This window comes from Gekko japonicus, unplaced genomic scaffold (assembly GCF_001447785.1).
Source record: "Gekko japonicus isolate JY-2015 unplaced genomic scaffold, Gekko_japonicus_V1.1 scaffold2280, whole genome shotgun sequence".
NCBI lineage: Eukaryota > Metazoa > Chordata > Lepidosauria > Squamata > Gekkonidae > Gekko > Gekko japonicus.
This window is the reverse complement of record NW_015172075.1, coordinates 135,944-280,122: the sequence shown is the minus strand read 5'-3', so window position 1 is coordinate 280,122 and position 144,179 is coordinate 135,944. Positions and strand designations below refer to the sequence as shown.

Genomic DNA, 144,179 nt, shown 5'->3' with positions numbered 1-144,179 from the left:
ACAGTGGAGCTGTATAAGAAGACAGAAGTACAGCGTATACAGTACAGTGGAGCTGTATAAGAAGTCAGAAGTACAGCGTATGCAGTACAGTGGAGCTGTATAAGAAGACAGAAGTACAGCGTATACAGTACAGTGGAGCTGTATAAGAAGTCAGAAGTACAGCGTATGCAGTACAGTGGAGCTGTATAAGAAGACAGAAGTACAGCGTATACAGTACAGTGGAGCTGTATAAGAAGTCAGAAGTACAGCGTATGCAGTACAGTGGAGCTGTATAAGAAGACAGAAGTACAGCGTATACAGTACAGTGGAGCTGTATAAGAAGTCAGAAGTACAGCGTATGCAGTACAGTGGAGCTGTATAAGAAGACAGAAGTACAGCGTATACAGTACAGTGGAGCTGTATAAGAAGTCAGAAGTACAGCGTATGCAGTACAGTGGAGCTGTATAAGAAGACAGAAGTACAGCGTATGCAGTACAGTGGAGCTGTATAAGAAGACAGAAGTACAGCGTATACAGTACAGTGGAGCTGTATAAGAAGTCAGAAGTACAGCGTATGCAGTACAGTGGAGTTGTATAAGAAGACGGAAGAATTTGTACAGCGTGACAGATTATCCTGTTTATTTGTTTGCACAACCTCCAGCTGGTGGCTAGAGATCTCCTGCGATCACAACTGATCTCCAGGTGACAGAGTTCAGTCCACGTGGAGAAAGTGGCCACTTTGGAAGGTGGACTCTATGGTATGATTTCCCACTGAAGACTCTCCCCTCCCCAAATCCTGCCCTCCTCAGGCTCCACACCAAAAATCTCCGGGTATTTTCCAATCCAGATCTGGCAACCCTAGACAGAGCTAAGCTGAGCTGGTTAAAAAGGGTTCAGAAATGGAGCCCTAATGAGACCCCAGACACATTCCCTTCACGAAAGACAGCAGAACGGCTTGGGGAAAGAAGGAAGGGAGAAGGCTGCTTGCCTCATGTCAGAGTGTGGGGGCTGATTCAATATATTAAAGTGCGTAATGTCATTTCCTATTCAGGAAGAGTTCTTTGTCATGACACATTGGGCAGCTACAGTTCCCATCTGGAGAAAGACAGCATACATCATTGGTATGGAGCACAGATTTTCTTGTGTAGAAAGAAGGATTAGCTGTGTTATAATTACACTTAAAAAAACACTTAGTTTCCCTGTCACATACTTAATACAGCTGGAGGCCTCCCCCCCTCCATAATGTAATCTAGAATGTCCTAAGCAAAACAGTGTGCTGTGCAGGACGCCAAGGTCTTCACGTGGGATATCAGAGAGCAGAATTCTTGTTTCTAAATTGGGAGAGGAAACTCACATTGCTTTGTGTTCTCTTTTCCCCCATACAGTTTACTTTGCTTTCTAGTACTTTGGTGGGAATTGTTGGCTTTCAAAACAGAGAGTGCTTGAAACTCCACCACAACTCTGCTCACCTAAGCCTCTCCCACCTTCCACACACAAGCTCTCTGTAATATTATTTTCTTCTTGTGAGGTCCAAAGATCAAAATGTTGACAAAATGTTAGTGAGGCAGCCAGAACGTTTGCAAAAATCCACTCAAAGGCTGGCTCTTGCTGTCTAAAAATGCTCCAGGAAAGCCACACAATAGGCTACCAGGCGGCCAGAGCTACCACTAGGCAGAATTCGGCAACTCGTTTCAGATGACAGATTTTAGTGTACCAGTTAAGGAAGCGAATTGCTAATTATTTGTTTTTATCACACCGGGGGGGGGGGGGAGGGGTGGGGGGGGGGAGGGGAAGGTACCAATTGCGTTTCCACCTCAGGCTCCAAAATGTCTTGGACATTAAGAACATCAGAAGGGCCCTGCTGGATCAGACCAGTGGTCTGTCTAGTTCAGCATTCCATCTCACACAGTGGCCAACCAGTTCCTCTGGAGGTCCAACAACAGGGCATAGATGCTGAGGCCTTCCCCTGATGTTGTCTTCTGGTACTGGGCTTCAGAGGACTGTGCCTCTAGATATGGGGGTTCCCTTTGGTCGTCATGGCAAGTAGCCATTGATGGACCAGTCCTCCATGAATCGGTCTAACCTCTTCTTAAGGCCATTTCTGCTGCTCAAGCATCCTGTTTTCAACCAAATCTAGGCTGTTTGTAAAACTTTAGTAAAAAAACAGTCTTATTACATAAAGCAAATCTAAACTGTTTAGATTCTGCATGTTGAAGTGAGTCACTATATTTGAAAGATAGACAACATTTTTAAAGAAGAGAGCGCTAAAGAAAAATGGCAGGGGAAACCAGCTATACCCTGCATCCATGAACCAGATACTATGTTAATCTAAACACTCAAGAAGCAATCCCTTATTAAATGAAAATCAAATCAAATTAAAAGCATGACTTTATTTGTATTTTTTAGAAAATGAATTTATATTTCACTATACAAAGGCCCTGACCTTTTAAATCCATTACAACATAACACAAACATTTAAAAGATGCCTTTGAAATTCAATTCTTTTAGTTCAATAGAAAGCACATCACACTTCTAGGAAAAACCGTACTGGTTAAATAACTCTTTAACCAAAGAAGGCAGATCAATTGTTGTCATATAATCTGGCTAAATTTACATTTTAAAAAGACAGCTTCTTGCTGTGTAGCAGGACACACAGTTCTGCCAAAACACTCAGTTGATTTTGCTAAATTAAGTATTTTTAAGGGACAGGATTGTAACACAAGACACAGTTTGACAAGGATAAGTGCCAAGTTCAACATCTAGATAATAAAATGAGGAACATGCATACTGGACGAGGGATACACTTCTGAGTAGCAGTGTGTGTGAACAAGATCTTGGGGTAAAGGTTGACTGAAAGTTACATATGAGCAGTCAGTGTGATGCGGTGACAAAAAAGGCTAATGCAATCTTAGGGTGTCTCAACAGAGGCATAACATCCAAATTACAAGATGTCATACTCCTGCTGTACACTGCATTGGCCAGTCTGCACCTGGAATATTGTGTGCAGTTCTGGAGGCCTTACTTCAAAAAGGATGTGAACAGAATGGAGCGCGTGCAGAGGAGAGTGATGAGGATGATCGGGGGCCTGGAGACCAAGCCCTGAGAAAAGGCTGAGGGACTTGGGAATGTTTAGTCGGGAGAAAAGGAGGTTAAGGGGAGACATGATTGCTCTCTTTATGTATTTGAAGGGCTGTCATTTAGAGGAGGGCAGGGAGCTGTTCCTGTTGGCAGCAGAAGATATGATTCACAATAATGGGTTTAAATTAAGGGTGGGAAGGTACCGGCTGGATAGTAGGAAAAACTTTTTTACAGTAAGAGTTGTGCAACAGTGGAATCAGCTGCCTAGGGAGGTGGTGAGCTCCCCCTCACTGGCAGTCTTTAAGCAGCATCTGGAAAAACACTTGCCAGGGATGCTCTAGGCTGATCCTGCTTTGAGCAGGGGGTTTGGACTAGATGGCCTGTCTGGCCCCTTTGTTGCCATGCACAGTTCTGTGATTCTATGATACTATGTGCCCCACTTTTCTGAGCAGAGAGGAGTTCTGGGAGTGATGTTGGTTTCTCTTTGGATGAGAGAGAACACTCAGAGACTTATGGCATAACTGTTGTATTAAACAGGGACACACTTTAAACACCTCTGTCTTCATAACAACAATGATTGTCTGAGCCCCCCTCCCATTCTCACTGAAAGATACATTCTGCCTGTTTTATTAATTCAATTTCAATGAACTGTCCTTTATTGATTTAAAAGCCAAAGCAGTGTTTGTCCATCTGCCTAAAGACATAGAAGAAAAACTCTGTTTAATGGAATTGTCACACAATGGCTACAATCAGACGAGCTGTTTGATTTGATGCCATTGCTTCTCCTCTCCAGATTAAAATACTAATTCAAACAGCGGCATACCCATCCCCCAGTCGTCAGCGCCCCACTCTCACCCTGACTTTCCCAACACTGGAGAAAGTCTGCTCTTTATGGATTGAACTGGTCTCAATGCACATTTCCTGATGTCTGAACTCTTTCTTGCGAAATCGAGCTGTTTGGGAAGTTAGATCACACATTTCCATCTGCACACCATTTTTTAAATTCTGTTAAATCAACCTTTGCCCCAGGTTTTGAATCACCATTTGTGCATTCCTGCACCAAAAAATTCTTTCAGGATTGGGAGCTCCCGGGGTGGGGGGAGTTGTTTTTGAGTGACAAATGCCACCCCCCCAAACCCCTCTCTCCTGTTTTTTGGAATTGGAAAGCTGTGGAAATAGTCCCTAATTAGGCTGCCATATCGGCAGGGAGCCTGGGGAAGCTGGCAAGGGAGACTTGGGCAAAGCTGGAAAAATTTGGGTAAAGCTGTTTGAGCACATCGCAGGATTGACACAAGCATAAATGCAGTGAAATCAGTGAGGCTACTCTCATGTAAGTCTGCATGATGCTTACACTTCCCCCCATGTATTCCAAGGAAAAGAGGCAAAGCGAAGGAGGCTGAGAGCGGCCACAGTACTTGGCGGAGGTCTTGCGGAGTTGTCAAAAAAGAGAGGTGCTTCAAATGAATGCTTCTGTGCATGCATGAAAGACAGGTTTTTTTAAAAGGATGCCATCCGACCACCCACTCCATGGCTACCACGCAGCAATAATCTGAATGGTCAACCACGGAGTGAGCGTGCGGTGAGGCAGGTTAAGGGTGGCACGTTTGGACAAAACTCTCTGGAACAAATAACACCGGATAAAATAGAGGCATGGCCAGACCACACCAAGCCTGTCGTCTGATCACAGCTTGTGTGTTCAAAATATGCTCCCGTGACTTGCAGTGTGTGCATGGCATGGTGCCATTGTGTATGTGCGAAGGCATTTATATTATGTCCATTAGAGTTAAGCTTCATCTCCCATCCCCACTCAGAGCAAAACTAGATCTTAAGCACAAATAAAAACCCATGGTCAGGTCTCCCAATGCATTCTTTCATGCTTAAAACCAGCCAAAGGAGGGAAGGGGTGCTGACGGATTGGGGCTGTAGGGGCAGAGGAGTTAAGCCTCCCTTGATCCTGTTTCTCCAGTAGAGATCTTCTGTTCTCCTGTTGGCGTTAGCCACCACAATAGGATAAAAGAACGGTACGATATGGGTACCTGGTGATTTTTACTTAACCGTGTCTGGTAGCAGTTTGGAAGGGGAAGGGCTCTATTGAGGAAATGGCCAGGAGGAAGGATTATCCCTCCCTCCTTTCAGTACTGCAGGCCTGATCCGTAATGAGTCACCCTGCGGCTGCTTTAGCAGCAAGATGCTAAAAAGATCAGTTGTAATCCCGGGAGATCTCCAACCACCAGTTAGAGATTGACAACCCTGTCTGCAGATTCTGGAAAATCTCCAGGTCTCAACTGCAAGTTGGCAATGAAATGAAGGCTGGTGAGGAAACAGAGAGGGGGGGAAAGACCTATCCTGATCCCTCACTGTCAAACATCATACCTTAGATATATAACAAACACTCTTGGCCCTTATTATATATTTCATCTCTATTTTTATTTTCAAGTTCACTTTGCTCAGGTAAGAGCTTAAAGCTTAAATTCAGAAGGTAAACACCACTCCAAGAAGCTAGGATGGATGCATTTCAATTTAAAATGTATGTTCCTGTTTATTTATAGGCCCAATGGATAGCAGACGCCAAGCAGTATTTGGAGAGTAATCTTTGGCATCCATGTTATCGAGTACAAGTGAAGACCTAATTCAAAAGCTGAATTTGTCCTTACTTTGATGACCATGCTTTCTTCCAAGTACATTTGGATTTAAGTAATTTCCCTCTAAAGTTTTAAAGCATAGAACAAGTCAACTGCAGCAGCTGTGAGCATGTATTTTTAAGGGGAAATGGAACAATTTAAAGTCTCTGCATCATTAAGCGAGTAAATAAACACAGACTTTTATTAGTACAACACAACCTGATACCTGCTGTAAGAGATCAAAAGGGAGCCTGGTCCAATAAACTAAGAGCATCATTATGGACTCCCAATATTGGTTTGGTTTATTTGGACGTGTTTGTCTCCTTCTGAGAGGGAAAAAATGAGAAAAATTGTAACAACAAAGCAATTAAAATGAAAGGCAAAAACTAGGGTCTGGAAGGACAGCAAAAATGGAGAGTCAGATTGAAAGCAAAGTCTGGGCCTGATGGGACACACCCCCCCCCCAATGGAAGTGGGGGGACAGATGCAGCTTTGAAGGCAGAACTGGTAGCAGGAAGCCCATCTAACTTGATGGAGCAACAGCAGAAAACATTACCGGATCACAACTAGAACAACAGAAAGACAACATGTTTAGGGACCACGAAAATTTATTAAATTTTGCCTAAACCAGGGGGAAATGAAATGTTGAAGTATTTAAAGTTATATCAAAAATATTTTAATAACTTCTTATTTTATAAGGTTTTCCAGATTTATACAACAATATTGTTTTACAATAACAACAGTGGAAAAGGACAACTTACATGTATGTTATCAACAGGAAGCTAGAATTCTGTACTTTCCAGGAATCACTCTTTTGAGTGTTTTTCTACAGGTCTGAAAAAAAGGAACAATTTCCCCAAAAAGTAAGACTGATACGTTTGGGTTCTCAGCAGCTCAAAAATAATTTGTAATATTGATATTATTATGATGGGAGGGGCCCACGAAGGCAAAAGTGCCCAGGGCCCACAAAAGTGTTGGAATTGCAAGTTGCTTACACTTCAGTCATTACAGAGTTAAATGTTGTTTGTTATGAAACAGGATGTTACGGGGAAAGTTTGTGGGAGTTGTTTACCCTAATGAAGTGACCTGTAACCTTTGTATTGGTCAACTAACAACTTGTTTGTAGAAATGCTTTGATCTAGCATTCATGTATTCACAAGGTTTATGGCTCTTTGTGTGAACCAGAGAGGAAGTTCTCTTCTAGAAGTCAAGACAGTTAGAAAGATGTAGCTGTTCACATATAGTACTGAAAGTAACTGCAAGTATGTAACCTTTTATTTTATTTCTTTTATCCAAAGTACCTTACCCATGTTTTATTTTGTTTTGTAGTAAAGATATTTTTATTTTACTAATGTGGCTCTTGTGTTTGCAATACAACCATCGACCAGTGCCCAGGGCCCACAAAAGTCATAATGCAACCCTGCCGGGGGCAGCACTTATCTAGGTTGTTGCCCTTTGGCTGAAAGAACACTTGACTCTTGCCATGTTATTGTAATATATGCTTTATTTACAAAAATAAACAGGTAGAACATGTATGGAGACAAAGAGACACTCCTATAGGGAAGCAGATCCGCTACCCCAGATCCATTCCACAGGCAGGAATGTTATGGCACAGGGGGAGAAGTTCACTGAGTTGTTAAACTCAATGCCTTACAACCCTATATTAGAAAGAGTAAAATCTAATTTACAGGAAATTTTTTGTTTTACCAACCCGACAGAGCCATCTTGGCATGTATTGTGCCTCCTTTCACCAGCACTATTTGGGGGAAGCAGTTTCATAACCTAATGACTACATTTGAGCCTTTGCCTTTCTTCTTTGTTCTCTAGGCTTTGTTTGCCAGGATGCTTCAGCAAACGCCTTTGTTTCTCCCCCAAAAGGTCTCATCTTGTCAGAGTTGCTGCTTAAAAATAGACCAAACGCTACTATGGCTTCAACTAGGAAAAACAAACAACTATGTTGCTTGGCTTGAAACATGGCCAGATACTGTACACTCCAGGGAATAATTCTGGATCTTTGGTATTATCCTTTTAAACTAACACATGTTGTGGCAAAGAACACATTTTTAACAGATCCTTTTATGATGGCTGGCCCAGTTTCCTTCTCATTGCCTCTCTCTTCTGCTGCAAGGATGCTGGATCCATTTCCTGGTTTTCCCTTGACTTGCTTGAGCAGTTGATCCTCCAGCTTTTGGACCAGTGCTGTTTTCCCACAGCAAGAGCACATGTTATGCACAAAGAACCAAAGTAGTCAAGAGGATGAGAGATGTGCGGTTGGATCTAGGGATATCAGGTGGGGGCAGGGGATCCCCCGATTTCACAGGCAGGAGCCTGCCACTGGCCAGCTGGCTGGTGGGGAAAGCCCTGCCCCCAAGCCCCGTCCCCAACAGTGACAACTGGCACCCACCCCTCTCCTTCCCCTCCTGCGAGATTTAAAGGGCCCTCCAGCAGATCATTGGGAGCACATGGCCTGCTGATCAGCTGGAGGGCCCTTTAAATCTTGCAGGAGGGGAAGGAGAGGGGCAGCCGCTGGTTGCATGCCTGAGGTCAAATCCACATGCGTGTTACTTACCGGTTTCCTGACATTTTCGCTTCTGTCCCCCAACAAACTGTCTACGTTTGCATCCAGTTTCATGCTGGCAGTGCGCCAGTATAAAAATCAGTGTCTGTATATGTTTCCCGCCCTCTGGTAGTGACTCCATTGTCATAGCCGCTCTGCACTGGTTTAAATGAATGCTGTTCTTTGCTGCTCTAACCCCTCCTTTCTGGTTTTGTTGCGCTGTCAACCTAATGCAGACATTTTTGAGCCGTTGTTTTGCTAATTGTTAAATAATTCCAACCGGTGGTGCACAAAAAACTAGGCGGTAACTCGTGGTTCGATTCCAACAGTACTCTTTTCTCTTTTTACTACCTAGCCCCCAAAATAATTTTTAAAATGTTTATCTTGTTTTGAAGCTTTTATTTCTTGAGCCCTTTTACATTTTAAGTTCACCGGGGGGGGGGGATTTACTTCGAGCTGTAGGAGGCACACTCAGCAGTAAAACACAAGACCTTGTGTTTAGCTCAGTCAGCAGCTTTTTCGAGTAGGAGCTTGCATTTTGCATGTGACTGGAGTGGAATGACAGCCCTCAGGGGTAGCAGGAGTGTTCTGGAACTGGAATGACAGGCCCCAGAGTGGAATGACAGCCCCCGGGGTAGCAGCAGTGTTCTGGAACTGGAATGACAGGCCCCAGAGTGGAATGACAGCCCCTCGGGGTAGCAGTTGTGTTCTGGGAGTGGAATGACAGGCCCAATGGTGGAATGACATCCCCTTGGAGTAAGAGGAGTGTCCTGGAACTGGAATGCCAGGCCTATCATTACAGTCCCAGGACACATCTCCTACCCCCTAGGCTGTCATTCCACTATGGAGCCGGTTATTCCAGTCCCAGAATACTGCTGCTACCCCCAGGGGCTACCATTTCACTGTGGGGCCTCTCATTCCAGTCCCAGAACACTCCAGTAACCCCCAGGGGCCATCTAGTGGTGAACAATAGATTGTGATTAGATAACTGAAAAAAAGACAAAGTGGACAGCTCCCCTAATGCTATCTTGAAAGCAGAGGTGCAGCAGTTCTAAACCACATGGGATAACAGCGGCACCAAGCTGATTCTAAAATGCATATGTAGATTCAGCCTGAACTTCAAGTGGCGAATTCGCTTCTTGGAGTTCACCCCCCTCCCCGCTTCTTACTGTTGTGAGAAAAATGTGTGTGGCTGCACGTGTCTTTGAAAACGTGTTTACCCGTGCCACCCACACTCGCCCCTCAGTTCGTGTGTCTCCTGAGTGTTGCCTCCTTACCAAAGGCAGAGGTATAAGCTTGGAAATCACTAAGGCGCTGGCAGAGACATTCAAAGGTCTCTTCTTAAAATAAAACTTATCTTTATTATAGAAAAACATTCAGAGATTTACCTGGCAAGATGACCAGCAAGACGCTATGCCAGCCTGCCAACACAGTAGAATCCTATTTCCTAAATATTGATAGAACACACAGAAAAATAAACATGCAAGCAAAGTTTCCCCCACCCCAAGGCATGCAGAGAACGAGAGGCCTCTCGGGTTGACTAAAAATTCTTAGGAGGCTAAGCCCCTCCTGATCTTTCAGAATCCAACGAAATTCTGTAGGACTTCACCAGTATTTATACCAAATGATCAAAGGAGTTCCTTTGATGATCATATCACAGTTGTAAATTAACACTTAGAAGTTGAAATTGTCTTGCAGGAAATTGCGTCCTTGGTCTTACACAACAAAAGTTCACATTCCACAGGATCAATACAGTGTCATTGTTTTCTCCTGGTGTTTCCCAATTATGGGAAATAAACTGTTCTTTTGGTGCTATCGCTGAGATGAAAGCGGTGTGTGTGTGAACTCTGTATCCCAGGAAGTTAGTTTGCATTTTGGATTGGGGTCTGTCACTTCCTAAGCTGGTTTTCCTGACCAGCTGCCCTTTTTATTGCTGGTTATTGTAAGTCTCACACCTGGGGAAACATTCACTGATTCAGATCCTGGGATAAAGAGATTTGTCTAGAACAAAGGGCTTGGAACAGGCCAGGCCTTCTTGCTGTTCTGCTAGCAAAGAAACAGAGACAGATATATGGATTTCATAAACTATTTGGTTCATTTTAAACCCAAACTTTCCATATTTCTAAAATTTCTTACCACACTTACAAAAAGCATTTAAAGGGTCCCTCTCCACCCTTAACCGCTTGGAGTTCAGTCATGCACCCCACCCTCACACTTCTTGCAAAAAGCATTTAAAGGGACCCTTTAAATGTTTTTGGCAAGAAGCAGGGAGGCACCTGGACGCCCAGCGGTGAATTCACTGCTTGGAGTGCAGGTGTGCAGGGTGCCAGTCCCCAATGTGATAACATCACTTCCTAGTGATGTCACTTCTGCATGACATCATCACATTGGAGACGTCTCCACCCCCTCCAGAAATACCCCCTAAAGTCCCCCACTGGGGACTAGGAAGGAGCTGGTATCCCTAATTGGATCCCCCAAGCATCTCAGGGGTTAAGGATGGGCATGAACCAGCTCATGAAGTAAAGTTTGTCACAAATTTTGGGCAGTTCATGGTTCACAAAACAATGTTTGTGGAAGTGCGGCTGGCACGAACATTTCACAAACTTTGGTGCTGCTTGTGGCAGTTCATGAATGGATACATTTCCAGACAAACTATCTCTGCTCAATTAAACTGTTTACAAAACTCCAAAGTGGGGGGGGGGTGAGAATTCTCCAGCCTTGGAAGCACCAATAGGAGCCCTCCAAAGCTTAACAGGCACTGCTGGCTGTTAACAATAACAGAGTTCCCATTCTGCTCTATAGGATCAGAGTGCTATATATACCCTCAGCTCAATTTTCACACGCATAAAATGTTTAAAATAAAATACATTAATACATAAACATTTCTGGCCAGGGCAGAATCTTGCCTGGGCTTAGGGTTGCCAGGTCCAGGTTGGGAAGTTCTTGGAGGTTTGAGGGTGTCGCCTGGGGAGGGTTAGGGTTTTGGCAGGGGAGGGACCTCAGTGGGGCCTGTAGCTACAGTGGGGCATCTTGGGGCTAGCCCCCCCTGACTTACTGGCAAGGCCCCCTGACTTCCCATCCAGCCCAGGTCCCCTGAGTGGCAGCAGGTGCGCGGAAGGAGCCGGGTATTCCTTTAATTCAATTAGCCGGTGCCCCCTAAGAAATTTAAATGCCCCCTGACTTTAAAAATCCTGGCTGTGGGCCTGATGCCATGTTGAGTCCACCCTCCAAAGCAGCCGTTTTCTCTGGGGGAACTGATCTCTGTCTCACTTGTAATCCCAGAAAATAGTCACAAGGATGGGCACAGTAATAAGACCAGCGGAGGAAAAAAAGGGGGGGGGACTGTGACAATTTAGTGCTTAATGATATATTCATAAATCATAATATACAATGACAAAAAAATGAACAATATATATAGTGAATGTAGACGTATTGAAAATGTCACTGCTGATTCACTTCATCACAAAGCTATGCTTAAAGCTAGGTTCTTCAATGGGCTCTAGTTGCTGAATGCCTTGTGATTCCGACAGGAGGAGGCTGGCAACCCTGCCTGGGCTGCTGCTTGACACATAATTGTGTGGTGTAGGAACCAGCTTTCAACCTGCTCTTCTTTGGTCTATAGACTTTCAAAGGTCTCCTGAAAATACTATGATGCTGTGCTTTTAGCATTTCAGGTCATGTTGACTTAACCCCTGCGTACGTCATCACAAAAGCTATCTTAAAATAGCCCAGAGCCTTATGGGTTCCCACAGTGAAACTTGAAAGTGAATGCTAAGGATACTAAGACTGGGGGTGCAGAAACATGCTGTACGGGACACTTGAAAACTCATTGCTAAGGACCAGCAATGAGTCAGTAAAACCAGAAAGAACTAGTCAAAGGGGGGGGGGGAGAAGAAGTGGCTTTACAGAAAACAGACATAACACAGCTTTGTTGGGACAGATAATGTTTCAGAGGAATCAGAAGAGGCAGCTACTGCTTCCAGCCCATTTGGGTACCACCTGGTTCCACAGGATTCCACTGAATTAGAGATCAGGAGCAGATGTCGGGCTTGCACACTCTCCTGCCATTTACATTATGGAATGGAATGGAATGGAAATATCCTGCCTTTCTGTGAATGCAGGGCCATGCGATACTGCTTCATGGATAGCATTTAAGAGTAACCTAAACGTGTAAAACATGGATGTCTGCATGCCCTTTGAAGCCACTGCTGGAAAGAGTGAGGTGCAGCTCTCCTATAGTCATTAGGTAGTTCTTGGCAACATAGGATAATCACAGTTTCCAGGTCCTTTTTGCAAAATTATCCATCCAACCGCAAACCTCTTGTTCTTTCCAGTGGGAAGACAAAGCTCATCTGAAAATGGATCCAGTTCAAAACAGCCTCAGTTGGGAGAGATGCTTCAAGTGTTGAAAAGATTGGACAGCAATGCTGGAGGTTGAAGCCTGTTTGGCCACCTCAGAACTGATGCCAGTCCCTGCCTGTGGAATAAGAGATCTCTTACTGGGTTCTGGGAATCTTTCTTTCTGATCTAAGATCCCAAATCCAACAGCTTGCAGTCATGGCTGTGATATGCTTATCTGAATGTTCACTTAGGAACATCTGTGGGTTCTAGAGTGCAGGAGACACTGTCCTCAGACTCCACCATGTGGAGATGATAGATAGTGAGCTAGGCTGAGGTATGATGAATTGTGTTCTCTCTCTCTGTTAAATCCTCTGCACCAATGGAAATTATGCAAATCAAACCAAGCCGTACTTATTCGCTTGTTTTATATAATTTATTCAGTTTCTGTTAGTAAGTTGGAAGGACAAAGAGCCGTGCAGGGCAGAGAAGGGTGCATGGTTTTAAGGATTTTGACAGGCCACCCATCTACAAGCCTGTCACTGCAGGCAGAAGGCCAAACCAAACTTGATAGTTGCGATCTGAGATTCATCTGAGTTGACTGCAGCCCTAGTCCGCTCTACAGACTTTGCTCATTGATGGAGAAGAATGGTTCAGGACTTGTGGCACTAGGTATACGTGTCACCTCTTTCCCCATGCCATTTCTCCAGTCAGAAATTCCTCCTATGGTTGCTTTAAAAAGATGGCTATTTAAAAAGAGACATCTTAAAGCAGCCTGGAGAGAAAAAGATGAAGTTTGGATCTTTTCCAGCTGGTTTTCAGCCTGGTTATGGGACTAAAATGGCCTTGGTCCCCTTGGTGGATGACATACACTGGGAGACGGGCAGGGGAGTGGATATGAGCTAATAAACTGAAACTTAATCCTGACAAGATGGAAGTGCTACTGACCCAAGATTTAAGGCATCACCCATTCGGGATGGGGTTGCACTCCACTTGGAGGATCAGGTGTATATTCTTGGACTTAGGCCTACTGCTGGATAAGCAGGCGGCAGCTGTGGCCAGGAATGACTTCTACCACCCTCGACTGGTTAGCCAGCTGTAACCTTCCTGGGCAGAAAAGATCTGGCCCCTGTGGTGCATGCCTTGCTCATAATTAGATTAGGTTACCACAGTGTGCTCTACATGGGGCTGCCCTTGGAAGGTGTTTGAAAGCTTCAGTTGGTGCAGAATTCTGCAGGCAGGATGCTGACTGGAGTGGGTTGTAGGGAGCATTATCTCTGCAGTGTTAGCCTATCTGTTCTGGCTCCCAACCTGTTTCTGCACACAATTGAAGGTGCTGGTAACATTTACCTCTAAAGCCCTGCATAGCTGAAGGACTGCCTACTCCCTTATGAACCTTCCCCCCTCCAACTGCTGTGGTCATCTTTGGAGGCCCTGCTTCAGGTGCCCCTGCTGTCTGAGATTAAACAGGTACCAACCCTGGAGAGGACCTTCGTGGTCAAGGTAACACATTTAAAGCTGAGAGTCTCATGTTGTATTCTGCAGTAAATGTCACTTTCTGTGAGCATCTTTTTTAAAGCACAGAATCCACACAAACAAAAGAAAGATAAACTTTGAGGACATTGTGCTTCCCACTTTGGAGTTTGGATTACCTTTGCTGACTTGGTTAAATGCCTGGGGGTTTTATAGGACATGACAGGTTAATGCAGCCACAAAAATGCTTTTTTCCAACTTAGTTTAGCCTGGAAGATGGCACCGTACACTCATCAGGCCACCTGGACCCATGCCACAGTAACATCAAGACTGGACTACTGTAATACACTATACATAGATCTCCCCTTGAAGCCAATCCAGAAACTCCAGTTGGTGCAGAATGTTGCAGCTCATTTGTTATCAGGAGCTAGGCGGAGCATGCCTATTACACCCATCCTGCAGTTATTCCATTGGCTGCCCATTGGTTACTGGGTCCAACTCAAGGCACTGGCCACCACATACAAAGCCCTTCACAGCCTTGGATCTGCACATCTGTAGGACTGCCTGTCCCCCTCATGATATACTCAGATGAGTATTCTGAGCAGGACCTTAGGCAGGTACCACCCTGAAGATGGACAAGATCAACAACTGCTTATATGAGTGCATTCTCTGTTGTGGCATCCATGTTATGGAATAGCCTGCCTAAGGCACAGAGGAAAGCCTGTCATTCTGCAAACTGTATAAAATAGAATTTGTTCAGGAGGCCATTTTGTAAAGGTGATAGGGCTGGATTATAACAGAATTGTTCAGGAGATGTTATAAGGAAGGGAACAAACGTGTGGACTTTATAGCAGTGCATGACATGTGTTATCTGTTGCTGTGTCCATTATCCTGTTGTCAGTATGTCATATTTCTATCTACCTAATACCATTTACTTCTTGTTTAACATGTCACGTCTAATACTTATGCATTGTTCAGATTTCTACTTTGTTTCAGATTTCGGTAATCCTAGTCCTATTATATTGTTTATTATATGGCATATCCTGTTGATGGCATTGATTTACACCGTGTAATCTGCCTTGAGTCTCAGTGAGAAAGGCAGACTATAAATAACATAGATAAATAAATACTTTGAAACGCCTTGTGACACTAGTACTGTTAATTTGGTTTACTAAATTTACCCTGTGCTGTTAATACCAGTGTGATATGTAGACAGTAGCAAGAAACAATTCTCACGCCATGAAAAGTCTCAGCTCCTGACACCTGGAGAAGCAGTCCAGTCTGGTGTCTGCCTTCCACTGGCTTTATAAATAAAGTTATCCACTGGCCACAAAACGAGACTGTCATGCATGTTTAAAAAAATTCCGAAATCTCCTGAGTTTGAGGGCAGTGTTATCCCAATCGCTAGAGAAAATTGTACTTTATTTAGTGTAGAAAAATTAGATCTCCTGTCACGGGTTAAGTCATTTTCATTTATGTTTTCTTCCAGGGCTTTGACAAACAAAAGAGTAGCTATCTAAGTACTGCCACTTGCTGGCTAAAATGAGCACCAACAAGCATGAGCCTGTGATGCCTCCAGGACAGTCAGTTCCTTTGTGGTGACAGATCATGTATAGGAGAGACATCTTGGAAAAGTCTGTACCTGCTGCATAAGATCGAGGCAGAGCTTCTATTTCCCAGAGAACCAGTTTGGCGTAGTGGTTAAGTGCACGGACTCTAATCTGGGAGAACCGGGTTTGATTCCCCACTTCTCCACTGACCTTGGGCAAGCTGGATGACCTTGGGCAAGCTGTAGTTCTGACAAGAGCTGTTCTTGAAAAAGAGCAGTTTCTGTCAGAGTTCTCTCAGCCCCACCTACCTCACAGGTGTCTGTTCTGGGGAGGGGAAGGGAAAGGTGTTTGTAAGCCGCTCTGAGACACCTTTGGGTAGTGAAGGGCGGGGTATAAATCCAATCTCTTCTCTTCTTCTTCTTGCTACAGGTCTGGGCATGGCCTCAAAGAGCTCTAGGCTTTTGGCTTGTTGCCTATGGCCATGAATGAGCTGGGCCAGTGTATCCAGGACTATCTTGGGCTGCAGTACATTTTTCTGTTTGTTTGTTTGTTTAATTCAGTTCTATATTTGTATTTTGTAAACCACTTTAGGTCCTCTCTGTAGAGAAAAGTAGGGCAAGAATACTCAGTCACAAAATTACCTAAATGGATGAGGAGGTGTAATTTGGTGGTGGAAGGCAGGAAGCCAGAGTTAAACCACACATTGATACTGAAAACAGGGTTTGTTTTTATTGCTTTGTGTTTCTACCGAGCTGACAGTGCAACTGGCCATCAGCACTTTGGCTCCAGGGACTCCACAGGTAAATGCCAAAATGCCCCTCCCTCTCCCCGCCTCCTTGATACTAAGGTCATACATCAGGGTCCCCCAGCATGGTGCCTGTGGGGGCCATGGGGCCCACCAATGCTTTGCCTGGTGCATGCTGAGTTTTTCAGAAAGTGACCTGGGCTATTGTAAGGCAGCACTCCTCACTGGCTGCCCTCGTTTGAATGAAGTCTTCTGCGGCTGCAATTGCAGCTGCAGCCACTAGAGGGCCAACAGGTCTGGGTAGGCAGCCAGTGTTCCCTCTAAGCTGAGTTAGTGTCAGCCAGCTCACAGTTTTTTAGCCTCCGGATCACACGTTCCTGTCTTCACTCAGGAAGAATGGCTCCAGAGCAAACTAATTTATGCAGTAGCCAGATCACTTGCTCACAACTTTAATGCCAGTTGCTCACAAAGTAGAATTTTTCCTCACAAGACTCCACAGCTTAGAGGGAGCATTGGTAGGCACCCAGGCTCCATAGTCAGTGCGTTCTTCCATTCCCCTTCAGCCTTTCCCTCTTTTTATTCTCAAGTATCAATGCCCCCCTGCAGGCTTTCCTTTATTTGTTTTTATTCTCTTTCTCTGTCTCCCGTGGCAGCCATTTTAGGTTTGGCTTTGCCTCCTGTGGCAGCCATTCTGGAGTGGTGCTTGCTCACTACCTCCTCTCAAAAGGGCTGGGGGGACCCTGGCCACACATTGATCTGATTGCCTTTCAGACCCAGAGGAAGGCGCTCTTGATCCTTCCTTGCTGATCTAACACCATAATCGACCCTCCCCTGCCCTGTAGCTTTCTCCAGTGTTTTCAGCATGTTTTTGCAGCCTGGATGATTGGAAAATTTCGAAAGCACCAGAGCAGATCAAGAAAAACCAGGGAGAACAGATTTTAGTTTCCCTTACTCATGCATATTCATTAAAAATAGACCCTCCCACACCCTGCTTGAGGATCCTGGGACTGAAAAGCACACTCATATGCCCTGAGCCCACTCACAAAGGAGACTATTCACTGACTACTACCTACCTGCTATCTAGGGAGGATACTCCTTTGGGTGAGGGATATAGTTTAGATCTTCATCCTAACTGGATAGATGGGGTGGTCAGGATGCATTTCCCATTGAAATCAATAGAAATGGCAATGTCAATATGTCTAATTCTCAACATAGCTAAATCTGTGGATACTTAAATCCAGAGACTGAAGCCATGAATAGACAAGGCAGATCTTTCTACAAACCTGAAAAAAACCCACTTTTGCAGGAAGATCTGAAATCTTTAGAAAATGAAAATATTATAAGCTGCACCTGTAGCTTTAAGAAACAAATGCCCTCTCACTGGCTGCTGCAAGGTAACCACAACAGTATTCCCAGCCTTCAAGCCCCGGTTTCAAAGGCAAGGAGCAAGGGCAGGACCCTTTCCATGGCTGTTTTTGCCTTTGAGAGAGGACTCATCAGGGCCAGGCCTGGAAGCAACCACCAGGCAACTTGCAACCACATGACTTGCATGACTGTCCCAGGCCCAGCTGCTTGCTATTGTTCAACAGCAGCCACCCCAAAATTGCCAGTGTGCTGTAATGGTTAGAATTTCAGATTAGGATCTTAGAGACCCAGGTTGGAATCCCTGCTCTACTGTGGAAGCACACTGGGTGATTTTGGGCCAGTCAGACACTCTATACCTAACAAGGCTGTTGTGAAGATAAAATGGAAGAGAGGAGAATGATGTAAGCTCTTTGAGTTCCCATTGTGGACAGAGTTAGGGTACAAATGAAGTAAATAAATAATAAAGATATCTGAAGGGGGGGCAGATAAAATGTTATGTTGATTGGTGGGTGAGAAGGAAGCAGAGAAAGTTGAGGATATGGGGGGAAAGAGGAAATATTATAGGAGGGGGATACAGGGGAAAGTGAGGGCCCTCCCACTACTCCTTGCAGATTCCATACTGTGCTAATGGCCCAGGGTGACCTATACCACACAACTGGGCCCAGCTTAGCCAGCGCTGCACAACTGGGCCCAGCCCAACCCAACAACAGGCACCACAGTTTTCTCAGGGGAAGGCTGCCAGGGGGAAGGAGGAAACGCTGAAGACAACAGGGCAGATAAAAGGTTGGCTGGTAGATGGGGAGGAGAGAACAAAGCAGGAAGGAGAGAAAAGCTATGGGGGTTGCTTGAAAGAGAAAAGGAAATAGTGGGGGTGGGTTAACCCAGATGCCCCAGCCAGTCCCTGTGAGTGTCCCTCTTGTATATATATGCCTTTCATTCTAATACTATAAAAATCTTTTTAAATGACATATGAATCCAATTTCATATTTTATTTATTTTTTATTCTTTTCTCCAGCTCCCCCACTCCCACCACTGGAACATCCAATGAAAGCCTTGTACTAGAGGGGACACAGCTTGTTCTCTTTTCAGTAATAATTTGTGTAATACATTTCCTCATAACCTTCCCTTGCTCTTTCCAGAGTGCTTAGTACTGTTAAACCACTTTTTCATCTTTCAGTGTTCTCCAAGAGCTTTTCAGTAGGATCTGACTCACACATATCACTCTAACATCCCTCGGGGAATCTCATCTGAACAGGAGAACGGCTTCCTTTGAAAAACTTTAAATTATGAGAAGAGACATGAAACACTTTGTCTGGGATGGCTGAACTGTAATCCATCATTTGGATGTTGCTGTTCTGGAGGCTCGGTTCACGGGTGTATGCTTGTTACTAGATGACTCCAACATTGTGATGACCCGAGTGTATAAAATGCCATCAAAGGCAAAAGTTCCATCCCACCTTAGAAAAACAACACTTTTTGAGAAGGTTCAGAGAGTCAGCTGCCAGTTATCAAATTTGTGAAGTAACTCTAAGTGTGTGTGTGCATTTATATGTATAAACATGCCTTACTTTCTTGTGGAGGGCCTGATTCATTCCTCTTCAGCTAAGTGGTATCTGAAGAAGTGAGTAGTGACTCATGAAAGCTCCTGCCCTGCCACAAATTTCTTAGTCTTTAAGGTGCTACTGGACTCTTGCTCTTTTCTACTGCTAAAGGTAAAGGTAAAGGTTCCCTTGCGCGAAAGCCAGTCGAGTCCGACTCTAGGGTTGCGGTGCTCATCTCCGTTTCAAAGCCGAAGAGCCAGCGCTGTCCGAAGATGTTTCTGTGGTCATGTGGCCGGCATGCCTAAACACCAAGGCGCATGGAATGCTGTTACCTTCCCACCGAAGTGGTACCTGTTTATCTACTTGCAATTTCTTGCTTTCGAACTGCTAGGTTGGCAGGAGCTGGAACTAGAGATGGGAGCTCACTCCGTCATGTGGCACACTCAGGTCTCGAACTGCTGAACTACCGACCTTCCACAGCCTGCAGTTCAGCGTCTTAACCACTTGAGCCACCGCAGCTCCTTTTCTACTGCTACAGACAAACTAACACGGCTACCCATCTTGATCTAAGTGCTCTTGGTAGTTAATAATTAATAAATAAGGCATTGTGTGTAGTATAGCCAAGAGATCCTAAGACTGTCTAGCTGTCAGAAGTTCTAGCTCTTTTAGCATTATGCCCCACTAGGTGGCAAGGTAGGCTTGTTTCAGAGGTGGTTTTTGCCACTGTCTGCCTCTGCGTAACATCCCTGGTGTTCCTTGGAGGCTGCCCATCCAAATACGAACCAGGGCCAGTCCTGCTCGGCTTCTGAGATCTGATGAGATCGGGCTGGCCTGGGCTACCAGGGCTGGTGCTCTTTGTAAAACAACGGAAGCCAGGCAGGCGTGGCTCAGTCAAAGCTGAAAGTTTTCTGCTGCTCACCTGCACAGTTTAGCCTCCAGCCCCACTGAGGAAATATAGAGGCAATCACTGCATATGGCAAGACAGGAACCACAGCTCTCTTCTGAGTACGCGGAAGTGGCAAATCAAACACCTGCCTGGTCTCTTATTTCACTGAATCAGATTATAGCATCAGGAGAATGATGAGGATTGCATTCCAACCATCTCTATCCAGGTGAATGGGGTCTGTCAGTTCCTGTCCCCAAACCAAGCCTGAAGCCATACTGAAAAGAATCCAGACAATCTCTCTTCCGAGAAAGTCTGAAGCAACACAGCTACCATTGGTCCAAGCACCTCGCTCGAGAAAGGCTTATTTGCCACAGGCCAAGAGTTGTTAAAATTGACCAGGCCCAAGGAGAGCTTCTTCAAGAGCTTTGTAACTGCCCACCTCAAGGGGGCCAGAACTATTTCCTCCCATTCACTACCAGGAACTAGGATCACCAACTTCCATGTGGGGCCTGGAGCTCTCCTGGAATTGCAACTGATCTACAGAGAAAACAGCAGCTTTCAAGGCTGCAGGCATCACATCTTCACTGAGCTCCTCCCCTTCCTAAAACTGCCCTCCACAGGCATCACCCCAAATCTCCAGGAATTTCCCAAGCCAGAGTTGGCAACCCTAACCAGGACTCCAGTGAGCAATCCCCTCCATCTAAAATCAACGAGACAAGAAAGGAAACAGCTAAACAGAGACATAGCCAAATGCATTTCTCCATGTTTTCTGGTTGTTCACCCACTCAGCTCATAGCCAGAAATTCCTCATCAAACCAAAATGCTGATTTCGCTCTTCGGGCAGGTAGAAGGCACCTGGAATCAGAATGGGTCCTCAGCCTGGGTCTGTTTTGGCTCGCAGAATTCAACCGGGGCTTACTTGACAGTTCACACACCAGTTATCCGAGACCACAGCTCTCTGGCTCTTAACTGTTATTAACTGAATGGTATCATGATGACTAGTGGTAATATACCTGCGAAGGGCAGGTGCTGGGAACAAACAAAAAGGGATGGCTGTTGCCTCCGTGCCATACTTTATGAGCCCCCAGAGGTATCTGGATCCTTGCTCTTGGAGCTGGAATGCTGGACTGGATTAACTTCGGACTAATCTGGGAAAGTCTGTTCTGATGTTCACCCTACTGAAGTTATTGTCCTAGCAGTTTTGGCTGAGCTGAATCAAAACTATTGCTTTACTCACAGAACCCTTTCCCCATTGCCAACAGGATGGATCCATCCATCTTCCAAGGAGCCTTCCTCTAACTTAAACAGCTCTTCTTCCAACAGAAGAATAATTTATATAAGAAGAGAAAGTTTCTTAGTGGAGTGGTAGGATCCACACACCGGGCAGCCATGGGCATACTGAAGTAATGATAAAGGCATGATGTCATTGATTTGTTTTAATTTATATTCACCTACCCTCTCACCCTGACTCGGATGGCCCAGGTTAGCCTGGTCTTGTCCGATCTCGGAAGCTAAGCAGGGTTGACCCTGGCTAGTATTTGGATGGGGGAGCTCCAAGGAATACCAGGGTCGTGACGCAGAGGCAGGCAATGGCAAACTACCTCCGAATGCCACTTGCCTTGAAAACCCTACAGGGTCAGCTACAACTTAACGGCACTTCCTACTGCCTCAGCCCAAAGGCTCCCATGGTGGAGTTTTTGGCCAGATCTACAGAATGCCGTTGCCTTATCGCTGAATAACCACAAACCTTCTAGGAGTTTTAGGTCAGTAAGAGATCTCAGTATGAGGTTGTGCCATGGTACTTCTGATATCAGAAATCAAGCAGCGGGCTAAAGTAAAAACACCAGGCTCAAAGAAAGGTCATTCTGGCCTCTGCCACCCAAGGGCTCACGCTCCCTCCCTGGTAAGAGGGAAACCTGACAACAATACACATCTTCCAGGTCCAGTAGGTATTAGATATGGGATGGCATGCTTTAAGAGTGTCCTTAACTTACAAGTAATTTTGGAAGCCATGATATGCAAGGAAGATGAAAGTCAGAATATGGAACCAGCAACTCACACTTTCCCATTCTCTGTCATGACGAAACAAGGGATATTGCTTCATTTCCTCTTGTAAGCAGATGTGTTAACTTGTGAGAGTGACAGCTTGCACATTTCTTGAAGACCAAAGAAAGGGAGTTGACTGGCTGCTAGTCAAAATTATTTGTTATTACTAAATGTAATAATATATTCACATTATGTATTATCATATTCCATAACTTGTATTATAATATAAAATATCCCTAAATTGTAACCTATGTGAAATGAAACAATTAAGACTAGTTCACACACTATAAAAAGTCCTTGTTATCCTATGTGTGCACCCCAGTTCTCTCAGACTTGTGTCTAGAGTTCTGTGCTTGGAATTTAATCCCCAGGAGTACACAGGCCCTATTCAGTTCAGGAGAGGGGGTTAAGATTTCCATCATGCATCATTCTCCCAAACTGGGATGGTCCCAGGGAGCAGCTATTTACATGGTGTGTGTGTGTAACATCCAGTGTTCCCTCTAAGCTGAGCTAGCTCAGTTTTTTAGCCTCCGGCTCAAATGTTTTTGTCTTAGCTCAGGAAGAATGTCCCCTGAGCAAACTAATTTATGCAACAGCCAAATCGCTTGCTCACAACTTTAATGCCAGTAGCACACAAAGTAAAATTTTTGCTCACAAGACTCCACAGAGGGAGCATCGGTAACATCTACGTTTCTCCCTGGGGCTGTTTTGGGTCAGGAAAAGGGCACAGAGGGAAGGCCCAGGTCCCCACTACCCACAGGCCTAGCTTCTGCCTGCACCTGGGAATCAAATTCTAAGCATGGAACTCCCAAAGCACCCCTTCATCAATGGGAGCCATGTGGAATTTGTAACCTGCGAAGCTGCCCTTAAAATTTTGGCCACCCTGCCTCCCCAAAATATAGTTCCAGTCTTTTAATGTGATTTCTATCTGCTGTGCTTTCATGTCCCTCTCTCCCCATATAGACCAATTTCATTTTATCAGGTTATCTGGTTTCCCAGGTAGCTCTAAGTGACAGGAATGCAAATGGACAATGACAGCACATCACACAAGCAACCCTTTTGTATGCCTTTATTTTGAGTTATTTGACTTACAGGCACTGTGCGTCGGTGGTGTTTTATAATTCCGCAAGTTCTTTGTGTCATTGCTAATCAGGGAGAAATTGGGAAGGGAGAAACTACCTCACAGCAACAGTTCCAGCCTCCAGGAAGGTCGAAAGACATCTGGAGAAATAGTTCACTTCTTTTAAAGCAACAAAGCAAGGAATCTTGTTTTACAAACAGGCTTAACATTTTTTTAAAAGCGTATAATAGAAGCCATTTAAAAGCTAAATACAGTTTTAAAATGATATACACGTCTGCCGCTTCAAGGACTTTTCCCCTTCCGCAAAGGTAGCAAAAATGTTTTTTAAACGAAACTTACAAAAAAAAAAAACTTCCATGCATTAAGACTTAGTGTTCTATGCAACTTAAAAAAAGAATGACAATAAATAGAACTTAAAAAAAACACACTTTTCCATGACACTAATGGAACCGAGACTAGTCCATAAGGCACTTCCACAGAGGCTATTATTAAACAGCATAGGAAGCCTGAAGGGGAAAAGCAGCTGAACGGAGCAGCTATTTACAACAGCACTGAAGAATAACAGACATGTGCTCAGCAAGATACGAACAGAGGAACTCCCAGGAGGGCTGAGTCTCTGTGCAGGGCTTGAGCAGGGACTGCATGCCCGCTAGGGGCCAATGACATCTCCCACCCACCCCCGGCAAAAAAGACTCTTGCTGCAAGGGCAGAAGCTATGGCCATCCCGTTGCAAGGACAGCATCACTGCTAGGAAGATTAGTAACAGCATGTTTTAGAGGTATATGGTAGGTATCATGAACTGACAAAAAGTTTAAAGCTGTCAGAACTGGAGCCAGTAAGAAGACCAGTTCAGGATGATTTGTAGGCTAAGCTCACCACAGCCCGCTCCCCTGCAGGGTTTCTGCAGTGCTCACTTTCCTAGAGAAATTCAAATACATCAGGAGCCTCTCCCTTCTCTACGGTTCTGTCGGCTGTTGACCTTTTAGCAAGCCGGTTCTGATGCAAGTAATCTGCTTAGTTCAAATGTTCCAGGAAGTTATAAAATAGCTTCCATCCTCAGCTAAAGAGGCAAATGTTTTTACAAGACTACAAGCGGCATAGATGTCATTCATGTGTGTGGCCAAACTTAGGGCCAAATCAGATGTGCCCATTTCAGTAAGCTTCCCGCAGCATTAAACACATAATTATCAGGCACACGTGGGCCTAGTTTGTATTGGGACTGCGGCACGAGGTGAGGGTGGGGGTTAACACCCCCCATGCCATTTTCCTGACCTGACATGGCCTTGGAGAGTTGCTAGAGGAACTTGCCTTGTTAGGGAAACTGGTGCGTGGAAACGGCAGTTCCCCGCGAAAGGCTTAAGGCCTCTCTCTCACCTTGTCGCACAGTCCTAATCCAAACTGGGGCCGTGCGTGCCTGATGTTTGAAACAATCTAGGAATGTTGGGGAAAGACACGCCTGGCTGGGCCATGAAAAAGCCAAACAGACAGATTACAGTTACATTCGTGGAACTGAAAGGAGAGCCTTAAATCAGTGCCGCATTACCAAAGGAGATCACAGCTCCTTTCCCTTCCATGTTTCTTTCAGATGTATGAAAGGTATGTATATTTCATCATTCTAGAATTCTGCTTGCAAAGATGAGTGCTCTTTTTTAGGACTAGTTAACACCACTCGGAGATGTAAAAAACTGGAATGTTTTTGCAAAAGGGCACCTGAGAAATGGCCGACAGTTCCTTCAAAAGCGTGCCATGCTAACAGAGGTATCTAAATGACGATGGATACAGCCCTCCCCGCTCCACATCAGCCCTCTCCACCGACACACTCCTAGACTGCTCCCAAGCAATGGAAGTTTAGAGCACAAGATCTTGCCCCCCCCCAGCCAAATCCACCTCAGCAATTACATGGATGCACCAAGTTAAATGTGAACCATGGAAGCAGCTTTACAATCCACACAGTCACGCAAATACTGTCTAATAGTTACAAGCTGACTAGAAACGTCTGAATATATACTGACCTGACATTATTTCTAAAGGTTCTTACAGCCAGCTTTCTAGGTTTAAGGAGGTTAGTAAATACAATAGTACATTGCTGGCATTCAGCAACACTATCTGCCTTTCTCGTGAATTTTTTCCTCTTAAGATCTGGACTCAAAAGTCTTATGTATTTAGGAGCTTTTCACAAAGAAAGAGCTCCTGTGATCCACACATAAAATGCAATTTGAAGATACTGCTTTAACATCAGTGGTCCAAATAATATCCCAGCTTTGGACACATGAGGGCAGCAAATAACTACAAATGCATCTATCCTTCAAAATGGACCTGGTAGCTTGATAAAATTATGATGTGATTAGGGCACCATCTTCATTCAGCTGAGGAGTACGGGAGCTGTATAAATCCTTACATTAAAAGGCTTTCTGTATTAAAATACATGTGGGACAGGAGCCAGATAGTCTACTGTGGGGAAGTTATGCAAGTCCTGCTGGAGTCCCTAAATGCAAAACCTGAAGGGGTAAGTATTTGCTATCTGTTTCCATCCCCCAAGTTAAAGTTTCATGTTCAGCATTCATTCTGGCATGGAACTAATGTATTTACACCTTGAATAGAAGCGTTTCTAACTTTAAGACTGGAAAGGAGAAGGTGGGGGGGAAAGTGTCTCGTAGTGCAGTTCAGAAAGTCAGTTTGACGGGCAGGGTCCTGGGTAGTGGTAGAGTTGAACTTTTGGCTTTAATGCAAGTCTTCACTCTGAGCCAGCTCTGTTAGGATCTCAATGAGGTTGTCCAGTCCCCAGAGGTAGCCGTCCTCCCTGTTCCCTTCTACCCAGGGCACACTGTGCTGGAGGACTTGTCCTTCTGGAAGTGGCGTGGTTTTCCCAAAATCTATCATCCACACTTTGGCTTGTTCCCTCTTGTCATGAATGAAGAGGAGGGAACTCCCAATAACCTGCAAAAGGCAATACAAAAATACTGGGGTGGTTATACTGCTGGGTTTAAAGTCATGTTGTCAAGAGTTTGTCTAAAAAGGTGGCTTGACAGTGGAAAGTTTATGGTTTAGTGCAAAATGTATAGCTCTCCAGGTCACTGAGACCAGAGGATTAGAAACACAGAGAAATGCTTGTCAGTTAAGAACAAGATGAAACCTGGCATCAACCCCCCCTTCCCCCCAAAAAAAGAAGGAAACAGTCCCCAATTTGGATTAGAAGCTGGACAAGCAGATGTTAAACCCTCAGTTAAAATGAATCCTGGCTACCACGTGCCCGCCCCCTCCCAATACCTCTAAAAAAGGGGTATGTTCTGGATCTCCAAGGATGAGAAGCTCCATCACTGTGGAGAGCGGTAAGGAAAATGTCTATGTTGCCAGAATTACAGAAGGGAACCTTGGTCAGTTTTTCATGCTCATCCAGACAACCATCAAATCCATCAACTACTTGTTCAGGTAAACGGACAGATGTCAGGGATCACAGAAAGGCGGAAGTTTTTACCTCATGGCACTTAAAGAATGGTGATGTTTCCAAAGTGGCACGTATCCCCTTCAACCGGTTAAGGTAACTATTCTGAAGTTGAAAGAAAAAAATATTTTAACACCTTTAAAAATCCTTCTGTGCCCCATAGAACAAACACCGGCCTTGCTAGTTGAGGCATGAGGCTGAGAGCTCCTAACAGAGCTCAGGTACAAAGAGTTGTGAACGTCATGGAAAAACAGATCAAGTTGTCAAGTACCCCCCTTTTCGGATTAGAAACTAGACAAGCAGAACTCCAGGATTCTCCCACGCCCAAATGCTAATGATTTACAAAGAGCTGCATCATAAGGGAAGTGATTAAGGCAGCAACAACTGATACAGGTGTGGAGAATGACAAGATGCCACTCTAGCGTGCCCTACACGGCATAGACCCTCCTTCCTCTCCCGTGGGGTGGTTTTGCCTGGACCCCACTGAGTCAGGAGCCAAATGGCACTGGAGAGGCAAGCAGGCGTGCAGCCTCACAAACCGTCCAGCTCCTTTCCAGCAGTCCCACTGGCAGCCTCTGGGCCACAGGTTGGCCACACGTGACTCTGAGAGTCAGGATTAAGAGAACCCTTCAGCTGTGTTTTGATTCATTCAGACTCTTCTGAAAGAACCGGACTTCAAGCCAATTTATTTACATAAGGAGGACCTGGCACTAAACAGCATAGCAACTTTGTTTATCAACTCAATAATAAGCTTCCCATGAGTTGCCAGCTACTGTAAACCACCTCAGAGAGTCTGCAATAGGAAAAGCGCTATTAGTTAGAGGCTATATATGGTAGGGTCTAAAAATTAAGCTCTTTTATCCAGCTGGCAGAGTAAATGCAAAATGATGCTTGTGCGTGTTTCACCGGGCAATGAGGCAGTTGGAACAACTAGAAACTGTTGGGAGGGAGCGGCTCAGCATGCCTGGACACTGGGGGGTGCTACATCACTGTATAGGTGTGTATAGGTGGTATCTCCTTGAATGAGATGCTTCTCTCTGTCTTAACCTGGGAGCTGTCCTCTAACCCCTCCTCTCTCACTCGCTGCACATGGCCTTCCATGGAGATGCATCTCTCTGCAGGTCTCTCCCGTAGGTACAGTGCCCTCACACCCCCACACACACATGATGCCGGACAAGCTGGCCATTTGTGATAGGGAAAAGTACTCTTTAGAGTAGGCTTCTCTCTCTTCTTTCGACTGCATCCTGAATGTGAACTGGATCTACTTGAATAAATGTTCACCTTTTTTGCAATATACTTCTTGGGAGATTTATTAACTGCACTTAGTATCACGCTTCTATGACAGGGGCAAATCTCTGCTATATTGACCAAATACCCCAATATAAACAACCCTGAAAATTGTGAATTCCCCCTCCTTGCATGTCATTCGTCTCCAGCCACTACAACAACCTTGCTGTTTAAGCCCCTTCTGCCAAAAGTCCACTTCATCTTTACTTTTAACTAACAATGTGATCATTAAAACAATCACAGATTACTGGATTCTTCAGAAAGATAGAGCTACTACTCTGGAATTCACAAAGAGTCGCCTCTGTTTCTCAATTTACTACTTTACCTTCTTGGAGAAAAAGGACACATTAGCCCAGGGTCATGGATATTAACTTAAAGGTAAAGGTAAAGGTTCCCTTGCTCGAAAGCCAGTCGAATCCGACTCTAGAGTTGCGGTGCTCATTTCCGTTTCAAAGCCAAAGAGCCAGCGCTGTCCAAAGACGTTTCCGTGGTCATGTGGCCGGCATGACTAAACACCAAGGCGCACGGAACGCTGTCACCTTCCCACCAAAGTGGTACCTATTTATCTACTTGCAATTTCTTGCTTTTGAACTGCTAGGTTGGCAGGAGCTGGAACTAGAGACGGGAGCTCACTCCATCATGCTTAACTTAACTTAACTCCATCATGATATTAACTTAACCTGGAACAAAAAAAAAAAAACCTGGCAAAACATACTGACTCACCAGAATATTACAGTTTCCTTTGGTAAATTCTCTGAAGGCTTCCATGACCTGTTCTTTTGTCCTGGTCTTCTTAAAATCCCTGTTCACAGAGCCATCTTCTTTCTTTCAAAACCAATAATAAACAGTAAAGCCTTCACCGAGATGAACACTTTTGTGTTAATACAGCTGTGCAGTTCATTAAACAGGATGTGAAGTAGCCAACCTTAGGGCAGAGATAGGAGATAACCCTAGTTTAAACAAAACACCCACAGGAAAGGACCGGATGGTTTTCTAAGTGCCTACAGAAGGTGGGAGAAACCAGTTTTTTCCTGTCTTAACAGTTTTTGAACACAATGCATTTTCTTAGCGCTCGCTCACAAGAATAGAAGAGAGCTAAAAACATGGCCTTATACAGAATCAGCTTATTGATCCATCTAGCTACTGTCTACTTTGATTTTCTTGACCCTCCAAGATCTCAGGCACAGATCTTCTCCAGCCCAAGATCCACGGCATTGCCAGCATATATTTATCCATGCAAGCACCCTTTTCATGCATGCTTCCCTGCTCAGCAGGATATATGTACGCAGGGTCTGATTCCACGCACCTGCTGTTCTTGCTGCAAATGTGTGATTTTAAGGGGGGAAACCTTCAGAATTTCCCAAGTACTGTCTATTTGTGCTAGACAACAATTTGCAAATCTCATTTTAAAAATAAATTCATAATGTGAGATCAAACAACTGCATTGTGAAAGTACACATGTATGGGACTTTAAAACAATTTCCTGTGTTTGTAGTCTCTGCAGCCACAAGGGAAAACATCAGAGAGGAAAGCCCCAAAGTGTGGATTCCCTTCTGACTGCTCACTAGGACTTCCAGAGACCAGGTTTTGACCTAAAGATACAGAGGATAGAGGGGGGACGTCTAAGATTCACTTGCAAAACCTGTCCTAATGGGATTTCCCAGTCATTCCCAGTGCTTTTTTCTCCATAAGGAAGCTTCAGCAGGCCCACCTTTATTCCTTCAATTCTGAACCCTAGAGTTGCTGTGGAACTTATGGTTTCCCTCCACTGCATGTATCGGGGCTTGGTTACTGCATGTTGAGCATTCTCCTCTTCAGTTGGAGCCTCAGGATCTACTTCGATCATTTTTTGATACATATCCTTCCGTAAACTTGGTTTCTTTCTGGCCTTCGTTAGTTCCTCCTCCAAGTAAGTTCTGCAAGAAAAACACAAGTTATCAATACCACCTTCCGTAACTGGTCTATTAACTCCCAAGTATATGCATCTGGCAATACTTGAAACAAATTCCATACACGCTACACATCTGTACAGCTAGTGCAACTGGGAATTATAACATTTTGTACTATGGTTTTGGGGCACCATTTTGTAACTATTCAGTGAACTCCCAAGCTAAAGGAAGCTTTGATTATATGTCAGTTTAATTTCAAAATGGTATCATTTGGCATAAATATAGCTTGGCTACAATACTGCACCTGACGCTCTACTCAGTCTTTTGTTGCAATCTACTATTTCTCCTTCCATCCTGCACATGCTGTTTTGTGTTTCCTTCAAAGATCCAACTGCTGAACTTTTTTTTTTAATTCACTGTTTTTATTTTAAACAACAACAAACCATTCAAAACACTGAACAACACTGGAACTAGATACAGTTATGATGAAGCATCTATAAAATGCTAAAAGGTTCACATGCGGTGAAATAGTTCATAATACTTTTCTGGAACAATGAATTTAGAAGACTCAACATTAAACATAAACTCAAGAAAGGGAAACCATTTCAGATGAAGATTAGAGTTCATATGGTAATGATTAGCATTGGCAAGTACATCAGAAATTTTATCCATAATATAGTAATCCCAAATTTTCAATCACCAAGATGATAATAGTAACTTGTAACTGCTGAACTTAATACAGTGTTAAAAACAGTGTTTTCCTAGAAGCCTGTTTTGACACAGCTTCCAGTGGAGTATTCCAAAAGGAATATTTGCTCCCTCTGAGGGAAAAGAGAAGCCAACAAAAAAAGTGTGGGTATACTTCACAGACCAGAAGTTGCCTTGGCAATTGATTCTCACTGATCTGTTCTCTTGGGAACAATTCACATGCTCAAAAATCAGCTCGATATTATGCATCTGAAGTCATCAATGGCCATGGATCCCTTCACGAAGAATGTAATAATGAACACATCCATGAATACAGCTACAGCAACCTCCATAACCACATTGGGTTGTTGTTTTTTTAAGTACAACCATATTGTAGAAATTGGAAGGTTTGTCCCCGCAGCCTGTCAACAAAAGGCAATTATGTCAATCTTTCCACCTTTCCCCTTCCCCCAGTAGTCAATTCAAATTCTGGGGAAGTTTATTCACAGCCATGCGAGTCAGGAAGTGGCAGAGGGGAGGGGAAATTGGGTGATATCGTTCCCTCCTGTCTCTTCTGTTCCCCCTTCCCACTGCAGCCTCTTGAACCACAAGGTTATTACTCCAATTGGGCCAGACACAATCCTGGGAATAAACTTTCCCAAGGACAGAAAAGGCTGCTGGGGAAAACCAGGAAGATCAGCAGTCCTTGCACAATCCTCGTGCCGGATCCCACCTAGCACCAGGACATATCTGTGGTTGGCTGATTCACGTAATGCACTCCATACCATCCCACAAAAACACAGATCGCTCTAGGCATGTGGTACAAAGCCAATATCGAACATAAGGACTGGTCCTTCATATATATATATAGATTGGCCTTGGTTCTGCAAACCTGAAAAAGAATCCACATACACACATGCTCCTGCCATTCGAGTATACATAGCTAAGTTCCAAAGACACAGAAGTATTCCATGTATGTATATTTAGACGAAGGTGCACACAGCCTCTTTTAAACCAGATGAAACTTCAGTTTTAGGAATTTAGCATTTAACATGAGATACAGAGTAACCTTTTTTGTTCATCTTGGTTAAGAATAGTCCTGACTCTGAGGACATTAATGGCATGAGCACCTTTACATGCTACTGAATGAGTGCTTTCCATGGACGTTTATGAAGAAAACATGGGCTGTGAATGCTAGCATAGGGCCTAAGAATTCACACTGTGATCTCATTTGTTTTTCTGCTCGAATTAGGGAATATGGCACCATAAAATATTGTGCTTATAAAATGAGTCCTTATATAATGTTGTGAGAAAGAATGAGATTTGTAATGTGCTCATGATGCATAATGACCATTAAAAAGGTAAAGGTTCCCTTGCTCGAAAGCCAGTCGAATCCGACTCTAGGGTTGCGGTGCTCATCTCCGTTTCAAATCTGAAGAGCCAGTGCTATCCGAAGACGTTTCCGTGGTCATGTGGCCGGCATGACTAAACACCAAGGCGCACGGAACGCTGTTACCTTCCCACCGAAGTGGTACCTATTTAACTACTTGCAATTTCTTGCTTTCGAACTGCTAGGTTGGCAGGAGCTGGAACTAGAGACGAGAGCTCACTCAGTCATGCTGAACTACCTTCCAAAGCCTGCAGTTCAGCGTCTTAACCACTTGAGCCACCGCAGCTCCTATAATGACCATTGGGTTGATTCTAATTTAGATAGTACAAAAGAAAAAAAGACAAAATGAATCTGTACATGCATGCTGGTTTCTCCAGATTATTATTACTAGTTCAGGATTATATGCAATTTGACAGGTTGCTTTTGAGACAGTGTTATAATGTATTATCACAGATTTATTAAAAATGTATTTAAAATGTATTAAATAATACAATACAGTACGTAAGTGAATGGGCAACCTCGATCATTGTTAAAATCAGTATCTGTACCTTTAAGGAAGTGAGAGTTTACAACCAGCTGCATGGAATTAGGGGGAACAGATTCTCTTAAGAAGGATTAGTTGTTAGTATTCTTAGAGCATGCTTTGCCAGCCATAAAACAAAAGGTTTTGCTCTTACTGGAGAAAGATGACTGGTATGCTCTTTATAAAAATTAGAAAAGTATTGTCCTTCATGGAGACTCAGTGCTTGTACCTTTTGAGAGTGTTAAGCCAGCCAGGGAACAGAAGGTTTGGTACCCACTTAAGAAAAGGGACTTGCAACAAAAAATTGAATTGCAACAATAGGTGAGTCTCGGTAATATATGTTCCCTTTAACAGTGAGGTTTAACAACTCTGAGAATGAAAAAAAAGTTCCAGTTTATTCATGATCATATTCACAATATCACTTCAATGACAACCTTTATTAGTATATTGTATTAGTGCATCTGTATTTTTAAGGTAGTTCCTTCATGAATGCTCAGTTGGTGTAGCCAATTTGGTATAGTGGTTAAGAGTGTGGACTCTAATCTGGGAGAACCGGGTTTGATTCCCCACTCCTCCACATACACCTGCTGGTGTGACCTTGGATCAATCATAAGTTCTTTCAGAGCTGTTATCTCAAGGGCAGTTCTCCAGAGAGCTCTCTCAGCCCCACCTACCTCATAGGGTGTCTGTTGTGGGGGTGGGTATAAATCCAATCTCTTTTTCTTCTTGCTTGTACCTTTGGAGAGTGTTTTGCCAGCAATAGAACAGAATGTTTTGTGCTTGCTTATCAAAAGGGATTGGCTTGCTTCTTATATAAAAGTTATATTGTGACAATAGGAAGATTACCACAGAACAACAAGAGGGAGATAATGAATGAAGAATGAAAACTTCTGAAGTTGTAACATGAAACGAGTTTACAACTAGTTACTCCTCTTGTTTTATAATAACACAAGGGTGAGCCCTTTTGAAAATGGTGATATAAGGTTATTTTACCACTTGTTATTGTTTTTTTTCCATGTTAGTGATAATTGTGAAATATGTACGTAGTTTTACCAAATAAAGTCCAGCAGTCTCTATATCACAGTGATTGCTATTTGTATTTAGTATGTAATTCACACTGTGATCCCATTTATTTGTTTTTCTTATAGTACGGAAAGGCATAAGATAGACTATAGTCCACTGGTAGACAATTGGCTGCATTCTGGAACACTGGCACCTCCTGGCTGATGGGATTCTTGTGAGGAAAGCTGCAGGAGGTAAACCTCGGTCTGGCCAAGGAAGGTAATTCTTCTTAATTGAGAATGCACTCTTTGCGTAAATTTAAAAAATGCTGGTGAACTGTGGACATTTTCATGTTGTTGTTTTTAAGAACACGGAGGACTAATATGGACTCCACCCTGCCTCACAGTGTTGTTACAAAGACTGCTGAGACAATGTGTGTGTGAAGCAATTTAAATGTCCACATCACTATATAAATGCTAATTAACTGCATTACCATCACCCGGCTCTGGTATTGGCATACCTGATATCCATACCTGGCCAATGCTTTTCTGTGGTGTAAGTTTCTCCACAAGTTATATATGCCTTTTAGTTAAGGAGGGTCACAGCATTTTATCTTGTGGAGTCTGACATATTTCAAGAGCTCCATGTGGCTCATAATTGCACAGCCAAGTTATATATGCCTTTTAGTTACCTTCATTCTGTTTGCTGTTTCATTTCCCACCCTGTTCCCCATTTTTAGATGATCCTGTTTCCTTCAGTGCTTCTACATCAAAATTGCATTATATGCAGCAGAGTTATTTTAAGTCAGTCGTGCTGTTTGTGACCCACAGTTCCAGTTTCATGGCATAAAATGTTTAACTTGTATTTGATACAAGATTATGATTTTTGAGTAGAAAATGCTGCAAACAGAAAAAGAGACGTCCATATATGTACTAATCAGGCTAAGATTAATTTAAAAGACAAGAAAAAAGTTATTGCAAAATCTGTTAAATCATATTTAGCTGCCATTCTTTTGTATGATCCTTTGAAGATTTCCCTCCACACCCCTTTGTATGTTTTCCCCTATTGATTTATATATGCACTTGCTAAAAGCTCTTCCTGGAAAGAGAAATGATCTTCCATCTGACTATTAAATGAACAGATACAGCTCAGAATCGTTCCCTTTTGATCTGTCAAATATTTTTGCTAACCTCCTGCAAGGACACAATGCCAGAAACTCAGAACTGCTGGGTTATAATATCCTAAAATATAATAGCTCATGATCTGACAACACAGCCTTTATACTTCTGTTGAGAAATCTGTTTTTCATCCCATTCATTTATGCATCTTTCATTGTGTTGAAAGAATTCCAGTTTCAGAAAAAGCGCACGTGCAAAGTTTCCCCATAAGGCTTTGAGAGTTAAATTTAATGTTAGATTTCAGAACGTGAGGGTCAATCGCTACTTTCTAAAGTGCAGACAGGCCCTTTTGTGTGTGGGGTAGGGAAACCAGGTATTTGAAAAATACAACATGACTACAGATTTATTTACTTACTTCATTTATACCCTGCCTTTCTCCCCAATGAGGACTCAAAGAGGATTACATCATTCTCCACTCCTCCATTTTATCCTCACAACAACCTTGTGAGGTAGGTAAGGCTGAGAGTGTGTGGGTGTCCCAAGGTCACCCAGCAAGCTTCCATGGCAGAACGGGGATTTGAACCTGGATCTTCCAGTTCTTCGCTTGACACTCTAACCACTACACCAAATAGGTTCTCATAGTACAACTGGGTTGAAATGGCTTGAATGGCATATCAATTGGGTTGGAATGGCATATCAAACCGCCCCGCCAAGGCGGAATATAAATTGAAATTAATAAATAATAAACAAATATCTATATATCTAATTCTCAACAGTCCCCTATGTGCAGATATCTAAATCCACACATAGGGGGCATACTTACCCCAAGCAAGTTTTTCTGCAAACTTGGGTGACCCCCTAGGTTTGCAGAAAAATCTAAAAATGTAAAAATAAAAAAACCATCGGGAGGTTTAAATTCCCACTAAAATAAAAAGTGTTGTCTGTGTATGTGCAGGCAATGCAATGTACCATTGTGGGCCTGGCTGCTGCTGCTCTTGTGGAGCCAATCCAGGCCAAGCTGCAGGGGCAGGGAATGCTGGGAGCCACTCTGGGCCCAGTCATGCTGGCAGGGAATGGTAGGAGAGTCTCCAGGCTTGGCTGCCGCAGCAGGGGACACCGGGAGCCGCTCTGGGCCCAGCTATGGCAGTGGGGAGCACCAGGAGAGGCTCCAGGCCTGGCTGCAGTGGTGTGGAACACCAGCAGAGACTCTGGGCAGAGCCACAACAGTGTGGAATGCTGGGAGAGACTCCAGGTCCGGCTGTAGCAGACACCAGGAACTGCTCCGGACCTGACCACCACCGGGAGCGGCTCCAAGCCTGCCAGGCTCAAAGGTAGGGAAAAAGAGGGAGGCAGAAAGAAGGGGGGATTGACTTGGGGGGAAGAGAGAAAGGGAAAGATGGGAGTATTGGCTTTGGCTTGGTGGAGGTTTGGAAAGAAAAAGAGGGGAGGGATTGGCTTGGAGAGAGAAAGAAAGGGGAAGGAGGGGAGAGGGAAGGAAGCAAAGTTGGGGGAATGTCCCCTCCCCGCAAGTTTCTTGCGGGTCCCCACTCGTTCTTTCATGATTTTAAAAATTTGGAAAGGCTTAGATTGAAGAATATTAAGGCTAACTATAAAACATAAAATATGGCTTATCACTCATACATAGCCATTGTATGCATGCATTTTTGGGTATAACTTGCATCCTAAATTGTTCCCTTCAAAATACATACAGTAAGCAAATGGAATCAAGCCCTGAAGAGGAAAGCCACATTCACATGGTTGATCTTCATAACTGATTGATATTTCATACTTTCAAACCCTTTCCAGATACAGAAGTGGTTTATATGAAGTGGCCCACTTAATAGTTAATGTCTGCATAATTCAATGGAACAAGGTTACCAACTCAGTCCACTTTAACAGCTCATTTGGGGCAAAGGCAGCAAAGACTTTGAAAGCCAGGGAGGGGGTTAGCTAGAGATTTCCCCATTTGGCCACAAGAGGTCTCTGCCTTCTAACAATCAACTAGCTGCTTGCAATGCCAGGAGAACAACTGGCTCAGGAGACATTAGAGAGTGCACAGGTCGAGCCTGCTTGCCAGTGATTTCTGTCCCTTATGAATAGGTCCCCCTCCCCATCTGTGTGCGTTCATATTTTTTGTACATTTTCTATTGTTTTAAATGTTCTATATGCATTTCAAATTTTTTTAATGTCTGAAAAGTGTTAATAATGTTTTGTTTTAATGTCTGATGCCTTTGGGACAGTCAGTTGGGTGGAAAGGTGGTGTAGAAATGTTTTAAATAAATAATAAATTTAAAATTTTCAATTCTGGCTTGATAAAGACCCTACCCCGTTAAGTTACAAGATGCACCCACAACCACAATCTCTGAAACATCTGTGGATCTAGCTGTGAAAGTAACTCAGCATTCAGCAAAGAGTTCATGCCTTAGACTGGGAAGACTGAATCCTTGCCTGCCTTTGATTGTCTAGATAGAGAAGGGTGTGTCTATTAAAGATGAGTAAGAGCAGTCCTGCTCGATCAGGACCATTAAAGTAAAGCATCCTGTTTCCAGTAATGGCCAGACAGTTGTTTCTGTGAGGCCCTTATTCCAGGCAACTATCTTTTTCTGTATCATTCTCTTAGGAACTGGTATTCAATGCCTCTAAGCATGGAAGTTCAGTTTAGGGCTTAGGGCTAATTATAACTATCCTCCATGAATTAGTCTAATCTCTTTAAAAGTCATCACTGCATCTTATGGCAGTGAATTCCACAATTTATGGGGGAAAGTACTTCCTTTTGTTAGTCCTAAATCAACTGTTAATCAAGTTCATTGGGTGACCTTGTATATGTTTAAAATGATATTGCATTTCGCCACTGGAGGTGAAGAACTATGAGATCTGAGGGCTGCTGTCTCTCTTGCTTTTCTTCATCCTGCCTGTGGGACTGGCTGTTGTATTGTTATATTTTGCTGTTTGAAAAACCCTGATGAGTGGGAAAAAAGACAAAGATCATTGCATTTCCATCTTCCAAGCATAGCTAAAAGATGCCACATGGAGATACAGTAAACACCAGGGCACCACTGGTGAGTAAAAAAGCGGGCAGACAGCCATGGTAGCACAGTGGACCTATCCTATAGTACTTAATCCTTTCATTTTTAAATCTCCTGTTTAATACATATGCTAATACTAGAGATAAGAAACAGGGGTTATACAGGTTGCTGCCAGGTCACCCAACCTGCAAATAAACTTCTGGACAAGGATGTACTGGGGGGGGGGGAGTACTGGGTAGCCTAGCTCAGAATGTTTTTCCATTTGTTCATGCAGTTAATTTGAACTCTGCTTCTCTTCAATGTGAGCAGAGTCCAAGTCAAACAGACTTTTCCCTCACAAAGAATAAGCTCATGGCACAGGACAGTGGATGTATTTGTCCTAGAAATGGGAGAGGATAACTTGACATTCAGAGTGTCACCTCAGGTAAAGTGCTTCACACAAACATGCATTTTAGTTGGGGTGTTCCCCCCCCCACAGGCTACACCAAGCCCTTCATTTTACTTTCCTGCTTTTGATTCAAATAGAAAACCACATTGATCAGAATATGTACTATTGCCAGATGGCCTTTCTCCACATTTCATCACAGTAGAGAGAGCTCAGGAGCAACTGGGAAGATGGAAAGGCACTCTTAGAATTAAAAGTTATAACATGTGAAAATTTTCTTAAAAGTCACAGGCATCCTACTATCTCAAGCAATCTGGGATTCCTGTGGATTTTCTAGACACTCTGCTTAAGGAGTAACTTGAATGAGAGCTGCAGAGTATTTGCTCTGGTTCCTATACACCCAGACTACCCCTGCATATATAATACACCTATATGCTAATGAAAAGGTTCACTGATCTTCTTCCCAGGGATATGTTTATTATTTTAATTATTCAAACATTTATACCCACCTTTCCTCTTGCTTCAAGGTGGCTTACAATAATTAATATTTAAAATATACTCAGCTGAAACCAGACAACCCCCCAAACCTTCCCCACCTTAAAAGATGCCTGCTGTTCAGGCCCCCTCAAAAGCCCTTACAAAAAGGCAGTCCCTGCAGCGCCTCCTAAAAATCTCCAGAGAGAGGTCCCCTATCACCTCTTCAGGGAGCCGATTCCATAGAGCTGGAGCAATGATGGAAAAGAGTCCTGGGCTCTGGTTGATGCCAGACAGGCCACCGTAAGTTGTGGCACAGCCAACAGATGGCTACCTAATGACCACAGTTGGTGCACAGGGACATATGGAAGGAGATGGTCCTTCAAATATGTGGGTCCAAGGTCATAAAGATAGATCAAGATTGGTAGCCATGTTAGTCTTGTCTGTAGCAGTAGAAAAGAGCAAGAGTTCAGGAGCACCTTAAAAACTAACAAAATTTGTGTCTGGGTATGAAATTGTGAGTCACTGCTCACTTCTTCAGATACAGCTAGAACCTGTCTGTCCTTATATCTTGGAGTGATTTCAGATGCTAAATGACAATAGCAGGTGTAATTTGATTAGGTGTGATATGCATAGGGGTATTAGGCATGAAGAAATCAGCATTGGTAATGAGACAGGAAACCTAGGTCTCGATTCAGTCCAGGAGGATGCATTATCTTGAGCTTCATTATCAGTTGCAATTCAGCAGTCTCTCTAATCTCCCTTTGAAATTCCTTTGTAGGAGAACTGCTAGTCTTAGGTCAGCAACTGAACATCCTGAATGTTTCCCCATAAATAGAACACATTAGTTTGCTAAAAGGTTTTTGCAGTGTATATTTATTTGTTACTAGACTCTCTCTCTAACACTGCAGCTCGGGTTGCGTCAGCAGGATCTATATGAGAGCAAAGTTAGCATCTTGGTTTGTTGCAGGCCTTGTACCAGAGTCCATGTTACTGTTAAGCAGTTTGTCATTGTGGGTGAGAAGTTGTTTTAGGTTAGCCGGTTGTCTGTAATCAAGAAAAGGTTGGGGGCCCCAGTGCTTGTGTGAGGGAAGTGTCACTATCCAGCATGATTATAGGTTGTTAATAATACGCTGAACTGGCTTGAGTTGTGAGCTGTATTGACCACCAATGGTGTCATTTGGGGGGGGCTTCTCTTGTAACAAGCTGTCCCTGGGTATCATCCTGGCTTTACCAATCATTTTTTCACCATAGGAGGATACTGCAGTTGCAAAAATGCCTGCTGTAGATCCTTCAAGTGAGTATCTCTGTCTGAAGAGGTGGAGCACATGTGAATGTACTGTAGGGCTTGGCTATTGACAATGGATTGTGTGATGTGGGTGGGGTGGTAGCTAGGTCATAAAGGGCTTTAAAGGTCATAACCAGCACTTTGAATTGGACTCGGAAACAGACTGGCAGCCAATTAAGCGGTTTCAAAATGGGCAACATATGTTCCCAGCAGCTAGTCCCTGACAGCAGTCAGGCTGCCACATTCAGGATCAGTTGTAGTTTCTGGGTTGCCTTTAAGGGCAGACCCATGTAGAACACATTGCACTAATTCAAACATGAGGTTAAGAACATAAGAGAAGTCGATGTAATATCAGGCCAATGGCCCATCCAGTCCAGCACTCTGTCACACAGTGGTCAAAAATACCAGGTGCCATCAGGAGGTCCAGCAGTGGGGCCAGGACACTAGAAGCTCTCTCACTGTTGAACACCCCCTCCCAGCACTTATAATACAATGCATCACTTGCCCCAGACTGAGAGTTCTTATCTATACCTTGTGGCTAATAGCCACTGATGGACCTCTGCTCCATATGTTTATCAAATTCCCTCTTGAAGCCATCCATGCTTATAGCTGCCACCTCCTCCTCTGGCAGTGAATTCCATGTGTTAATCACTATTTGGGTGAAGAAGTACTTCCTTTTATCTGTTCTAACCTGACCGCTCAGCAATTTCATGGAGTGCCCACAAGTTCTTGTATTGTGAGAAAGGGAGAAGAGTACTTCTTTCTCTACCTGCTCTTTCCCATGCATAATCATGTAAACCTCGATCATGTCACCCCTCAGCAGTTTCTTCAAGCTAAAAGAGCCCCAAGCGCTTTAACCTTTCTTCATTGGGAAAGTGTTCCCAACACTTTTATCATTCTAGTTGCCCTTTTCTGCACTTTTACCAATGCTATAGTACTAAAGTAACTCGTATACAGCTTGTGTTAGGAATGGCCTGTAATTGATGGCCACTGACTTATAGGACATTCAAACTGCCCCCCCCCCCAGTTGCAAAAGCCAATAGTTGATTTCTGCATGCACGGGCAAAAGCTAGCATTTTTGCACCTAAACTGTTACATTTCCCAGGCCTGGTGATTTACAGACAGAATATCCACCAAGGTCATTTCTAAAGATAGCCAGCTGCGCAAGACAGGGAAGAGCTGGTAAGGCAGAGGAGGGAACCCCCTCCACATTCCAACTCTATGACAGGGCTACCTGACATAGTATCCTTTCTGAGGTGGGGTGACCAGAATTGTACACAGTATTTCAAATGAGGCTGTGCATTTTGATACTGGCTGATTTGTTTTCAGTTCTCTTCCTAATAATCCCCACCATAGCATTGGTCTTTTTTATTGCAGTCGCACACTGTCTCGACATCTTCAGTGAGTTATCTACTACGACTCCAAGATCTCTCTCTTGTCAGTCTCTGCCAGTTTGGATCCCATCAATGTGTACTTATAGTTAGGATTTTGGCCCCAATGTGCATCACTTTGCACTTGGCCACACTGAACCCCATTTACCACATTGACGCCCACTTGCATCCTCGACAGATCTCTTTGGTGTGCCTCACAATCCTCCCTGGTTTTCACCACCCTGAACAATTCTGTGTCATCTGCAAATTTAGCCACTTCACTGCTTACTCCCAACGCCAAATCATTAATAAAAAAGTTAAAAAGCATCGGACCCAGTACTGATCCCTGCAGTACCCCACTGCTTACCACCCTCCACTGAGAAAATTGCCCATTTATACTCACTCTCTGTTTCCTATTAATTAGCCAGTTTTTGATTCACAAGAGAACTTGTCCTTTTATCCCATGACTATTGTGCTTACTTAGGAGCCTTTGATGAGGAACTTTATCAAAAACTTTCTGGAAGTCAAGGTAAACAACATCTATTGTGTCCCCCTTGTCCACATGTTTGTTAACTCCCTCAAAGAACACTAACAGGTTAGTGAGACAAGATCTTCCCTGACAGAACCCATGCTGAGTCTGCCTCAATAGTTTTTGTTCATCAATGTGCCTACGAATTCTTTCCTTAATAACAGTTTCCACCAACTCACCTGGTACTGACGTCAGACTGACTGGCATGCTCCTCATATTCCCTTTTTGCCTGCCTGATCACAGACTTGCATTTTATTTGCCACAGCCTGTGTTCCTTTTTATCAACCTCATTGAGACTAGCTTTCCACCACTTAAAGGAATCCTTCTTACCTTTTACAGCTTCCATTACTTTGTCTGTAAACCATGCAGGCCTTTTTCTATACCTATTTGTGGCTTTCCTAACCTACGGTATATATTTTTTCTGAGCTTCTAGGATTGTAGTTTTAAATAGTCTCCAAGCTTCCCCAATGGTTTTGACCCTTTCTACTTTTCCTTTCAGTTTCCTCCTCACATGTTCCCTCAGATCAGAGAAGGTACCCCTTTTAAAGTTAAAAGTGGTTGTGTAAGTCTTTTGGGGCAACTCCCTATTTATACAAATGCTGAACTCAATAACATTATGGTTATTGCTCCCAAGCAGTACAATCACTTTTACATCTCTCACCAGGTCTTGGGCATTACTCAGGACAAACTCCAGAATTGCCTTTCCCCTGGTAGGTTCTGTGACCATCTGCTCCATAGCACAATCATTCAGAGTGTCTAGAAACTCAGTGGGTGCAGTCAGACGGCATGCTGAGAGCAGGTTAAACTGCTCTGGTTCTAACCGGATTATATTTGATCTGGATAATCGTGATCACACTTACCTCCCTTATCCCGCCTCACCATGCAGTCATGTCGTTCCCCAGAGTTTACACTATTGCCGCACGAAAGCGTGCATCAGCAGGTTTTTAATTTTTTCTCAGTTTGCACATGCGCATAGGCGCCCCTCCATAGAATGGGGGGGAACTATCATGGTGCATGCGCAGAACCACCAGGGCGAATCAATCTAACCCCTCCAACAAAAGATTTCCCTTTAAAAGTTTGACTTGAAAATGGCCTCCGTGAGATCCCGAACTCATCTAAACTCTAAAACAAGTGACCGTTTAAATGTTGGTTTTCTAAATGCGGTGGTGGAGCTCCGCCTATGTGCACACCGGCAATGCATTAAAAAATGGTGGGCAAAAAGCGGAAGACTCAGGCAGCTTTCGAGCAGGGAGTGGTTTTAAACCAGAAGTGGCTTGACACTGGAGGAGCGATCACACAGGGGGGAAATGCGGCTTTAAACGGGAGAGCTGAGAAAACACCACTTTGGGACCTGGTAACAAAATACTCCAGGTTAAAGCGGTTTTGAGCCGGAAACCAACGGCTGGGGACAGAAGGCAGATGTTGACTGTGCGATCGTGCAGATAAAATCCTTTGCTGAACCGTCACGACACCAGATCAAACAGCGCGTCTGAATGCACCCAATCTCTGTTTCCCGACTTGAATACGGATTGACCCAATCAATGTTTGGGTAGTTAAAATCAAGTATTATGACACAAGTTATAGAAGCATGGATCAGTTTGCCCAGATCAGCTCACTCTAGGTAACAAGAAAACTGGTGAATAAGAAGCAGCTGATAGAAAATGCTCCTGGCCACCATGCCAAACTGCTTTTCAAAAAGAAAGGCAGGGTGCATGAGTAGCCCCAAGCTACTGAAAAAACCAACGTCATTCCATCTAGGACAAGTAGATTCAGTCCCTCTAGAACCAGCCTTCCCAACCAGCATTACCTGTCTTGTCTGGATTCAGCTTCAGTTTGATCTGCCTTAGCCACCTGATTGCAGCCACCTGATTGCAGCCTCAAAGCATCAGTTCAGAATCAAGATGGACACATCTGGAGGCTCAGGAAATGAAATATAGAGCTTGGTGTCATCTGCATATTGCTGACACCCAAAACTTCAGACAATCTCATTCAGTGGCCTCATCTATGTATATAAAAGAAAGTCCCCTCACCGTAAAATCAACCCCCAGGCAAAACCACTGGACCTAGAAACAGCAAATTCAGGGAGAGCCCTCCTACCATGACGTGGGTGCTCACTAAGAAGGGATTTTTAGAAATTTGACTCCTAAGGGGGTCAAAAGGGGTAAAATGTGCTCCTCCCATTAATTCCTATGCAGCTGCCAGGCAGCTGCCTCCTTGCACCCCCCACTCTCTGATTGGTCAGCTGCAGAGCTCAGTGTTCTGAGGTTAAAAAAAAACAACAGTTAGAGGAGACTGCAGAGAGCTCATGACAGTTGAGGAAATCAGGAGTGGCCAACAACCACCTGTGAGGTGCAGTAATGCTGCTGGCCCAGCCTCTCTGATGGCTTCCAACACACTCCCCCTACCTCCTACACCTAACAGGCAGTTGTCTGTCAGGTGCAGCAGCAGTTGCAGGGTGCTTAAAGCCATGAGGGAGCCCGCCCCAGCAGTAATGCCTTAGTGATCCTGCCAGCCCAGTCTCCACAGTGGCTTCTAATACTCCTCCCCCTCTTCCTCCCACACTAGACAGGCAACTGCCTGTCAGGTGTAGGAGAGGAGGTGGGATGCTTACAGCCGCTGGGGAGGTTTGCTCAGCAGGATTGCCTTAGCCGTGTTGCTGACCCAGCCTCCGCAATGCCTTTTAACATAATCCCCCCCCCCCAAACACCAGATAGGCTGGTGTCTGTCAGGTGTAGGAGCAGGTTACTTTAATCCATCAGTGCTGCTGGCCCAGCTTAGCCAAACTCACACCCATAATGGAAATATACTCCAAATTTGTAGAAAACTGGTTTCCTTTATTAGGTTATTTAACTTCTCACAATGTGGGTTCTAGAAAACTGGTTCATATGAACTTGCTTAATATCGGAGTGCTCGGATGGTGTTTTGAATATGTAGTTATGTCCCAGTTCTAAAATGTAACATAAATGAGAAGGATTTTTGTTAAAAAGTCCCCCCCATACCCCCCCCAAATGCAATGCCCAGGCCCAGGGGTCATTTCGTAGAAAAAGAGCTAGGGGAACTCATTAGCATAACTCATTAGCATATGCCACACCCCCTGACATCACTGGAAGTGTGTCATAAGGCCACACACCCCGCCCCCAACGGTCCCGGCCTAAGTGTGTCATAAGGTCACACACCCCGCCCCCAACGGTCCCGGCCACCACCGCCAGCCTTGCAGCTCCACTGCCGAGCCCCATGAGGGGCCCGGCGGTGGACCTGCAAGGCCGGCGGGAGTGCAAGGAAGCCCCGCGAAGGCCCTCCCTGGCCCCAGGCAGGCAGGGAGGAAGCAACTTACCCTCCCTCTTCTCCTGCCTCCTCCTGGCTGAATGAGGGCCGGGGGAACTGCGATCCCCCGCGTTCCCCCCCGAAATAACCTCTGCCCAGGCCAAACCCCTGCACCAAGAAACCCAAAATAAGGGGAGTGCATTCCTACCATGACGTCAACCCCCCCCCAATGAAGAAATTTCTGAGAAACATGATGAGCCCTGCTACTTAAATGACGACTGCTTCTTAAATGGACAGTTCTATGTGGCCTGCTCCAGAGTGAGCTCATCAAGCAGCCTGGTGATCCTAGAACCTGAGGGCAGAACCACCAATGTGGTCTAGAGAGAGGTCCTTTGGTAGAGGGGGGTAAAAGGACATGTGTCTCACTTAATTTCTTACACTACAATCTTCTCTGTTAGAATTCCTACAACAAATGTCACATTTCAAATTTCACATCATCAGTATTATAACTGGATTTACAGAACTTAAATACCATAGCGAAGCACAGGTTGCCGGCTAGTATATCTATATTAAGGAGCATGTGGCGTCCCATAAGATAAATACCACCCAGTTAATTCTGCACCTCCAGTGGAGACTCTTTGTGTCTAGTCAGACAGAAGGCTACAGCCTTAATCCCAGCTCCATATTCAAGCCAGTGGATAAGAATGGAGTGGTCAATTGTATAAAAGCTGCTGAGAGATCGTCCTGACCTGGATAGCCCAGAAAAGCCCAATCTCATCAGATCTCAGAAGCTAAGCGGGGTCAACCCTGGCAAGTATTTGGATGGGAGACCTCCAAGGAATACCAGGGCTGAGAGGCCAGAGACAGGCTATCAAGCCACTACTTTTAATGTCCTCCGTGCCCCAGTAGGAGTTGCCAGAGGTCACCATGATTTTCAGGCATGGGCGCGCGCACACACAGATGCAAAAATACCAAAGGGGGGGGGGGGAAGCTGCTGAGAGATCCAACAGTATGAACAGGGAAGATTGTCCACCAGTGCAGCTAAAGCCATTTTGCTGAAACCAGACTGAAATGAGTCAAGGGCAGATGTGTCATTCAGGAAAGCATGGAGCTGCTCTGCCACCATACGCTCTATCACTTTCCCTAGGAAAGGTAAATTGGAGAGACTGGCCTGTAATTGTCCATCTCATCCCTAGCCAATGAAGGTTTTTTTGAGCAGAGGTCTAACAACTGCCTCCTTCAAAGGCCTAGGGAGAGCCTGCTCAATCAGGGAGACGTTGATACCTTTTCCTGCCAAGATTTTAAAAGCCAGGGTAGGGTGGGCATGGGTCTGGAGCACAAGTGGCAGCACTCACACTCCCAGTGAACCTGTCAGAATCCATAGACAGGATCAGCCTGAAACCACCCACAACAACAGGGCAAGCAGGCGCCCCTGACACCTCAGGTACCGGATCTGCCCTCAACTTGCCCTCAAAGTTAGAACAGCTGAGAGAGATTCTGTCAGCAAAGAACCTTGTACAACATCACAGCTGGGGGCCAAATTTTCATCACCGGCAGGGTCAGACTTAAGTATTACCAAGTCACAAACCACTTTAAACAGCTGAGCTGGACGAGATTCTCCATGCACAATGGGAGCAGAAAAGAAAGTCGTCTTCACTGCCTCATGGGCCTGCAAACGGGCTTTAAGTCGTGCTCTGTCTGATTCATTCTGAGTTCTCTGCCAGCATCACTCTAGGCATCTTCCAGTCCACTTCATGTCACCCAGCTCCCAGGTAAACCAAAGAGCTGGGGCCTTACAGAGCATGGAAGAGGACACCAAGGAGCAACTCTGCTTATGTCTCCAGTCAGCCCATCATTCCATGCAGCTATAAGTGCCTTCACAGAGCCACTAGGGAGGCTCTCAAAATCCCTCATAGCCACATGGAAGCCATTCAGGATCCATTAATCTCCAGGGGCAGGCAGCAATCTCAACTGTGACTTCAGAAGACCGTGATTTCACCAGAACAAAGGGCTAAACCTCCAGCCCCCAAATCAGATCATTGGCAAACTACTCGGTGCAAAAAAGAAATTTCAGGGTATGTCCCTGTTCATGTATCCAGCCCATTACAGTCCAACACAGACCCATGGTTATCGTGGTGGCCATGAATTTATTGCTGTACTTTCTCGTGAGCCATACGGCTTATCTTGCAGCTTCCCAGTATCCTGTTACCTAGATTCTTTCCACACTTCAGTGGAAAAACACGGTTTTGTCCCAGTCAGTCCAACATGTCACTTAATTCTGAAAGCTCAAAGATGAAAAAACATACGGTTTTCCAAAGACCCAACCATCTCAGCTAGAGTTACATGCATACTTGGCTAGTTGCACATAATAGTAAAACTACAGATTTGCACCAGTGGCTACAGGTTTTGGGAGGTGCTTTAAAGTTGCTCCAGCTTAGAGGAGGCTGAGATACTGTCAGTGACCCTTCTCACTCCATGTTCAGACACACATGATTCTAAGTGAAAGCTTTAATTGTCAACTGAAGAACAACTCTCTAGATGTTATGGAAGATGGATGGCTATCACCAATCCACATGTCCTTGGTCACGTGTAACAATAAGAAAAGTGTGATGTGATGGCCTCATGCTCAGTGTTTCTCTGTCCCTCACAAACAGCAACCCATGAACCAGAGTAGAGGAACACTGAGCATGAGAGCATCCCATGAAATGTTTCTTTTACTAGACACGACTAGCGAAACACCTAAGAGAAATGCAGATTATCGCTTGGACCACAGCTCCACACATACTTCTCTCCAGGTGTGTTTCCTCTCATGGTAGGCGCTTGGGGCTTACTGAAAAATATGGGAATTGCACAAATAGAAGTGCCCCGCACGCCAGGAGTCAAGAAGCACAGCAGAGGACTCCCTCTGCAGTGCCTGGAAAGAAGCATGTCCAGAGCAAAGGTACAGGATCCAAGCCTTAACTTTCAGCCACAAAGGAATACTGACCTAACTCCCATCTTGCAGTCCATCACACAAGGAGAGTCAAAGTCAGCGAGCAGATCTTCCATCTGATTGTATCGCTCCCCATCCTTCACTATGTCCCCATGGTAGGCAGGGACATAAGGCCTAAGGACATCATCCATCAGACGGTTCAAGCAGCGCTGTTCAGACTCACAGTGCTTCTTCAATATCCGCCCATTAGCTGCAGCTTTGAAGCTACCTGAGAAGGGGAAAAGATACAAAAAAAAGGTTTTTCATTAGTACAGAGAGCATTTCATGCAACCATAGAATCCCATTTGCTTCTAAACAAATGCTTAAGTGCACTGAGGTTTGATTGACAAGTGTCAGATATATCATGTGCAGACCTGGGAAGGAAATGTGAAAATAAGACTGCACTTGACTTCGAACTATGGTTCTTTGTGAGTGGTCTTCACTCTATCTATGCTCCATCTCATGTTCTACCAAGTGGCCTCATGTGTGAGAATAATATGGGATGACCTGAAAAAGAACAGCAGAGTCCTTCAAAGCCTCAGTGGACCATTCTTTCACATGCCCACTCCTTCCTCTTCCATCGAAAGACAGCTCACACTGATGAATAAAAGGTGCTTGACAAGCTTCCTATGAGCAGAGGGCACTGTGCACGGGTTCCGGAAGGATGTCAGTTGGGCTCCCATGACAAATCTCTTGGTCCGAGAGATGTGGGAAAGGGACTCAAGTTCATTAGGCAGGGGAAATTCAAATCTCGTCAGATGTGCCACTACCCATTCCATTCATGTTCCCTGGCACACTTACAGGTACCAGTCTGTGAACCTAAAGACAGAGCGAGTGAGCTAAGTAACTGGGATGAGTATGACAGGCTGACTTTTCTGACATGTGAGTAAAGCGCAAGGCAAATTAGGTTAACCTTGGGTTAAAACCACTGGGGAGAATTTTCTAATCTAACAGCAGCTCAGCAATGGAATAAGTTACCCTAGGGAAGCTGTGCAATCTTCTTGCTGGGAGGTTTTCAAGAGGGACCAGTTGGGGGGTATAATTAGAATATCCCGTTGAAGGGCAGAAGCCTGGGCTAGATTGAATCTCTTTCTGCTTACGTGGTCAGAGTTCTCAATCCTCTTATTTTGGGTCACAGCAAAGATGTGCCACAGGAACATGAAGCTCAGACTGCCTGCTGGCAGCAGTGGCACATGGTTGTCTTTTGTGACCCAGCCCCTAACACTGGCCATGGGAAAGATTCCTTGACTCACCTGCTCTCCTTCGATCACTTATTATAAGTACTCTACAACTTTCCAAGGTTTTTTGTTAGCTGCTCTAGCACTCATTCATCCAGCCCTTGAGGAGATTGATATAGCAGGGTAGAATGTATTATAATTCAATTTCCAGAGGCAATCTAGGTTATAAGGTAGCTAATTATCTTAAGTCTACCAAGAGACTTCTAATGCCTACCTTTCATTAGGTGAAATCCTACAGAGATTTTAATCATCACAACTCAATGTTCTGTACCTGCATGTCCTGCTAGTTGGATCCAAGGATATTTCTTCTTGAAGGACATAACAAAAGGGGACCAGTGCACCATGTTCTTGATCTTCCGCCATGATTTGCTCTAAGGAAGGAAATAAATTGAGTAGTACATGGAAACAGTATCTCCAGCGCTATTTGACCTGGCAACAAATAGTGGAATATGGAAAGGGAAATGGTGAGTTCAATGTTGATGGAAGAACAAGCTGAATCAGAATCATAGGTTAAAGGGAAAAGCCATTGGATTATCCAAGGACAGACCTATCTACTGCTCCTCCCCCCAACTCTTCAGATATGTACATGTTATTGTTCTTTTCCAAATCGTGTACACACACTGTAACGATATGAGCTTATGTTTGTATTTCTGTATAGTGGTGATGCTGCTTATGTGTGTCTCTAGCATTGAATACCTATGCATTATGTATTCAGGGATTGCTGTATGTTGTGTGTTGCTTTGTTCTGCATCTCATGCTTGCCTAGAAATAGGCTGGCCTGGGCCTGCCGTTGCACATACGGACCATGTGCGTCCCTGGAATGTATCCCATGACTCTTTGGGATGGAGAAGACACCGCGCCATTGCACCCACTTGGAGAGCTGTGGAAAATCCCCAGCGAACCCTCTGCACCACACAGCGCACGAGTTCAGGTTCCTTGTGCGATGGTTTGGCCCATTCAATAGGAATGGCCGATGGAGAACGAGCCTAGGAGGTGTTGTAGCCAGACTGTGTTTGCGATCATGGTGCACCAGCAAGAACACGCGACCTTTGTTTTATCTTGAATATGACCTCCCGAAAATGTCTATAGTGCGCCTAGGAGTGCACCCACCGGTTTAGTCTGCTTTAAATAAATTGTGTTTATCATGGGATCTGCGAGTCCCAAGGTGCTTTGGGAAGCAAAGGGGGGAGACGATTTGCATATGCATAACCATGCCCCCACCAGTGAGAGGACCCCCTCCCCTGCCAGGACTGGCACGGTACTGGAAGCCCTCTTTCGCCCAAACACCGACACTACACGCGGCTGCGTGAATGCTGCTACTGTTTATTGCTGCTTGCCTCAATGAATCCCACGGACCGCCTCCGCTTAGGGAGACGATGGGGTTGTTTTACTCAGGGATCGGTGAAGGCTGCTTTATTCCTGGGAAACTGGGACTGTTTGCACACCATGCCTTGTGGTTTAGCTGTGAATTAACTGTTTTGTTGTTTTGTTTCCATGCAAGCAGGTTTGACATGCATTGAGCTGTCACTAGGGCATCACATGCACATCTGAAGTGAACACCCACGGCTCTTACTTGTCTGACGTCATTGCTGCCCCCCCCCTATTTTGATTTGGCATTTTTGGTAAGTATAGGACAGGTCTTGGTATTTTTCCCTTTTCAAAGGAAAGAAACCCGTCCTCCAACGTTAGCTAGATTTAGACAGGAAGCACGGATGCCTCTGTCTGGATGGCGACACCCCGACACCGAAGACGTGTCCGCCTGCCTGCCTGCTCTTTCTGCTGACGTTGCCTGTCATGGACCCGGACTCTGTTCATGACCACACCAAACCAGATCACATAGGGGTCACCAACGCATGGACTTGGACATTCTTTTGCACCTGCCTGGCATGATGACGTTTCACTTCCATGCCAGCGCCTTGGAGTGGCACCCGCCACGTGGACTCAATGTTTTGTTGTCGTGGCAGGCCGAACTTTTAGTTCTGCCGCCGCGAAAGGGGGGACTGTAACGATATGAGCTTATGTTTGTATTTCTGTATAGTGGTGATGCTGCTTATGTGTGTCTCTAGCATGAATACCTATGCATTGTGTATTCAGGGATTGCTGTATGTTGTGTGTTGCTTTGTTCTGCATCTCATGCTTGCCTAGAAATAGGCTGGCCTGGGCCTGCCGTTGCACATACGGACCATGTGCGTCCCTGGAATGTATCCCATGACTCTTTGGGATGGAGAAGACACCGCGCCATTGCACCCACTTGGAGAGCTATGGAAAATCCCCAGCGAACCCCGGCATTCTTGGAATGGAAAGAGCAAGTGACCCTACTCCCTTAATCTGGTTTGGAGATCTAAAGACAATAGCGTTTATGGCTTTGGAGCAGGAACCAGATCTGCAAATCAAGAGGTGTCCATGGGAACGGAAGATTCACACCTTGCCAAAAGGCACCTTTGATGTAGGAGTAGGATCTGCATATTGCCACCACCCCTTAGGAGAGCGTCATCCCCTCGTCACCCCCTCTTCATCCAGTAGTGATAGTTTAGAGGACGGGTTTGATAGTTTATGGCTGGATAGCACATGCCCCAAAAAGAGTTTATTTAAGGAGAAACTCTCCTTTGTCTCTCTGGTTAACCCACCTTCCCCATAGCAGTGCACTAAGGTGCTACAAGTGACTCTACTACCTAAGTTCTCCGGAGTCGCGACCCAGAGAGCTCACACGTGGTTTGGCTGGTCCTACCTGTGTGCCTTGGAGTTCACAAGCTGCTGCATTTCGGCTGCCCAGCGTTCCAAGGAGGAGAGTTCTTCCTCAGCTGGACCTCAGATGAGTATAGCCGTGCCCCATTGTGTCATCCCCATTTTGATGCTTTTGTTATTTTCTATGCTGTAATTGTTCTGATGTACTTTTGTAACTAAGGAGCTTGTATGAAATTGTATGATTCCGATTTTGTATGCCTGATGAAAAACCATTTAGTAAAGACAACATTTATTTAAGGACTAGCGTGTTGTCTCACTTCCTGGACAATAGCGAGCGTCTCATTGGCCATCTGACCTCTGTATAGACTGGTATAGAACTTACGCACAGCCACAAACACCCAATTTTCCTTGGTAGATAACTTGGATTGGGTCTCCAGGAATTTCCTGGAGAAGTTGGCATAACAACACACACATATTCCCTATGCTTGTGTGGGGGGGAAGATAGCAGCATATGTACATAAAACAAGACAGGCATATAACAGTTCTAGGACTGGGCACCTAAGAAAGTTCACAAACACACAAAATCCACAAAGGAAACCCCCCACTGTTTTTGTTCTCCTGATAAAGACATATGCTTTGGCCATTAGTTGTGAACATAAGAATGTCACGTTGACCAGACAAACAAGAGAACAGCCACAAAAAGACTAGGTTCACTTAGGACAAAAAAAAATTTCTATCTGTAAAGATCTGTATGCCAGAGCCCAAACTAGAGGAAGGGGGAAAGCAGGATAGGAGAGGGTTTCCACCAGTGGAGGAGAAATCTCCTGCTCTTGCAGAAATTTTATTTAATCTTGTTTATTATATTCATAAATACAAATATAACACTGCAGGGGAAACACAGTCTCTGAAGTCATCCCAAATTAGGAGTTAATGTTTAACTACAGTTTAAGATCAGTCTACTGACAGATATTCTTTGCTGGACAATTTTGGATGGGGGTGAAAAACGATTATCACCTGACCCCCAAATCTGGCTACATTCCAGGATGGGGCATGCCTTGACTGAGGATACAAAGTAACAGCAAATCCCACCCCCCCAATGATCACCTTGGAGGTGAAGGGGGTCTTTTCCGCCCACTATTCCCCCTGAAGTGATTGGGTAGCAGAAGAACACCACAAAACTCATGGGAACTTCTCAACAAAAGGAAAAACCTCATCGAAGTGCATCAGAAAAAAATTTACTTAGATGCAGGAAAGCATCAGAATCCTTCCTGAAATAAAACAACTTCCCATAAATTGTTTGAATGGAACACACACATTTATTCTGACGTATTTCTTAGTTTGTGCATGCTGCACAAACTATCTCGGAAGACAACATACGAACGGAAGAGAAAATGACTAGTTGCACAAAATGAGACATCCAACATTTTAGCACCAATTAGCTGGTAATGAAGTTTCAACTCCTCATTCAAACATCTAACAGAATAGGATGACGACTATATGCAAGGGAAAAATGTAGGAGTGTTAGACTAGGATCTAGGAGACCCAGGTTCAAATCCTCACTCTGCCATGGAAGCTTGCTGGGTGACCTGGGAACAGTCACACACTCTGAGCCTCGCCTACCTCACATGGTTGTTGTGAAGATAAAATGGAAGAGGGGAGAACCACGTAAGCGGCTTTGGGTCCCCATTGGGGAGAAATGTGGGTCATAAACGCAATAAGTAAACAAAAATATAAAGTAGCTATAAATCAGTATCCAAGACAACATAGTGGTCCCCACTGTTGCAGCTTTGAGCTTTCTTATTGTGGAAGGACTTCCCTCCCTGTTCCATACACTATTGTTATAAGCCGCCCTGAGCCAGCTTTGGCTGGGAGGGCGGGGTAAAAGTTTGAATAAATAAATAAGAGCCAGTTTGGTGAAGTGGTTAAGTGTGCGAACTCTAATCTGGGAGAACCGGGTTTGATTCCCCACTCCTCCACTTGCAGCTGCTGGATGACCTTGGGCAAGCCATAGTTCTGTCAGGGCAGTCCTTGAAAGGGCAGTTTGTGTCAGAGTTCTCTCAGCCCCACCTACTTCACAGGGTGTCTGTTGTGGGGAGGGGAAGGGAACGGGAAAGGAGTTTGTAAGCCGCTCTGAGACTCCAAGTGGAGGGTGGGGTATAAATCCAATCTCTTCTTCTTCTCTAAGTGCCTGTAAAATCCTCCACAGTCCAGACATAGATTAATTTCCCCTTGCTGGTATCAGAAGAAACACAGGCCATAATCTGTAGTACACTACACAAAAGCAGTACACTACAGACAGCACAAAGAGTACAATAGCAGAGGTATTTGCAATATGCTTTGAGTACGATCTGCCACTTTCCGTTCCATTTGTCCATCTGTTTGTTTCTACCAGCTTTCCCTGAGACCCATCAAGCTTTCCATTTAAGGTTAATCAGCATTTTATTGGCTTCTGCTCCTGTGCCTGTAACAGTAGCTTGGCACAGATATTTAGCAAGTGAAAATTTTCTCAATATGTCATCTGCATGCCAGGAAAAAGCTTACTGCTTAATCTCTGTAAGCCAGACGAGTTGGTTTTTATACCCCACTTTTCTCTACCCAAAGAAGTCTCCAAGCGACTTACAATCACCTTCCCTTCCTCTTCCCACAACAGACACCAAGTGAGGTAGGTGGGGCTGAGACAGCTCTGAGAGAACTGTGACTGATCCAAGGTCACCCAGCTGGCTTTACGTGAAGGAGTGAAGAATCAAACCCAGTTCTCCAGATTACAGTCCACCGCTCCTAACCACCACGCCACACTGGCTGTTCATGGGAGGAGGGCAAGAAAACAAATGTTAGGAGTATTTCTATACCACTTGGTGTTTTCACATGCATGTGGCATCCCACTTTGGTGGACTCTTATCTAACAGTGGGCAGTTACTGGCATTATACTTTTAGGAGACACAGATAAAAGAAAGACTTTAGCAAGTTCCAAGCCCAATTCAAAGTGCCAGTATTGACCTTTAAGGCCCTACACAGGTTGGGACCAGCATAACTTGAGGACTGACTACTTCCAAATGAACCTACCCATCCACCATGGTGATATTCAGAGGCTCCGCTTTGGAACTCACAAAGCAGCTTTCTCAGTCATGGCACTAAAATTATGGAATTCCCTTCAAGGGAGATCCCCCTCTATCTGTGTTGTTTGGCATTCCCTCACTGACCCTCTTTACCATGTGGAAATAAATACAACGAGCTCTAGAAAGAGGCTCTGGGAGAGTGCCCTGGCCTTGGGCACTCAGCGTCAATTTGCTGTGGCAACCTCAGCAGGGTATAATGACACAGAGTCCACCATTTTCTCCAGGGGAACTGATCTCTGCCATCTGAAGAACAGTTGTAATTCTCCATCTCCATCCCTCCCCTGGAGACTGGCAACAATGGTTCCCCATGAGGGAATGGCTGTTTGGATGGTGGAGTCTATGGCATTGTACCTGTCTGAGGTCCCACCCCTCCTCAAACATCACCCTCTCCAGACTCTACCCCTCAAATCTCCAGGAATTTCCCAACCTGGAGTTGGCAACCCTATCTCCCTCCCAGCCAACTGTCAACCTACCATCATCTGCCCCCTGGCTTCAGCTTTCCATCTCCTCCCCCTCCCTTCTAGAGAGCAGTTGTAATTCTGAGTGATTGCCAGCCCTCACCTGGAGATTGGCAACAATGGTTCCCCATGCAGGAATGGCTGGCTTGGAGGGTGGAGTCTATGGCATTGTACCTGTCTGAGGTCCCACCCCTCCTCCTCTCCAGGCTCCATCCCTCAAATCTCCAGGAATTTCCCACCTGGAGTTGGCAACCCTATCAGGACTGCCCCCAATTAGTTTTCTCCCAAAGGCCAAAATAGGTGTGGAAAGGGCCTTTTACTGACAGAACCTAGTTGCCTATCAACAGGCACTGGGGAGAAAGTACAGTTGCCAGCTCTGATTAGGGAAATACCTGGAGATTTGGGGGGTGGATCCTGTGGAGGGCAGCATGGGGGGGGGGGGGAAGGACTCAGCAGGGTATAATGCCATAGGGTCTACCCTGCAATGCAGCCATTTCCTCCAGGGGAACTGATCTATGTCATCTGGAGATCAATTGTAACAGCGTGAGATCTCCAGATCCCACCTGAATATTGGCAACCCTATGAAAAAGTCAGCCACACAGCAGGGGGTTGAAGAGAATGGTTTGATGGCCGCTGGGCCCACCTCATTAGCCAGCAAGCCATGGTGGAGCCAAAAAGGAGAGAGAGCTGTTTTAAGTTTATTCTGACAGGAAAGTGGCCAAGTTGGCAGTGGGGGGGGAGGTTATGCTGAAAGTCCTTTGTTTTTTTTACTGACAGAATCAAGCTTGGTTGCCTACCAACAGCCACTGAGGGGACAGTTAGTCACAGTTAGTCTCACACAGGAGCCAACAGAAGTGTCTTCCTCAGGAGAGAGTCCGGCTTTCCAGGAGTCGCAGCTCATTTCCTCTAGGCTAGACCCTCCCTGGCGCTTCTGCCACTGCTGAAGGAAAGCAGGGGAGCCTTTGAAAGGCTGTGGACAGCCTTCTCTGTGGTGCAGCCCGCTGAGCTATCACCCTGATGAAGCGCCAGCCTTGCGGCCGAGGGAAAGGTACAATGAGGGGCAGCGAAGGTGAGTGCTTCCCCTGCTTGCCACCGCTCGCTAGGTCTGCTTCCTTCTCCCCCGTGGTGGGGTGGCTGCTCTCTTGCCAGAGTGTCCATCCCCTTTGCCAGCTTCCTCCAGACTGAGGGCAAGACACTGGCTGCTGGCTCTTTGGGCAGGGCCGAGGCAACGCAGTGAGGCAATGCAGCCAGGGGATTGGCAGACCTTCAGAGTGGCAGCTGAGGGAGCCAAAGGCTGTGGGAGCGTGTGGAGTGTTCACACCAAAATAGAATTATTATATAGAGAGATGTGTTTTATTAATTGTTATTTTAAATTGTGTGTGTGCATGCACACCTATGTATGCGTGCATGGGCATTTTTTAAAAAAGCCTGTTTTAATGTTTTGATTTTTCATCACCACCTAAGCTGGGTAGAAAGGTGGCATACAAATATTTTAAATAAAGTGTGAGTTCTCCTGCCACAGTAGCTTTGTGAGAAAAAACAATTATGCCTGGTAAAATTTCCCCCTTTGGTCCAACTCCTAAAGGTACCAAACCTTCACTATGGGACTTAGTCTCAAGTAAAAACATACAGGATTGGACTGCAAATAATCTTTATCTTGTGCCCTAAACGTTTATAAGCATTCCTTAAACAACTGTGTACTTAGAACCACTTAAACTGGCCATGCAAATGTTTAGTAGCTATACAACTAGAAGGATGAGTCTTGCTCTGAGACTGTTTACAGAATCCAACCAGGGATTTTATCAACATGCACCTCAGAACACTTTCCTCTCCTTCTCAATCAAGTTCGTATTTATTCCAGATGTAGTTTTTGTCACATTGCTGTCAAAACCTCTGAAGGGAATCCCTGAACTCCACCACATGGATTTTCAAGAACACCATCAGGAGTTCTGTAACTTATCTATTTTCGCTGCAGCATATGTAGCTGGATCCCCCCCGCCCCTTAAGGCAGGCCTTTGCTCCAAATGGATGTCATATATACATATATATTAAAAAAGGAAAGCAGAGCAGTCTCTCCAAAGAAGATGGTGCTTCAGATCAATAAGACTCAGCTTGACCTGGAGAGGAATCCTCCTACCAGATGCAAATATAAGTAACTGAGTTCTTGGATGAGAGAGACTCCCAGAGCAGTAACTGTTCTGGAACCAAGAATGTTTTGTCAGTGGTTATCAATCACAGAGCAACAGAAAACCCTGAAATACTTCAACGCCAGAACTAAATAAAGCAAAGCAACATCAAGAATAGTACACATCATCACAACCGTTTCCCTAACAATGCCACATAGTCTAGTCTTCTAATTCTAGTTGCAGTCTAATGTCCCAATGAGGAGTCAAACCCTAGAAGCATATGCTCAGAAACTCTTCAAGGCAGGTGTTCAGGAAAAAATGAGGGCTGGTTCAAACATTAACTTTTTCTTGCACACAGGACACTGAAAAGGTCTTCCCCAGGGAAGCCCTGCAAACAGAGTCTTAAAGTTCAAATACTCCATATCTGTGCGTTGCCCAACTACATGTGAAGTATGCACACTACTATCTGACCCTTGGAATAAGCAGCATTGTATGTACACAAACCGGACAATATACAGATAAGGACTCTTTAAATTGTTACCATTTCTACAAATGTCACTGCCATGGGGCCAGTGTCTGCACACAAGAAAGGTGAACACATATTAAGATAAGCTGAAAGGGTATGTCTATGTTATCAAAAGCGGGAAGCAAGAATTCAAAGAGCAGGTAAAAAGCTTCTTTGATACAAATGGTCAAATCCTGAAACATTTTGAGCTATGACTCTCTTTAACAGGATATCAAAAACAACAGCAGGAGGAGAGATAGTTTCTCAGGCTTTTATAGTAGCCTGATCCAATTTTGACAAAAGTTCCATTTGAAACATTAGAGTTTCATTGTAGAAACAGTTTTTTTTCCAAGCTGAAAACTGTCATAAATACACAAGTGCCAATTCTAAAACAAATTCAAAAATTACTCCAAGTAAAGCCAAAAGATAAGTAGATGCAGAGGTCAATTCGAGGGATCACGGGGGATCGCCGTTCCCCCGGGTGAGGTACGGGGGGCGGGGCACATGACAAAGCCCCGCCCCCTGCTTCCGGTCGCCCCGCTTCCGGCCCTCATTCAGCCAGGAGAAGGCAGGAGAAGAGGGAGGGTAAGTTGCTTCCTCCCTGCCTCTCCCCACCCCTGCCTGCCTGGGGCCATGGAGAGCCTTCACGGGGCTTCCTTGCACTCCCGCCGGCTTCCGGTGATGTCAGGGGGTGTGGCCTTATGACACACTTCCGGTGATGTCAGGGGGTGTGGCATATGCTAATGAGTTATGCTAATGAGTTCCCCTAGCTCTTTTTCTACGAAACGACCCCTGAGTAGATGGGAGGCAGAGCAACCCTCTATATAGCGATGTTCAGAAACTGGGGGGGATCTGCACCCGGTCTTTGTTCTCTTCCTTGAACACATTTTGGTGATAAGGGAAATAAGCCCGTTTAGATGCACAAGTTCCATAATGGTGTCCTAGCACTGAACTGAATGCTATAGACTTATTCCACGGCACATCTCTGCGCCAGCCTAGCCAACTGTAATCCACCCTAAAAATCATTTAAACACACACACACATTTTCATAGCAGTACAAGCAGTTCATTTTGCATTCCTGAGGAAGAAAAAAAAGGCCTGAAGATCATGAAATCCCACCCCCACAACAAGACAAAGACTTATTTTCATATTAGCCCCCAAAGAAAACAGACCATATTGTGCCCTGAACAGAGCCAGGAGCAAATTAGGACGGGACCATGAACAACATAAAGCCTTCATATTACATTTGCAGCAAGTTCGCAATAAATGAATGCAACAATTTCTGACCCACATGAAAAACCAGAGTTCTTCATTCCCCCCCCCCCATTCTCTTCAGGACCAGCCCCGTAGCAAGGGGATTTGGGGGGAGGGGGCCTCAGGGGGTCCGCCAGTCAATTACATGAAAGTACAATGCAGGTGGTAAGTGGGAGCACTTTGGGGGCATCCCGAGAGGGAGGGGGCCCAGAAGAAACACTAGGGGGGCAGGCCCCATGGGCCCCATGTTAGCTACGGGCCAGGATGCCACAGTCATTAGTGGGGGGGGGGAGGCAGTCCTACCAGTGTGTATATCTATTAGTTTCACACTTGTAGCACTGGAATCTCCCCACACTGTGACCGGCTTTTCTCATGTCATCTGATGATCCTGAATGACCAGAAGCAGTGAGTCATGTTAAGAGTCACCCTGAGCTCTGACAGGAGGAACAAGCTGTGGGAGTTACCAGGGCTGCCAGACAACAGCCACATCTATCTTCTTCAAACAGAAGCTCCTCATGTGCTTCAGTAGCAGCTGATTTCTACCAAATGGGCAAAAGGTCAAGTCTGAACATATTTGAATGTGTCACATTTAGTTTTTGGTTCTTATGAGAACACATGAAGCTGCCTTATACTGAGTCAGACCCTTCGTCCATCAGAGTCAGTACTGTCTACTCAGCCTGGCGACGGCTCTCCAGGGTCTCAGGCAGAGGTCTTTCACATCACCTCCTACCTGATACTAGCCCCGACCTGGATTAGCCCAGGCAAGCCCCCATCAGATATTGGAAGCTAGGCAGGGCCGACTCTGGCAAGGACTTGGAAGGGAGACCTCCAAGGAATACCAAAGGCGGTATGCAGAGGCAGGCTACTCAAGCCACTTCTCTGAAAGATGTCCAAGCCTCCAGTAGGGGTCGCCAGACGTCAAGCATGACTTCCAGGCAAGCACACACAAACATATAACAGCAACCTACTACCTGCTACTTTCACTGGCAACACCAGGTACTGAACCTAGAACCTTTTGTGTGCCAAGCAGATACTCTACCACTGAGCCATGACACCCCCCCAGACAGGTAGTATGAACACGTACAAAGCTGCCTTATACTGAGTCAGACCATTTGTCTGTCGGGATCAGTACTGTCTACTCAGATTTGTTCTTTTACAAGACCTATCAAGGAACATCATCAGACCTCTGCATCCTGAGTTCCTTCTTTGCAGCTTCCCTCCCAACTTCTGATTAGGATATAAGGACCCAGAGATTTCCATTCCAACTGACTCTCAAAAGCTTATCCCCCCCCCCAAATCTTGTTGGTGTCTAAGGTGTTATTGGACTCAAATTTAGCCAGTCTGTCAGTGAAGCACACACTTATCCTATGTCAGGGAACCACCATACAACAACACAAGGAGAAGGACCACACGGACCCTTAAAAGGTCTGCAAAAGCAGGGTGTGGGAGGAGGGATGAAGCAAACACAGTGCCTGTGCCAGTACTGTGGAGGAAATCCCCAGTCTGTTCATCAGGACAACAGGAGCGGCAAACAGCTGTCCGAACTGTGAGTGGGCAGGATGCCAGCATTTCAAATTCATTTCCTTGTACATTGCAAGAACTAATCTCAGGGAGGGAAAGGGAGCAATTTTAACACAAAGATTTTGTGACACCATCTCACACACGCATTGCTAGTTTTAGCTGGTGGAAACACACAGGGTTCCAACATACACCATGGATAGCACCATGATCTTTGCAATTATTTTATTTTTTTGCTTTTTGCTTTCACTGATCAATGATTACTACAGAAGCACTTTCCTCCTCCCTTCTCCCAGTAGAGTCTTTTTCCTGAACATGTACTGTTGAGGCACATCAGTTAGCTTGTTATGACACAGACCATAATAGGAAAGAAGGGGTGGGTTGGGGGGAGATAGGGTTGGTGTTTTTCCCCCCATTGGCCTCTACTCCTCCTGGCTGCAGAGATATGCAAGTGTTTAAAATACATCTTCCCTTGACCTGGGTGGGCCAAGACCTCAGAAGAAAAGCAGGGTTGGTTAGTTCTTGGGTGAGAGACTGCCCACAAAGTCCAGGGTTGCTACACAGAGGCAGGAAATGGCAAACCAACTCTCTTCCATCTCTTGCCTTGCAAACCCGATGGGGGTTGCCATAAATCAGCCACAACTTGATGGCACTTTCCACCACCAATGCACATCTCTGTACTGTGAAAAACTGCTGATTTCCACAAATCATACTGCGACAAAAAGCACAGGATCAGTCCAGGTTTTTTATTTTGCAGGTCAGTTTACCAGCCTAGACCTAATCAGTGAATTTTATATGACTTCTGAAATCACCTTAGAATCTACAAGCACACTTTATGAACACTTTTGATCTTCCTTCAGCCAGACTAGGTTGCTTACTTTCCTAAAAATTCACCACACAAGTCAATCATACGCAGGAGAGAACATTCCCACAGGAAAAGGAAAGGGGAGAGTGTCCTATCTATTTTAAAACTATTATTCATTTAACAGCTGGAATATTCTACTAATGGCCTGGAACCCAGTTGCTGCAAAATCAAGCTGGATCCTGCTGGCTTCTTAAAGACAATCAGGTTTACTATGAAAGAAGCTTTAATAGCCTAGAGTCTGCTTTAAGACGTGCACGTGACCTCAGTTGGCAGATGTATAAAGAAAAAACTGTGATGTGAGTTGTGGGGGGGGGGCTATCCTTGCCCAGGACTTTTGGTAACCATAGAGTTTTTTCTCAAACACTAGAGCATCCCCTGCGCAATGTGCCCTGCAGGATGACAACATCTCCAGGTGACATCATTGTGCCAGGCACATTGGCACAAATGGGGCTCCTTGGGGGCAGGGGAATGGCCCCCGTCAGGAGAATGGCAACCCTATTATGTCCCATTAAAACTGGTTAATCTTTAAGGTGCCATAAGTCTCTGTTTCATTTTCAGAAAGTGAAACTCCCAGAACTATGCACTGGGGTCTGGGACTAGTCTGGTGCATGCATAAGAAAAAACACAGAAAGTTCTGCTGTTTGAATGTAATCAGAAGAACAGAACCTAGGGTTTGGATGGAATTAGCTGAAACTGGAATGCAGGGAATATCTTTCAGGCAATCTCATGAAGGATCAGTGGCAGTGCTGTCTGCTTATAGGAAAATAGCAATGCTTCTACTATGTTCAGTTTATATATTTATTAATAAAGCAAATGTTACGTTGACAACAGAAATCTCCAGTGCTTTCTCATCCAAAGCAAATTAAACTACTCATGGAACTTCTCACTGCTTGGAGAAGTGGTAAGTAAACACAGTATGCCTGCTCCACAAGAACTTGACTTGTTTTGCTCTCCTGTTTCAATCTGGTGAAAAGAATGCAAACAAAAAAGCTACGAACAGGAGATTTCTCCTGGTTATGTCTTTCCCCTTCAAGAGAGAAGAAAAGAAGCTATTTTGGAAGAAAACTAAACATATGAAGATAATTCTCAGCATTTCTTTGAAAACCAATGCTGCATACCAGATAAAATGTCTGGAGATATCACTCAAAAATTTTCACATAAGCATAAGGGCAGAAAAGGGTGACACTTCTGTTTTGAAAACCAAGCAGGGATTTTTCATGATTAGAAGAAAACATGGTACAGTCTAATTTGCAAAGATACAGGTAAAATTGCTTGTTAATCTTTTATAGTATGATTCCTTATATAACTGCCTGCAAGAAAATCCTTACTAACAGCTGGTAATCTCAAGGCTGGACTATTGTAATATACTCTACATGGGTCTGCCCTGAAAATCAACTAGGAAACCCCAGCTGGTACAGAACGCTGCACCTCAGTTACTACCCGGAGCCTGGCAGTGCATGCATATCATATTCATACTGCAACCACTCCACTGGCTACCAGTCAGTAGGTTCAGTTCAAGGTTGGTTATCACCTATAAAGCCCTTAATGACCTTGAACTCACATACCTACAGGCAGCCCCGCAGCCAGGAATTAAATTAATTTAAACTGAGCTGATTAGTATAGATTCAGTCTTCTTTATTGTTCTCTAGGGGATCAGAGAGGGAAGATAGCACAGCATAACCTGATCTCAGAAGCTAAGCAGTGTGCTTAAAGTAGAATCAATACTTGGAAGGGAGGCCCCCGAAGAAGACTCTGCAGGGGAAGTCAATGGCGAACCACCTCTGTTTTTCATGTGCCTTAAAAGCCCTTTTCTTTAAAAGACTGGATTGGTCTGCAGCCTCTGCGAGGTCCCCTCTGCAAGGGGGACACCATGGCCAAGCAAGCTGCCCCGTGCCAAACCCACCCCACCACACATGCCCAGACTCCACGCCCCTCAGCCACCTGCCAGCGTCATGAGCATTAACTTCCTCCTTGATGGGAGCCGTGCTTTATACTTTACGGGCTGCGCTGGCTGGCCAATCAAAGGAGGAAGGAAGCCAGGAAGGTAGGAATCAATGACGCTGGCAGCTGGTTAGTTCCTGCGTGCTTTGGGCCAGCACGGCAGTGGCGCAGCTGAGCTTAGCAACTTGCAAGTACTATTAAAGGGGAAGACTAGGGACACTGGGGTGGATGGGAGAGCCTTTAAAGATCTGATGGGGGCTCTGCCCCTAAAGCCTCACTGCTGGCTACAGCCCTCCCTACAGGGCTGCTTCTTCCACTTTGCTCAGCTGTGACAGCTTTACTTATCTGATCAAAGCCCTTGGTGGGTGCTGCCCTGCAAATGGGAAAGATTGGCAACAGTGTTCCCTCTAAGCTGAGTTAGTGTGAGCTAGCTCACAGTTTTTTAAGCCTCCGGCTCACACATTTTTGTCTTAGCTCAGGAAGGATGGCTCCAGAGCGAACTAATTTATGCAGTGGCCAAATCGCTCACTCACAGCTTTAATGGCAGTAGCTCACAAAGTAGAATTTTTGCTCACAAGACTCCACAGTTTAGAGGGAGCATTGGTTGGCAACTGCCTGTACATGTGCATTCTCTGCTATGACTTCCACCTGGAGGAACGGTTTTCCTGAGGAGGTCAGCAAGACTCCCACACTTCTATTATTTTGCAGAATGTTCAAAACAAAATGTTTGGCATTTTTATAAGGGGATCAGAAGTGTAATATAATGAAAACACTTTTATAAAAGAATAGAACTGTAGTCTATTGCAATATATATTGTATTTTTTTGCATTGTACTGTATCTTTGTGATCCATTTCTGCATTGTTCCGGTATGTTATGCTTTAGACAGTTTTTTTATTTGCATTATTTTTTAAATTCTGTAATCCTAGTCCTATTGCATTGTTTACTGGATGTCTTAGGCTGCCTGCTTTTTATATTTTGTAATTCACCTTGAGTCTCAGCAAGAAAAGTAAGCCATTAGTAAAGTAAATAACTGTCCATTATATTGGTTTATACCTTGAACGAGTTTATACTTATGAAACTGATGTAATCACAGTAAAGGTCAATTTGTATTTTAATAATTTCATTTCAAAAACTTGAATCAAGCAGTTTCAATGTTTGTTTTGTCACACATTTCCTCAGAACAAGAGATTCCAAAACACTCTTCAGAATTTACCCAACCCAGACTCTGAGAAGTCATTTTAGAAATAGTTCCATATTAATTTTTACAAACAAAACAAGCCTTAAAACTCCTCAGCAACCCTGACCTTTTAATTCCTTTCAAGGCCTTTTAACTTCCTGTGGTTTATATTTGGCATTAGCAGCATTAGTGTTTGGACAGCACTTTAAACCATTAAAGTGCTATTTGAACTTTTATTGTTTTGCAGACTTTGAAATGGAAACTGCAAATGTAGCAACTGGGATATGATTATAGGGTCGCCAGCTACCTAGAGAAAAATGTCTGTCCTTTTAATAGAGGCTTAATGGGATGTTATTTACCTCCATGCCATGGAAAGAGTCACCTGCCGATTTCCACACATTAAGCCTCTATTAAAAGAGCAGGACATTTTTCTCCTGGCCAGCTGGCAAACCTATAGATGAAGACTTCTTCACAGCCACTGTAGCTTCTGTAGGAGAAACAGATTGTCTTCTGGCCCTTTAACACTGATAGTAGCCTGTAAGGAACAATACAGAAGAATTCAATTTCTCCTCTGTACTACTTCTCTACTTCTACTCTGTTCTTCAACTGAATAGTTAACACTGCACCACTAACAGAGACCGAAAGAAGTATTGTGGCACCTTAAACATTAACTCATATAAGCTTTGCTTTAACTTCAATAAATTGATTAAGGTAGCTGCAAGACTCCTTTTTGATTTTGCCACAATAGACAAATTCCTCTTCCCTACCTGAATAAAAAACAAAAACAAACAACCATAGGCACCAATCCTACCCTTCTGTTCACCTAAGTGTACAGTTCCACTCGAGCGGAAGGAGCCTTCTGCCCTAGGGAGAGCCTGTGCAGTTGGGAGAAGGCACCCCACTTAGCTAAGTCAAGTGCTAGTACCCAACCCCACAGAGTTCTCATCAGGGAAAGGCCTTGGCCTCTATGACCTATTTGTCAGGCCTGCAGGACAACTAGCTGACCAATGTGTGAAACAGGATGCTGGACTAGATGGACCACTGGTCTCATTCGGCTTATGGGCTGAGCTAATCTATTTTCGACCAATAGGAGCTTACAAGTCCTGCCCATAGGGGGCAATGAAGTAGTCAAAATGTGATCAGTCATCTGCAACAGTGGTCTGATCGAATCTTCAGTGAAGAGGGTACAGCTGGCAAAGCAACCAAAGCTAATTAAAGGCAGACATATGCCACAGATGCCACTCAGCCCCTAAGAAGATGAGATCAGTGGTCCATCTAGTCCAGCATCCTGTTTCACACAGTTTAACACAGAGGTAATGCTGTATCTGGAGGAATCCTTGTTACCTTTAACCAGGGGTCATTTCGTAGAAAAACAGGTGCAGGAACTCATTAGCATAACTTATTTGCATATGCCACACCCCCTGACATCACCGGAAGTGTGTCAGAAGGCAACACCCACCGCTCAGGCTCCACTGGACTGTTTTGTTTGCTAGCTATTGGGGGGGGGGATGTGCAGATCTGGCCTCACAAAGGAGGGAGAGCTTGTACCTGAATAAAACTTAGTCTTAAAGGTGCCACTGGACTGTTTTGGACCAGGGGGGCGGGGGGAGCTCTGCAACTTACCTGGCTGCTTCTTGCTCTGACTGAGGGCTGCTGGGAGCAGGGGGTGGAGCTTGTTGCATGTGCCCGTCCCCTGGGCTCTTTACTGCCGGAGCTCCACTCCTGTGCGCTCCTACAGGAAATGACCCCTGCCTTTAACCACACCAAATTAGTAGTAGCTCCCATGAATAACTGAACAGATGAAATGATAAGAAACCAGAGCTGGTTATTAAGCATTTATTAGGGTACAAATCCACTGTGGTCAAACCATACTACATAAAAGTCCATTTATTTGCACCTCAAGACTACAGGGACACTACTGTGACTGGACTCAGTGCTAAAGCACTTGTTTTCGCATACAGAAGGTCCTAGGCTCAATTAAGGAGCTTAGACAGCCTTTGTCTAAGACCCTGGAGATTCACTACCAGTCACAGCATACAGCACTGAGCTAGAGGGACTGGAAGTATGAGTCAGTATAAACCACATAAAATGTGTTACAGGTAAACTGGAAGATATCCAAAATAACTGTGCATTGTTCTCATACAAAACTATCGTCCCCCTATGAGTGTCCACTGCAGAGTAGAAATCATCCTTTACTTTGCCTCTTTGAGTAAAACCATTCACCTTTGGATTCTTGATTGCTGAAGGCTTAACCAAGGACACCAAGACAATTTGGAAGTAAGAAATTCAAAATGATGACTATACAGAACAATTTGATAATTGAACTACTCAGACATTTAAATCTTTTTGTGTATAATAAATCATAGTTTTTAAAGATATGAAGTATCACTGTTGAAATACTTTGGTGCAAATATAAGTACGAAACTTTATTCATGAATATTACTCTGAAATAAGATATGGAATCTTTAGCACTTTCGTATGTAAACATTTTTAAAGGCAGTTCTAATAAGTACAGAACGTTTTAAAATTTAGCAGAACTTATCCTGATCTGCTGGGTACTGTGGAGATTTTTTCCTCTAACCTTAAGAGGAAATAGTCATTGGAAACAGGAAAGTGGAATGTTTTAGCATTAATAATAGATCAGCATCTGAAAGACCTGCAGATGCATGCAAAGCCACAGAACAATGCTGAGATGTCAGACCAGAAACAATTCTTGCCAAATCTGTAACTAAGAGCAGGTTGTAACCATTCTTATTTATTTATTTCTACATCAGAATGTGGGTTTTCAACTAGGAATTCAGGTTATCCATTTAGTATTGTTCAACTGCTTAGGCAGTTGTATCTATACTCTATTGTATTTTAATGTATTTATTGTTTTAGTGTTTTTAATGTTGTTAGCCGCCTTGAGCCAGTTCTGTGGCAAGGTGGGATACAAATTGAAATAATAAAATAAAAATAAATAAATTTCATCTTCAAAGCAAGCCTGTGAGGAAGGCTGTGCTAAGAAATCATGATCTACCCAAATACACCAAGGAAGCTCTCATGGCCCTGCTGGGGTCTGGATTCATGATTCCCAAATCTAAGGCTAACACTGTAGGTGATTACAGTGATTACCAGCCAGGTGATTACCAGTTCTCCTGATTCCTCGAGTGGCCACAGCAAACAAAAGCTCATTAATTTAAACGAGGGCAGCCAATGATAAGCCATGATTTACAATGGTCCTGGCCCACTTTCTAAAAAGCTCAGCAGGTGCTAGAGAAAGTATGGGCAGATGCCATGGTGCCCATGGGATCGAAGCCCTGTTTTACTCCTACACCACACTGGGTCTCTTATATAATATTGTTTCACCTATATAAACAAGATTGGTCCATGGGAACCAGGTGGACTTTCTCCTAAGCCAAAAGTGGAGAAAAGCAGCTTTGTAACATCTAAGCAATAATGGTGGAATTATTGTGGACCAGAGCTGAAGACAAGAAATATTTAGGTCAGGCTTGCTTGCCATATTTGCAAGGAAGAGGAAGACGGAGAGATACCCTGCATGCAAAGGACTTCATCTATAGCCACCTCAAATTTCTGACCCCACCCTTTAGCTGGAAGGCCACCTTCTGCGAATTCTGATGGGTTCTTGAGCAAAGCAGCTTGCTAGATGCCACTTCTTGACAATTTGTGCCCAGGGAGAAAACATCTACAGAAACAGTGGAATATTGATACCCTTTTGTCAAAGGCCAAGATTCCCATCAGACAAGCAAAACCATCGTGATAGACCTGTTCACAGTAGCTAGACACCAAATGCACAGCAATATTATTTCTGGGTAATACCAGCAAAATAAGAACAGCACAGGCTACAGTGATGAAATGAACCAGCATTAGATGTGGAAGATCCATGCCAAAATAAAGCCCTAAACTCTTTGGGATCTCATTCACATAGACTTACCTGTTTGTTAAAATCACCAACACAGTCCCTGCATCCAGTGCTCCTGCTTTCTGGGTAATGGTGAAGGATGCCTGCTGTGGGTCCCTGCCCATAAAACATCCTCCCCATCTGTCAAATGTCTCCACTGCTTTCATTTAATTGTCCTGTAAAGATATTTTTGTTTTCCTAGGAGCTTGCTGATTGTTTGTCAGTTTTTACAGCCAAGAGAGTTTCACTCATGCTGAATGTGTTTTATGGTTATTGTTATTTTAGCTGTCTGTAATAAAGTTTAAAAGGAAATGCACCTTGGACAGATATATGGAAGAAGAATATGGAAGATTATTTTAAATAAAACCTTGCTCAGAAATAATGTTCTGATTACCAGTCTGATCTCAGCCTAACCTATCACAGCTATGAAAGGTCAAGGAATGAACAGTAAGAAAAGATTTTTTAAAAAACTGAAATGAACTTGGATCTGAACACTCCCCCTCCCCCTTTGCAAATGGAGACTTGTGACCAGTGTTCCCTCTAAGCTGAGTTAGTGTGAGCTAGCTCACAGTTTTTTAGCCTCCAGCTCACACATTTTTGTCTTCGCTCAGGAAGGATGGCTTCAGAGCAAACTAAATTGATGCAGGAGCCAAATCGCTCACTCACTACTTTAATGCCAGTAGCTCACAAAGCAGAGTTTTTGCTCACAAGACTCCACATCTTAGAGGGAGCATTGCTTGTGACAGACCCACTTCCAGCACAGCCAACCTTACACAAGTATGGCCATGATACTAAACACAGAGATTTCTATTTCTGCAAAAATAAAATCACGAATGAATGCAGGCACTCCGATTGTTCCCGACTTCCTGTTACTGGAGATTTACTACAAAACAACCTAAACAGCTATTCGGCTGTTATGATGTGCATTGTTAAGCTAGCAACAGGAAATGCTGCTGCAGTTTTGAATAGAATTAACCCTCCACCCGCAAGCAGCTGTTGAACATTTTCTACTCTGCTTGAAGGCCAATGAAATTCTTGGCATAGCTCATGAAATGCTTCTCTGTTGGCACACAGCTTAGCTGTAATGACACCAGGAAGCCCTGGTATTTCCCTGTTCTTCAGCATCTCACTGAAAGGGGGTGGGTGGGGGACACACACTGCTTTTCAACACTGTGAGGAAATCATCAGGCAAGCTTGCCTATTAAGACTTCAGTGCAGTGGCTGGTTGCTAAGTTACAGCATGACGTGCAAGCAGGCCCCATTTCTACATTTTTCCATTACATTGTCCTCAGTTAAGCTAGCTAGCCTGAACAGGAGGAGTCTCTCAAACAAACTAGCTTTCTACAGATCAGCAAGGTATTACAAGATCCCCATGGGGAATTAACAGTCTATTCACATACATTTAAGCAAGGAGGTATGACTTGAGTGCGTAGTATGACAGCAGACAGCCCTTGGTGAGCCACAGAGAACTCCTCATAAAAGAAACTAATTATATCACATTGTGATTCCAGTGCAAAAAGTAGGAGAATAAAAAATGACTGGGATTTCTTTACACAGCCTCCCACATTATCTTGCTAGAAAGCTTTCCTTAAATCGAAGCTTTGTAACCTTGCCCTGACCTGGATCTCATCAGATCTCAGAAGCTAAGCAGGGCTAGCCCTGGCAAGTAATTGGAAGGGAGACCTCTAAGGAATACCAGGGGCTGGGATGCAGAGGCAGGCAATAGTAAGCCACCTCTCTGGAACATCCAAGCCCCAATAGAGATCACCAGAAGTCAACTATGACTTCCAGGCATACACACACACACACACACACAAATACTCACATTAAAAAAAAAAAAAAGCTTTGTGGACTTCTGTTTTCACTTTCAGATAATAGGAATCTTGTGCTGGTAATTACTTTCATTAAAATATTTACACCCTACATCTCCAAGGAACATACATGTTTTTCAAATATAGCCCTGTGCAAACTGAAGTTGATATGGTGAATATTAGCAACAAGCCAATAATATTGTTCATGTGCCACCTGAACAGCTTTGAATTACAACAATCAAAGCTAAAAAAAGGTTATAAGACAAAGCTGATTCTAAATTTCTGAACATGTTTGCTTGACCTATCTAGCCTAATAAAAAGCAATCTGTTGGTCAACCTTCATTTTCAATTGTAGAAGACTAATGGCATACCACAGGCATCCAATAGGCACTACTCCATACCTACTGGTGAAATATTCATCCATCTTTACATCTAAATTTACTACAACAAATCAAGAAATTGCCAGTTAAAGTTCTCAAGTCACAAAATACAGTGGTCAGGATCTAAATGGCTGCATTAGAGAATGCTCAGTGGAATTTCTAACTCTTGCTTTAAACAGCAGACTCCGTACCAATTGGGTTGTCAATGGAGATTTTAGAAAATCAGTCAAATGGAGCTAGATGACAGCCAGAGAGAATCACCTGAAGGCCTTGGACTGTTGGCGGACATGTCACATTACACTGTGAATGGGTAAAACAGTGTAGATTCTAGGTTGTTACAGCCTAGTCCCAATATGATCTGCTGGAGATCCACCATAGAGCCACCATAGTTTACTTTCTCACCGTGCAAAAAAAAAAAAAAATCATACAAAGAAAGCAAGAAGTTGAGCACTTCTATTTTCACCAGTACCACAGCCTGAGGATCAGGGCAAAAAACTTCCAGGCAGGGCCGGCCCAAGGTTTTTTTGCGCACTAGGTGAGGCTGCCTTGTGGCATGCCCCCCCCCCCCGATCTATATTTCTCCAAGCTAGCAGCCATCTAAAGGGACAGAGAACCAAGGACTGCACTTGCCGGAGTGAGTGGGAGGAGTTGAGGCACCCCAGCTGGTGGGGCGGGAGGCTGGCTCCCCCTGCGGGGCTGGCCAGAGGCTTCCTGTCTTGGGGGGGCAGCGGTGTCTCCCCCCCAGTCTTTTAGCAAAGCCAGCCGAGGCCTGCCCTGCTCTCTTCCGAAGTTGAGCAGGGTTGCTCCCGGCTGGGACTTGGGCAGCTCCACGTCTGGACGCTTCTTGCCAGGAAAGCCCTGTCCATCCCGCCCAGTCCCTCCACTTCCCCCTTCAGAGCCTCACTGCTCTTCAGGCTCTGGCAGTCCGGCGGAAATCTCAGCTTCGGGCAGCTCCAGGGAGGAGCGGGAAAAGCGAAGGTAGGTGGAGAGGAGCAGCTGGCCTAGAGGAGGACGGAACCCAGGAATGCGGGGGGGGGGTTTCGCTCCCCTGGCACCTGCCACTCCAGGTCACCCCGCAGCTTTCACAGCCTTGGCTTCACCAGGTGCCCCTGGCAAAGTCCCTGGCCTGGTTGGCTGGCAGGCATGCCCCTGAGCCCACCCGTCACCAGGGATGGATGTCACTGCAGTCTTTATGGCCAGGGAATCGAGGGAGGATGGAGAGGTGGCCAAGAAGTGCTCCAAGCATTTTTGGCTTCTGCATTATACTTTAAAGAGTGCCTTTCCAGGCGTTCTGTAGCCAAAACGACTCCTCGAGGAGCGCCGTTGACTATTAGGAGGTCAGGGGTGTCCTGCCAATCTCTGGGGGAAAGGTTAGGGAAGGCCCGGGAAGGCACCCTTTAAAGTCTCACAGTGAAATGGGTTGGAGGAGGAGGAGGCAACAAATTGGGCGCCCAGAAAGCCATGCTGATGCTGGGGGAGGATGGGCGGGCAACGGCAGCAGGGCCCTCGGAGCGCAAGCTTTTGGCGGGGGGGGGCTTTTGGCAGGGGGGAGAGTGGCTCAGTCCAGCGCCCCCATGATGGCCCCGTACTCTAGGCGAGAGTCTAGCTCACCTAGTGAGCGAGCCGGCCTGGCTGGCTTCCAGGTCACCTCAAGTGAGCCTCAGCAAGTGAGCCTCACCTCAAGTGAGCCTCAGCAACTCTCTCTTTCTTTTTTAAAATAAAGAGGTACATGGTTCAAAATGCCTGGACACAGAAAAAAATCTGAATGAAGCGTCAGAGATTTGCAGGGCAAAGTTCTATATGCTCACATGTAAAGTAGTGCATTTTAAAGGATGGAAATTAAAGGCAATATTTGCATTTTTTTTTTGCAAATCTCAGATTTGAATCCAGTGTTTATCCACCTGTGTAAACACTAAGGATCCTTACATAAAAACTCAAACACCTTCCCTTACTCAGCAGCCCTGCACACATTTTTACAGTACCTTCTGATCACAGAAGGATATTGTACAAGCCATTTGACTTAGCAGTCCTCACACTGTTTAGGAATTGTAACCTAAACTGCTTCCACGCAGCGGGGATTCTCCATACAGGTTTCATTGCTGCTGCAAATGCAGAGGGATGAGAAATGGCAACAGAGTTTCCACTCATGAGAGGTCAGGAGCACTTTCCTCCATTCACAGCAACTTCAATTTGGATCTTGAAATAGTTATAGCAACTTTTTAAAATTATAACATGCATTATAATAATCTAATGCCAGCTATTTCAAATTTTAACAAAACCTTACAATGTTATAGCAATGGATTGTTATAGGATTATAACAACTACAGACTTCTTTTCTTTATTTATTTTTTAAAATCCCTCTTCTGGTGTAGCAGGAAATAAATCTTTGGAAAAACAGCAGCCCAGAATGGTCTGATGACCAGAAAATGGTGATGATGTGGAAGGTACCTTTGCAGGCCAGGAAAATACACATGCTTCCTGCCATTCCTAGAATGCTTGAAACGCAGTCTTTTCAGATCAGAGTAAAGCACGTTTGGGAAAGTGACTGTTGAGGACCAGGAAAACCTTGAAACCAGATGATTACAGCACAATGTTGTGTGGAAGCTTCCAAAAAAAGTGCTCCAGTTTGGAAGACAAGATGGAGGAAAATCTCTGTGTAGAAGCAGCCCCAGACAGTTATGCCTTTCTCTCTTACACATACCCTTACCAAAACAAGCCTTCGGCTTTACACATGGACAGAACCATAAGAATGTAATGCCTGTTGGATGAGATCAAGAATCTGTGCTGCCTCCCATGGAAACCTACCAAATGTCTCTGAGAGGTTCACAAGAGGGCACAATACAACAGCCTTGCCCTATTGAAGGTCAGCGTTAGAAAGCAGAATAAATTAATCATTGAGAAGCTGAAGTTCTTGGATGAAATGAAATGGTCGAATCCAAGGCTGCAACCTGCTTTGAAGGACAGCACCCAAGTTACTAGCACAGTTCAGACACAATGACAAACCACAATTTTTTTTGTTAACATAAACAACCCTGGAGGAACCTCCCCTTTCACATCTGTGGCAAAACGTAGTTTCTTGTCATGTACAAACCTCAAACCATAAGTTGTGTGAGCTCAGGAATGAGCCTAGGCTCAATCACATAATTAAGAGAAACCGTTGGCGGTTACATCTGAACCGTGCCACTGCATTTTTCTCTTGCTGTAGATTCCTCACTTTGTAATGTGCCTTTGGGAGGCCTGTTTGACCCAAATCCTTAAGATGTCTCTCCAGGCAAGGTCCAACAAATTCAGTACTGGTTCACATAAACAAGTAGTACTTGTTTGACTATGGAAAAATGACCGTGCTGAACAACCACTTCAAAGGTGTGGGTGTATGACTTCTTCACTTATTGTGGCTGCTTTTCTTCATGTGACATAGTTTCAAAGAATGCAGTATTTTTTAAAACAAAAGGTACATTTACATTTGCTTTATATTTCTCATCACATTTTGTGATATCAACACAGTCAGCTTTTCACACACCTTTTCACTTCTAAGGTACTCCTATGACAGAGGGAAAATGCTGACAGCTTGTCTTGGGGCAGCTTACATTTTTATAGGCAACCAAACTGGCCTCTCAGTGAATGCCCAAGAAGGCCACAGCTAAACCCATCATCTTAGCTGGTATTTCCTTTCTGTAAAACATATACAAATAAACCGGCTACATACATTTGCAAATGAAACTGGTCTAAATTTATATGCAAGTTTGCTGTGGCAACCACACACCTGGTAGTGTGTCACTCAGCATCACAAATTTCAGCACCTTAAGTAGTATTAAAAAGTGCTGCGCTCCAGAAAGACTTCCAGACATCACATATATATATATATATGTCCCCTCACTGTAAAATCAACGCCCTGGCCAAACCACTGGACCTAGAGACACCAAATTTGGGGAGAGCGCTCCTATTGTGGCGTAGGTGCTCGCTAAGAAGGGATTTTTAAAAATTTGACCCCTAAGGGGGTCAAAAGGGGTAAAATGTGCTCCCCCATTGATTCCTATGCGGCTGCCAGGCAGCTGCCTCCTTGCACCCCCACTCTCTGATTGGTCAGCTGCAGAGCTCAGTGTTCTGAGGTTAAAAAACCCAACCAGTTACAGGGGACTACAGAAAGCTAATGACAGTTGAGAAAATCAGGAGTGGCCAACTGCCTGTGAGGTGAAGCAAAACTGCTGGTCCAGCCTCCCTATGGCTTTCAAACATGTTCCCCCCTCCTACACCTGACAGGCAGTTGTCTGTCAGGTGCAGCAGCAGTTGCAAGATACTTAAAGCCACAAGAGAGCTACTGCCCCAGCAGTAATGCCTTAGTGATCCTGCCAGCCCCACCTCCACAGTAGCTTCTAATACTCCCCCCCCCCATCAAGGACAGGCAGCTGCCTGTCAGGTGTAGGAGAGGAGGTGGCCAAGGTGTAACCAAGATACAGAAGGAAGAAGAATAATGGAAAGAAGAATAAAGTCCCAAATGTTTTACAAGAAGGATCTTGACTGATTATACTGGCTTTGTATGTGCCTTCTACTGAGATTGGGTCCCCTTATAGCCTATTGCTTTTGAATAAGAACAACTTGAAACATGCGGCAGCCAGCATCCGGACTACGCATCATGGCTTTTTATGGCTTATGGAACTTCTGAAATGTCCACTCCATGATGAATTGCACGTCAAATTGGACTTTGATATTACAACCCTACTGGAGTGAGACACAGTGAAATACTTGGGACTTTATTCTTCTTTCCATTATTATTCTTCCTTTTGTATCTCGGTTACACCTTGGCCAATATTGTCATATAATTATATTTTTGCATTATTGAATTATTATTACACATTTCATATATTTATTTATTTATTTGAATTTATTATTTAGATTTTCATCCCACCCTCCCCGTAGGCTCAGGGCCAGCATCCGGACTACGCATCATGGCTTTTTATGTCTTATACTGGCTTTCGAGCAAGGGAAACCTTTACCTTACCTATAAGCATGAACAGAAGTCTGTCTTTCCCTTGCACATCCTAGTCATTCCCTCCCCACTGGATCATTCCAGAGTCATCTCAGGAGCAGAGTAAGGAAGTTCAGTGGTGGGGACTGGAACACATGATACAAAGGTGAAATTTTTTTAAAAGCAAGGAAACAGTGTGTAACACCACCCCCACCCCCGCATTCCATTCCTCATTCGATTCCTACTTGATAAGTTCTCAGGCACAGTCATGGCTGGGTGAGGCAGACTGGCAAGAGCAAAGTAGAATACAGAGAGCAATAAAGGAGATAGATCCTTCCTTCCTCTCATCCCTTCCTAGGAATAGGCACCTAAGTTATAATGTTTAATACTTAAGTAGTTCTTCACATACCTCATCTCTGTAATTCTGACAATGACCTTCCAAGATCAGCCAGTATTATCCCATTACTAAACGTAGAGGTCTGAGACAGACCATAAGGCCACCACTGACTTCATGGCTGAGTCAAGATCGGGACTAGGGATCTTCTGGTCATCCTCTTGATGCCATGCTAGATTTCAGTCTCTCTGAAAGAACCAACACCGGTGGCCTCTTCACACTTCGCCCTGGTAGTTTTAACAGCTGGAAAATAAGAAAGTGCTTGACTGTTGCTCCCAAGGGCAGAAACAACCAAACAATTTGTCAAATCCAGTTTTGGCTACACATAGTCACAGTCCCTGTATCAGAATACTAATTAAATACACTGTTAATTTCAGATGTGTAAAGTTGTGATGAATATGGCAGAGGTTACAAGGCACATCACAGTTCTAAACTGCTAGAAACATGAGTCATATAATTCACAGCACCTTAACCGGAGGGGGGGGGGGGAGTGTGTATCTCACATGGCTAGAAATGAACTATAAATACAACTGTACAAGATGGAATACTTCAATGAAAAGTCTGGGTAACAAGACATGCTTTGGACTGGCACCTTAAAGAAGGCACCCAGCAAACGTCTAGGGAGATTGCATTCCAAAGGTGAGGTGGCCACCACTGTCAATCAATAGTTTTTAAGTTTCTTAATTTTAAGCGAGCTGATTAAGACAAGCTTTTCAGGATGTCAGCTTTTCTAACCAATCAACTGTTGCATATTTCAACTGCCACTATTATTATATTAAAAACCCTCTAGGACAATAACCATACATAGAAATCATCTATTCAGTTTGTAGAATAGGTATAAAGGTAAAGGTAAAGGTTCCCTTGCTCGAAAGCCAGTCGAGTCCAACTCTAGGGATGCGGTGCTCATCTACGTTTCAAAGCCGAAGAGCCAGCGCTGTCCGAAGACGTTTCCATGGTCATGTGGCCGGCATGACTAAAAACCAAGGCGCACGGAACGCTGTTACCTTCCCACCGAAGTGGTACCTATTTATCTACTTGCAATTTCTTGCTTTCGAACTGCGAGGTTGGCAGGAGCTGGAACTAGAGACGGGAGCTCACTCCGTCTTGCGGCACCCGGGTCTCGAACTGCTGAACTACTGACCTTCCACAGCCTGCAGTTCAGCGTCTTAACCACTTGAGCCACCGCAGCTCCTAGAATAGGTATAGCTGTGCTCTATTTTGTTTTATGTTGTCAATACCACCCCCCAACCCCAGCCTTCCAAATCCCATACCCCAAAAGATTCAAATGTGGTGGGTAATATACATTGGCACCAGCATTCATGATCTGTTTTGAGTAAGTCACAACTGTCAATCATAAGGCCTAGGGAATTTAGTGGGGGGGGTCTTCGAAGCCAATAATGGAGACCACAATACCCACATTAAACTCCACACAAATTATGGAACCATCTTGGAGCTAAGCAGCTCTTTATTGTATTCTATTTAAATTGGCAATGCAGGTATCATGTAGCATGAAGAGTGTGCTAGTTAGATGAGATCAGAAAGTCATGTAGCCTTCTGCTGGACATTGCCTCAATTCAGATTATAACAATGCCAGATCACGTATCATCTTACAAGTAGATACATGCAGCTGAGACCTAATACTATTTGTTTTATTTTGCTTCCTGGCTTCCTGGCCTAATGTTTCTGCATTCAAAAACCCCTCTCTTCTGAGAGTTAGAAAATGGATACTTTGGATAGTGGCTAAGTGCGCAGACTCTAATCTGGGAGAACCGGGTTTGATTCCCCACTCCTCCACTTGCACCTGGCTGGATGACCTTGGGCAAGCCGTAATTCTGATAAGAGCTGTTCTTGAAAAAAGAGCAGTTTCTGTCAGAGTTCTCTCAGCCCCACCTACCTCACAGGGTGTCTGTTGTGGGAAGGGGAAGGGAAAGGAGTTTGTAAGCCGCTCTGTGAAAGGCAGGGTATAAATTCAATCTCTTCTTACACGCTTTAGATAAGGGGATCTCCAGTTGCTCAAACTGACCTCTTGCATATCTTTCAGAGTAGCCATTTGGCAGCACAAAGGCATGTTAAGCTAGAACACAGCTAATTACCTATCCTTTCTTACTTCATTCAGAGAATGGCAAAGACTCATGTAAAAACATTTTAAGAGAACAGCCCTATTTTAGAAGCATTTTCACATTTCAATTACTCAAGACTTCTAACAACCATGGTGTGACTATAGGCTTGGATCCCACACTGCCAGAAGGGATTTCCATCAATGGAGCTGGAATTCCCCACTCCCACCACAGTCCCAAATCCCCCCTGAAATGCTCCTCCTGGGGAACAGGGAAATCCCAGGAACAGCATGTCAGAGATCTGCTGGGGTGGGGGAGGGGAGTCAGGGAAAATCTATTCCCCCCACCCCTTCCTCCAGCAGAAGTATCTACTGGATCCCACAGACAAGCTGATAAGATCTGTGTTTCTAACTCCCATTAATAAGGCCATCAAATGGAGGGGAGAGGTCATCAGCCAAGCACTGCTACTCAGAATGTTCACTCAAGATCACATTGTATCAAACTTTTATTTGCCATTTTTATTCAGTTTTGGTTCAAATTTTAAAACTATTTTAATGACAAGACTAATATTTACAAACACACCTTGTTTCCATATAAAAAATAAATCCATAGTTCAACAATAGTCCTTAGGGCTGCCAAGTGTGGGCGGGGAAACCCCCGCTTTGAAGGCCCGATTTCCGCCGCGGCGGAATCGGGCCCCGGAGGAAACTCCAGCCACGTTGCTCATGTTGGGGGCGTGGCCCAGATCGTCGGGGGGGGGGAACCATATGGGACAATCTGGGCCACGTCCCCAACGTGAGTGACGCCGCACGGCACTTCCGTCAACGTGCTGGCGCCGTGCGCGCGCATCCGGAGCCGGCTCCCGAAGCCGGATAAGCCTCCCCCGCCGGTGAGTTTGCCAAACTTGGCAACCCTAATAGTCCTAGTATTCTATCTTATTCCTGCTTAGAGTGTCCAGGTCCTTAAATCATATTTTCATCTTGAGATCAGATTCAATTTAAAAGTCCATTGTTTACTGACTGAGCTGGAAATCCTAAACAAGAAATTCTGGAACTACCTTATGCTATGTAATGTCAGTGGGCCAGTACTATTTATTCCAACTGACAACGGATTTCTCAGCACCTTCCCAGCCCTGCTACCAAAGATTCTTTTTAAGTAGACATTCCAGATGTTGAATCTATTGCCTTATGCGTGTTAACCATGCCAGGGGCTGTTGTGCTAAGCTAAGGCCCTTTCCCTAAGCATGGTTGTTGAAGAAGAAGGAAAAGGAGGGGTGGGGAGGGAGAGTTTTATACACTGCCTTTCTCTCAAAGTGGCTTACAATCTCCTTTCCCTTCCTCTTCCCACAACAGACACCTTGTGAGGTTGATGGGGCTGAGAGAATTGTGACAGGAGGACCATGGTCACCCAGCAGGCTTCATGTGGAGGAGTGGGGAATCAAACCTAGTTTTCCAGATTAGAGTCCGCCGCTCTTAACCACTACACCATGCTGGCTCTTATAAGGTTACCCCATTAGGTTACTTTATCACATCAAACCAAACACAGGAACTCTAATGCAGACTGGTAAGACCTTTTTCTACTGACTCTGCTCCTGGGCCTTTAACATTACTGATTAATACCAATTAAGCTGGTGAGCCTTCTTTCTGGCACAGAGATAATGTGATGGCATAATGGCTTAGCTGCTGTGTAGCTGTAAAAAACCCAGGAGTAAGGCCAGTGTACTTGGTGGCAATCTTACAAATTTTGTGATGCACAAAAGATATTTCTTCTTCTCAGACAAAGCAGTACAGGCACCACCTTGACCAAAATACCACAAAATGAGTCAAGCTGACCCAAGTTCCAGGTGAACAAGTACTTTGAAGTGATAGGTTGTGCTCCAATCACATTGCATTCAGGCTGTTTTGAGGCAGTCTGCGTGCAGCATTGTTCCAAGATTAGATATATTTGTTCAGCTAATCTGATCCCCATAAACTGTATAGAATGCTCATGCTCAAGCAATGTTATACATACAGTGTATAGCAAGAGGTCAACAGTGTTCACACAGGGAAAGAAGCAACACTGAGACCCGGGGTGGGGGGAGATACTCTGCTGTTCTTTCTTTGCCTAGGAGTTTCTGGTGTAGTACCCAAGCACTGAGTTAGAATTGCAGAAACAACCCTAATCGGACTGCATCCATCCACAGGAACTAACCATGCAAAGCCCCAAGGGGTATATCGAATGTGAACTTCCTCCTGTTCCCAGCTCAAAGGCTACAGTTGGACCCACAGCATCAAAAAAGGATTCCCTTTAGGTGTCTAAGATAACACATGACGCTGCATTATATCAAATCAGACCATTTATTTACCTAGCTCAAGTGCTTTCTGCTCCAACAAGCAATGGCCTTCCAGGACCTCAGGCACAGAAAGGTCTCTCTTTAACAACTGGTAGCCAACATCCTTTAACTGATGATGCCAGGTATGGCGCACTCTGTATGCCAAGAATGTACTCTACCACTAAACCATGGCCCCAAGTCGATGATTTATTATTGAAGAATAAAAATCAAAAGTGGCATTACTCCCACATTTCCTACCAATTTCCATTCAGTACTGGAACTCATTCCTCCTAGTATGAATGGGAAAAATAACTATCTTCAAAAGGCAAAGTATTCACAGGTTTAAAAGAAAATTGCTGGTTTGGCAGAAATATGACTTTCTTAGGATAAACAGACTATAATAACACAAAGCCAGCCTAATAGATAGTTGGTTAAAACAGAGCCAGCTGAGACTGAATCCTACTAAGATGGAGCGTCTGTGGCTTGTGGGGGGACGACTCAGGTTTGGGGTGCCGCCTTATGGCTCTTGACAGTGTGCCCTTAATACTGGCACCAACTCTCAGGAGCCTAGGCGTGGTTCTGGATGCTTCCATGTCAATGGAGGCCCAGATCACAAATATTGCCAGGCTGGCGTTTTTCCAGCTGCTCCAGGTCAGGCAACTGGCTCCCTATCTGCCTCACCCTGACCCAGCCACAGTAATCCACACAACGGCCACCTCCAAATTAGATTACTGTAACCCGCTCTACAAAGGGCTACCCTTGAGACTGACCCGGAAACTCTAACGGTCCAGAATGCAGCAGCACAGGTCCTTATGGGGACCTCATGATGCACTGGCTCTTGGTGGAGTACCAGATCAAGTTCAAGGTTCTGGTGTTAACCTTCAAGGCTCTTAACAGTCTGGGACCCATGTGTCTTCAGGACTGCCTCTCCTGGTACACCCCCACGAAGAGCGTTGTGCTCTGCAGATAAGAACTTGCTGGAGGTCCCTGGCCTGAGAGATATCCAGCTGTCCTCAACCAGGGCCAGGGCCTTTTCTGCCCTGAGCCTAACCTGGTGGAATTCCCTTATGAATAACATCCGGGGCCTGTGGGATCTCATGCAATTCTGCAGGGTCTGTAAGGCAGAGATGTTCCACCAGGTGTTTGGTTGAGGACAATGACAGTTTCCATCTGTCTGATGCTCCTGTCCCGTCCCCACCCCCCACAAGGCAGTGGCACAATCGGTAGTTAACATCATCTTATCTGGTTGTTATTGTATTTTTATCGTATTTCTATTGTTTTAACTGTTAAAATACATATATTTTTATTGATGTAGACCACCCTGATCCCTGCATTGCAGGGGAGGGCAGTTTAAAAATCTAAATAAATAAATAATAAAGTCTTCATAGGGGAACAAGATCAGTTTCCCCCCAAAAAATATGCTCTTTGGGGGGTTTCCCCCCCCAAGACCTTGGTTTTCCCAAGAACCAGAAGAGACAAGAAACACAAAACTTTCATTTAAAAGGCCATTAGCCTGTCATTTTCAAGGCAGTGACTCTCCATAAAGCCATATGCACAGACAGATTTAATAAGACTGTTACAAACTAGAATAAAGAAGCTATAATCTAGTCACATAGTACCTTTGCCAAATCACTTTTCACCTTTAACCTTAATCGAGTTAGTCCCCTGTATGGGGGGTATCTTTTTTGTAAATTAAGTAAGCTTATATAACCCATAAATTAAGGCTTTTGTGACCTCTCGGAAACACTAAAGAATCTTGCTCAAGTCCTACACAAAAGAGGAAATATATTCACTGACAAACTCATGACATATTGAGGGAACTCTTGAGTTTGCTTTCCAAACCCGCCTGTGACAAGTTAATGCAGAAACTAATCAGTGTATGTAAGCAAACTTGTTCAATCATGCTAGGATATTAGCTATAGGCTTTAACTCTTCTTAAAGACTAGCATCTACGAAAATATTCTTTTTCCCAGTATTCATACAGCCCAGTTTGTTCACCTGTTTACTGAGAAGTTCCATTGAGTTTCATGGTATGTGCAGCCTGATCCTATAGATGTTTATTCAAAAGTAAATCCCAAGAAGCTCAATGGTTCCTACTCTGAAATAAGTTTGCATAACATTACAGCCATGAAAAATATAGGAAAAGTGAATTTATTAGATCACTGTTCTGCAAATACCTATGCAATCTACTACTCTGATTCCATAGATAACCATTAAAGATTACTTATACACATGTATTATTAATAATATTGTGCATGCAAATCTGCTTGTTTAGCACCATGATTTTGGTACTGTACTAGTATAATTTCAGCATGCACTAAACAAACAAACAAATTTTGGCATCAGGCTGTTAGAGACTTCCTGAGACGACCTGCATTTACTGTCCTGGATGAGTCTAAGCTTTTATAGCATTTTATTCTTGTTTTGGTAGGAGCAGAACAAAAATATACCCTTTTCTTGAACATTATACCTGGTTCAGGATACCCCAAACCCAACACAGAGTTCTTGGTGTTTTCTCAATGCAGAAATGTCATGATAGGGAAAACTACACCTGCTGGATTGCTGTCTGGCATGTTCTTACTAAAGACTCAAGAGCAGCATCTCTGAAGTTGGCAACTTGTGCTTTTCTAGGGATCTGTGAAATCCACCCCAGGAGATACCCAACGGCTTTCATGACTACATCTCTTCTGCCAGAGTGAAAAAGAGAATGACAGAGGCCCTGATTTTTCCTGAAGTCATAGATAATTTTTAGATTAACTTTGACCTGATCCATCCCTTGGATACAAAAATACAGAGGCCTGAATACAAAAATACAGAATACAGAGGCTGCTCAGTGCTGTTATTTCAAGATAACCCATCCTGTCACAAGATCCTCAGGTGCCGAGGTAGCACTGGTCAAAGTGGCTGAAGGATGAGGAATTCTGTGGGACATATCCAGCCCCACTATGCCTAAACCCAGCTGCTCGGTTATATCAAGTGAAATACCCACACTGCATCTGTCAATGTCAGCCACAGCTAAATAGCAGAGACAAGATGGTGTCGCCGCCAATGCTCCCTCTGAGCTGTGGAGTCTTGCGAGCAAAAATTCTACTTCGTGAGCTACTGGCATTAAAGTTGTGAGTGAGCAATTTGGCTGCTGCATAAATTAGCTTGCTCTGGAGCCATCCTTCCTGAGCTAAGACAAAAATGTGTGAGCTGGAGGCTAAAAAACTGTGAGCTAGCTCACACTAACTCAGCTTAGAGGGAACACTGGTTGCTGCAATAAGTCAGTTCACAATGCAACAGTGGCTCATAGAATTGCACTGCTAATTCCAAACACCACCAATAAAAATTGTAACATACATTTCTAGTTCTCTTAGGTCTTTGAGGAGATGGTGTCTATATAACATATAACAACAGAGGTAATATTAAACCTCCAGAAGTCACAAGAAAAGTAGCTGCAGAGCTGTTCTTCACAGAATAGAGCAAAACATCACAGTTTAATTATATTTTAAGGTGACAATACCAAAAGCACAGCATGGGAAATACACACAGACCTGAGGTGAATGTAACCCTTTCTGCAACCTCCTTGAAAGGATGTAGGTCACTCCTCTGCATGGTGTAGCAGTTACAGCAGAAGTACCAAAAACCTTCTTATCTAAGGGGGTCCTGTGGACACCCAAATACTTTTGAAACTCTGAACAGTCATTTGAGTTAGTTGTTGTAGATTTTCCAGGCTGTATGGTCATGGTCTTGGCATCGTAGTACCTGACTGGCATCCTCAGAGGTGTATACACAGAAAGATGGAGTACTCTCTGTGTCAAGGTGAGAAGAAAAATGGCAGGCAGGTAATTTATATCTACTCAGGAAGGTGGGGTAGGGCTGAGTCATTATCTTGTAGGAGTTCCCCAGGCTGTGACATGCTAATAGAGGAACTTTCCTGAGGAGGTTCTTTTGCATATGGCTGTTGAAATTCTAATCTTATCTGTAGTGCTGTTGCCAGATGTAGAGCATTTTGTATTTTTCAGGACTGGAAACCATGCCCTATTTATTTTTGAACTCCTTTCCTGTTGAAATTGTGTTTATGTTTATGAATTGCAATGGCTTCCCTGTGTAATCTGACATGGTAACTGGATGTGTTGTCCAGCATTTCAGTATCTTGGAATCAGATACTGTGTCCTGTTTGAGTTAGGCTATGTTCAGCCACTGTTGATTTTTCAGGTTGGCCAAGTCTGCAGTGTCTTTCGTGTTCTTTTATTCTTGTCTGGATGCTACGTTGTGTGGTCCCGATGTAAACCTGTCCACAACTGCATTTGAGTGTCTGTCTCATGTGCTAGTAAAGATATGCCAGTCACAGCAACTGATCTGGCTCACTCTCACCTTGGAGTAAATGCCCCTTCAGAACTGTTCCTGTCCATTGTGGCTGTCCCATCTTTGAGCCTCTGGCACTGCCATGCGGGTCTCACTAGCAACCTTCTTCTCTTCCTAGAACTGGTGTATATGCCAAATAAAATGCTTCCAGCTACAGGTTGCCCCTTCTCTTGTCTTAACCCTTCTAGAATTTGTATACAAACATGTACTGTGAGGTTTACGCTTTGTGAGTAACAACCCATCCAGCAGCAGAGAGACAGGCTTTCACAGAGGTTTCCCAGGCTGTTATAAGGCAATTCGCTACAGCTATTAATCAGTTCTGCCGCTTAGTCACCTCAATCATTCCAACCTGTGCCCAGTTAGAACTATGACTGCACAGCACATACTGTACCAGGTAGTAGTCAGTTCCTACAAACTAACTGCTCAGCTTCAAGCCAAATCCATTTTTTCTTCCAGGCTGAAACAAATGAACTTAAAGCCATATAAATGTTAATAGTGAATGTCCAGAACTGTAGACAATTTCAAGGGTATGTTGAAATCCTGCAAACATCTGGAAAATGTCCAAAATTTCAGAAAGGGAGCAACTATCTAATGGTCATTATCAGTATTCACTAGAGTAATTATCATTATAAACATTTAGAATATACCCAGAATTCCTGCAAAGAGTTCCTCATCAAATTACAACAAAAAAATTATTTGTAGAAAACTTCTTTTTCTTTGATCACTAGACATTTATGCCTTTTGATGAGAGAGAAAACTATTTCTGGTTCAAGAAGCCCATCAGTACACATGTCACACCCCACTTTTCCCCTCCTCCATTCTGATCATAAGTATCAATATCTACACCAATGCCAAGTCACAGACCAGGCTAGCATTTCAGCAAATTCATTCCATCATCAGAGTCAAATAGTCTTGCACAAATCTGAAAAACTGAGTTGTTAGGTCCATGCTCATAAACAAGGAACAATAGTGGTAATGTTCAATCATGCACTACAGCAAATTGTAGGTGGAGGTTTAAACTTCTATTATATGTACTCTTTGGGCTAGCACACACATTAGGGGCTAAGAGCCATGGAACATCACAGGGCCAGTGTCTCTGTGCTCCTTTATATGGTATATTAACAAGTAAACTAAATCAATTCAAGTCTGTGGAAACTTTAAACAATAATGTTTAAAGATAAAAAGCTAACAAAGGCTTGGCCTTGGTACATTTTGGTACTGATAAGACTACCACATTGTGGTCCGGTGCCTTTTTAGTATTGTCTTCTTTGCATGCTGCTACTGTTCCTGAGAACACAATGGGACAGTGTTTTTGAGTGAAACATATGCCCTGTCCATGTTTCCATTATGTAGCTGCAGAAACATCTAATATACAGTAGCTAAATAAAAGAAATTGAATCACTCAGCTTCAGTCTCAACAATGCATTCTCATAAATATGAATTAAACTAGGCTATAGTATACACAGACCTTGCGTTCATCAGATTAGATCCAGCACTATCTGAGTGCTGTTCCATGATATCCCATATAAGCCTCCCTGAGTCCCTTGGCGGAATGTAGACTTATCAATTGGTCTGTTTTCAGCTGCCATGACACACAGTGGCTGGCTGCTAGATTTTTTTTTTTTTACTAGAATGGAAGGTTTTCATATAATGAAGCAAACAAAAGAGGGATGTTCAGGAATGGGCCTATGCCAATTCCTGGCCTGCCAGTCACTCAAACTCACTGTGTAATGGCAACAGAGATGCATGCCGTAACAGCAGCAACAAAGTTTGGGCTCTTTAAGGATCCCGTGCGGCCACTGCCAACAGCTGTCACCAGTTTATCCCAGCCAGGACAACAGAAAGGGGGGGGGATGCAGCCCAAGATTCCTCCAAATTCTCACAAGACTGCTAGCTCTCATGGGACTTCAGAGAAGCTGACTGGGCGCACTAGCCCAGTGCACTAGAAGCAGGCCAGGGAGGAAGGTGGTGGTGGTGGGGTATTCTCACCAAGATGTTCAAGAGAGACCCAGTAGAGAGGGACAGTGATGACCACCACCAAATGTTGCAAACCCAGTTTCCTGTCCAGTTCTGGGGCTCTACAATCCCCCAGTGGGGCAGAAATGTATGCAATGGATAAGGGAGCTTCTGAGGGCAGGGGTGTGGACACTCTGAACCTCATAAGGGGCTGGTTTTCAATTGTTCAGTGCTTTTTTTAAAGGTTATTGAATTTGCTGTGCTGCACCTTTAAGAACTTTGCAGCACTTTGCTTGTAGCCCAGGCTTTTCGGTGCCTCAGAAGAAGCTTCTTTAAACACTGCAACGGCTTCTGACTGCCTTTTATGCTTCCATTTGACTTCTGAAATCTTCCTAACCCCAGAAATACAGAGATAGCTGTACAGCTTAAACTGATATTTTCTATTGAGTATTTCTCTGTCTTTGACCCTTCAGCTGTGTACCTGGTCACATGGAATTCCACCTGGCCCTTGATTCCACCGGTCGCAATACTGGGTGAGTGGGCCCCAGATGGAGCCTGTCGCTGTGCACTTGAAGTGTTGGTAACCCTAAGGAATTGTGGGGTATGATTAGAATACTTCCACAATTCAGAATCCAAAATCTTGCTTGAAGGGTCAATCTCTGATGCCCCAATTTTTTTATTTGGGCAGAGAGTATAATATGCATATACACCATAAATTGTGAATGATCGGGATGGGCTGTGGCTCAGTGGCAGAGCATCTGCTTTGCATGTATTAGGTCCAAGAGTTTCAATCTCCAGCATCTTCAGCTAAAAGGATCAGGTGGGAAATTATGTGAAAGAGCTCCACCTGAGACTCCAGATAGCCGCCGCCGCCAGTATGAGTAGGCAATACTGACCCTGAAAAACAGCACTAAAACTCTGGACACATCCTCTTGGGGAAAAACCTCCCTGAATAGTACTTTAATCTAAGTATGCTTAGGTTTACTCTTAGAGTGATGATAACTGCCTAATTTCAAAATTTCTATCCACTTCACCTTTAACTGTATCTATGAATTAGGTTCTGTGAGGAGGTCCAAAAGTTAGGAAGGGAAAAAATGCGAGAAAAGCCTGAGGTAAAAGCAGCCTGAAAACCAATGTAAGAACATAAGAGAAGCCATGCTGGATCAGGCCAATGGCCCATCCAGTCCAACACCCTGTGTCACATGGTGGCCAAAACCCAGGTGTCAACAACAGGTCCACCAGTAGAGCCAGAATTCCAGAAGCCCTCCCACTGTGCCCCCCCAAGCACCAAGAATACAGAGCATCACTGTCCCAGACATAGTGTTTCATCTATACCTTGTGGCTAATAGACACTGATGGACCTCTGCTCCATAGGTTTATCCAGAGAACAAAACCATCCAAGTTCAGAAGCTGCATACATGCCTGCTAAATACTTTAACTTGTCCATTATCAGACCTACTTTGGCCCCGGTCACACGGGGGGGGGGGGGGGGAGGCACAAAGCTTTTTCTGAGCCGCAGCAAAATAGACGCACAGTGGCGGGATCAGACAGATCCCCTGAGCCGCCGCGCAGTTGCTCCCTGGCACGATCAGATGCCGGGGGGGAAGCCACGGGACTGAGAGCGAGGCAGCCGGCTGTGCATTTGCACGCATGCACAGTTTGGCCGGGAGCCTCAAATGCTGCGGAAGATGGGCGCGCCGGCGATCCCATGGCCACCCTTGCTGTGGAGCTTCAGTTAGGTAGTACTCTTTTCTAGGTTTTTTTTTTTAATGCACATTTCCCCCCGGAAAGGACGGATCGGGGACGGGTGCGCTCCGCTTCCCAGATGTTGCGGTGTGATCGCGCCTGTTTGATGCGCCCCCGATCCGTCCCTCTTGCGAGGCAAAACCTCCCATGTGACCGGGGCCTTTGTCTATTACTTCTGTCTTGGAAAACGTCTGTCCATTAGCTAAAAACTGGCTGCTGATTGTGCTATAAAATTAAGGCCTTCTGAGCGCTCAATCTATACCTCCTAAACACGTATTTGTTACCTTTGGAGGAACTGTGCTGACTCAATGAATACTCAAGTCAGAGCCTGTCCCAGTTCTTGAAACCTTAACCTTAAACTTGCAAGTTTAGTCCAGTCTGTGTGAAAGGAGTTGTTTGGCCAGTGTCCCTGACTCTACGGCACTGTCCAGACCTCCCTTACAGTAAAATGCTATCAATCCTTCCACAGAATCACACTTCCATAGAACTTAGTGAAGTTTTTTTTTATTTCAGAAAGTTAAAATTATACTTACCTCCTGGATAAAATACGAACTCATGAACACATGAAATCTGCCTTATACTAAACCAGACCCTTGGTCTATCTAGGTCAGTGCTGTCTACTCAGACTGGCAGCGACTCTCCAGGTCTTCAGGCAGAGTTTTTCTCATCACCTATTGCCTGGCCCCTTTAACTGGAAATGCCAGGGGATTAAACCTGGGACCTTCTGCATGCCAAGCATATGCTCTGCCACGGAGTCACAGCCCCTCCATATGGCAGATCTCCAAAATGTCCCTTATTACGCATCATTATCTGGCCCCTTCCTCTATTACTCTCTCCCCTTTCTCTTGTTGCTTATTGCATTTTTATTCTTGCTTTCCTCCAAGGAGCATATGGCTGACTGAGGATCTGAACCCAATTCTCCACGATGCAGTGCCAACACGTGACCTCCCTCCTACTGATTTCCCCCTTTCTCTTTTGCTCTGACCTAGGCTTGTTAGCAGACTCCTTTTGAGATGCCCTGCAACTGCCCCTATGACTACTAGACCTGATGGCTTGAGCATTATTTCCAACAGCATAACTCTTTTATAGACAAGAGATTCTGCCAATTCGTGACATCCAAAATGGGAGAGTAGCACTTGCTACAACAGCCAAGAATCAGACAATTGACCAATGAATCAACAGAGTTAGGAACAACTGCTTTGGTGAATCAGCGCTCTTAAGGACCTTACAAGGACAACTGGATTTCTATAAAATGCACACTTGACCAAGACTGAAAGATAAGTAGATAACATCTTTTGACCTTCAGCAAGAACAAACTGTCAAGGAAGAATAATGCAGTACAGCTTTTGAAAAGAGCTCTGGGTTATCCTGGCATGAACAAGCCTGTATACAGCACTAAAATTATACATTGTTCCCACTGACCCATGCTTTGCTCATATGACCTTTCAACTTTCATTCTCTGTGACCTTTCACAAGCTATCTCATGCTGCCTTTCCCACATAATTCCCAATTCAGGGGGGGTTATATGTGAGTTACTCAGTTAAGTGTATTGTCTTCTTCTAAAAATCATCACGTGTTACTACAGCTACTATTCAGTTAAGCTTCATCAAAATGTCAAGCTGACAATTAGTCAAAACCAGCAGGCAAAAAAACAATGACTAGGCAGTAGTATGACCATTTGTTTGACCCCCCTACTTGCTCAACATTTCTTGTTGAGCTGCTCCTCCTAGGCAAAGTCAACCATTTTAATTGCAGCTATGAAATTTTAGGTTTGTCTCATTCTTTCTGAGCATTTTTGCAAAATTACAAAGATTTTTTTTTTGCGATGCTAAGCCAGTTGTGAAATGGCTAACAGTGTGCACAGTTAGCTGTTGAAATGTCATCTTAGCCGCAAAGTCACTATGTGGCCAGATCCTCTACTGTGCTGCAATCCTTCCTTCTATCAAACTTACATTCCTCCCATATAAGCCTTAGTGGCAGACTTCTGGTAGGTACAAAGTCTCTGCGCAGGACATAATAGTAGCACTAATGAATGGCCTGATCCAGCTACCAACCTTAGATCCCCATCCAAATGTACTTATTAACTGTTGACCAGGATCTTGGCACAGGTCCAGGATCCTCACAGTAAAAATGGCCTGATTACATCTTTATTAGTGGAACAGTTTGCAAATACTGTTAGCCAGAAGAAATCTGCTCTTAACTGATAAAATCACCATCCTTCACATGCAACTACTGAGCGGGTATTAAATGCAAAGAGGCTCTTCAAATCAGAGGAAATGAAGAGAGAGAATGTGGTAACTTGGAAAAGAAGAATTAACTGAAAAACAGTATATTACACATATCTCAGCATGTTCTGTAGAACTGGCAACAATGCTATCATTCCATCTGAAAGTAATCATCTTTTGCTTAAACAATAAGAGGCACAAGGAACAGGAAAAAAGCATCCAAAAGCTAGGTGCACAGTAACACTAGCCTGCAAGTGGCTGCAAATGCAACGTCTCCATTTAATGGCTTCTGTTTAATTGAAATTCCTTATAAAGTGACATGCCACTTTACTGCACCATGAACTTCAAATGAAAGCAGTCTGTTTGCTAAGAAAATCAACACAGATTTTAACAGTGTATACATTAGTAGCAACACATTTATAAGGATGGATTAAACACAGGAGGAACCTAACAGAAAGGGTCAGTGTTGTGTCAGTGACACAGGCCAGGACAAGGAGTCTGAAAAAAATTACCTAAGAACAGCTTGAGGGATAGGATGACACAGTCCCTACCAGTGGCTCTCAACAGGGATAGACAGAATCTTTAAATGGGGTGGGGGGGGGATTGGTTTCAGATAGTGGATTTCGCTCATCTACCTTCCAGATTTACTTAGGATCAGACCAGCCCCTCAGCAGAGTTTGGTCTGAATCTGAACAAATCCATTTTGACTTGTGGCTCACAAACCCTTCCTGCCAAAAAAGATCGACTCTGTAATCCCAGCCTCCCAGGCAAGGGAGTCAGACTCTTTACCCATGCATTCCCTTTAGACCTTTTATTTCCTCACAGGAAAGACCCTTAAACAATCCCCCTAGCTCAAACTGCAAACAATAGTTTGCATGCACTGGTGGTACTTGTAAGAATGTGCTTTGGATTCACTGGCATCAGTTTGTAAATGTTTGTATTTTCACCTAGAGAGTTATTAGCAGATGAGGGCATAAATCATTGGAATAAATACTATGTTTGTAAAGAACCTCCATCATTTTCTTTCTTTCTTTGACTTTCAGTACATTACACAGACATTTCATTAGTTCAACAACTTGAAAATATACCCACATACTCAAAGGGCCTAGCCCCTCCCATAGCTCCAAACCAACACCACCCACGCATTTCCCTTCCTCCAATTACAGTTGGTGGCATCCTGCACAGATACTGTGAACTCCATCTTCTCCATCCTCCCCGCTGTATATGCATATATTATGGGCTCAATGAAAATTTAAAGGTTATGTATGCTGACATCCTGATTTGTCCACTGGGCCTCAAGTTTCTCAAATAACTCCTTGTTCAAAGAGAAAAACTATTACAAATCTGAATGCAAAGCTTCATTTAGGAAATCTGAAATAGCTTAGAGAAACTGCTCTTACAATTAAGCCTGCACATTAATTTAGTACTGCTGGAGATCACATCAGTCTCCTGAGCAACATTAGAAACATACAGTATGAATTGGTATAACACTAAATATGTATATTGGGGTGGTTTTATGTTACTATACATGTCTGCACAGCCTGCTCTTTCTCTGTTTTATAGTTTTCACATTCCAAATGGTAATGTACAAGATCTGTGTGCATGAGAGACAGAGACTGCAAGAATGAATGTGTTCAGTTAGTGGAGGAGGAAAGGGGCTATATGATTAACTAGGAAAATTGCATAAATCTGCCTAGTTTAGAGAGCAATTGTTTATTCATGTGAGTACTACCATGCATAAAAGGCAATTTACTAAACTGATGTATAACTTGTATGAGAGATGCTTTCTATACTTGTAAAGTTACACTCAAGAGGCCTTGAAGGTATGTGAAACTGTGACAGGATAAAAAATAGAAACAGAGAAAGGAAATGTGTACTTTAGACAAACAGATTATATGGGTGCACGCATGTACAGAGTTCTCAATAATTAAACATCTAGTCATTTCTTCAAGAGGGCCATCAGGGGAGGGGAAAGGGATCTTTTATACTTGAGGAACAGAGAGGAGGAGGGGGGAAATGCTGCCCCTCTTGAATTCCTCCATGACATGCATCTGTTAAAAGCACAGAACTGCTGTCAGAGGGAAAAGTAGTAACCTTAGAAACATCTGTGTTATGTCCAGGAATTGGATCATGTTTAGTCCATAAAATCTATCCCAGAAGCAGAATCAAGTAATTAAGATCAGTTGAGTAACAGTCATCAACTGACTGCCACTGAAAAATGAACACACAGCCAGTTAAAAGAGATCACTGGCTGTGTTAGAAGCCTAGAACAGATCATGTGATCCTCAGATAATGGCATAAGATTGGGGGACTAAACGGCAGATTAATTGGTGCTTCTCTCTCTCTCTCTCTCTCTCTCTCACACACACACACACACACACTGATTTTTACATAGCACCGAAAATTAGATTGCTGGATATTTATGACTCCCTCAAAGAGCCAGGGTACGCTTGACCAAAGAGAGAAACAACATTTCCATGGATGTTCACCATGCTGGTTATGGCAGCCCCACCCACCAAGAAAGCTTCCCAGAATCCTCTGCAGGACCATGGAGATTTATGAGCACATAATTTATTTACACTATGATGCCTTCAACCTCCATTGCAATATCATACCTTGGTCAGTAAACAACAACAAAAACCTGCAAAAGCACTGCAGATAGCTCAGAAATTTTCATTTGTTCAAAGGCTCCTTTATCTTGATATTCATGTACATCTTTGCATAAACTTGGGATTCCTCCCCAGGAATTATGTATATTCAGAAATCCTTAGACAACCATTGTGATCTAGACAGTTAAATTAATCTGACAATTTTGTTCCAACATCACTCATCAAGTCAGAGCCTTGTTGGGGGGGGGGGTCTATTTTTTCTGTGTGAAAATACAAATGTATGCCAAGAGGAAAGTTTACATGGAGATGCGTATGAAGGGGTAAGAGCTTTTAACTACCTAAAATTAATTCTGGTTAATGCAAAACCATCCCATGTGAAAGTATCCAAGGCAGGCCCATGAGTTTTTGGTGCCCCAGGTGCCCTACCGTAAGCCAGGTGCAACCCCAAATGCTGCCTCCCTGCTGCAAGTAAGGCGCATGCAGAGCTGCCACCACAATCTGGGTGGGCACAGAGCTGAAGGATGCACAGCTGCTGCAAGCTGAGCTGGCTCTTCCTCCCTCCTTGAAGGAATGGGGGAAGGCACACCAGCAGCGAGCTGGGTAGGTGCACAGGTACTGAGTGGAGACAAGACAGCTCTTGCTCCCTCCCTGGGGAGAGGAGGGGAAGGCAGTTTCTGACTGAAGAAGCCCCAGATGCTGCCACTCAGATGCAGCAGCATTGGCGTGGTGCCTGGGGCTGCTGCCTGCTTCTGCCTGCTGCAGTGCCATGTCACCACCACTCTGGGGCCAACTACCTGGCTGCACTGGTCCAGCAGCACCCAAAGCGGCTTCTTGCTGAGGGGCATGGCTGATCTTATGATACTACAGCAGGTCTGGCTTGGTGCCCCTGCATATCTGGTATAGACTGGCATCCTAGATATGCCTAGTGAACAGGCCACCCCTGAAAGTTCCCAGACTCAACTGCCACCCTACCATCTCCTAACTGTAATACTTTTTGTCTAGCAGTTTAGAAGAAATTGTGCCCTTTGCTATCTGAAAGATACATGGACAGAATATCTGGTGCTTGATGAGATTTGTTTTGAAAGCTTCTCCAAATACACCACAGGATACACAAAAGGGAAACTGTACTATCAATAATTCCAGCATACTGCATGGAATGGCAAATATTTAGAGCAAGTACTGACAAGCTTTTACCACTAACATCCTTTTGAGATGTTGACAAATGGATTCGCTCTGGGTGCTTTTAATGCCAGCACTCTTACTGCAATGTTGACTTTAAAAGCATGAGAAGCATAGATATGAGAAAGCTAGCTATTTTGTCTTACACGTGAATTAATAATAATAATAATAATAATAATAAACGTGGGCTCAGGGCGGCTTACAAACAGGGCACCATGTGCCAGTACATAAAAACAGAGTAAAAACAAACACAACAACAATATTAAAATATAAAGTGCTCAATATTAGTTGTTTTCAATGCGAACATACAGTACGGTCTTCCTAGAGGGCCGTCCTCGTTGTTACTGAGGATCATTGGTGGTGGTGGCAGTGGCGACTCCTACTCAAAAGCCTGGCTGAAGAGCTCCGTCTTGCAGACCCTGCGGAACTGTAAAAAGTCCTGCAGGGGCCTGATCTCCTCCGGGAGTTTGTTCCACCAGGTAGGAACCGCCACTGAAAAGGACCTGGCCCTGGTTGCAGCAAGCCGGGCCTCTCTGGGGCCTGGAATTGTTAATCGATGTTGTGCCCCAGACCATAGTGCCCCTTGGGGTATATATGGGGAAAGGCAGTCCCTTAGGTATGTCGGACCCTGGCCATATAGGGCTTTAAAGGTCAAAACCACCACTTTGAAGCGCACTCAGTACGCTATTGGCAGCCAGTGCAGCGCTTTCAGCCTAGGCTGAATGTGCTCCCATCTAAAGAGACCCATTAAAAGCCTGGCCGCAACATTCTGCACTAGCTGCAGCTTCCGGATCTGTGACAAAGGCAGCCCAATGTAGAGAGCGTTACAGTAGTCTAACCTCAAGGTGACCGTCACATGGATCACTGTAGCTAGGACATTGCGGTCAAGGAAGGGGACCAACTGCCGAATCAGCCTGAGATGATAAAAGGCCAATCGGGCAGTGGCTGCCACCTGGGCCTCCATAGTTAAGGAGGAGTCCAGGAGCACTCCAAAACTCCTGACCTCCGGTGCTGGCACAAGGGGTGCCCCATCGAAGGCCGGGAGAGGGAGCCCCGTCCCCGAACCAACCTGACCCAGGCACAGGACCTCTGTCTTTGCTGGGTTCAGTTTCAGCCGACTCAGTCTGAGCCAACCAGCTATGGCCTGCAAGGCCCGGTTCAGATCTTCTGGGCTGGAGTCTGCCCAGCCGCCCAACATCAGATAGAGCTGGGTGCCATCTGCATATTGATGGCACCCAAGCCCATACCTCCGGGCAATCTGGGCAAGGGGGCGCATATAGATGTTAAAGAACATCGGGGAGAACACTGCTCCCTGTGGCACACCACATTCAAGCGTGCGTCTACGGGACTGCTGCCACCCTTTGTCCCCCACCCTGGAGAAAAGAGGCAAGCCATTGAAGGGCAAGCCCCTGAATCCCGGTGTCGGCGAGGCGGTGGATCAGCAGCTGGTGGTCGACCTTGTCGAACGCGGCTGACATATCTAACAACAACAGCGCCGCCATTCCACCTCGATCCGAAGGTCGTGAGTAAGGGTGACCAGCACTGTCTCTGACCCATGTCCCGGGCAAAAACCAGACTGGAAAGGGTCTAAGATGGAAGCGTCATCCAGAAAACCCTATAGCTGTATCGCCACCGTCCTCTCGATTAGTTTGCCCAAATAGGGAAATTGGACACCAGTCGATAGCTGGCCAATTTGGCCGGGTCCAGAGTTGGTTTTTTCAAGAGAGGGCGGACCATCGCTTCCGTGAGTGCCTCCGGGAACCCAAGAGGTGCTTGTTAACAATCTCCCTCACTGCACCTTGAAACCCCTCGTGGCCCGCTTTAATGAGCTAGGAAGGGCACGGGTCAAGGCTGCATGTGGTTGGACGCACAGATATGAGGAATCTGTCAACTTCCTCCAGGCTGAGTGGGCTAAAATGATCCAAACCCAGAACTGAAGACGTGCAAGGGGCCTCAAGTTCGCTCACTGTTTCAACTGTGGCGGGGAGGTCGCAGCGGAGCGCCAAGACTTTCTCTGTGAAATAGCTCGCAAAGGCCTCACAGCCAATATCCAATTCCCTAACATTTTGCCTGCTCTGTGGCAGGACCGTTAATGATCAAATTGTTCTAAACAGTTGGGCTGGGTGTGAGCTCGCAGACGCAATCCTGGCCACATAGAATTCCTTCTTAGCGGCCTTGACTGCCATCTCATAGGATCTCATAAATGTCCTATAAGATGCTCTTGTTGCCTCATCGCGAGCACGGCGCCACCATCTCTCTAGCCATCTCAGCTCCCGCTTCATAAGCCACAGCCTCTGGGAATACCAGGGGGCCAGCCTAGAGCAGGTGCGCAGAGGGCACCGGGGAGCAATCTCGTCAATGGCTGTGGAGAGTCGGCCATGCCAGTCCTCCACAAGTTCATCCAACGAGCCGCCAGGGGGCCTTGGATCCCTCAGAGCCATTTGGAACCACACAGGGTCCATTTGGCTCTGTGGGAGAGCTAAAATCTGCTCGCCGCCTAACCAGGGTCAGAGTGGAACATTCAGATGGGCCTTCAGGGCATAGTGGTCTGACCATGATACTGCTAGTGCAGTAATCCAGTCCACTATCACCCCAGCCATGAAGATCAAATCGAGCGTGTGCCTAGCCCGGTGCGTGGGGTTCGATATGAGTTGGGAGAGTCCCAGTGCTGCCATGGATGACACTAGGTCTGCTGCCTGACTGGAGGCCACGTCATCGGCATGGACGTTGAAATCACCCAGGACCAACAGTCTAGGGTGCTCCAACGCCCAGCCTGAGACGGCCTCCATCAGGGATGGCAGGCCACTGGCCGGTGCGTTAGGCGGTCGGTACACCAGCCAGATAGCCAAACTCTCCTCGGCCTCCAGCACCACGCCGACACACTCCATGCCCATGATCTGTAACAGCGGGAGCGCCCTGAAGAAGTAAGCCTCCCGAATGAAAATAGCCACTCCCCCCCGCCCCCTAGTCCGTGATTGGTGTAGGACCGAGAACCCAGGAGGGGCAAGTTGGGAGAGAGCTACGGTCTCCCCATCCCACTCCCACACGCCAGGTCTACTTGCTGTTCCATAACAAAGTCCCAAAGGGCCATGGTCTTATTATTGATAGACCTGGCGTTGCACAACACCAATGACGGAGGGGGGTTATCAATCCTGGCCCCACTGCCGACATCCTTAGGGATGGGTGGCAAGCTGGAAGGGCGCCGAGCCGTCCTATTTCTCAACGTCCTTCCCTTCACTCTCTGCCTGGACCCACCACTATACTTTCCCCTCCCCAAGAGCACCGGAATTTGCTGCCCAGACATTGCTGCCCCTGCCAGTCAATGCAGAAGCCTCAGACCGCTGGGAGGAAACCAACTGAGCTATTCCTCCAGTGGGTCGCAACACAATTCTGTTCCTGGTACTGTTGGGATTAATTACAGTACCTAATCTGCTATATAAATCCTATTGATTGCACTAAAAGCTCGTTGATTGCTCAGCGATCATCGCCAGCATTAGCCCAATAACCCAATTTTAACATGTGTATGAGAACCTACAAAATTTAACACAGGAAAATTATGGTGGGCACCATGTTGCAGTTCTTGCAATGCATTCTGGAAACTGGGAAAGTACTAGACTCAGGTAAACTACTGGCAATCTGTTGTTACAATATATTCAATCTACAACTTTGAGATACCTTGTTAATAGCACAAAATGAAAAGCCATGGCAATTTTCATTTGGGATTCTTTTTAAACTGGAAAGTCACTCTCCAGAGACGTTATTGAGTCCATATGATCCGTCAATGGCAAACTAAGCTCAATAATATTAAATTGGCATAAATCCAAGAAATACTGCACAGTCCATTCATGTTCACTTAGAGTTAAGCCTGTTGTGGTCATCATTAGAATTTACTCTCAGGTAAGAGTGCACAGGATTACAGCTATTGAGGCAATGTGTGGGTCTACAATCTTTTCTCTTAATTTAGACTCATCTTCAGTAATGTACCTCTTACTCTGTATTTATAGGCTTCTTTTGTAATCCTTACTAAGTCATGGTTATTGTTTCTTGTTCCAGTCCCATGCCAAATTGCTGTTTGACTTTCCATGTGAAATTATTAAAAGATTATGTTGTTTATCTTATCATCATTTATCTCTGTTAGGTTTCCTACTGGTAAGCTCTGAGTGGACGGGGAAAGAGAACAGCTATTTAAGCTCTCTCTTTATTACTATCAAGCCTGTTTAAAATTATTGCTTGCAATGTATAAACGCTGCTGACTTTTTGAATCTGGGATTTATTAAAGAAAGCATGAAGCATTACAACATGTCATTGGATTAGGCAGCCCTGATTCAGCTCCAGCTGTGGAAGAAATACATAACAAGAAATCCTACAGAATTATGCATTTTCAGACTGAGGTCATCAATTGCCATAGAGAAGATAAAAACAAATGTAGTTGAGCCTGGAAAGAATGTTGCTAAAATTGGAAAAAACATTTAATGTGAGTAGCCTGAGGGTATAATAACACTGCACTGTAATTTAAGAAAATCCAGCAGCATAAAGCATACCAAAAAGATTGCAGACTTAGCTGTTTAGCTCCATAATCTGCAGGAAAACTAAACCTCCCCTAGTTCTTCTCAAACAGACCCCCTCCCCAACTTGCCTCCCCAGCTCTGAAAGGTTCAAATAGAAACCATTGTATAAAACTACATGGAAGAAGGTAGAATCATAACAAGTTCATTCATTGCTGGTAAAAAGTTTCCAGCTATGATGAAACTGCAGAAACATACAAGTGAAACTTAGCTGATACTATTAATGAGTAAATGAAAATAAAATTAGTAAAACAGTAGTTACACATTTGCATATGAATGTAGGAAGGTTTTGGGGGTTCCCTGTGGATTTTGGCCATTTTGTAACTTTTCAGTAAACAATGCTTACTGGAAGAGAAATGCGTTCTTGACACGAGCACTTCAGAAGCAAAAAAATTAATTTGTACAGTATTTCATTTCCAGTAAACAGGCAACCAGCCTGTTGAAAAGTCACCATGAAACTACACTTGTCTTGAATTGGGGGCAAGCTGAGGGAGGAATGACTACACTGGGACCAATGTTCACTCTAAGCCATGGAGTCTTGTGAGCAAAAATTCTGCTTTGTGAGCTACTGGCATTAAAATTGTGAGCGAGCAATTCAGCTGCTGCATAAATGAGTTTGTTCTGGAGCCATCCTTCCTGAGCTAAGGCAAAAATGTGTGAGCCAGAGGCTAAAAAACTGTGAGCTGGCTCACACTAACTCAGCTTAGAGGGAACACTGACTGGGACCCCATTACCCCCCTCCTAAATAAAAACACAAGACAAGATGGGGGAGAAAAGATCAACAGCAGCTGAAAAGTGTAGTAAAGCCCTGCCTGTCTCCTCAAGTCTTCTGGTGCTGCTGATTGGATAGAAAAATGGCTACACAGTGCTGTTATCAGAGGAACGCTCCATACAGGCTGACTCAGTGGTTGAATATGAGAAAACTGGCAAAGGGGGAGCAAGTCAGGTTTGCATAGCAATTATATGGTATCCAACCACTTTGTATGAAGAAGGAGTACCTCTCCTGCATTCCTCACCATTGCTGTGGCTCTTTTGGACCCCAGGACTTGTGTGGAACAATAGCCCAAGGAGGGACAAGGGGGTTGAAATTGCTCCTCCACTCTCTTCTGCAAGTGTCTGCAAGTGCAGCTCTGCTAAGGGGTGGCGGCAATTTCATCTACTTCTCTCGTCACTCTAGCCCACTAACCTTCATAACCCTTCCTCTGCATGGATCCTGCAACCCAGGAATAATATTTCAGGGTGGTGGAAGGAGCTATAGCTATGGAGGCGGACATGGAATGGCTGGATACTGCCCATGGTATCTTTGGATGCTGGATCCATTTCCCCATTAATTCTTATAGGAACCAGCTGCCCCTGAAACTGAACTATTTAAAATACAAGAATTCAGTTTCTAAACACAACACATTTTTTTCTTTAAAAAACAGAAAATGCTTCTCTGTTCTTTAAATTAGTACCTCAGCATGACTGGACTGTAACACTTACAAAAGGAGAACTGAATTTAATCCGATGATACTATTTTTAGGTGCATGTAAGTAAGGGCCAAACTAAAGGAAAGAGACCTTAAGTAATTTCTGGTTTAGACAACTGAACTCCTAAAAGAAAGAGATCTTCAGTGCACTGAGAGGGCATTGCTGGGAGGGGAGCTTGCATTACACAGCTTCTTCTTTCTTTCTTTTTTTGAAGGAAGATATGAAGAGACGCATCATAAATACTCATGTGGGTAATCACTTATCCTTTCACAGACTTGAACACTTTAAAAGTAATCCCAAAAACTGAATATGTGGCTTGTTGTAGGCACTATCCAATATATGCCTGTGATAGTTCCATCCCAATGTCTACTTCTGTAATAGTTTCAGTGTTTTCCAGGTAGTGCTTGAAGTGCTATGGAAGCAAATAAACACAAACCGACCATAGACCATGGCAAGACAAATTAAAAAAAGAAGAAAGTTTGGACTGTTGGCAGTGAAAACTGTACAACAGACTACCTCCAGCTCCCTGGAAAAGCTCTCCTGTCTGTTCACCACCTAAAGCATCCATCACCAGCAAAGTATGGCTTTATGTTCCAAGCACTCAGGGGTTCTGCATGCAGAAGGCCCTGGATTCAGTCCCCAGCATCTCTAGTTAAAAAGGATCAAGCAGTAGGTGATATGAAAGACCTGAGACCCTGGAGAGCTGTTGCCAGTCTGAGTAGACAATACTGACTTAAATGGACCAATGGTCAAATTCAGTATATCACAGCTTCACCTGAACAAAATTTGAGTCCCGTAGCACCTTTAAGACCAACAAAGTTTTATTCATGGTATAAGCTTTCATGTGCAAGTACAATTCTCCAGATGCACACAAGAGCTTACACCATGAGTAAAAGTTTGTTGCTCTTAAAGGTGCCACTGGACTCAAACTTTGTTCTATTGCTTCAGACCAGCACAGCTACCCCATTTGAATCACAGTTTTACCTGTTACATCCATGACCACTGCTACCTGAATCTTCTATGCAGCTGCACTAGAATGGATATGAGCTGTTTCACAGATATTCTGCCACTATGGAGCTAGCTACATAAGAGTAAGTGCACTTGATCTACTGTAGCTATTTGCTTCAACACAATGACAGCCGACAGGCAAAACGGAAGTACAGTGGAAGAGAGTTAGCCCAATTGCCTCCTGCTCACCACTGCACCTTGGTTGACCCACTTTGTATGATGCCCCAGCTACCTACATTTGTTCAGGCTGGGATGCCAAGAACTTTTGACATTCTTGATCATCCTAATACTTCAGATTTGCTTCAGTGAGAGAACAGGTCTACTCAGAAATAAATTCAATTTTCTATCTATTCTAGATTCTATTTTCTAGAACGATAGAAAACTTAAAAGCAATTAATATAAATCTCACATGGTGGGAAAGTACACGACTACAATCAAGAAACAATAAAGACAAAATAATTGGATTTTACACATCAAAGTGATTGGGACAAAATATGGCTGACATCTAACGATAAACTTATAAAAAATATACAACTATCTTATAGAAGATTATACACAGGATGAAAACCACAATGATAGCTTGGATGCAGGACTTTCGATATAATATTCAGCTAGAAGACTGGTCTAAAATATGGAAGATGATGAAATTAATGAGAGCAACCTCTTTTTTAAAAAATATTTATAAAATATTCCACAGATGGTATTGGGCACCTGACAAAATAGCAAAATGTTATAAATGTGTTTCAAGGAACTGTTGGAAATGTAAAAACAATATAGGAACACTTTTCCACATTTGAGGTGTGGGAAAATATACACATTTTGGCAAATGGTTAAAAAATTAATATTAGATATAACGAATGTTGAGTTAGAACCACTACCAGAAATCTATCTTTTAAATATAATTCTGAATTGTATAAAACAAAATGATATATACCTATTGACATATCCTTACTTCAGCCAGAATCGTAGTAGCTAAATACTGGAAGTTAGAGAAAATACCTCTAAGAGAAGAAATTGTTAAAAAATTGTTGGAAGTGGCAGAGATGGATAAACTGAATACAATATTACAGGGAAAGGATGAAAAGATTTATCAAAAAAGATGGTTGAAAGTGTATAAATGGATAGAAGAAAAATGTAAATAACGGACCCGTAAAGCTGGAAAACTATTAGATGTAGAAATTCTATATATTTTATATTGAAAAACAATAAATAATTTTTAAAAAAAGAAATAAATTCAATTTTCTTCAGTGGGGCTTACTCTCAAGAAAGTGCTCTCAAGATTGCAGCTTGCAGGTGGTGAGCCAGCATGGTGTAGTGGTTAGAATGTTGGACTAGGATCTAGGAAATCTAGGCTCAAATCCAAACTCTGCCATGGAAGCTCACTGGGTAACCTGGAGTCAATCACACTCTCAGCCTAACCTACCTCACAAGGTCATTGTCTTGAGGGTGAAATGGAGGAGAATGTTGTAGACCACTTTAGATCCCCATTGGAAAGAAAAGTGGGGTATGAATGAAGCACTTAAAAAAAAAGTACTTTAGAAAGCCCATGTAGACTTCTGTGATGGACTCAACTTTTAAAAGCTTAGAATAGTTCTGTAAACAGATAAAGGACTGTGAAGGATTCATTCTTCGCAGAGCCAGAGAGCCTTGAGTGACTGACTGCTCCAAGAGATCTGATTGGTTAGGATCAGTTGAGCAGAGAAAGACTTCTGAACTGGATGCTGAGGAGGATTTGGTCTGATTTTAGCCCTAGCTGAGAACTGACAGTTTTGGAATTCAGCCGTGACTGAGAGAACACAGACAGGAAAACTGGGAAAAGTCAACAAGGACAAGTGGGTAGTTAGATGGAGACCCCCATTCGGGGAAGGAAAGGGGATAGATCTTCTAGAGAGAGGAGTATTTCCCTACCCAGTCAAAAAGACAGTTAGCTCTGAAGAGTGCAGAGATCCCTGGTTTGGTTAAAAACTGCCTTTAGAGACCTTAAGAGACAGTTAAAAACTCAAGTACTGGTGTTTCAAGAGAAGGGGTTTGGGTACTGAAAAGAGTGTACCAGCCTTCTGGAAGGAGTCAGAGAATACTCAAAGAAAGTGTACTGGAGTGTTTGGGGGAAACACTGGAACAAAAGCCTCTCAACATCAAGATTTAAGTCACTGTGAAAAGCTTAAGAAACTCTCATTGGCCTGAAACATAAGAACTAAAGTCTGTGCATGGACTGGTTTTACCTCAGAAATTTCGGCCCCTGATTTCACCTGACCTTTCCCCTATACGTTAAATAAAATATTTTGTTATTTTTGAATTTCAAAATGCCTCAAGTGCCATTTAAGTTAAGTTAAAGCAGGCTCCTGATCCTTCCCTCAGGTTCCTGGGCTGAGCCAACAGCCAAAATCTCATACTGTGACAGGGTCGGACAGCCGGAGTACTTCAGCAAAGAAGAAAACATTACTAGGGTGGCTCAGTCAGTAAAGGGAAAGAAAAACTGAGGGAAAATCTTGCCTCTGAGGGAGAGAAGTGGACAGTTTCCAGAAATAGTTTAAGACATCTGAATTCTAATTTTTTCAAAGGCAAACTTCTTTATGAGGATGCACTTGGCAATTCCTTTCTACCAAAAAATGCTGGAGGGGGAAACTTAAAACACATATTAAAATAGACATAGTAGTCCCTATAACAACAGTACAGATTGTAAAAGTAAGTCCTGTCTGCCAAAGGCCCATTCCCTGACCCAACCAAGCTCCTCCTCCCTATACCACTGGCTTCTCACCCTTGGTCTATTTTTAAAATCTAACACGAGGAAGCTGCCTCTCAGACCTTTCTCTAGCTTGTTTTTCTTCAGGCCTGAGAATATTCAGGCACATTTCAGGTATGATTTTAAAAAAGGTACAAAGGTATAACAATCCATAAGGGAAAAAAATTGAATTGTTGCATTGGCGCATCATGTAACATAATACATGTGATTAAAAATTTACAAAAGTTACATTCCAAAAAGTAAGACCATTGACTATGGCCACCCACTGGTTATGGGAAACTTCAGGGTTGGGCTCAGCTCTCTCTGGATCTACAATGTGGTTTCTATAAACATTATTTTTAGTTGGTAGGATTTTGAGTCAGAGGTGGGGAAACAGACACAAGCTGGGGACAGCTGATATGGAAAGGCTCATTTCCCACCCAGAAGGGTGTGCATCACTTACTGCCTTTTCATTAGTCTGGAGCACCACTTGATTTTGAATATATCCGATACTTTGAGTGATTACAGAAGGACTGTCTAGCACCAGGTATCTCCAAGACAGACAGCCTTCGGTAATTCTCAGCTTTTTCTTATTAATGGTTTCAGGCAGGGCCAAACAGCATAAAAGGCAGGGCCAAACAGCATAAACAGCTTGTTCAATGGTAGCTCCCTCCCTTTGGAACTGTTCACCCAGGAACTCTCTTCTTTGAACAGCTGTCAACAACTTAAGATGTTTGTCTTTTCAGATAGCTTTACAACTGTTATTTATTTCTGCAGGGCCTGTAAGACAGAGCTCTTCCACCAGGCTTTTGGGTGAGGCAGGGGACATCAAATATAATCTGAGTCCTCGTGTTACCATCCTGTTACCATTTGTTGTCATCGATTATGGTCTTCAGTTTTTGAGGACTCAGAACAACAATCTGCCTTGGTTTAGTCAAGGTTAGGGTATCTACCATCTGGAATCCCTTAGGAGATTTAGCCTTTTCTGCTTAATTGATTAATATCAGGACACTATGGAAATGGTCTGAAGTAGTTTGAACACCATCGTCTCAAGCATTAATTTTTTACAGCTTTAATGCCTGGTTTATATTGTTCTATAATTAATGTTTGTAACCCGCTATGAGTCCATTCGCAGGAAGGTCAGGATAGAAACTGAACCAAATAAATAAATAAATAAATAAATATTTACTCCTATGTTAATATGTTATTTAACATCTGTATGCGCCCCCTTGCCCAGATTGCCCGGAGGTTTGGGCTTGGGTGTCATCAATATGCAGATGACACCCAGCTCTATCTGATGTTGGGCAGCCAGTCGGACTCCAGCCCAGAAGACCTTTACCGGGAATTGCAAGCCGTGGCTGGTTGGCTCAGGTTGAGTCAGCTGAAACTAAACCCGGTGAAGATGGAGGTCCTGGGCCTGAGTTGGGTCGGTTCGGGGTTGGGGCTCCCGACCTTCGATGGGGCGCCGTTGGTACCAGCGTTGGGGGTTAGGAGTTTGGGAATGCTCCTGGACTCCTCTTTAACGATGGAGTCCCAGGTGGGAGAAGCTACAAGCAACACTAGCAATTCAATTCAGAATGAAATTGACCAGGTCACTTAAAAATAGCAGGATAGGATCCAATTTTAACAGAAGGAGAGAGAAATTCTCTCCATCTGCAGTTTAATTACACACAACTCTTCTCTTAAACACCTTCCCCCACCACCACCAAGGAGGCTGAGATAAAAGGGCTTGTGAAGCAGGGTTACTCAGACTGAAGCCACAGGAAAGGGAAGAATTCATTCCCCACCACAAAGCTGCATAGTTTTTGAAACTGGATCCCTCACCTTCCTCTTTCCATATGACTGGGCAGGTCTAAATACTGGGGTTGCCAATTCTGGATTCAGAGATTCCTGGTGATTTGGGAGTGGAGCCTGGGGAGGGCAGAGTTTGGGGAGGAGAGGGAGTTCAGCTGGGTATAATGCCATAGACTCCACCCTCCAAAGCCGCCATTTTTTCCCATGGAAGCTGATCTCTGTAGTCGGGAGATAAGTTTTAATTCTGGGAAATCTCCAGGCACTATTTGGAGGCTGGCAAACCTACTAAATACACAGAACTGCTGCCACTGCATCTGTCCTGGCCTTTATACATGTGGTCTTTAAGTATAATTAGAGAATACAGTCAGATTGGAGGGCCATAGCTGGAAAGAATCTGCATGAGAGTCCATCGTGTGCTAGGAGGTTGTCATCCAGAAAACCTAGCCCATGGTCCCAGAATCCAAATCGCTTCTGCCGGCACCACCAACGCAGCCAGTGGTTCACCTCCATTCTCAGGCTTCCCCATCATATTCCCCTTCCTACAACAAGAATGATCGAAGAGAACACCACCTGTGCTCCCATTCCCTTCAGCTTCCTCCCAAGAGTTTCATAGTCAGCCTTAATGTTTTTGATGTTGTTCATGGCCGTGTCATTACTTATTATTTATTTGTTAAACTTTTACCCCGCCCTCCCGGCCGAGGCTGGCTCGGGGCGGTTAACAACAGATAAAATTCCAAATTACATATGAATAATAAATACAACTTTAAAATACTATATTAAAACCAGATACAATAATAAAATGGTAATCTCATGCGTCAGTATTGCTAGTCTGCTTCAGATGCTGTAAAGTACTTCAGACGTCATAAAGGGGGGGATCGGCTCGGGCAGTTAATAGGGGTTCAGTGGGTCAGGGCTCTTTGCCATACGATGTCAGTTGGCACTCCTGATGGTAATAACAATGGGGGGGTGGCGGCTCCAAAGGCCTGGTGGAAGTTCACATATGGGCCATTACAAGTGGGTAATGCTCTGTAGGCTGGATGAGTTTAGGGATCCTCTCTGTAATATCTTTAATTTTCGCCCCAGCAAGCAACACACTTCTCAGGCCAGAGGGTCAGGCCTGGACACATGGAATTCCATACCTCTCAGCAACACCTTCCTTTTCCTTCCAGTGCCATTTCTCTGTATCTCCCTCTCCTTCTCCGTCTGTCTCCCTTATGTCTGTGACACTTCCACTGGCAGTGTTTCCATCTCTGTCTCCACCACAAGGGGCTGGAATCGATTTCTTGGTTCTAATGGCATGGAGTGCCATCTTGCTCGACGCCTTTGGGGAGCTGCTGTGATGCTCTGAGGAATCTTGTTAAGGGCAGTCAACCACACTGCTGTCCCTTTGACTGGTCTCTCCTTCCCTATGCAGGACATCAAGGCTTCTGTTAATGAACTCCTCCCCTTCTTTGATTTCATGGAGAGTAGTAATCCTTTCCTCCAGACTTTGAACCTTCTCCTCTAAGAGTCCTATCAACTTACACTTCTGACAAATGTAGTCCATCCTGTCCTCAGGAAGGAAAACAAACATGGCACACTCCCTGCAGGTGACTGAAAATTGTCCGTGAGCATTCATCCTCACTTCCCCAAGTGGATTGTTTCACCTAGAAATACCTTGGCGTGTTGATGTACCCTGAAACTTAGATAACTGACCAAATGGCTACCTGAGCCAAAAGGGGAAACAAGCACAACAATGTACAATTTTCTTAACTTCTTGTGGGGTCCCCAGGCCTAATCCCCAGGCTAAGCGCCACAGGGCAAGAGCCCTTCAGCTCCCACCTCTGGCAAAGAAGAGCCTAATATAATTAAAGTCTCACCCAGCAGAAGGTGGGGCCAGCAGTAAGCCCCAGGCAAAACTGCTAAAAGCTGCAATCAGTTATATCCAGGCAAAAGAGACAAACAGAAGCCACACTTCTTCAAACAATCACCACTCTCCAACAGGCTATACATACCCACACACCCTCAAACACTGTTCTCCCACACAGTAACCTCAGCTACTTCTCAGCAGTTAAGGAAAGACAAATAATAAAAACACTCACCACTCCAGCAGCAGCTCCCTCTCCTGCCCCTTCTCAGAGCCCAGCTGGCTGTGGTCAGAGCCTACCCTTGTTAAGAGACTGAATTCCAGCACTTCATAGTATAGCAAGCCAGCAACCTTGGATAACTCGCAACATCTCTGTTAAGCCTGGCTTCGTTGAAGCAGCAACAAGCCTCCAATGCTTCTAACAATGCAAGTATGCTGGGGTGGGGGGAAATGCTCAACACAAGGGAGCACACTGAAATTATGGACAGAATGATGAGCCTCTATCACCCACATCGCCCCTCCTGCTTCACACACAAACAGGGCATACGTGAATGACAGATACAGCTGACTGGTGAGTGACATTCACCAGCAAAGTGTACAGTGCAATTCCAGGTCATCAGTTCTCATTAATACATAACAGGACTCCCACCAGCTTGGATACCCCCAGTCCCTTTGGATTATCCAGAGGCCCTATCTCAGTTTTCAAAGAGCATGTCTGGAGCCCCAGACTCTATAAATAAATACATTTAAATACATTAAAAATATTTAGGATTCCCTTATTCAAGGAATCTAGTCTAACTGTTTCAGCTAAGCTCAACATGTCTTGCACTGTACAGAACTATACCCAAGTTATGGTAAGTCATATGAAATTTAGCAAGGAAAATACAGTGGGGTGAAGTGAAATGTAAGTAAAAGGGGTAAAAGGCAAGTTAAGGCAAATTAAAGGTATCTTTAATTACAGCTGAAATGTTATTAAGAAGTAGGGGTTGGTTTAACTATTGAAAGAGATCACATGATATAGCGCTTGCATGTCTGCATTGTGAGGAAAATGCATGGCACGGTCAAGGGTGTTAGCCCAGAACATTTCATGAGACATCAATTATCTATGTGGTTTTGTGTGTGTGTGTGTGTGTGTCTCATCTGTACAATCCATTCTTTGTATTCTGAAATGATAAAGTCCCCTAAAGCCTGCACCACAACATGGCTTTTCTTGGACCTGTTCATACCCAAAAGGAAAGAGTTTTGTTTTTGTGAACCAGAAACGTTAATCAGGGAGGAGAGAATAAAATATGGGATTCGATGTTGCCCACCAAGACACTGGTAAACCCGATCATTTGGCCTGCATACAGAGACACATTAAGAAGAGGAGTGTAAATGCAACCTTAAAGATCAACAATATTTTATTCCATCATACACTTTTGTAGATTCTTCTTCAGATGCAATATTATGGGTACATATTTATACATTAAGAGGGTCATGGGGACATGAAATACAGTAAGCTTAAGCTAAAATGTAGTAACATAAAATTCAAATGTAAATCAGGAAAGCACAGAGATCATTCACAATAACTGTAGCAATCAATTCCTTTATTTTTGCTGAATCGTTTAACTAAGATAGTTAACACCTATAATAATTAAGGGATCCCAAGACTTAACTCCACAGAGGGAACAGGGAAAAGATTACATCAAATCATGACTGACGAAACTGCCCCTGCTAATTTGCCACAGGCACAAACAGTTTCTGGCTGCTGCTGAAGTGGATTGAGACCACCTAGTCTAGTCCAACAGTGCAATTCTAAGCATTGTTACACCCTTCTAATCTATTTACTTCTTTATCACTTCGTTCTTTATTACTCTGTAATCCATCTTCACTCTCAATGAGAAAAGTGGGTGATAACAAAGTAAGTAAATAAATAAATGCAATGGGGTTGAAAAGGGTGTCACTGCTTATGACTGTGCTGCTAGCTGCGCTCCTAATGCTACTAGTCAGTCTTCCACAAGATTTAGCCTTCACAAAGCAATGTGCTTCTCTTGTTTCTCAGTGCCAATACAGCACTACACCAACATAAGGAATGAATGTGTATCCCACTAAGAGCTTTTCTAAATGAGAAATTAATTAGAACGCTTTCCTTATGCAGTGCTTTGCAACTGCAAAAATAGAAGCAAAGGGTCTGACTGATGGTTGGCTAGAAAATGCCATGTATAAACAAAGCTCACTTCAGAATTATTTCAAAGTTGCTGCCAATCAAAAGAATGAATATATTTTTCCTGTCAGCGTGAACACACACATACACACACACACACACTTCCCAACCACTCAAACCGTTTTTGCTTATGTTAGGAGGGGGAGCGGTGGCACAGGGGATTTATCCTCTGGTTAAAACATCTGAGCTGAATAGAACTGCTGTCAGTTCTAGCCCCGTGCTGGTGTGAGCTACCAGTCTTGTCCCCAGCTCGCTGTCCACCCAGCACTTCGAAAGCTTCGGCGAGTAGATAAAATGGGTACCACTCCTTAGAGAGGGTGGGCACACTAAAAACCCCTGGTGGGGGAGGTGTTAGCCGGCGAATGGAATGTCCAGCTCATAAGATCGGAAGCCTAGAACGAACTCTTCGGCATCAAGAAAGCCTGTAATGGGCCGTCCAGCCAGGCAGTGGCAGTGCTGCGCTGCAACTTGAAGCAGTTCTGGAGAAAAGCTGACGACATCAAGCCACACCGAGGGAAAATGCCGCAGGCATCCTAAGATCACTGCCTGCTTTTGAGTAAAAACCACAATTATTATTATTATTATTATTATTAATAATAATAATAATAATAATAATAATAATTGTGGTTTTTACTCAAAAGCAGGCAGTGATCTTAGGATGCCTTCAATGCTCCCTCTAACCTATGGAGTCTTGTGAGCAAAAATTCTACTTTGTGAGCTCCTGGCATTAAAGTTGTGAGCGAGTGATTTGGCTACTGCGCAAATTAATCTGCTATGGAGCCATCCTTCCTGAGCTAAGACAAAAATGTGTGAGCTGGAGGCTAAAAACTGTGAGCTAGCTCACCCTAACTCAGCTTAGAGGGAACCCTGGATGCCTTGCCCTTGCTTAAGAGAGAGGCACAAATGCTGGGTCTGGAACACCCTGGTGGACTACAGTACTCTTTCAATGGCTGTACTTTAGCACAGGAAAAGCTGGCACAGTGCAACCAAATAGTATCCTATGCTCTGTGATGATGTTTTCATCTAGAAGTCCTTCATTTTCATGATCTGTTTTGAATTCCTAATGAACAGTCAGTTGCACTTTATTATTATTATTTTATTTTTTTCCCCCCAGCAGTTGTGATAACACATTGATGACTGATACTATAAGATGGCTAACAACTGGTAACATGGAACATCTACCTGTTGCAACAGTTATTTTGCATGTTGGTCATGGTAAAGAACTAGCCAACTTTAAAAAAACAACATCTTGCTGTTTAAGGTCACAAGCTGATTTTGGCAGTGGTTGTACATATCCTGTAATTGGAGAAAAGCAGATCTATACAATGCAAAATAAAATTAAGCAAAGACAGCAGTATTCTCCAAAAATCAAGCACACTATGCATTTCAAGTAAAGATCCTTGACAAGGAGAGAATCTATATCAATTCACCCAATGACTGGACAAAGAACAACTGTGAGTGAAGATATATGCTCCAGGATTGTATACCTCAGAACACGTTGCCTGTCATTGCCTATAGTTTTTGCTCATTTTTTTTAAAAAAAGTATTGTGTGCTATCTAGATATGCCCATCTGCTGAATCTTCTGCAGAACAATTTCTTCCATTTGTGCGTGAAGATACACACAAGACTCATGGTAGTCTTTGTGGTCTGCAAATTCTGGAGGTACTGCTGGAATCTTGTAATATGTGGATTTTCTCACAGAGACAAACACATGCATTATATCCTCTTACTTAAAATCCTAACTTCCAACAGTATTAAGTTTGTATAAAGAAAAATGTTTTCTTACTCTTTTTTATGCTTCTTGTTTATATGTTTTCCTACCTAACCCTAAAGATAGGAAATAATGGAAATATATTATGCTGAAGTATTGATTATTTTACTGTATTTTGATTTGTTGTGATATTCTTTGCTAGGATACTCTTTCATATTTTATATTCTTATGTTATGCAATGTCCTTAAAATGTGTTTAACAAACGTTTTATGCTTCTCACCTTTCCCTCTGTCCTTTTTCATTTTGTATCCGTTAGGTATTTATAATATATATATTTATTTTACCATCTAACTTCAAGTTGTGATTCTCAAAAATGCATCTGTACCTTTATAACACAACTTGACAAGATCATTTGCATGGAAACTGTGTGTTTGGCTTTTAGGCCTGAACTTGCAGCACTTGAAGCTGCGTCTCTAGAAGTAGAAATGTTGTGGTCCAGACAAGCTAGTGGACTTCTCTCACCCCAGGGTAATATAGTCACCCCAGTTCCAACAGAGAACAACAATGCACAGAATAAGCACAAGGGGTTTGGAGGAAAGCTCTTTCACGCACTGAAAAATGGATCAGGCATCTTGCACTCAGTGGAGTTACTCTGCAGCGGAAGCAAGAATAATGTACTAATCAGTCTAGCTACATGTAGCTCTTCAGATTCACAGAGTAGCACAGATCAAACTACTGGGAAAGAATATCAGAATTTTTACCTCAACAAAAAAGCCACAGTGAACAGCTGAACAGACATGGGGAAGTTTCCCTTTTATTATTCTTATCTTTATAATCAGTGCTCATCTTGCTTGAGAACTGAGCCAGCAGGGCTGAGAGAAAGAACCTAGGAGAGAGCTGCTGGGAAGGTGAACATTTTTGAGGGGGTTGTCTTTCCTAAACTGCTAAACTATGGGGGAGCATTAACGGAGGTTGCTTTGTGAGAGGACGGAATTTGAGTGCGAGTGGGTGCTTGTAGCCTGCTGGAGAGTGGGGGGTTTGTTTGGGTCCGTTTGGGTCTTTTGTCTGGTCTGCTTGCCTGGGGCTGATTGCAGGCCCCACCCTCTGCTGTTGCTGCTGGGAGCTGAGGTGGGGGCTGTGTGGCCTCTGAACTGTAAGGTTCCTCCTAGGCAGAGGCCTGAGACAAAGGGCGAGAGTCAAAGAACTCCTGGCTTTGGGATCAGACCTGAGGGCCCTGCATTACTCTAGATCCCTTTAAACCACTAGCTGGCTATAAAGGTAGAAAGCCAGCAGGGGAATGGGGGCTATCCAGTGTTTTGCACAGACTGCCACATGTACTTATCTACCCACTGGGTGGAAATCACTGCATGGAGCTTGTGGCTCTCAGGGAACAGGTTTGTCCCCTTGAGGCTAGGGTTGCTGACCTGGAGAAGCTGAGGCAGAGAGAAAGGTTTTGGGAAAAGGCCCTGAAGCACTTGCCACAATAGTCCCACTCCTGTGCTGAGTTCTTCTACTGTTGTGGAGTGAGGGACCCCTTCAGTAGGTGATGGACCGATATCATCTTGTACTGAGGATACCCCTGGGGAGGCTGGGCGGGAGGTGGGCTTCTGGTCGTGGGTGATTCAATCATTAAGAAAATAGAGAGTGGGGTCTGTGACAGGTCTTTTGACCACATGGTGACTTGTCTGCCTGGTGCGAAGGTTGACGACATCACGGACTGTCTAGATAGGTGAATAGACAGTGCTGCAGAGGAGTCAGCAGTCATGGTGCATGTTGGCACCAATGACATTGGGAAATGTAATCCTGTGGTCCTGAAGGAAACAATTAAGTTACTAGGCAGAATGTCAGAGGCCAGGACCTCAAAGGCAGCATTCTCAGAAGTGCTGCCAGTTCCACACACAGGGCTAGCTAAACAGGCACAGATCGGGGGTCTCAATGCGTGAATGAGAAAGTGGTGTCAGGAAGAAGGGTTTAGATTTGCCAGGCACTGGGGAACCTTCTGGGACAAGCTGAACCTATACAAAAGCGCTGAACCAAAAGGGAAACAGGCTGCTGCCGATTAATACCAAAAAGGTGGCAGAGCAGCTGACAGGAGCTGGGGAGCCTCCGGTTTGGGATAAGTCAGTCCAAAGGGATGATTGCATAAACACTCAAGGTGATATTGATAGGAGTGCAATAGATCTTGGGAGTGAGGGTATGATGGTGACTGGGGGCCATGTTGAGGGGTTGAGGGAGGCAATTGTTATTGCAGAGGGAAACACTTTATAGGTGTTTATATGCCAGTGCTTAAAAGCCAAGATGGGGGAGCTTGAGTGCTTGGTGTTCAGTGACAACCTAGATACAGTAGATATCTCAAAAACATGATGGAATGGGGGAAATCTATGAGATACAGTCATTCCTGGGTATAAGCTCTATAGGCAAGACATGGAGGGATGGGTTGGTTGTGGTGCTGCATTATACATCAAAGAGGACATAGAATCAAATAAGTTATAAAACTTGAAGCTGCGTCTCTAGAAGTAGAAATGTTGTGGTCCAGACAAGCTAGTGGACTTCTCTCACCCCAGGGTAATATAGTCACCCCAGTTCCAACAGAGAACAACAATGCACAGAATAAGCACAAGGGGTTTGGAGGAAAGCTCTTTCACGCACTGAAAAATGGATCAGGCATCTTGCACTCAGTGGAGTTACTCTGCAGCGGAAGCAAGAATAATGTACTAATCAGTCTAGCTACATGTAGCTCTTCAGATTCACAGAGTAGCACAGATCAAACTACTGGGAAAGAATATCAGAATTTTTACCTCAACAAAAAAGCCACAGTGAACAGCTGAACAGACATGGGGAAGTTTCCCTTTTATTATTCTTATCTTTATAATCAGTGCTCATCTTGCTTGAGAACTGAGCCAGCAGGGCTGAGAGAAAGAACCTAGGAGAGAGCTGCTGGGAAGGTGAACATTTTTGAGGGGGTTGTCTTTCCTAAACTGCTAAACTATGGGGGAGCATTAACGGAGGTTGCTTTGTGAGAGGACGGAATTTGAGTGCGAGTGGGTGCTTGTAGCCTGCTGGAGAGTGGGGGGTTTGTTTGGGTCCGTTTGGGTCTTTTGTCTGGTCTGCTTGCCTGGGGCTGATTGCAGGCCCCACCCTCTGCTGTTGCTGCTGGGAGCTGAGGTGGGGGCTGTGTGGCCTCTGAACTGTAAGGTTCCTCCTAGGCAGAGGCCTGAGACAAAGGGCGAGAGTCAAAGAACTCCTGGCTTTGGGATCAGACCTGAGGGCCCTGCATTACTCTAGATCCCTTTAAACCACTAGCTGGCTATAAAGGTAGAAAGCCAGCAGGGGAATGGGGGCTATCCAGTGTTTTGCACAGACTGCCACATGTACTTATCTACCCACTGGGTGGAAATCACTGCATGGAGCTTGTGGCTCTCAGGGAACAGGTTTGTCCCCTTGAGGCTAGGGTTGCTGACCTGGAGAAGCTGAGGCAGAGAGAAAGGTTTTGGGAAAAGGCCCTGAAGCACTTGCCACAATAGTCCCACTCCTGTGCTGAGTTCTTCTACTGTTGTGGAGTGAGGGACCCCTTCAGTAGGTGATGGACCGATATCATCTTGTACTGAGGATACCCCTGGGGAGGCTGGGCGGGAGGTGGGCTTCTGGTCGTGGGTGATTCAATCATTAAGAAAATAGAGAGTGGGGTCTGTGACAGGTCTTTTGACCACATGGTGACTTGTCTGCCTGGTGCGAAGGTTGACGACATCACGGACTGTCTAGATAGGTGAATAGACAGTGCTGCAGAGGAGTCAGCAGTCATGGTGCATGTTGGCACCAATGACATTGGGAAATGTAATCCTGTGGTCCTGAAGGAAACAATTAAGTTACTAGGCAGAATGTCAGAGGCCAGGACCTCAAAGGCAGCATTCTCAGAAGTGCTGCCAGTTCCACACACAGGGCTAGCTAAACAGGCACAGATCGGGGGTCTCAATGCGTGAATGAGAAAGTGGTGTCAGGAAGAAGGGTTTAGATTTGCCAGGCACTGGGGAACCTTCTGGGACAAGCTGAACCTATACAAAAGCGCTGAACCAAAAGGGAAACAGGCTGCTGCCGATTAATACCAAAAAGGTGGCAGAGCAGCTGACAGGAGCTGGGGAGCCTCCGGTTTGGGATAAGTCAGTCCAAAGGGATGATTGCATAAACACTCAAGGTGATATTGATAGGAGTGCAATAGATCTTGGGAGTGAGGGTATGATGGTGACTGGGGGCCATGTTGAGGGGTTGAGGGAGGCAATTGTTATTGCAGAGGGAAACACTTTATAGGTGTTTATATGCCAGTGCTTAAAAGCCAAGATGGGGGAGCTTGAGTGCTTGGTGTTCAGTGACAACCTAGATACAGTAGATATCTCAAAAACATGATGGAATGGGGGAAATCTATGAGATACAGTCATTCCTGGGTATAAGCTCTATAGGCAAGACATGGAGGGATGGGTTGGTTGTGGTGCTGCATTATACATCAAAGAGGACATAGAATCAAATAAGTTATAAAACATCAGGAGAATTAACTCCCCAACGGAAGCTATATGGGTGGAAACACTGGGCCCTAAAGGTTACATAAAAGCCATGCATTCCACAGGTAAGAAAAGGCATTGCCAAGTCTAAAAGAAGGCCTGCATGTTTAACAATGCAAGTCAAGGAAGATATAAAAAGTAAAGAGGCTTCTTCTAAAAAGTGGAAAGTCTGCCCCCAATGAATTGAACAGGAGAGATCACAGGCTCTGGCAAAAGAAATGTCAGCCATTAGGCATGCAAAAGGAGATTTTGAGGAGTAGGTTACTAAAAGCATCAAGACAAACAATAAACATTTAATTTAAAATATATCCAGAGCAGGAACCCAGTCAGAGAAGAAGTGAGGCCTTTGGATGACAAAGGAATAAAGGGATTGCTGAAGGAAGATGGCAGAGAAGCTTAATGACTTTTTTCTTCTGTGTTCACTGTGGCAAGTGTAGGGCATGTACCCATGCCACAGCCCCCTTTTTTCAGGAAGGGAATCTGAAGAACTGAGCCAAATTGAGGTGACCAGAGATGAAGTTCTAGACCTACTGAGGAAATTAAAAACTAATAAGTCTCCAGGTACTGATGGCATACACCCAAGAGTTCTTAAGGAACTCAAATGGGAGATAGTTGATCTACTAGCCCATATAAGTAACCTATCACTAAATTCAGCTGCTGTACCAGAAGACTAAAGAGTAGCAACTGTGATACCAGTGTTTAAAAAGGATCCAGACAGGAACCAGGAAATTACAGGCCAGTCAGCCTAACATCTGTTCCAGGCAAATTAGTAGAAACTGTAATCAAAGACAGAATTGTTAAGCACAAAGAGGGACAAAACCTGCTGAGGGAAAATCAGCATGGCTTCTTCAAAGGGAAGTCCTGCCTCACCAGTCTTTTGGAGTTCACAGAGAAAGCGAACAAGCATGTAGACAACAGTGACCCAGTAGATATTATATACCTGGACTTTCAAAAGGCTTTTGACAAGGCACCTCGCCAAAGACTCCTGAGTAAATTTAGCAGTCATAGGATAAAAGAGTGAGTTATCTTATGGATTAAGAACTGCTTAAATGACAGGAAGCAAAGAGTAGAAATCAATGGGCAGTTCTCACAATGGAAAGAAGTAAGCAGTGGGGTCCCACAAGGATCGTTTTTGGGGCCGGTATTATTTGTTTTAGTCATCAGTTATCTGGAACTAGGGGTGATTAGTATAGTGGCCAAGTTTTCAGATGACACAAAATGATTCATAATGATGAAAAGCAAGGCTGACTATGAAGAGCTCCAAGAGGACCTCCACAAATTGGGTGAGCAGGCAACAATGTGGCAAATGAAGTTCAATGTTGGTAAGTGTAAAGTGATGCACACTGGGACAAAAAAAGAATCCCAACTTCAAGCACAGGCTAATGCAGTCTGAAGCTGCTGGAACTAAGAGGGGAAAAGATCTTGGGCTCATACTGGACAGCTCAATGCAAGTGTCAACCCAGTGCGCTGCAGTGGTGAAAAAGGCAGAGATTAATAGGAAAGGCATTGAGAATAAAATGGCCAATATTGCAATGCTCCTGTAGAGATCTATGGTGCAGCCTCATTTGGAATACTGTGTACAGTTCTGGTCACCGTATCTCAAAAAGGACATTGCAGAGCTGGGAAAAGTAGAGAGGAAGGCAACCAAGATGATTAGGGAGTTGGAACACCTTTCCTATGAGGAAAGGCTGAAGAATCTGGGACTTTTCAGTTTAGAAAAGAGTTGACTAAGGTTTATACAGGTTTATAAAATTATGATACAGGTTTATAAAATTATGCATGGGGAAGAGAAAATTGACAAAGAGAAAATTTTCTCCCTCTCCCAAAATACTAGAACTTAAGGGTATCCAATGAAACTGATGGGCAATAGGTTCAGGATGGACAAAAGGAAATACTACTTTACACAGAGAGTGATTAGAATGTGTAATGTGCTGCCAGGGGTTATAATGATGGCCACAGGAATAGACAGATTTAAAAGGGGATTAGATATATTAATGGAGGATAAGTCTATCAACTGTGACTGAGGGGAACCTTCACTTTCAGAGGCACTAATCCTCTGAATCCCAGAGCCAGGAGGCAAGTAAGGGGAAGGTCTTGGCCTCTATGTCCTTTTCTGTTGTTGGCTGTCCGGAGGAGCTGGTTGGCCACTGCATGAGATAAGGTGCTGGACTAGATGGACTATTGGTCTGATCCAGCAGGGCTCTCCTTATGTTCTTATGATGTCAAGTAATCCCATCTATAGTTCCAGCTCCTGCCAACCTAGCAGTTCAAAAGCAAGAAATTGCAAGTAGATAATAGGTACTGCTTCGGTGGGAAGGTAACAGCGTTCCGTGCGCCTTGGTGTTTAGTCATACCGGCCACATGACCACGGAAATGTCTTCGGACAGTGCTGGCTCTTCGGCTTTGAAATGGAGATGAGCACCGCAACCCTAGAGTCGGATTCGACTGGCTTTCGAGCAAGGGAACCTTTACCTTTACCTTTTTAATCCAAATTATGCACACAGGAAATGCCAGTTATGCAAATTTGTTTCACATCACTGAGTTTATTTAAATTAATTGAGGTGTAGTTGTTTTCACGTGAAGGTGGAAAGAGGCAAAGAAGGAAGGATCATGAGGTTGGGTATGCAAAAGAAATAGGAACTGCATTTTTTAATATACACATTTGTGCTTAACAGATCCAGAGCAATGCAGTTTGTAATTCTTTTAAAGTCAACAAATATTGGGGGGGATGGACAAAAATGCACACTAGTGTTGTGCATTAATCAGAACCAGCCAATACTGTACCCGACAGGAGGAGATTTCTCTGTGGTACAAGCTAGCTATGTGCCTTCACCAGACTATGCCCACACATTATCAAATGCAACAGCCGTCTGAAAAAGAAGTGAGCTTTGTTTATAAATTGAGAGCTGGGATTCTCAGGAGGACACTACATTCTGCAGATTCCATGCTGTGTGGGATAAGAATGTAGGAAGTGTCTTGCTGTGTCAGACTATGAGTGAAATCCTAAACAGACCCTTCTAAACTCACTGAATTGAATAGACACAGAAGGGTGTAACTGTGCTTAGGACAGCACTGAAAGGGTCCATCTAGTCCACCATTCTTACTCCAGCATGGGCCAGCCAGAAAATTCTGGAAGTTCAGCATGGAGGTAATGAGCATCCTCAGTTTGTCCCAGGACATCTAATAAATGGAGATGTCCTGCCTCTGGACACAGAGTTTCCATTCTTAGCCATTATACCAAACAGCCATTGATAGGTTTTGGTACTTCTCTCATTCTTTTTCAAAGTTATTTAAGTTATCTTTTCAAAGTTATTTAAGCAACCAACATCACTACAACTTGTGGAAGTAAATTACATTATTTAGTTAATTAGGCAGTGTGTGAAAAAGTATTTCTTTCTGCCTGTCCTGTATTAAATTCTAGCACAGTGGAACAGTAAGAACACATAAAACCCAGCCTGCACTGCCATTATAGCTGTACTATTTATTATCTTTATTGCTATGAATCTGAACCACTGCCGAAGCCCTACTCTAGAATAACTGAAGTGCACACGCCTAGAATATAGCTGCCACACTAGCAACCACTCCATAAATTATTAAAAGGTAAATTCTAGGGCCATAACACGGATGAAAAAAAAAATGAAGACAGCAATTCCCAATACAATTCATACAGAAATAAATTTTTCCAATAAAAACAACAGAAGCTTGGCCACATGCTCCATCCCAAAAAAAAAACTAAAAGCAAGTTGTGCAATACCTTTTATTAGGATCAATCCTAATTCAACCCATGAACCTGATGCACTTCTCAGAATCCAACTACTCACAATGTTTCCCCCAGAACTACATGATCAAATATGTGCTGCGAGTTCCATACTGGAAACTTAATTCCAGGCATGTACAGGCCCAGTATGGATTGGGGGCTTAAGGCATCCCCCTCAAACTCATTTTCCTGGTCAGAAATGGAGCTGGAGGTACTATTTGCTCCACTGGGGAAATCTAGGTATACCACATTGGCATACATGGTACCCCCAAAGGATCTAATAGTACCCTTGGGGCCCCTTCAGATCAGGAAAATGGTGTGGGGGAGGCTGAAGCCTCCTTTCCTTGCATGCTGTGGTCCCAATCTGAATTGTACCCACACATGCCTGGAATTAAGTTCCTACCACAGAACTAGCAGTACACATTCAGTAATGTAGACCTGAGTAAAAACCTAGAGTGTATTTAGGTCCTCAGCCTAACTAATCTTATGAGGTTACTGCAAAGCTAAATGAGATGCATACTGTAACAGTTCGTGTTGGAGACCTCGGGATGAATTCCCCACTCTCCCATGGGAGCTCTCTCTGGGTGAACGCAGGCCACTCATGCTCTCTCAGACTAACCTTACCTCAAAGAGTAACCGTAAGAATAAAATGGAGGAGGGGAGAAAAAATGTCATAAGCTGCTTTGGGTTCCCATGTAAATAAATGTGTTTACAACACGTTTTGTTCACTGCAAATTACATAAGAAATGATAAACAACAGTAATAGTAATAGAAGGCCACCACTTGTACTCTGGACTGTTGCCCATTCTGGCTGCTAAAATCATGAAAGGACCACATTAATGAACCCTTGATGTCTATCATCAATCAATCATATTTTTAAATAGTCAGCCTCATATCACCTGTTTACTGAGACTTTGTTGCCTTGACACTGTGAATTGCAAAATAGCTTTAGAGCTCACTTAGTGGCTCAACCTTTAACATGTCACCTCAGCCGCTTCTGAGCAACATTTCCCAATATGGCCCCTGCCACATGTTTCAGGAAAGTGAGCAGAGCTATTGCCTGGCGGGGCTTCGGTAAGGCAGATGGGTTCCACCTTGAAACAGCCACACCTGTTCAGGGTGGTGAAAACCAGTGGGGATTGCACTCCAAAGGGATCTGTCAAGGATGGGCAAGTGGGAGTCAACATGGCAAATGGGGTTCAATATGGCCAAGTGCAAGGTGATGCACATTGGAGCCAAAAATCCTAACTATAAATACGCATTAATGGGGTCTGAACTGGCAGAGACTGATCAAGAGAGAGATCTTGGAGTTGTAGTAGATAACTCACTGAAAATGTCAAAACAGTGTGTGACTGCGATAAAAAAGGCCAATGCTATGCTGGGGATTATTAGGAAGGGTATTGAAAACAGATCAGCCAATATCATAATGCCCCTATATAAATCAATGGTGCGACCTCATTTGGAATACTGTGTGCAATTCTGGTCACCACACCTTAAAAAGGATATTATAGCTTTGGAAAAAGTGCAGAAAAGGGCAACTCGAATGATAAAAGGGTTGGAACACTTTCCCTATGAGGAAAGGTTAAAGCGCTTAGGGCTCTTTAGCTTGGAGAAAAGACGACTGAGGGGTGACATGATCGAGGTTTATAAGATTATGCATGGGAAAGAGCAGGTAAAGAAAGAGGTACTTTTCTCCCTTTCTCACAATACAAGAACCCGTGGGCACTCCATGAAATTGCTGAGCGGAGGTATAGATAGGGACTCTGGGGCAAGTGATGCTCTGTCATCTTGGTGCTTGGGGGGGGGGGTCAACAGGGGGATGGCTTCTAATGTCCTGGCCCCACTGCTGGACCTCCTGATGGCACCTGGTATTTCTGGCCACTGTGTGACACAGAGTGTTGGACTGGATGGGCCTTTGGCCTGATCCAACACTGGCGTATCTTATGTTCTTACGTTCTCTTAACTGGTAGCTTGGTAAGCTTGGTGGTGAAGTAAAGTAAAGTAAAGTAAAGTGCCTGTCCTTTCTAGCAACACCCCCCCCCACACATGCTTTGGAAAGACTGTACTCTCATATCACAGCACGTGGGTGGATTTTTACATAGGAAAGCATTTATTTTTTAACAACCACTGCTGCTCAAGCTGCCATGTCTGCAGGATCAAGATGCATACATTTAACCAAGACTAAAGCAAATATCTAAAACAATTCAAGTGCCTTAAATCCAGCTCACCCCTGGAGACTGGACTCACAATTAGTTGTCCAAGGTCTTTGGAGTGAACTTAATATAAAAGGACTCACACAAAAGCTGCATCAGGATCATTGACTTTGTGAGATGCAGCAGGTAAACATGGGCATCTCAAAGACAGAGGAGATCAGTGGACCAGATCTGTATTGCTCTCTAATAGCTTGGGTTGTAAGTATGTTCCTGGCTGCCACCAATATATATTCAAAGTCAGTTTTGTCATATATTATCATATTGGCTTTCATGTAGATTGCATGTACTCGATTCCAAAGACTGGAATACACTTCCAGAAAATAATTTTTTAAGAAAGAAGTCGTAATTTGTATGCATGTGCATTCTGATTATGAACAGGCCAAGTGAAATGTTTGATTACACATGTGTACACATATAAACTAGAGCCCTTCAAGCTTCTTATATTCCTTCCTATTAATAAGGGGCAGGAGCACTGTTGATTCTCATGGGGAAAAAACCCTATTACTCTCTGGCTGAACACGAGACAAGAAACTGGAGGCAGTTCTAGGTGAGGCTGGACACACAAGACTCAGCTCCCACTGACAGCTAGAAACGTCCACTGCTTCAAAAATGAACATCTTTCCTTTAGCAAAGTAACTTTGGAAGTCCGCTGGCCTTTGCAGAGCAAACTTGACAGGTCACATATAAAAGCTGTTATGATCATCGTAGCTTTTCTACCCTCTAAAAGGCAAGAAAGTCATGGTGCTCAATCCACCTGCCCTACCCAGAATATGGTTAGAGATCCAGCTCTGGCCCTGATAAACAGATAGTCTTCTTTTCTGCTATTGTCATCACAGCTAGTGAAATGATGCCTGTACAAATACATAGCCAGTCATTTTTATCTGTCTGAAGGAAATAAGATTAGGTAGTCAGCCATTTGCTCATAATCTGTCTGAAACACTCATTATAATCCACAAAAGGAGGAGAAATGAACCTGACGATAACTCTACAGCACAGAACCCCCCCCCCCCAAACACACACAAAAACACACATCATGCATTGCTGGAACTATCACAACATGCAACAAACAAAAATGGAGAACAAATGAATGTCAATATCCAGAAAAGGCTCCCAAAGGATGGATACTACATATTTCATGCAGATTCAGAGATCAGACAAAATCTGAAACTCCTGTGTGTTGTTAGCATGTCATACTAGGTATCATATCAGCCATTTCCCAAATAACAGGAGCCAAGCTAAGTGGCTAAAGAGGTGTTACACTGTCATAGCAAACACAAGTCTTGTAGCACTGTAGAAACTAATGAGTTTACATTGGACTGAGCACTAATGGACTCAAATCCCACTGCATGCACCTGACAAAGCAGACCACCAAGGAGTTATGCCACAATATATATATTTAGGCAAGGTTCACATATGCAGAAAAATGAGGTGAGAATGAAGTGATACAGCCTGAAATGGCTGAATTAACCACACCAGTTCAGATTGCAGTGGGTAGATTCTGGCTCTGAATGTTCCTTGGACCTCTCTGCAAATCCAGGACCCTCCCCCCCCCCAGTCTGAAAGGACACATCCATCCTACCCCCTTAGCATTCTACCACCTCATTCTCCTGCATGTGTGGACCAGACTTGAGCCTTTAACCTAGAGTCATGACCTACAAAATATTGCTCAAGTAGGTAGCCGTGTTGGACTGAAGCAACAGGAAAAAGTTTGAGTTAGTGGCACTTTTAAGAATTAAACTTTGCTGGTCTTAAAGGTGCCACTGGACTCAAATAGAACTTTGTTCTATTACAAAATATTGTGTAATCTACCAACCTTGCCGTTGACTAAGATCAACAGTTTCTCAAATCAGCACTGGCTCTTGTTGATTTTGTACAAGTACTATATATATATATTCTGTTGGTACTGTATTTTTTACTAGTACAATAAGAACTTTAAGAGAGGTTGAATAAAACTCACAGCTAGCAACTTTTTTCTCACAAATTGGTGGAAAGAGCTTCCCTCTTATATACACAGCTGAAAGAAGTACTTTTCTCCCTTTCTCACAATACAATAACTCGTGGGCACTCCATGAAATTGCTGAGCAGTCGGGTTAGAATGGATAAAAGGAAGTCCTTCTTCACCCAAAGAGTGATTAACACAGGGAATTCACTGTCACAGGAGGTAGTGGTGGCTACAAGCATGGACGGCTTCAAGAGGGAATTAGATAAGCATATGGAGCAGAGGTCCATCAGTGGCTATTAGCCACAAGGTATAGATAGGAACTCTCAGTCTGGGGCAAGTGATGCTCTGTATTCTTGGTGCTTGGGGGGGGGGGGCAACAGTGGGAGGACTTCTAGTGTCCTGGCCCCACTGCTGGACTTCCTGATGGCACCTGGTATTTTTGGCCACTGTGTGACAGAGTGTTGGACTGGATGGGCCATTGGCCTGATCCAACATTGGCTTCTCTTATGTTCTTATGTTCTAAAGTACTGACTGGCTTTAGAGCACATACTAGCCCTGGTGACATTGATGCCATTTTGTTGGCCCCATGCCACCCTCATCCTCTGTTTTGGGAAGGGCTTATTGCGGGCTGTGTACATGTTGTGGGTCTTTAATCTAAAGACCCAAGATGATAGAAAGCTGCATCACATTAGCATTGAGCTAAACTGACTAACAGTCTGAACCAAACCAGCATCATATGCTCCAACAGCCAAGAAAGGCTTCTTAGTCACTCAGAGCACAATACTACTCCTAAATTCTGCAAAAAAAAAAAAAACCTAGAAAAGCCAAGTTCTGATAGAATTTCTGGAATAAATACAAGCGTTTTATTTATTTACATCATTTAAACCCCACCTTTCTCCTTTGTCCCAAAGTAAATATCCTGAAAAATCTGTCAGCATGAAGAATCATTAAGAGCACAAGATTTTCAGTGAGCCTATGTAGATTCTGGACACCAGTTCCCTAATGGACACTATGTCTAGAAGTGCTCTTACAGCACTACCTACGATCAAATAGAACCAAGGGTCTGTGTGCATATTACAAACTCCTCATCTCTACCACAAGGACTTGGTATCAGAAGTGTAATGGGAGTCCTGTGCCTCCAGCGGTTTCCTGCTGGCGACTAAAGTGTGCATGAAAAAAATGGCTCCAGCCATCCTCTCCCAGCATTTCTGCATCCTCAAACTGCCCCACAAAGCTGCTATTAACTCCACTACAAAAAACTGTGCAGCCACATAAGTAATGTGATTTCATAATGGTGCCAACAGTGGCTCCACGGGACACTGGTGACCTTTCAAGCCACATACAACAATCTTCAGAAGTCTGAGAATGGCTAAGACATTCACTTGCCCCCCTCCCAAAAGCTTACAAACTTTTTTAAAAGTGGGTGATATGTTCACAAGTGACACAGGGAAATTTCTTCAGGTCTTGTTCTGCAGGTGGGAGCTAGGTGTCAGAGGATAAAGCACAACAGTCAATGACAGCTTTAACAAGGAGAGGAAAATAACCTATCACTTGTGGGCAAAAAGATAACCAGACGCCTGAATGCTGTGGGAATTGGCCTGTGAGCCACTGTTGCACATTTTAACTTTAAATCACTTTTTAGGATGTTTTGATAGAGTAGGCCTGAGAATTTGCTTTTAGGTTCTTGTGTAAATCTGCAAACATGCATTTCTTCACTGTTCCAGTAAACTTCAAGCTTCAGCCTTGAGGAGGATAACTGATAAATGAATGGCTTTGCATACAGAATAAATCCCACAGCAAATGAAACAAAGTTTGCAACAATTATTCTTTGGAATGCACAGAGATGTCTATAGGGTTGCCAAGTAGTACTCACCTCTGGAGCGGGGGACTCCCGGGTGGATCCCAGAGCGCGCGCGCACCCCACATGCACATCACTGGGAAGTGATGTTATGACGCCGGGCACGCTGGGGGCGGGGCCACGACCATCCAAGGGGAAACCATAGTGTTTCCCCCCGGGGCCCGATTCCGCAGCGGCGGAAATCGGGCCTCCAAAGCAGGGGTTTACCCGCCCCCACTTGGCAGCCCAAGATGTCTAACATCATGTCTTTAGGAAAACAAATTAGATGGCTTAAAAAAGTAATGTGAGACTCATGCAGTTGTGGCTATATAAGATTGCCAGACTCTAAAAACCCTGAACCTTGGTTACAGTAAGACTATCTTTTCTTTTCTGAAAAGGCTTGGAAAGAATTTTAGAAATTGCATTTTATTTTTAAATGCAGGCTAGGTAGGAGAAGGCATGACATATGCTTTTTATCTACTCTCATTTACACAGAACAAAGTTGGAATTCAGTGGTACATTTAGGACCAACAAAGTTTAATTCTGGATATAAGCTTTCGTGTGCAAGCATCTTCAGTGTGAAGAAGATATCTGAAGAAGTGTGCATCCACACGAAAGCTTATACCCAGAATTAAACTTTGTTGGTCTTAAAAGTGCTACTGGACTCAAACTTTTGTTCTGCTGCTTCAGACCAAAGGGACTCCCACCTGCATCTCATTTACATATGCTATTGTTTTCTGCATAATTGTGATTTTGGTTTATTTAATCTGTTCAAGTGTAACTAGAGTGATTTTAAATAAAGTTCTTAAGCAACAACATTGAATGACATTGGCTGAGATACAAACTTTTTACTCAAACCTGGAATAAACTTCTGACCTCTTTCTAATCAGAAGACTGGTATCTTAGGAAAATTTGCTCACTCCTGGTGGCAGTGTGACCACATTCAACAGTTCTGGCAAGATGTATTAAATCAGATCAAACTAATCACTGGACATGACACACCATTTGAGCCGGCAATTCTGTTTTTAGACTTATGGAATCCAAAAGACATATCATCCCTCCATCGTGAACTAATCACCAGTCTCATAGTGGCAGCTAAAACGGCAATTGCATCCAAATGGAAAGCAGAAAAGGCCCCAACTTGCTCATGTTGGCTGAATAAAGTTTGGGATCAATTGATAATGGGAAAAATAACAGACCGTCTTCGTCATTCAGAACTTTATCCTAAGCCGTCTACTTTTGCGGAAAAATGGCTACCTTTCATGGAATATCTATTCGCCTCAGATCTGCGACCACACAATCACATATATCTGAGCATACTAAGCCAATAACTGGTTCCATTTCATTACACACAAAATTCCTACATATATTAAAGTGCAAATTGCAAATTGGTTCTGCATGAATAAGAGAAACTCTTGTCCACAGTCATCTAGCTACTGATTCTAGTTAAATATTCCACGCAACTGTTATTATGCTAGCTGAACTCGTTATCTTGTTCATATGTAATAACATTAGTTTTTTATTATTAAGACAATACTTGCGGTAATCATATATGACACTTTGTATGTAAAGTTATTGAAATCTGTTTTATTGTTAAAAACCAATAAAAAGACTTTTTTAAAAAAAAAGAAGACTGGTATCTTTTCAGAATGATCACTGGAGACCGATCATTCTTTACACGACCTTCTAGTTTAGTGGTTAATGTGTTACTTTAAAATAATCAAAGAGACTTTGGATTTCCATGTGTCTGTTTTATGTAAGGCACCCCCACATACACACACACACACACACGTGTGGGGCAGTAACTCTGGAACTTCACACTTTACTACACACACACACACACACACACGTGTGTGGCAGTAACTCTGGACCTTCACACTTTATCAGTAGAAGCGGCCATATGTGACTTGGAAACCACAATTTGGACAACTCTGGTCTGAAGGATATGTTAGCTAAAATGTTAATGGTCAATCACATGGAGTTCTGACTAAAGGACACATATGAGAATGGGGATTAAATCTGATCAGAAATTTGTGTCAAAAGCTTTAGTTTCTTCCTGGCAGATACTTGTTTAAAAGTCTAGATGAAACTGCTCTTAAAATCACATCATCAGTAAAACAGAAGTCAAGTCACAATCAATTCAGACAGGGAGAGCGCCTGGCAATAACTCAGGCTTTTATTTGAGAATAAAAGCATGAAGCATTCCTGATTAATAACAGCTGAAGAGGTCTCAGCAATGAAGCACACCAGTCAGTGTGGGATTGTTTTGTTTTCCTTTAAGATGAAAGGCAAATTAGAATAAGTTTTCCCCAGTTATCCATGATGAACGTAACAGCTGTAGCTTTCCTTGCCTTAACTAGTCCCCTGGAATTCCTCCTACCATGAAATGACTTTGTACCATCATTTTATGGGGGAAATTCATGCAGAACTGGGCTGAACACCTGTTTGGACCACAGGAATTTAGAAACCATTACAGAGGATGCAAACAATGTATTTTCCTCTCTTTCCCATGTCTGCCATGGCAGACAACAGCTGCAGTCACTATGTGGCAGGATTAACATGAACTTGGACTGTCCAAACTGGTCCAATTAACATTGCTGAAATTGGTCCATTAAAAGCAATAATTAAAAATACATTTAATTTATAAGTTTATTTATAAAATGCTAGTTATAATAAGTGGCTTAAACTGGTTTAAATTTTGGACAAACAAACATTGATAACTGTATACTTAGAAGCTCTTATAACTGAGGCCATTTCCACAAGGGTGATTTGCCCCAGGTTCAGTGCTGCTGGGAAGTGGGGTTTTTCAAAGCTTATCCACTGCATTGTGCTGCATTCACACATCTTCTGGCACTTCCCTGTCCACCCCCCCCCCCACTCTTTCTCAAACCTGCTTTGCTCCAAAGTTTTGGAGAAAACTGCAGCAAAGCATAAATGGGTGGGGAAATGCAGGGTTTCCCATGCACATGGCAGCCATTTTCCCTGCCACTGTCCCTGAATCAGCCATTTCGTCTCCCTGCCATAAGGGACTTTAAAAACAAACAAACTGGCACTAGATTATCATATTGATATACCATTGTATTATGTTCTCCCTTGTGGACCAGTATGGCAGGAAATAACTTTTGACTATAAAAATAAACCATGTATTTATATCATGTGACTTTCATATTGGACCAGATCATCAAAGAAGATAGTATTCAGGAGATGCCAACCTGCTTATCACCAGGTTCATCCACAGAGCCTGTACTATTTTATGCCATCCAAGTATCCGTGCCTTCATTTACCACATAGTGACTATCTTTGACTATGTTAACCTAGTCACATGGAAACTTACCTTTCTATCCGATTGAAGAACACTGTGCTGTCCAGTAACTACCAGCCTTTTTATTAAAAGTTCTGAAAACTTACAGACCAATTCTATGAGTGTTTATTCAAAAGTAAGATCCACCTGGTTTCATGACACTTAACTGCCAAATAAATGCATACAGGATTGCAGCCTTAACCTTCAAGTTAGTTAACTTGCTTAGTGTCCTTGAGTACATACTGAAAGAGACACACAGAAATCAGTCTCTTGTCTCTAAGCAGTCTGCAATGTGTACAAGCTGCATGTCCAGAGCTTTTGGATTTCATACATGCAGATCGTATAATTGCTCTGGTTGCTATAACAATTGGTTTGCAACTGACTAGTTAGTGAGCATGCTCATACAGAAAACATGAATTTCTAAACAGAAACAATTCAGATCAAGGAATTACATATCCTTCATTAAACTCAATCTGCCCAGATGTGTGCCAGAGTGATGTGGTGGCTAATGCTGAACTAGAAACCAGGTTCAAATCTTCATTGGGTGACTTGATGTTATCATTTTTTTTCATGGGCTTATTGTGAGAATAAAATGGGAAAGGAGAACCATAAATACCACCCTGATATGTGATAGCTGTCAAGGCTTCTACACTATTAGCAAGAAGCCCTATTGCAGTGAGAAAGGGTGGTGAATGACCTCAGAGTCCATCACATGGTCCTCTCTACAGTCACCCTCAATATGAGGTGTTCTCAGCCATCCATTCCACATTCTCTCCTAATAGGTTTCAGATCCTTCTCACCCAGTTCTGTGTAAATCTCCAGTATGACAGCACAAACTCAGCTACAATAACACCATTCACATAAAGATTCAACCTTTCCCCGTTAACAGGATGAACCTCAGTTGAACAAGCCAGAACACAGGAGAAGTTAACACAGTATTTATGAAAAGTCTTGGTGCTAAGCAGCAACACAGAATCAGCATTAAACTGAAAATGTTTCCTATTAAGAGAATTTCCAACTTAAATGTGTGTATGGGGTGGGAAGGGAGATGGAAGTTTCAGCAACCCATTCAGAAACCTGTTATTGTCTAAGATCTACTTTGTTCAAACTTACCACCCTTGGCTTATCCAGGGTCTGCAGAAAGGCTGGACTTTGATCCAAGGATCGCTCTGGATCGCTGGAAATGTCCTCCTCCGACTCTTCCCAGGATGAGGAAAAGCCCGTGGAAGAAGCAGAAGAAGAAGATAGTTTTCTGATGGACATATTTTTGGGGGGGCTCTCTCCTGCCTCTCCCTCCTCCTCAGTGCCTAGGTCAGTAACGATGACTGCAGGGATGCTGCTGCTTCCTCTACAGCAGCCCTCCCCTTCTCCCAGGGATTTCCACTGTTGCTCTCCTGCTTCTGTAGATGGTGGCAACTGCTCACCAGGTTGCTTCCCTTGCAGGCCATCTCCAGTGACTTCTGCCATAAGTTCGGAAAGTGGCTCAGAGGGTGACGGCAGCGGCTTCTTTCGAGAATCTGCCAAAACCAACAGACTCCTGCTGCTGTTGTCCTCCTTTTCATCAGTCCTGGCAGGACAAGGTGGGATGCCTGCCTCCTGGAGCTGCTCTCCAAGAGGCAGCTCCCTAGTCTCTGAGCCCTGCCCTCTGTCAAAGCTGCTCCTCCCCTGCTGCGCTTCCGAGAAGCCGGGATCCTTGAAGGATCTTTCTGCCCCATCAAGCCCCCCAGAATGCCTCCCACCACCTTCTCTTGGCTGCCTCCCGCTGCCTGTCCCTCCTGACACCTGAGCTCCCGGGCACCCACTTGCCAGATCCAGCACTTTGGAGTTCTGCCCCTCAAGGGATGAGCTCTTGTTCTCCGCCAAGTCCTGCCTCCCGCTAGACCCCATCCTTCTTGCCTTTCCCGAATCCTCCACCTTGGATATTCCCTTTGCCCTCTCCATCTCATCCCAACAGTGCCTCTTGGAAAATACATCCTCTTCTGCCTCATCTGAAAGGGGCGCCTGGGACGATCTGCTCCCCTTCTCCACCTCTTTTGAATCCTGCACTCTGGAGAGCCTGCTGCTGCCCATCTCCACCTCCTCTGGGCGCTGCGTACTGGAGAGCCCGTTTTCCATCTCTGTTGTGCCAGGCGCACCAGGAGAGCGGCTGCTTTCCTCTGTCTTGTCCGTGGCACCCTGGTCCCACTCCTCCTCCAATGTCCTCCCCTTGGTCTCCAAAGGGGACAAGGGACTCCCTGGACCTTTCATCTTCCCTTCCTCATCCTCCCGCTTCCTGGTCCCCCTGGCTGGGATGCCGACCGGTAGCTGGGCTAGCCAGGGTGGGCTCGGTGAAGGGGACCTCCTCCTACTCGGACGGGGGCTTTTAAGGAGGGTGGCAGCCCCAGAGCTCTGCGCCTGGATATGCGCCTCAAAGAGCCCCACTTTCTGGGTCACCTGCACGTTCTGCAGCTCCCGCTGGAGGATCCGTGCGGAGCCAGGGGAGGGGGACCGGCTGGGGGGCCTGGCTTGCGGCCCTTGCCCTAAGCGGTTCGCCCAGCTCGGGCTGCTCAGCCGTCGAGGGGTCCCGCGAGCGCCCGCCGCGTCTTCGGCCGCCTCAGGCTGCTCCGCCGAAGGGAAAAGGAAAGCCGACCCGGCGGCGGCGGCGGCGCTGCTACTGCTGCTGGGGCTGCTGCTACTGCTGCTGCTGGAGCCGACGCTGCGCCTGGGCAGCGGGCAGTAGCTGCTGTGCCTCTCGCTCCCCCGGACCAAGCCAGGCAGCACCTGCCTACGCGTCAGGGGAGGCGTCTTGCTCCTGCCGCCGCCGCCGCGCTTCTCCTCCTCTTCTTCGCCGCTCTTCATAATCACTAGGCTGTTGAGCGCGTAGCAGGACACGGCCATAGTAATGGGTCCGGCCGCCGGGGGACAGGCTCCGCTTCCTCCTCCTCCTTCTCCGAGGTCAGCCTCTGCCGAGCAGCCCACGTCGTCTCAGGGCCAGCGGCGACCGCGGTGGCGGCATCGCCTGGGGAGCACCAGACGCGCAGGGATGATAAGCTGGCCCCGGCCCGCAGCTCCATAAACAACTGTGGAGAGAGCAGAAGGAGACAGAGGACAATGAGCGCGGGAAAAGCGAGACGGCTCCAGCCGGGCGCGCTCATTCGCTGCCGGGTCTCGGAGCTTGGCCAATGGCGGCGAAGCTCGCGCTCCACGGCTAGCGTGGGGGGGGGCGGGCGGAGAAGGGAAGCTTAGCCGCGAGCTGGGCTGTGCTTGAACCCCGACCGCTCGCCAGAGTGTTTAGACCTGGGCTTAACTACGGCCGCTTATGGAGTTTTAAATACCAGAACAGCAAGCAAAACTTCAGATTTCATTCCATGCCAGTCGGCTGAGATATCGTTATCGAGCCTCCTTCAGAAACAATCAAGTGCAAACAATCCAGCCATCGTTTACCCATCTCTCTATCGCTTTATTACGGACCTTCACTATAACGTGGAGCACTTTCTTTTAAACGGTAAACACTCGTTTTACTGAGGCTAGGAAAATCAGGCTAACAGTTGTATCAGCTCAAGAGACTCTGGCCTCTGCTTTTAACTGTCAGGGCTCATCCTGAGAACATGATAAGGCACCTTAAACCGTACGGTTATTTTCTGTAAAAGTAAAGGTGGTCACTAGCCGACTGAAATAATATGATTTCTAAAAAAAGGTCTGAGCCCTTCCACCTTTCAAGTCAGGGAGGGACCTGAGGAGTGATGCTGGCTGAAGAGAAACCCACTACAGGTTGCCAAAATACTAGCAGGGAACCACATGTCAAGCTTGTTTTCAACGCTCTGTTTAGTTAAAAATAGAGAGGAATAAGAGGAAGGGCTCTGTGGAAGTGCTGTGAACCTCTCAGTAATGGTAATCAGCCACCATGTCTAGAAATAATGCCTGCGGCAAAACCATCAAGTGTAGTGGTTAGAGTAAGACCTAATAGCGGTTAAGAGCAGTGGACTCTAATCTAGAGAACTAGGTTTGATTCCCCACTCCTCCACTTGAAGCCAGCTGGGTAAACTTGGGTCAGTCACAGCTCTCTCTGCCCAAAAAATAAGCTTGCCACAAAAAGAGCTAGAGTTTCAGGCTGCCAGACAACCTTCGTATCTCCTGGCTATACTACACCCACTGCCATGCAATAATTAATTAATTTAGTGGTTAGAGCAGGGGTGTCAAACATAAGACCCGTGGGCCAGAACCAGCCTGTCCAGGGCTGTGATCACACACTCTAAATAATCCAATTTCAATCCATTTTCAATGCACTTTTGAATTGGATTTTGCCAGTTCACACAGTAAAAATCCAGTTGGAAAGTGCTCGACAAGTGGATTGAAAGTGGATTATTTAGTGTATGTGATTGCAGTCCAGGGCTCTTATCTGGCCTGTGAGGAACTGGTCACTGCCTTTATTGCCAGATGACAGAAGTTGTGCATTATGTCCGTGCATTATGTCCCTGTGCACTGGCCTGTAGCTACAGTAAGGTTATTGGAGGATCTGCCCTGTTCCTTAAATGGCCAGCCCCCTTCCTTGAAAGGCACCTGCTTCTTAAAGGACCCCCAGCTTCTTATTTTGAGAAGAAGCGGGAGGGTGGCATGCACCCCTCTCCCTCCTTCCTGCAACATTTAAAGGGCCTCCAGCTGATTGGCGGGCCACATGCTCCCCGCTGATCAGCTGAAGGGCCCTTTAAATCTTGCAGGAGGGGGAGGGGGAGGGGTGGGCACCCCCCTACTTTATGGCAAATAATGGCAGCACCAGCCCCACAAGCCACAAAATACTGGCTACGGGCCTGTGCATTATGTCCCCCCAGTGTTAATATGTAACGGGCAGTGAAAGTGGGAGGGCAGGCATCAGGGAGATAGTATAAGGATGCAAGAGTATTAATATGTTAAGCATGTTTTTGAGTATAAACTAGTATTGTTAACTGGGTTTGCCTGTGTCCTTTATAAAGTTTATATCTCCAGTACCTGGCATTACGTTTTATGGCACACATGACCCAGCCCGACAAACTGACATTTATATCAGATCCAGCCCATATAACAAATTAGTTTGACACCTCTGGGTTAAAGAGTGTTGGCCCTGTCACTCTCTCTCAGACTAACCTATCTCACAGCCAAGCCTGTAGCCAGGATTTTTTTAATTTGGGGGGCCTTTAAACAAGTCAAGGGGCACCCCCCCCAAGGGAGTGCCTGGGCTGGATGGGAAGCGTGGGGGGCGGCGCAGTAGAGTCAGGGGGCCAGGCGCCGAGATGCCTCGCTGTAGCTACGGGCCTGCTCACAGTGTTGTTGTTATGGGGATAAAATGGAGGTGAGGAAAATGATATTGTAAACAGCACTGAATCTCCATTGGGAGAACAAGTGCGGCACAGATATCTAAATAAATAACACATTGCTTTAGATGCAGAAAATCCCAGGGTTCAGTCCCTGAAGCTTCCAGTTAAAAGGATCAGGTCGCAGCCGATGTGAAAGACCTCTAGCCTGAGGCCTTGGCGATCTCCTTCCAATCAGAGTAGACAATACTGACCTAGGTAGACCAATAGCCTGGCTCAGTATAAAGCAACTTCATGCAACTAAGAAGTACGTTGGGGGAAGTTATGAGCTCCAGCCATGAGGTTGAGGAGACTCACTCTAGACTCACTTGTGGGGATTCAAGGAGTGATGGTGACACCTCTAACCCAGGTCACTGTTCTCAAGAAAATGGCAGATGGTGGGGAACAAGGCTGAGCCTGGAAATCTACCCATAAGGCTGAAAAAAGTAAAGGATGAAGGCAAAAGCCCCTTGGGGGGAGTGGAGGAGGAGGAGAGATTGGATTTATACCCTGCCCTTCACTCGAAGTCTCAGTGCAGTTTACAATCTCTTTTTCCTTCCCCTCCCCACAACAGACACCCTGTGCGGTAAGTGGGGCTGAGAGAGCTCTTTCAAGGACTGTTCTTGAGAGTACAGCTCTGACAGAACTTGTGACTGACCCAAGGTTACACCAGCAGCTGCATGTGGAGGACTGGGGAATCAAGCCAGATTAGAGTCTGCTCTCTTAACCACTACACCGGAGTGGTCATGGAGCTGAAGAAATGTAAAATGTATGGGGAGGGGAAGCTTTCTGTAAGGAAGAAGGAGTGATGGTTTGGGGGATGGGAGGATAGAAGCCTTAGGCTTAAGTGCTTTGAGAGACTGTGGGAAGACAAGCTGGCAGAATTGCCAGTCCAGTGGGGCTAATCATGCAAGTGGCTATTGCAAAGTGAAATTTAATAAAAATACTCTCATTAGCTCTATTCTCTCTTCTACCTGGGTTAAGTGCTAAGGTCTAGATTTACTTATAATCAGACTCCTAATAAGGCATAGTGACAGCTGTCATTCTACATGTCAAGAAAAATATAAAAAATCACATTCATCAATCATATCCATTGATCCTTTGTCCTATAAATGGAAACATGACACTGCTAGGGAAGAAGGACTTCTCTGTGCAAAACTGTACATGTCCAGTATCTCATAAAACTTTTGTTTTTACTTCTCTCCAATAGGCCCCCAAAGTGGTTTACATAATTATCTTCCATTTTATCCTCACAACAACCCTGTGAGGTTAGTTAGGTTGAGAGTGTGTGACTGGCCCAAGGTCACCCAACAAGCTTCCATGGCAGAGTAAGGATTTGAACCTGGGTCTCCCAGATCCTAGTCCAGTTGCTATGACACACTGGCAGTGAGTCCCCCAGCCACTATAAAATATTGCTATACAGTATCAGCATGCCAGAAAATCTGCAGCCTGGGTGGTCGTTATGCTGGCATGCAAGTGTTACACATGTGGCAGAATTGCATGAACAACCGAACAGTTTAAATGAGACTCTGAGTCTGAGCGTGAACAAAGTTGCATGAGAAAGTTCTTTCCTGCCAGCAACAGATTTACAGCTATAAATATGAGAAGTATGGCAAGGCTAAGGAAAGCATAGCTATATAATTAATGCTTCTTTGTACTCAAGGTAGGGGAAACGGTCAACATATATGTATGCATGAATCGATACAAGTAGCTTGGTAAGTTTGCAACCCCTCCTTGCTACTACCTCTTTGCAACTACCTCTTTTTAAAAAAGAGTTTGAGCACTTTCTATCTTATATGCATTTGTGTTCTATCCTGTACCTGACATTCATACCCCTTGCTTTCTGTGAATTTAATCATTTTTATATTGTGGCCAATATTGTGTATTATCTTTCTCTGTGTGCCCACCTGCATGCGTGGAATTGTTTGTGACTGCCTTCTTAAACTGAGTTACAACCGTCTATGTTTCCTTGGATTTCAAAGGATTTAGAAGGATGCAACTCTGCTTAAGATCACAAATGACCCAACCTATCCATGCCACTGTTTACAATGTATTCAATCGAGTCTGTGAATTTTGAAATTGCTAGGTGGGCATCTGGCATCTGGCCCAGCTATCTATGGCTTCAGTCTCTTTCCCACTTATTTGGGAGCAAAGCACACACAATTTAATGTGATGTATTTCTGAGTAAATATGTGCAGTATTGGCCTATACAACATGCATATGTTTTCTAATATCAGATATACTTTGTCCAGATCCCTCTTGTCCAAAGTAAGAGTAGATAGCATGAAATGACAATGATTGCTATGAATAGTAGAGAAGCATGTAGAAGCTTCGTGCATTGTTACTCTGTGTACTTATTTTGGCAATGCCCCAGCTCAAGGTTATTTAACATAGAATAGTTAATGTTCTTCATTTTGTACTCAAAACCAGGAGCCTAAGGAATAGTAAAAGACTGCCTTTTGATAGGCATCTATAGCAGCAGCAAGAATTCCAATTGATGTGGATGAGTGACCAGATAGTCATCTGGTTCAAAAAGTGTGGTCTGACATTTGTGGTATTACAGTACAGACTAAAGGTTTAATACATACATATATATATTTGTGTGTGTGTGCCAGTGACATTATCAACATGCAATATGTTTTCAGCAATAATTCAGAAGCAGTTCTGAATAGTATTAGTAAAAGAAAGCAATGAAAGCAACAATTAATTTAAGATTACATTGACAGCGCTATCCTGAGCAGAATTACGTCTCTCTAAGTGGATTGACTTTAGTGAACTTAGAAGAGTTTATCTCTGCTTAGGATATCACTGTCGATCACATACATGAAAATCCCCTCCCACACACACACACACACAAAAACACACACACACACTAACTTTACCACTTCATGTAATTATGGAAGTGGCTTCTGGCTTACGAAACTTTATGCCACAATAAATTTGTCAGCCATTATGGTGCCAAAATGCCTTTGTTGTTTTTGTACAACAGCTTTTACATGTCTACGCCTGTGGAATATTCAGATGAATTTGTACTAATGCTGTAATTTAAAAAATTATTTATTTTAAACAGTTATTATCTGCCTTTGTACAATATGACACTCAAGGCAGCTTACAGTGTAAGATTTTAATAGAAATGGTTTCTATATCCTAAGCCCATTCTAGCAGAGGAAGCAAAGTTTATGTTGTTGTTCCAAATTCTCCTAAAAGTCCATCCTGTGAGCTGGCTATTGGGTTCAGGATTTTTGCAAATACAATATGTTTTAGTACACTACTGGACTATCCTCATGTAACCACACAATTGAATTTGTAGAGGTATGGGTAGATCCTAATCAAGAATAGGCTTGTGTTGCCTGTTGTTTGGGGGTGCATTGTACATCCATCTCTCTTCTAGTCTCCTGTGTTACTGCCTATTATCTCTTAGAGAACTATTAATTATGCCTGTGAAATATAAGGAGTTTGCACATGTTGAATATGGCACACGTTGTTTGTTTATTTAATTTGTAAAAACAAAACAAAACCAATTTCTCCCCAATAGGTACCCAAAGTGGCCTACGTCATTCTCATCTCCTCCATGTTATCCTCACAGCAACTCTGTGAGGCAGGTTAGGCTGAGAGTGTGTGGCTGGCCCAAAGTCACCCATCAAGCTTCCCTGGCATGAGTGGGGATTTGAACCCGGGTCTCCCAGATGTTGGTCCGACACTCTTAACCACTAGACCACACTGGCTCTCTTTGTGCATATTTCTGGCAATCAGGCAACCAGGATTTGGGAGACCCAGGTTCAAATCTCCAGTCCAGAATCTTGCCAGGTGACCTTGGGCCACATACACTCTCTCAGCCTAACCTACCTCACAGGATTGCTGTGAGGATTAAAATGGAGGAAAGAATGACATAGGCGACTTCAGGTCTCCATTGGGGAGAAAAGTGAAGTATAAAGGACATAATAAATACATTCACTTTAAATTTGTGTCTATTGTTATTGTTTTATGGATTTGCATATCTTTCTACAAGGACAAGCTATGTGTCTTGATATGTAATGTCTGTTAGAATTCCAGCATGGATTGCTGCTATACACAAAAGTACTGCACTCAAATCCCTCTATGAACCCTGCCTGCTGTTTCTGTGTAGTAGCAGCATGAGTGACTTAATGCAAGCTGGCTGTCTTGGTGGTGGTACCTGCATGGCCCATTAAGATTAGAACTCATTTTATGGAAACTTTTAGTGTCTCCAGATGTGGACGGAGGCGATGTGTGTTAGATATTTTGTAAGCAGGCTGGAAACGGCCATCTGTGTTTATGTACAAACTAAAAGCCCCTTGATGAATGTCTTTCCCTCACGATCCTGGGCAAACAGCTGACGGCTGCTTCTACCAAAACTTGGAAGTGCTTAAGCCCATCAGTATCACTGTAGATCTCTAACAACGCCACAAAACTTAGCGGCTGCACCGCCTCTCTGCGTAGGGAAACCCACTATTTCCCCTGGAATCTCTCCCCCCACCCCCGTTTTTCTCTCCCGAGCCCAGCCTTCAGTGGATCTTGCCCCCAACGGGAGCTTGTTTCAGACGCCCCCTGCCAAACTAATGTGCAGCTGAACCCAACTTGAACTGTAACGCAAGAGTCGCCAGCTCTTCACCAGAGCGGAGAGGAGTTTTGTAGAAACTGCAGAGTGAAACTTGAGAAATATACATTGTGAAACTTTCGGAAGGGTAGCATTGCTAAGTCTGCTGCAGTCAAAACAACACAGAGTCTTGGGACACTTGTCATGGGCTACCAAAGGTTTTGTGGCACAAGCTACACTTCATGCATCAGGGGAAGTGGGCTCTGGCTCATCGCAACGGATGGCACAATACGTCCCTGAGTCTTGAAGGGGCACATAAGACTCCGTTATTGGGAAATTTGTGCCACCCACGACCGAGCCCAGTCTCAGTGTACACTGACACCATCCCAGGAAAGAGCGATCCCCGTAAGGGAGGGGGAAGAAGAAAAGAGGAGAAAAGACGCAGAGCAGAATCATACAGGTCGGCCTTACCTGTTCTATGGAGACTGATGCACCCTCCCAGTTCACATCTCCTCGGGGGAAAGCGGAGGCATCAAGACGCTCGGACTTAAAAATACTCCAGAAATTATTTCCTCGTCCAGATCAAGGCTTCGGAGGTGTTTGCTTTCTTTCCCTCTTTACGGTGTAATGAGTTTGTTTGTTTGTTTTAAGTGAATTATTTAGGTGGCTGAATCGGGAACTTTGTTTTGTTCACTGATGTGCCGCTTGCTTAATTGCTTTTCTTTTCCAACGCCACCCTTTGCCACTCAGCGTGGTGTTTTGTTGAGTGTGCAGGAGGGGAAAAAGAGAGCGAGCGAGCGAGCAGGGAGGGGAGTGGGTCGGAAAGCAGGAAGGAAGTTGTGAGCCTGTCTGGGGTTGAACTCAGCGGAACAAGTTTTTTTTCTTTTTTTTCTTTTTTTTTTCTCTTCTCTATCGCTTGGCAGGACCGCTGGAGGGAAACACTTAAAAAAAGTTTCCATTGTTAACTAGCTCAGAACAAAATCTGCTCCAACCTTTGTGGGTTAAAGATACCACCATCCGTTTTTCCACTCCTCGTTCGTTCTTGCTATGTATAACTCACTGCAACTATTTAAAAACACATTTAAAATATTCGTTTAAAACAAGATCCCAGGCTGGGACTTCTACTGCTGCAGCCGTGCTGTCTCCAACCAACGCCAACAGTAAGGCCTACGGAAAGTGGGTGAGACACCAATGGAGGCTAAGCAGGTCTACTCTGAAGTAAGTCCCATTGAGTTCTATCGTTTACTTCCGTGTAAGCGTGCATAGGATTGTGACCATGCTCATTCTCCCACTTCCACCTGACTCCCATCTCTGTTATTTCCCTTGTGTCAAATTTTAGACCCTAAACTCTTCAGGCAGGAATCCTCCGCCTTGTACTCTGTAAAAGAAATGCGTCGTGCCAACAGGTTCCTATTCAGCTTCTGATAAAATCACTTAAATCTTTCTTGGAGTACTAAAGTCAATGAACAGGTATTTTTTATACACAGGGCTAGCCCTAACATTAGGTAGAGTGAGGTGGCAACCCAGAAGGATGACAGCTTGTTAAGACTTTGACAACGGAATATACGTTTCCATTTCCATTCCTATTCCTTTAAAAAGCATCCTGAGGTAGTTTGTGGGAAAGCCCACTAATTAAATGTTTAATTTCCAGACCAGTGTATTGTTTCTCACCCACAGTCTAGAAACAGCCTCCCAGGTGAGCATCTGAGAACATCAGCTGTGGCCTACAAATGTTTATGCCACTAACACACACACACACACACACAATGACTCCTGTGGGATATGATCCATTTGTGGCACAAAGGAATTTAAGAACTGCATTAAGATTTATGTTGAGACATGTACGGAAACACACATCTCCGCCTTAGAAAAAAGGCTGCTTCCTCTGATTCCTTCTAATCTGCCTCATGTATTCTCACAAAAACTAAAGTGTCACATGTTAATTTCTGAGTTCATACTACAACATGTGCACCAAAGTTGTGTGAGGCAGTGACAAATCACAGATTGTCCTACTGAGTAGGACAAATGTAGGATCTTGTCAGGGGGAGAGAAAATGGTGGGAGGCTGTGATGAGATGTAGAGGGCATAAGCATTAAGGGCAAAGAAATGAGAAAGGGGAGGAAGTTTCTCACCCACTTATCATCTTTATGTCTGGTCCCATATCTTGACCAGTGTTCCCTCTAAGCTGAGTTAGTGTGAGCTAGCTCACAGTTTTTTAGCCTCCGGCTCACACATTTTTGTCTCAGCTCAGGAAGGAGGGCTCCAGAGCAAACTCATTTATGCAGCAGCCAAATTGCTGGCTCACAACTTTAATGCCGGTAGCTCACCAAGCAGAATTTTTGCTCACGAGACTCCATAGCTTAGAGGGAGCATTGATCTTGACCCCTCTTTTTGTCCCCTTTGATCTACAGAGTTCTCAGCACAGGTATAAGATAACCTAAATACTGTAAAAGACACAGGGAATGTGAAAACAGGAAGTGGAAATCACCCGTACTTGCTCTGTCACTGCTTGTTTGTAACAGTCAAAGCCACTCTAAGTGATTGCCTCACACCCATGGCCCTCGCTTCCAATCAGACTTGTCAGAATCTAAGAATGGGCATTTGTAGAAGTGCTGCCTCAATCTGCTTGTTTGGGCTTGCACAGAACAGCTGTAGCAGACTGTCAAACAGGTTATGGATCAATATTAATACAGGTATGTAGTGTTTCGCAATTTATTTTTTTGAACAGACTGTTGATGCAGTGTTGTTTGCCCACGGTAATGACGAGATCGTATTAATGTAAATGAATATGTTTATTTCAAAATATGCCAGAATATGAATATGCCATAATTATTTTCCTTTACTTTATCAGTGATGTCTCCATTCCTTTTGTTGTAATTCTGTTAATGTAGCTCATCTGTGAGAAAGGAATCTAATGTGTTAACTGTTGTACTGTCAAGTTGCTTCTGATTCATGGCAACCCCATGAATTAATGACCTCCAAAACACCCTATCTTAACATCCTTGCTCAGGTCTTGCAAACTGAGGGCCATGGCTTCCTTGATTGAGTCAATCCGTCTCATGTTGGGTCTTCTCTTTTCCTGTTGCCTTCAAATTTTCCTAGCATTATTGTCTTTTCCAGTGACTCTTGTCTTCTCATAATGTGACCATAAGTACATAGCCTCAGTTCAGTCATTTTAGCCTCTAGGGAGAATTCAGGCTTGATTTGATCTAGAACACACTTATTTGTCTTTTTGGCTGTCCATGCTATCTGTAAAACTCTCCTCCAGCACCACATTTCAAATGAATCAACTTTCTTCCTGTCAGTTTTCTTCATTGTCCAACTTTCACACCCACAGTAATGGGGAATAATATGGTATGAATTATCTTGGTCACCAGTGACACATCCTTACATGTAAGAATCTTTTCTAGCTCCTCCATTACCATAGCTTTTCATGATTCACACAGCATAAAGCTATGCTCTGATCTATGAAACACAAACTGATCTTCTTCTGAAATTCTCTCATATGTTCCAGTACCCAACATAGATTTACAATATTATCTCTATTGCTTCTTCTTTTTCTGAATTCAGTTTGAACATCTGACATCTCTCATTCCATGCATGGTAACAGTCTTTATTGTACGATTTTGAGCATCATTTCGATTGCATGAGAAATTAATGCAACGGTCCAATAGTTGCTGCAGCCTTTGACGTCTCATTTTTTTCAGAATTGGAATGTAGTTTGAGTATTTCCAGTCTGTGGGCCATTGTTTTGTTTTCCATATTTGTTGACATATTCTTGTTAAGATTTTGATGGATCCATTTCTGTGGCTTGGAATAGCTCTATTGATATGGCATCTACTCCTGGTGATTTGTTTCTCCCAGTTGCTCTCAGTGCAGCTTCCAATTCACTTTCTAAAACTATAGGTTCTTCTTCAAAAGAGTCTTCTTTGAAGGAATCTGTCATTCTTTAATCTCTTCTGTATAGTTCTTCAGTGTCTTGTTAGCATCTTTTCTTTATTTTGTTCTGTTCAGTTGAAATACATTAACTGAACAGAACAAAATAAAGAAAAGATGTGAACAAGACACTGAAGAACTATACAGAAGAGATTAAAGAATGACAGATTCCTGTTGATCTTTCAGTATGTTTAATCATGCTTTAAATTTCCCTTTGATTTTGGATCTTGTGGAACAGGTAACTCGTTCTGTCTTTTTTGTTGTTCTCTTCTATTTCTTTACACTGGTTATTATAATAGTACACTGGTTATTATAATAGTTTGCTTTGTCTACATGGAAGTTGCTGTAACTCTCCATTTAAACTTTGATTCTATTTCCATCATCTTTTACTTTTGCTTCTCATCTATCCTTAGCAATTTTCAAGAGTTTCATCAGTCAACCATCAAGGCTTTTTATTTCTTTTGGCTACAGGATTAGTTTTTGTACATTCTTCCTTGATAATACCCCTGGTTTCAACCATTAGTTCTGCTGGTTCACATTCACTTAAATTTAGTAATGCAAATCTGTTCATTACATGGTGTAAACTCTCTGGGGGCATATGGAGCATGCCTAAGCAGGACTACTCAGAAATAAGTCCAATTTTATTCAACAGGGCTTTCTTTCAGGAAGGAATGCATACTTTAGGGCTGCATCACCTATTATGGGCCAGATGTAAGTGCTGCAATCTGTAAGCAGAGTTACACTCTACAATGGATTTAGAAGGCATAATTCCACATAAGAGGACACC

The 144,179-nt window shown here is 44.2% G+C and overlaps 1 protein-coding gene across 1 annotated transcript; it reads right to left on the bottom strand.

Annotated features, from left to right (window-relative positions):
* Window positions 1–23,614: 23,614 nt before the first annotated feature.
* On the bottom strand, window positions 23,615–140,248 carry ITPKB (inositol-trisphosphate 3-kinase B). The gene is made up of 8 exons (XM_015420874.1): window positions 139,928–140,248; window positions 130,709–132,654; window positions 49,414–49,513; window positions 47,920–48,133; window positions 29,700–29,904; window positions 28,712–28,813; window positions 26,735–26,806; window positions 23,615–26,196 (listed from the first exon to the last, which is right to left on the bottom strand). Exons 2-8 carry the CDS (start codon window positions 132,470–132,472, stop codon window positions 25,981–25,983), a joined length of 2,673 nt encoding a protein of 890 aa, XP_015276360.1. The 5' UTR covers window positions 132,473–132,654; window positions 139,928–140,248; the 3' UTR covers window positions 23,615–25,980.
* Between the last annotated feature and the right edge of the window lie 3,931 nt (window positions 140,249–144,179).

Bases quoted from the DNA above. Each gene is read 5' to 3' on its own strand.
- ITPKB (XM_015420874.1), bottom strand. From the start codon at position 132,472: ATGGCCGTGTCCTGCTACGCGCTCAACAGCCTAGTGATTATGAAGAGC. The intron at 28,814-29,699 runs GTGGGCCTGCTG...TGGTTTTGAAAG, and splicing joins TCAGAATTGAAGGAATAAAG to AAAGAAGATGGCTCTGTGAA. The intron at 26,197-26,734 runs GTAAAAACTTCC...TGCCTTTTGCAG, and splicing joins CATTCTTTAAGTGCCATGAG to GTTATTGGGAGTTCCCTCCT.